This window comes from Eubalaena glacialis, chromosome 16 (assembly GCF_028564815.1).
Source record: "Eubalaena glacialis isolate mEubGla1 chromosome 16, mEubGla1.1.hap2.+ XY, whole genome shotgun sequence".
In the NCBI taxonomy this organism is placed as follows: domain Eukaryota; kingdom Metazoa; phylum Chordata; class Mammalia; order Artiodactyla; family Balaenidae; genus Eubalaena; species Eubalaena glacialis.
Window position 1 is genome coordinate 42,859,886 of NC_083731.1, and position 144,179 is coordinate 43,004,064.

Below are 144,179 nucleotides of genomic sequence, written 5' to 3' on the forward strand. Positions count from 1 at the left end.
GATTCTTCTAATTCATGAGCACAACATATCTTTCCACTTATTTGTGTCTTCTTCAATTTCTTTCATTAATGTAGATTTCAATATACAGGTCTTTTCGCTTCTTGGTTAGATTTATTCCTAGGTATTTCATTCCTTTTGACGTAATTATGATGGCATGGTTTTCTTAATTTCTTTCTCTAATAGTTTGTTATTAGTGTATAGAAACACAACAGATGTTTGTGTACTGATTTTGCATCTTTACTGAATTTGTTTATTAGTTCTAACACTTTTTTGATGGAGTCTTCAGGGCTTTCTATATATAATATCATGTCATCTGCAAATAATGACAGTTTTACTACTTACTTTCCAATCTAGATGCCTTTTATTTCTTTTCCTTGCTTTATTGCTGTGGCTAGGACTTCCAATATTATGTTTAATAAAAGTGGTTATACTGAACATCTTTCTTTGTTCTTGATCTTAGAAGAAATATTTCAGCTTTCACTGTTGAATATGATGTTAGCTGTAGGATTGTCATATATGACCTTTCTTATGTTGAGGTATATTCTCTGCATACATACTTAGTAGAGAGTTTTTGTCATGAATTCATATTGAAATTTGTCAAATCTTTCTCTGAATCTATTGAGACATCATGTGATTTTTATCTTTTAGCTTGTTAATGTGGTGTATGACGTTGACTGATTTGTAGATGTTAAACCATCCTGGCATCCCTGAAATAAATCCCACTTGGTCATGGTATATGATTTTTTAAATTCATTTTTATATTTCTTTGCTTTTTCCTGAAAAATGTTTGTTAATTAATTAGCATATTTCCATATTAAACAATGCAAATTAATTCACAAATATTAGTGTTATCTTTTCATATGGCAAGCCCTATGCTAGTTGCTTGAGAAAAATCAGTGAATTTATTAAAGAGAAAATCATTTGCTGTCACTGAGCTTAAATACAATGAAGTAACAAAAAAGAACAGAGAAATAAGAAGTTAAACAAGAAACTCAGTCTCATTTAATATTTAAAAAATTGTATTAACAATATCAGCTATTGTACCTCTTCTACATTGTCCCCCATCATACCCATTAAGATATTACTATTTGTAAGTAAACGTGTGGGAGAAAATGCTGATTATACACTTCCACTACTCATTAATCTATAAGACATCTGTAAAATGGGAATAACGAAAGAGAAATTATTGGTAAATTTTATCACACATATAGCCTTAGGTATAACTGTAAAATTTGCAAGGTAATATTTGTAACATATACCATTTCTTCTCCAGGGTAAAACATACACACAAGCTGGATTTCAAGGATATAGAGTGATAGTGTGATTTACTCCATGAGACAGTAGTCCTAAGACTCCCTCAACCTCTCTAAAGTCTAGTAAACTTTGACAGAACTTCAATAATTACTAGAAATTCTCTGTTCTTTTTCAAGTGCTTATGAGTAAAAAGCACTATTCTGAGAAGTTTTTGCAGAGTTTTACTTTGGTCTACAAAGGCTTTTAAAATATATTAAAAAATGATACATGGATGATTTAAAATCATATACAAAAAGAATCATATACTAAAATAAAAATAATATTTATATATTTAAATGATTTGAGCAGGAAATGTCATCTTCTGCTAATAATATTGTGATAGCTCTAAATGATATATTTCAGCATTACTATACTATAAGGCTCACCAATCAACAAACCCTGCCCATACAAATGGATTTCTAGTAACCTATCTTAACTATGGAAGAACATATTACAGACTTTAGAAGAAAGGTTCTAACATAAAACACATATAACAGTATAAAGAGAAAATCAGTGACTTATAGCAATGAAAGAAAAAGAGATAAGAGTGGAAAGAGACAACTTTAACAGTTATGTTTGGTTGACTGGGGCCTCGTCTCCTCAGGACCTGCCAGGAGGTGGTGTGGCTGCAGGAAAAGGTAATCCACAGGACCCAAGACATGGTAGTTACTAATATACTCTTTCCATGGTGCCTCTTAATACCATGTGTATTCCTACAAGGAAAATAGGTATCACAACTTTGGTTGAACTTGGTCTGGCTGTGTGGCTGACAGGGTCTTGGTGCTATGGCCCGGTGTCAGGCCTGTGCCTCTGAGGTGGAAGAGCCGAGTTCAGGACATTGGTCCACCAGAGACCTCCTGGCTCCATGTAATATCAAATGGCAAAAGCTCTCCCAGCGATCTCCATCTCAACGGTAAAACCCAGCTCCACTCAACTACCAGCAAGCTACAGTGCTGGACATCACATGACAAACAACTAGCAAGACAGGAACACAACTCCACCCATTGGCGGAAATGCTGCCTAAAATCATAATAAGGTCACAGGCACCCCAAAACACACCATTGGACACGGTCCTGCCCACCAGAAAGACAAGATACAGCCTCATCCACAGGAACACAGGCAGCAGTCCTCTCAACCAGGAAGCCTACACAACCCACTGAACCAACCTTAGCCACTGGGGGCAGACACCAAAACAATGGAACTATGAACCTGCAGCTTGTGAAAAGGAGACCCCAAAAACAGTAAGTTAAGCAAAATGAGAAGACAGAGAAATATGCAGATGATGAAGGAGCAAGATAAAAACCCACCAGACAAAACAAATGAAGGAGAAATAGGCAGTCTACTTGAAAAAAAATTCAGAGTAATTATAGGAAAGATGACCCAAATTCTTGGAAATAAAATGGAGAAAATACAAGAAATGTTTAACAAGGACCTAGAAGAAGTAAAGAGCAAACAAACAATGATGAAAAACACAATCAATGAAATTAAAAATTCTCTAGAAGGAATCAACACCAGAATAACTGAGGCAGAAGAACAGATAAGTGACCTGGAAGGTAAAATACTGGAAATAATTACCACAGAGCAGAATAAAGAAAAAAAAAAATGAAAAGAACTAAGGACAGTCTCAGAGACCTCTGGGAAAACATTAAAAAAACAACATGTGAATTATAGGGGTCCCAGAAGAAGAAGAGAAAAACAAAGGGGCTGAGAAAATATTTGAAGAGATTATAGTTGAAAACTTCCCCAATATGGGAAAGGAAATAGTCAATAAAGTCCAGGAAGTGCAGAGAGTCCCATACAGAGTAAATCCAAGGAGAAACAAGCCAAGACACATATTAATCAAACTATCAAAAAATAATACAAAGAAAAAATATTAAAATCAGCAAGGGAAAAACAACAAATAACATACAAGGGAATCCCCATAAGGTTAACAGCTGATCTTTCGGCAGAAATTTTGCAAGCCAGAAGGGAGTGGCAGGACATATTTAAAGTGATGAAAGGGAAAAACCTACAACCAAGATTCCGCTACCCAGCAAGGATCACATTCAGATTCGATGGAGAAATTAAAACCTTTACAGACAAGCAAAAGTTAAGAGAATTCAGCACCACTAAACCAGCTTTACAACAAATGCTAAAGGAACTTCTCTAGGCAGGAAACACAAGAGAAGGAAAAGACCTACAATAACAAACCGAAAACAATTAAGAAAATGGGAATAGGAACATACATATCAATAATTACCTTAAATGTAAATGGATAAAATGCTCTAATCAAAAGACATAGACTGGCTGAATGGATACAAAACAAGACCCATATATGTGCTGTCTACAAGAGACCCACTTCAGAAACACATACAGATTGAAAGTGAGGGGATGGAAAAAGATATTCCATGCAAATGGAAATCAAAAGAAAGCTGGAATAGCAATTCTCATGTCAGACAAAAAGACTTTAAAATAAAGACTATTACAAGAGACAAAGAAGGACACTACATAATGATCAAGGGACCAATCCAAGAAGAAGGTATAACAATTGTAAATATTTATGCATCCAACATAGGAGCACCTCAATACATAAGGCAAATGCTAACAACCATAAAAGGGAAAATTGACAGTAACACAATCATAGTATGGGACTTTGACACCACACTTTCACCAATGGACAGATTATCCAAAATGAAAATAAAGAAGGACACACAAGCTTTAAATGACACATTAAACAAGATGGACTTAATTGATATTTATATGATATTCCATCCAAAACAACAGAATACACTTTCTTCTCAAGTGCTCATGGAACATTCTCCAGGATAGATCATATCTTGGGTCACATATCAAGCCTTGGTTAATTTAAGAAAATTGAAATTGTATCAAGTGTCTTTTCCGACCACAACGTTATGAGACTAGATATAGATTACAGGAAAAAAACTGTAAAAAATACAAACACATGGAGGCTAAACAATATGCTACTAAATAACCAAGAGACACTGAAGAAATCAAACAGGAAATCAAAAAATACCTATAAACAAATGACAATGAAAACACGATGACCCAAAACATATGGGACGCTGCAAAAGCAGTTCTAAGAGGGGAGTTTATAACAATACAATCCTACCTTAAGAAACAAGAAACATCTCAAATAAACAACCCAACCTTACACCTGAAGCAATTAGAGAAAGAAGAACAAAAACCCCCAAATTCAGCACAAGGAAAGAAATCATAAATATCAGATCACAAATAAATGAAAAAGAAATGAAGGAAACAATAGCAAAGATCAATAAAACTAAAAGGTTGTTCTTTGAGAAGGTAAACAAAATTGATAAACCATTAGCCAGACTCATCAAGAAAGAAAGGGAGAAGACTCAAATCAATAGAATTAGAAATGAAAAAGAAGTAAAAACTGACACTGCAGAAACACAAAGGATCATGAGAGATTACTACAAGCAACTATATGCCAATAAAATGGACAACCTGGAAAAAATGGGTAAACTCTTAGAGAAGCACAAACTTCCGAGACTGAACCAGGAAGAAATAGAAAATATAAACTGACCAATCACAAGCACTGAAATTGAGACTGTGATTAAAAATCTTCCAACAAACAAAACCCAGGACCAGATGGCTTCACAGGCGAATTCTACGGAAAATTTAGAGAAGAGCTAACACCTATCCTTCTCGAGCTCATTCTATGAGGCCATCATCACCCTGATACCAAAACCAGACAAAGATGTCAGAAAGAAAGAAAACTACAGGCCAATATCACTGATGAATATAGATGCAAAAATCCTCAACAAAATACTAACAAATAGAACCCAACAGAACATTAAAAGAATCACACACCATGATTAAGCGGGGTTCAGTCCAGGAATGCAAGGATTCTTCAATATTTGCAAGTCAATCAATGTGATACACATATTAACAAATTGAAGGATAAAAACCGTATGATCATCTCCATAGATGCAGAAAAAGCTTTTGACAAAATTCAACACCCATCTATGATAAAAACCCTCCAGAAAGCAGGCATAGAGGAAACTTACCTCAACATAATAAAGGCCATATATGACAAACCCACAGCCAACATCATTCTCAATGGTGAAAAACTGAAACTATTTCCTCTAAGATCAGGAACAAGACAAGGTTGTCCACTCTCACCACTATTATTCAACATAGTTTTGGAAGTTTTAGCCACAGCAATCAGAGAAGAAAAATAAATAAAGGAAATCCAAATCAGAAAACAAGAAGTATAACTGTCACTGTTTGCAGATAACATGATACTCTACATAGAGAATACTGAAGATGCTATCAGAAAACTACTAGACCTAATCAATGAATTTGGTAAAGTAACAGGATACAAAATTAATGTAGAGAAATCACTGGCATTCCTATACACTAATGATGAAAAATCTGAAAGAGAAATTAAGGACACACTCCCATTTACCATTGCAACAAAAAGAATAAAATACCTAGGAATAAACCGACCTAAGAGACTGTATGCAGAAAACTATAAGACACTGATGAAAGAAATTAAAGAGAATACAAACAGATGGAGAGATATACGATGTTCTTGGATTGGAAGAATCAACATTGTGAAAATGACTATACTACCCAAAGCAATCTACAGATTCAATGCAATCCTTAGCAAACTATCACTGACATTTGTCACAGAACTAGAACAAAAAATTTCACAATTTGCATGGAAACACAAAAGACCCTGAAAATCCAAAGCAATCATGAGAAAGAAAAACAGAGCTGGAGGAATCAGGCTCCATGATGTCACAATATACTACAAAGCTACAGTAATCAAGACAGTATGGTACTGGCACAAAAACAGAAATATAGATCAATGGAACAGGACAGAAAGCTCAGAGATAAACCCATGCACCAATGGTCACCTTGTCTTTGATAAAGGAGGCAAGAATATACAATGGAGAAAAGACAGCCTCTTCAATAAGTTGTGCTGAGAAAACTGGACAGCTACATGTAAAAGAATGAAATTAGAACACTCCCTAACACCATACACAAAAACAAACTCAAAATGGATTAAAGACCTAAATGTTAGGTCAGACACTATAAAACTCTTAGAGGAAAACATAGGCAGAACACTCTATGACATAAATCACAGCAAGATACTTTTTGACCCACCTCTTAGAGAAATGGAAATAAAAACAAAAATAAACAAATGGGACCTAATGAAACTTGAAAGCTTTCGTACAGCAAAGGAAAACATAAACAAGATGAAAAGACAACCCTCAGAATGGGAAAAAAAATATATTTGCAAATTTTGCAACTGAAAAAGGATTAATCTCCATAATTTACAAGCAACTCATGCAGCACAGTATCAAAAACAACAAACAACCCAATCCAAAAATGGGCAGGAGACTTAAATAGACATTTCTCCAAAAAAGATATACAGATTGCCAACAAACACATGAAAGTGTGCTCGACATCATTAATCATTAGAGAACTGTAAATCAATACTACAATGAGGTATCACCTCACACCAGTCAAAATGGCCATCATCAAAAACTACAAACAATAAATGCTGGAGAGGGTGTGGAGAAAAGGGAACCCTCTTGCACTGTTGGTGGGAATGTAAATTGATACAGCCACTATGGAGAACAGTATAGACGTTCCTTTAAAAACTAAAAATAGAACTACCATATGACCCAGCAATGCCACTACTGGGCATATACCCTGAGAAAACCATAATTCAAAAAGAGTCATGTACCACAATGTTCATTGCAGCTCTATTTACAATAGCTGGGACATAGAAACAACCTAAGTGTCCATCAACAGATGAATGGATAAAGAAGATGTGGCACATATATACAATGGAATATTACTCAGGTATAAAAATAAACTAAATTGAGTTATTTGTAGTGAGGTGGATGGACCTAGAGTTTGTCATACCGAGTGAAGTAAGTCAGAAAGAGAAAAACAAATACCATCTGCTAACACATATATATGGAATCTAAAAAAAAAAAAAAACATGTTCTGAAGAACTTACGGGCAGGACAGGAATAAAGATGCAGACGTAGAAAACGGACTTGAGGACACGGGGAGTGGGAAGGGTAAGCTGGGACGAAGTGAGAGAGTGACATGGACATATATACACTACCAAATGTAAAATAGCTGGCTAGTGGGAAGCAGCCGCATAGCATAGGAAGATCAGCTCAGTGCTTTGTGACCACCTAGAGGGGTGGGATTGGTACAGTGGGAGGGAGATGCAAGAGGAAGTAGATATGGGATATATGTATATGTATAGCTGATTCACTTTGTTATAAAGCAGAAACTAACACACCACTGTAAAGCAATTATACCTTAATAAAGTTGTTAAATAAACAAAAAAAGAGTTATGGTTAATGTCAATAGAGAAGATACACCATTCATGAAATAAATCAAAATGCTGTGCAAACAACTTCAAAAAAATTAAAAACTTAATACACTAACTCTGGGTTAAGTTCCTGTATGAAAAGAGCTTAGAAGTAATCACTACCATTCTCACAAAAAGGAAAAGGCTGTCTGAACTGAAAATCAAAAATTTTTCTCAGGCCCATCACAGAAGTGAGGACACAGGGCAAACCACCATGCAGAAACTGGAGAGTCAGGAGAATATAGGAATTCACAGCTGAAAGCAGCATACCTGGATCAGAAGCTGCGTGAGACAGTAATTGGTAAGAACAATTACATGATGAGGGATAGCAGGAGGCTGAGTGTAGACTATACTGAGATCTAAAAACCACCGTGGGACTAGTCTTAAGGAGATCCTCACAGTTTCATGGCTAACTGTTGGAGTTCCATTAGGCTATTATGGTAGAGAACAGAGAAGAATCCCCTTGGGAATTAAGTATCTATCAATACCAGAAAGATATCTGGAAAATTCCCAAACATTTGGAGATTAATCAACATATTTCTAAATAACACATGGGTCATAGAAAAAGTCTCAAGAGGAATTTAAAAATGTATTTTGAGCTAAATGAAAATGAAAATGTAATTATGACAATATGTAAGGTGTAGCAAAAATGCTTAGAAGAAATTTATAGCATTGAGTCCATTTATTAAGAAGTAGGAAGATCTGATCCAAGAGGCAGGAGCAAGATGGCAGAGTAGGAAGACACTGAGCTCACTTCTTTCAATGGACACACAAAAATTACAACTACCTCAGAAAAATTCTCTCAGAACAACCTGAAGACTAGCATTACAGCTCTTCTACAACTAAGAATACAAAGAAAGAACACATCAAGATGGGTAGGAGGGGAGGAGAAGCAATCTTGTTAGGACCCACACCCCCAGCATGCAACCCAGAAGAAAGGAAAATCACAAGCTTGGAGATTCTCCCTAAAGATTGAGGGTTTGAGCCACATTTTGGGCCCCCTAGCCCTGGGGCTGGCACCAAGAAGATGAGGCCTGTTAACAGACTTTGAAAACCAGTGGGGCTTACAATTGGGAGAACTGGAGAACTATAGGAATCCAAGACTTCACTCTTAAAGGGTGAGCACACAAACTTATTCTCAGTCCTAGTATAGAGGCAGCAGATTAAAAAGTGCCTGATGCCTTAACTGACCTGACAAGACCATTCCAGTATGCCCCACAGCCCACAGTAGGCATTGGCTCTAAAAATGCTCTGTCCTCACTAAGGTGGCTGCCAGTGTGCCCTGAGAGAAACCAAGGTTCACACTGGGATTCAGCCCTAGCCCCTCTGCTCTAGCCCACGCCTGCCTAGGTGGCAGCCACCAGAATATTGTGGGAGAAGCTCTAACTCAGATTGGGTTCTAGCTCTAGCAAACCTACCAAGGCAATGATGTTGGTGCAACCCAGAAAAAGCCCTGGCCCGTGTTTGCTTCACATCCAGCTCTCCCACCAAAGCCACTAGGTACACACAGACTGCTTAGGGACACTTCCACACAAGGAAAAACATTTAAGACTGGGATGGGTAACTGTCCTAATTTCATAGAGACAAACAGAAAGTCAAATAAAATGAAAAGACAAAGAAATGTGTTCCAAGTGAAAGAACAACATAAAACAACAGAATAACACCCTATAAAATGGACATAAATAATTTACTGGATAAAAAGAAGAAAAAAGAGAGGGCTCAAATCAATAAAATTAGAAATTAAAAAAGGAAAAGTTACAACAGACTCCACAGAAATAAGAAGGATCATAAGAGACTACTACAAGCAACTATATGCCAATAAAACGGAAAACCTGGAAGAAATGGACAAATTCTTAGAAAGGTACAATCTCCCAAGACTGAAGCAGGAAGAAATAGAAAATATGAACAGACCAATCACAAGTAATGAAATTGAAACTGTGATAAAAAAACTCCCAACAAACAAAAGTCCAGGACTAGATGGTTTCACGGGTGAATTCTATCAAATATTTAGAGAAGAGTTAACGCCTAGCCTTCTGAAATTCTTCCAAAAAAATTGAGGAAGGAATACTCCCAAACTCAATCTATGAGGTCACCGTCACCCTGATACCAAAACCAGACAAAGATACAACAACAAAAATTATAGGCCAATATCACAGATGAACATAGACAAAAAAATATCCTCAAAAATTACTAGCAAACCAAATCCAACAATACATTAAAAGGATCATACACCATAATCAGGTGAGATTTATCCCAGGGATATAAGGATTACTCAATATCTGCAAATCAATCAGTGTGATACACCACATCAACAAGTTAAGGAATAAAAAACATATGATCATCTCAATAGATGCAGAAAAAACTTTTGACTAAATTCAACCCATATGTATGATAAAAACTCTCCAGAAAGTGAGCATAGAGGGAACCAACCTCAACATAATAAAGGCCATATATGACAAACATACTGCTAACGTCATACTCAATGGTGAAAAGCTGAAAGCATTTCCTCTAAGATCAGGAACAGGACAAGGATGTCCACTATTGCCAATTTTATTCAAGATAGTTTGGAATCAGAGAAGAAAAAGAAATAAAAAAGAATCTAAATTGGAAAAGAAGAAGTAAAACTGTCACTGTTTGAAGATGATGTGATACTATACATAGAAAATCCTAAAGATGCTACCAGAGAACTACTAGAGCTAATCAATGAATTTGGTAAAGTTGCAGGATACAAAATTAATACACAGAAATCTCTTGCCTTCTTATACACTAACAATGAAAGGTCAGAAAGAGAAATTAAAGAAACAACTCCATTAACCATCGCATCAAAAAGATTAAAATACCTAGGAATAAACCGACCTAAGGAAGCAAAAGATCTGTACTTCAAACACTATAAGGTGCTGATGAAAGAAATCAAAGATGACACAAACAGATGGAAAGATATACCATGATTTTGTATTAGAAGAATCAATATTGACAAAATGACTATACTATGCAAGGCTATCTACAGATTCAATGCAATCCCTATCAAATTACCAATGGCATTTTTAACATAACTAGAGCAGAAAACTTTAAAATTTATGGAGACACAAAAGACCCCAAATAGCAAAAACAATCTTGAGAAAGAATACAGAGCTGGTGCAAAGGCTGTTTTTAGTATGGATGTCTGCCACCTCTTTCTTAGTGTATGCTGGCCATTATCCAATTGATAGAAAGTGTGACTGATGTTGTGGTGACTGGAGCCTGCACTGGATATTGAGCAGGGGCCCCTGTTCTGTGGGTGTCACTGCCCTGTCAGGGGTGGGGTCTGTTCCCTGTTATTGGAGTAGAGACCCCCAGATTTGTTTCTTAGCTGTATTTCTGATCTGCAGTGCAAGGTAGGTTGGATTGGAACCCTCCTACTGGGACAGAAGCTGCTCAGTATTCCTCCTCTGGAGTTGTTCACCTGTGGGTGTGTTCTGTTGTGTCACATTTCACACATTGTGCAAGCTCTCAGATTGCACTCTTATTTCCACTGCTCTTGGCCCTACCTTAACCATGGGTATGCTACCTATTGGCCCTGCTGTCTCTCAGGCATTGTTTTCACCAGGTCAGCATCGTAGATCCATTGAAGCCAGGTCTGGGGATTGCAGTACTCGTGGATCTGGACCTGCTGTGGGTGCTATGGGGGCAGCTCAGACTCTGGCCTGGCCCTACCCCCATGTGTATGTGTGCACAAAGTCTACAACTGCTAAAGTAGAATGTCTTGGCTGCGGGATCACTCGTTGTCCATTCAGATGTTCTGCAGGTGCTGAGCTTACAAAGCCGGTCATGGGGGTGTCAATCCCCTGTTTGCACAGCTGCAAGGAGAGATTTCAGCTTTTTTCCTTAGTTTCGCGGCCCCTGGGGCTCAGCTGTAGTCTCAGTCCCACCTCTGCTTGTGGGCCACCCACAGGGGTCTGCTCCTGAGTCTGCCCCAGAGCACAGGAGTCCACCCCTGCAAGGGGCGGGTATGGAGGAGGCGGCAACCTGGGGCATGAGAAAGCCTGCCCCAGTGGGGACATGGTGTGGAGGAAGAGGGGTCGGCCGCCAGGGTTGCAAGAGTTGCAAGAGTGCCCAAGCAAGAGCCCTTTCTATTGCTCAGGGAGGCAGGGGCTGGTGCGTGGGGAGAGATGCTGTATATGTGGCCCTGCCCTTTGCGCATCACTCAACAATGGCACTTTGCTTCTATGGCGATCCACGTTTCCTCATGAGCATTCCCGGTTGCGGATTTCCTCACTCCTGTCCCTTCACACTGTCTCTTCACAGCCAACAGCACTCTTCTCCCCGGGGCTGCTCTCCAAACCCACATTCCAGTATCCAGCTCCCATCCACACCAGCAGACACACCTCTCATGCAGGGCTGTGGTAAAGACCATCTGTGTAGTTCTCACTCTGTCCTGCCTGCCACAGACTAGTTGCTGCACTCTCCTCTGATAGCCCTCGAAACTCCCCTTCCGTCCCAACTGATCTCCCTGCTGGTGAGGTGGCTTCCCCAGATGCGGGAACCTCTCCTCTCCTTTAGCTCCGCCCCAGGGGCACAGGTCTCATCCCACTTCCTTTTCCTTCCTTCTTTCTTTCCTCCTACCCAGATATGCGGGGATTATCTTGATCTTTTAGGTGTCCAAGGTCCTCTGCTAGTGTTCAGCAGGTGCTCTGTGAGAATTCTTCCATTCCTAGATGTATTCTTGAGGCATTTGTGGGGAGAGAGGAACTCCACATCCTACTCCTCCACCATCTTGACTCATCTCATCGTAGTTTTAAACTTCTTGGATGATACAGGTAGATTTATGCTACTTAATTTTTATTACACTTTAATTTCCATATCAGTTTTGTGGTTAGAACTTGTCTCTTCTAATTATTGCCATTGATTCAGGATCATGCATAACCCTTGAGTTCTGATATACAAAACAACAAATTTTCACAACCTGAACATTTTGCAGAAAATAAAAGTCCCCACAATTTGTATAAGAAAAAAAAAGTAATGTACTACGGTTGGATAAGCATGTATAAGTTAATTTATGTGATATTTGACATTTTAATCCTTCTATTTTTGTCCCCTTTTGATATATCTCAAGAATGAATAGAAGATAAAATATAGAATAGAGCTTTATAAATCCCAGTTATAGTTAAAGCACAGATGGAGACTGGAAATTTTTCAACATAATTTTTGAGACTAAATATTGAATTAAATTTCACATAATTTAGACTTTCTTGGTAAATTGTCACAATGCTGCAGAGTTATTAATCCCAAAGACCTTACAGTGATTCCTCAAAGCGCTTACTCTAAATATTTTGCTCCTTCTCAGAATTCTGCTGACTACAAGCATTTCATTGTGTTTGTCATATGTATATCATTGTTTCTTTCATGTACTATGACATTTTAAGATTTGGGAAATCTGATTTCAAATCCCAAAGACTCCTGTAATTCTTCAAAAACAAATTTAAAAGATTGGTTTAAGGCTTGAACTTTTGCTTTTAACTATTTTTTTTAAAAATTAGGATAATGATTACTCAAGTTCCCTTTAACAGTATTAACCCACTGATAATAAAGTTAAGGGAGAAGCGGTGATTCAAGTAAAATAGCTGTTAAAGAGTGTGAGCATAATAAAAAGAAACATTATTTTCTTTTAATTATTTGTATTAACCTAACTATCACTTGGAAGTAATTCTATTTCTTTTGTTTTATGTGCATGAAATTCAAATTAACTATCAAAATAGCTAATATATAAAGTGAGCTAAATTTTAAGATTATAGGCTTTACTTAGTATGGTTGAATACTGTTTTTATCTCTTAGAGCTATTTTTAATAGTATAATGAGTAGGAAATTTATAAAATTTCAATTAATAATCACAAAATATTTTTGTTTTAGTTACTATTCAAGTCCATTACTGTTTGTTTCATTCTTTAATTCAGTCTTTTAAGTAATTTAGAATATTTTGGAATATTAAATATTAAAGACATGTTGCTTTTCTTCTCAGGTGCTTGCAATATTTTTTTTAAGATTTTTTTTTTTTTTTTGATGTGGACCATTTTTCAAAGTCTTTATTGAAGTTGTTATAATATTGCTTCTGTTTTATGTTTTTTTTTTTTTTTTGTGCACGAAGCATGTGTGATCTTAGCTCCCTGACCAGGGATCAAACCTGCACCCCCTGCATTGGAAAGTGAAACCTTAACCACTGGACCACCAGGGAAATCCCATGGCACTTGATATATTTGTAAAGGGAAATTATAGCAGTAACTTTCTGGTGTTTCTCTAATTCACATATTCTAATGCTTTTTTTCAATGTAGAGGAAATTTGCATCATATAATTTTAATGTTTGAAAGTAATTGAAGACATTTTAATATGACTCATTTTTTCACAAATTAGGAAATTCAGACACATGGAAAGTGACGTGCAAGTTTACACAGTAAGTTAAAGAAAAATTAAAACTCAAACAGAAGTGTGAAAACTTAATTTGACTTGGGAATTAAAGGATTTAAATAATAAATATTTAAATAAATACATTCTATTTTTGGAATATGTCTCATGCATTTCATGTCATTATCATTTTCATTTATGAACTAGATGACTCAACTGCAGGGAGATTTAGATACATTTCCAAGTACACATTTCAGATCGAGGCTTTGAAATCAGTTTTGTTTGATTTCACAGCCTAAACTCTTAAACATGACTATAAAAAGTCAAGATTTCTGTATCTAGAATTTTTACAACTATAGTAAATAGTGTTATTCTACACTTTTGTTTTCTCTCTAATTCAACACTATGTTCTTCAACCTGTGCTCTTTATTTCCTTCTTATTTCCATTATTTCTAAAACTTCCCTTTCTATCCTAGTCATGGCTATTCCTAGATCTTTAAATCTTGGAAATGGATAGGATCTTGGGTGGGGTCTACTCTCTTTCACGTTACTTATGAGGAAATTGAACCCGAGATGCTTAAAATTACTTGCCTTATGCCCTTCAGCTAGTAGACGGTAGAACTAAAAATAAAAGCATATTTTCTAAAATTCTATTCTCCTAACGATACACTTCTTTCCCTTCATATAATATTTATTCTACAATGGTGGAGGCATGACAGTCTACAATTTTTAGGAAGGATGTCTTAAAACTTGAAGGAACATTTTTAAAAATTTCCTTTCAAGAAGTGACTCACTAACAAACTTGAAATTACTAGCAGTAAGAGTAAGCATTGACCTTTTAAAATATTGGAGAATTGTATCTATCTTGTCAGTATCTACCTCAGACTAAGTTCTATTGTAGTCTATCTCAAAATGAAATAATACTCTGGTAGTTGACTATTATTATTAATATTAATTAAGACTATGATTTTTATTTATCAAAAGGAGCAAAGCAAAATGGATGAAATCATTAATCTGAAAAAATGAATTTTATAAATCCTAAGAGTATAGCTTTTCCTGACATATATTAGCCTTTGGTACATGCAAGTACATACAGTTTTTTAGCTATAAAAATCCAAACGATTTCACCCAAGCAGATCAGAATTGGTCATTCATATTTCATACCCATATATAATATCTGTGTTGTACCCTTGATATATTTTACTAAATAGGGCTCTACCTAGAATTTGGGATGAGAAGGAACATATATCTCTTTTACCTATTCCTGAATGCTTACTCAATCCCTGTGTGTATTCCAACATTCGTTCATAAAACTTAAATGTGGCCTGGCCATGTGTTTGCCTCCAGAAGAATTCACCAAATAAAAGTAGACATCATTTCCTATCTCTAAACATTCTCCTAATTAAAACAAACATTTAACAAGTATCAGATTTTTATCAACAAACTTTTGCTATATAGAAATGATAAATATATTTTGTACTTCATTTATATATTTCATTTGATCAATTCTTGTGATATATAACTTATAGTTGTAAATTATCAAATTCATGGAAAATAATACAATATTACAAATCTACTATAATAGTTTACCTAGCATATATGCATATTCTTCCATAGAAAATTACTGTTACTTATAAGACTGAACCCTTAGAGCTCACATTTCATTATACAACCTTATCCTATGACTATAGTTGACTTGGTAATGGTAGAAAGTTGACACGATTTAGGCCAATTGGAATTTATCTCCTGGAAATGCAAGGCGATTCATGGACTTACATTCGGTTTTATGTTTTTATTTTGTTTTGTTTATTTGGAACTTTATAACTCTAACATATAAACTATGAAAATTTGAGCTATCCTTATTCTGCTTGTTACCTAGAAAATGTGTCAACATAAAGGAAAATGAAGCTGATGTACAGAGGGAACCACAAAATACATAAAGATCTCTGGTTGTTGCTTTGTCCAATGATTTAGTTTAGTTGCTGTCTAAAATTAAGACCTATAATATTCCCCTGTGGAATATATAGATAGATAGATATAGATATAGATATAGTCAAACATGTTTCTTTACTTAAAGTCAAAAAGAGATTCAGCTATAACAAATTACACTTCAAAACATCTCTCAGATACAGGCAAGTTTAGTACACTGATAACAAGCCCATTTCAAGGTAACATGCATTTTATATTTTGCTTTGATCAACAATTACAAGTAAAAATTAGACCGTATAGGTAGAACAGCATAAGCAGGAACAATCTTAGTCTAACTTGCTATGACAATGTCAATTGAAACTCTAAAAAGTGAAATACATTTAAAATTTTCAAGCAATGATAGTTCAAACATCAATAGCATTGAAGTGATCTGTTTAAAAAAAAAAAAAATCACAATCTATTTCCTGAATGATTTCCACATGTTTACTGGACTGGGTTTTTACTGAGAATTGTGCTTTTATATAAGAAGGAATGTAGTGCCCAGAAGCCTAGAAGAATTGACCTGTAGAATTCATTAGTGGAAAACCTATTTTAGCTCATCCTGAATAAACCATAGTACTAATAAAGAAGTCTGGTCTCAAGGTGCAGGAGTGTAATTTTCTCTTTGTTATGAGGTATAATGGTGAATGTATTAATATTTGTGACTCTCAAAAAAGGGTACTATCATTTGTTATTAGCTTTACACATGTATGTAACAGTGACAGACTCTTCACACATTAGCAGGTTATGACATTTGAGTGTCGTGGTTTGTAGGAAAGAAATAGAGATTTGTTCTTAGAAATGCAAATGTTCCCCTAGCTAACAGGATTATAGCCAAAAGTCCTTCTCAAGGACAAAATTACAGCCACCCATTCATTTATCAGTCAAATGATTTCCTGTAAAGTGTACCTCTACATTATAGGTAGCACACAGTACAATTAATTAATTCCCAAATTTAAAATAAACAACTTTATTCAGGAGATTAATAAATGCCAGGGAAGAAAAGCCACTATCATTTTTGAATCATATAATATATTTTTATAATTACAAAATGATTAACAAAAAAGTAATACATGTAAAGAAAATAAAATAATGATTTTTGCCAAATTAATTGTTCTTTAGACATGCACAAACTTTTCTCCTTCCCATTTTTTTAAAATAAAGAAAGCCATATTTCTGCTATTATCCATTTCATTTCATTTAAACATTTCACTTACTGTCACTTATAACTTGCTCTTATCAACAATAAAAAAAGATCTGTAGGTTGAATAATGGTTTAAATGGTCTAGATCAGTGGTCCCCAACTTTTTTGGCACCAGGGACCAGTTTCGTGGAAGACAATTTTTCCAAGACGGGGGTGGGGGTTGAGGGGGCTTGTTCAGGCGGTAATGCAAGCGATGGGGAGCAGCAGATGAAGCTTAGCTCACCTACCCGCCACTCACCTCCTGCTGTGCAGCCCAGTTCCTAACAGGAACCCAGTACCGGTCCATGGCCCTGGAATGGGGACACCTGGTCTAGATGATTTATGATGGATTCTTTTAATAAAGTCAATAAAGTCCTGGTATTTTTAGCTTTGTCCTTCTTGCTCCACCTCCCCCCATACCAGGTCTTTCCTATGTAAATCATAGATAATTTGTCCCATTTCAAAGCAAAGGATTTGGTTTTTTAAGAACTATCATGGAAATTATGGGAAGATGCAGTTTCCAATTTTTTTTTTTTTTCTAAATTGAAGCCTCTCATTGTTGATAATAAGACCAATTTAAACAAAACACTACACCCCAGGGACTAACCTGTAAAGTTGCCTTGAAAATGTTAAATTGTGATTGCATCTCTTCCATTCATTACTTTGAGGGTTATGCTCTTCAAGGTAATCATGTATAAGTGAAACAATAATTAATTCTGGTGTTTATCATCAGTGAATCCAGACATACCCACAGGCCTCTGATTTGCCAGTTCTAAATTGAGAAATCCCACCAAAGGTGGTATTAAAAGAATAAGATTAAGCAATATCCCTTGAAAGAAGGATTTACTTATCTAGGAAAGCAGAGATTATGTTTTACTACCTTGGAAACACCAAGCCTTAGATGAAACATGAGAATAAAATTCTAAATACAGAATGTAATAAAAGTTTTGTGTGCATGAACATATGTGCCTTTTTCCACAATCGACTTCTTGCTCATGTGGCATAACTAACCAGAAACGGGAAAGCTTATGGAATTCTGTGTTAAAGAGCCAACTTGAGCCATAGAATGTTCATCCTCATGAATTCTACAGGTGCAGTTCTCTGGATGAGATGAATTTATTCTTGTGGTATTTATCTTGTTATTTTTAAGCTGTAAGGAAAATATATTTGCAATATATCATGTAGTAAAATTGAGTGACTCATTTTATGTTGATAATGGAATGAAAATTTCTAGTAATTGCATATATATGTGGAAACATACTGCTGAGTGTTTGTACTAGGAAAAAAACAAAACAAAAAAACACTTTCCTTAGGAAAAAGCACCAACCTGTAGCCCAAAGCCTTCTATTATTATCTTAGCTAAGCCATTATATTGTTCTAAAACATGAGCTCTTTTGAGGGCATCAGCTGCCCCCTCTGATAAATGAAGAAAGTGATCTGTGATCTCCCATGATTCCTATTATACTTAAGAGAAGTTCCATGATTCCTAATATGCTTAAGTATTATTATCAATATTATTATAAAATTCCATTAAAGTTCTGTGTATTCACAGGTTAACAATAACAACAAAAAATCTCCAAACCTTGTTACCAGAAAATAGACATCCTCTTATGTCTATCATCAGAGGTCATCATTTCCATTTCCTTTAAATTATTTCTGCATTTGTTCTATATATCTAAATAACATACTTGTATTGCACCATTTGATTTATTAAGAAGCATAATTCACTTTTCAAAAGATAGTTGACTCTCCACTTTGAAAAAAGTGATATCAGTTATATTTCTCTTATCTTCTCACAATCAGTTGACATGTGGACATGTGCTATATTATGACTCTCTTTCTCTGAGAATCATTTTTTTCTGGATTTAATACTCATCTTTTTGTTCCATGTATTTGATTTTCTATGTATTTATCATTAACTTATTATCAAACACTCCCAAATATGTATGTTTGTGTATGTGAGTGAGTTTGTGTTTATCTGTCACTATTAAGAAAAAGTCTCTCCCAAGAGCCTTCTGACTTATCAAACTGCCTTGGTTTGTCACAAGGCCAGCTACAAATTTGTGTTCCAGAGATCCACCACTGCCTTAATTTCAATGATTCCATTCACATATCTTTTGTCTCCTTTTTCCTGAATCTCAAATCTCCTGCTTTCTTACTTGATTCTCCAATTTGGAGAATCTCCAAAAATTACTATTCCAGTAATTTTCTGGTAAAGGATGCATGGAGTTAAATTATTTAACTGGCAATATCCTTACTTTACACTTAAGTGATAATTTGATGGTATGTAAAAGTCATGGCGTGTAGTAATTTTTCTTAATTTTTGAGACATTACTACCCTGTCTGCTAACTTCTATGATCACCAGATATTTTGATATTTTATATGAAAACCTCTCTCTTTCTCCCCATATCCTCAAGTCCATTCACTAGTAGGTCTGCATCTTTATTCCTGTATTGTGCCTAGGTTCTTCTGACCTTTTTATTTTTTTTTTTTAGATTCCATATATATGTGTTAGCATACAGTATTTGTTTTTCTCTTTCTGACTTACTTCACTCTGTATGACAGTCTCTAAGTCCATACACCTCACTACAAATAACTCAGTTTCATTCCTTTTTATGGCTGAGTAATATTCCATTGTATATATGTGTCACATCTTCTTTATCCATTCATCTGTTGATGGACACTTAGGTTGCTTCCATGTCCTGGCTATTGTAAATAGAGCTGCAAAGAACATTTTGGTACATGACTCTTTTTGAATTATGGTTTTCTCAGGGTATATGCCCAGTAGTGGGATTGCTGGGTCGTATGGTAGTTTTATTTTTAGTTTTTTACGGAACCTCCATACTGTTCTCCATAGTGGCTGTATCAATTTACATTCCCACCAACAGTGCAAGAGGGTTCCCTTTTCTCCACACCCTCTCCAGCATTTATTGTTTCTAGATTTTTTGATGATGGCCATTCTGACCGGTGTGACATGATATCTCATTGTAGTTTTGATTTGCATTTCTCTAATGATTAATGATGTTGAGCACCCTTTCATGTGTTTGTTGGCAATCTGTATATCTTCTTTGGAGAAATGCCTATTTAGGTCTTCTGCCCATTTTTGGATTGGGTTGTTTGTTTTTTTGATATTGAGCTGCATGTGTTGCTTGTATGTTTTGGAGATTAATCCTTTGTCAGTTGCTTCATTAGCAAATATTTTCTCCCATTCTGAGGGTTGTCTTTTCATCTTGTTTATGGTTTCCTTTGCTGTGCAAAAGCTTTTAAGTTTCATTAGGTCCCATTTGTTTATTTTTGGTTTTATTTTAATTTCTCTAAGAGGTGGATCAAAAAGGATCTTGCTGTGATTTATGTCATAGAGTGGTCTGCCTATGTTTTCCTCTAAGAGTTTGATGGTGTCTGGCCTTACATTTAGGTCTTTAATCCATTTTGAGTTTGTTTTTGTGTATGGTGTTAGGGAGTGTTCTAATTTCATTCTTTTACATGTAGCTGTCCAGTTTTCCCAGCACAACTTATTGAAGAGGCTGTCTTTTCTCCACTGTATATTCTTGCCTCCTTTATCAAAGATAAGGTGACCGTATGTGCATGGGTTTATCTCTGGTCTTTCTATCCTGTTGTATTGACGTATATTTCTGTTTTAGTGACAGTACCATACTGTCTTGATTACTGTAGCTTTGTAGTATAATCTGAAGTCAGGGAACCTGATTCCTCCAGCTCCGTTTTTCTTTCTCAAGATTGCTTTGACTATTCGGGGTCTTTTGTGTTTCCATACAAATTGTGAAATTTTTTGTTCTAGTTCAGTGACAAATGCCAGTGGTAGTTTCATAGGGATTGCATTGAATCTGTAGATTGCTTTGGTTAGTAGAGTCATTTTCACATGTTGATTCTTCCAATCCAAGAACATGGTATATCTCTCCATCTATTTGTATCATCTTTAATTTCATTCATCAGTGTCTTATAATTTTTTGCATACAGGTCTTTTGTCTCCTTAGGTAGGTTTATTCCTAGATATTTTATTCTTTTTGTTGCAATGGTACATGGGAGTGTTTTCTTGATTTCACTTTCAGATTCCTCATCATTACTGTATAGGAATGCAAAAGATTTCTGTGCATTAATTTTGTATCCTGCTACTTTACCAAATTCATTGATTAGCTCTAGTAGTTTCCTGGTAGCATCTTTAAGATTCTCTATGTATAGTATCATGTCATCTGCAAACAGTGACAGCTTTACTTCTTCTTTTCCGATTTGGATTCCTTTTATTTCTTTTTCTTCTCTGATATCTGTGGCTAACACTTCCAAAACTATGTTGAATACTAGTGGTGAGAGTGGACAACTTTGTCTTGTTCCTGATCTTCGAGGAAATGGTTTCAGTTTTTCACCATTGAGGACTATGTTGGCTGTGGGTTTGTCATATATGGCCTTTATTATGTTGAGGAAGGTTCCCTCTATGCCTACTTTCTGAAGGGTATTTATCATAAATGGGTGTTGAATTTTGTCAAAAGCTTTCTCTGCATCTATTGAGATGATCATATGGTTTTTCTCCTTCAATTTGTTAATATGATGTATCACGTTGATTGATTTGCGTATATTGAAGAATCCTTGCATTTGTGGGATAAACCCCACTTGATCATAATGTATGATCCTTTTAATGTGCTGTTGGATTCTGTTTGCTAGTATTTTGTTGAGGATTTTTGCATGTATGTTCCTCAGTGATATTGGCCTGTAGTTTTCTTTCTTTGTGACATCTTTGTCTTGTTTTGGTATCAGGGTGATGGTGGCCTCATAAAATGAGTTTGGGAGTCTTCCTCCCTCTCCAAAATTTGGAAGAGTTTGAGAAGGATAGGTGTTAGTTCTTCTCTAAATGTTTGATAGAATTCACCTGTGAAGCCATCTGGTCCTGGGCTTTTGTTTGTTGGAAGATTTTTAATCACAGTTTCAATTTCAGTGCTTGTGATTGGTCTGTTCATACTTTCTATTTCTTCCTGGTTCAGTCTTGGAAAGTTGTGCATTTCGAAGAATTTGTCCATTTCTTCCAGGTTGTCCATTTTATTGGCATATAGTTGCTTGTAGTAATCTCTCATGATCGTTTGTAATTCTGCAGTGTCAGTGGTTACTTCTCCTTTTTCATTTCTAATTCTATTGATTTGAGTCTTCTCCCTTTTTTTCTTGATGAGTCAGGCTAATGGTTTATCAATTTCGTTTATCTTCTCAAAGAACAACCTTTTAGTTTTATTGATCTTTGCTATCGTTTCCTTCATTTCTTTTTCATTTATTTCTGATCTGATCTTTATGATTTCTTTCCTTCTGGTAACTTCGGGTTTTTTTTTTGTTGTTGTTCTTTTTTCTCTAATTCCTTTAGGTGTAAGGTTAGGTTGTTTATTTGAGATGTTTCTTGTTTCTTAAGATAGGCTTGTATAGCTGTAAACTTCCCTCTTAGAACTGCTTTTGCTGCATCCTATAGGTTTTGGGTCATTTTGTTTTCATTGTCATTTGTTTCTAGGTATTTTTTGATTTCCCCTTTGATTTCTTCAGTGATCACGTGGTCATTAAGTAGTGTGTTGTTTAACCTCCATGTTTGTATTTCTTACAGATCTTTTCCTGTAATTGATATCTAGTCTCATAGCATTGTGGTCGGAAAAGATATTTGATACAATTTCAATTTTCTTAATTTAACCAAGCCTTGATTTGTTACCCAAGATATGATCTATCCTAGAGAATGTTCCATGAGCACTTGAGAAGAATGTGTATTCTGTTGTTTTTGGATGGAATGTCCTATCAATTAAGTCCATCTTGTTTAATGTATCATTTAAAGCTTGTGTTTCCTTATTTATTTTCATTTTGGATGATCTGTCCATCGGTGAAAGTGGGGTGTTAAAGTCCCCTATTGTGATGGTTGTACTGTCAATTTCCCCTTTTATGGCTGTTAGTATTTGCCTCATATATTGAGGTGCTCCTATGTTGGTTGCATAAATATTTACAATTGTTATACTTTCTTCTTGGATTGATCCCTTGATCATTATGTAGTGTCCTTCTTTGTCTCTTGTAATAGTCTTTGTTTTAAAGTCTATTTTGTCTGATATTAGAATTGCTACTCCAGCTTCCTTTTGATTTCCGTTTGCATGGAATATCTTTTTTCATACCCTCACTTTCAGTCTCTATGTGTCCCTAGGTCTGAAGTGGGTCCCTTGTAGACAGCATATATATGGGTCTTGTTTTTGTATCCATTCAGCCAATCTATGTCTTTCGGTTGGAGTATTTAATCCATTTACATTTAAGGTAATTATCGATATGTATGTTTTTATTACCATTTTCTTAATTGTTTTGTGTTTATTATTGTAGGTCTTTCCTTCTCTTGTGTTTCCTGCCTAGAGAAGTTCCTTTAGCATTTGTTGTAAAGCTGGTTTGTTGGTACTGAATTCTCTCAGCTTTTGCTTGTCTGTAAAGCTTTTAATTTCTCCATTAAATCTGAATGAGTTCCTTGCTGGGTAGAGTAATCTTGATTGTAGGTTTTTCTCTTTCATCACTTTAAATATGTCCTGCCACTCCCTTGTGGCTTGCTGAGTTTCTGCTGAAAGATCAGCTGTTAACATTATGTGGATTCCCTTATGTGTTACTTGTTTTGTTTTTTTCCCTTGCTGCTTTTAATATGTTTTCTTTATATTTAATTTTTGATAGTTTGATTAATATGTGTCTTGGTGTGTTTCTCCTTGGATTTATCCTGTATGGGGCTCTCTGTGTTTCCTGGACTTGATTATCTATTTCCTTTCCCATATTGGGGAAGTTTTCAACTATAATCTCTTCAAATACTTTCTCAGTCCCTTTCTTTTTCTCTTCTTCTTCTGGGACCCGTATAATTCGAATGTTGATGTGTTTAATGTTGTCCCAGAGGTATCTGAGACTGTCCTCAGTTCTTTTCATTCTTTTCTCTTTATTCTGTTCTGCTGTAGTTATTTCCACTATTTTATCATCCAGGTCACTTATCCATTCTTCTGCCTCAGTTATTCTGCTATTGATCCCTTCTAGAGAATTTTTAATTTCATTTATTGTGTTGTTCATCTCTCTTTGTTTGCTCTTTAGTTCTTCTAGGTCCTTGTTAAACGTTTCTTGTATTTTCTCCATTCTATTTCCAAGATTTTGGATCATCTTTACTATCATTATTCTGAATTCTTTTTCAGGTAGACTGCCTATTTCCTCTTCATTTGTTAGGTCTGGTGGGTTTTTGCCTTGCTCCTTTATCTGCTGTGTGTGTCTCTGTCTTCTCATTTTGCTTAACGTACTGTGTTTGGGGTCTCCTTTTTGCAGGCTGCAGGTTCGTAGTTTCTGTTGTTTTTGGTGTCTGTCCCCAGTGGCTAAGTTTGATTCAGTGGGTTGTGTAGGCTTCCTGGTGCAGGGGACTAGTGCCTGTGTTCTGGTGGATGAGGTTGGATCTTGTCTTTCTGGTGGGCAGGTCCACGTCTGGTGGTGTGATTTGGAGTGTCTGTGGCCTTATTATGATTTTAGGCAGCCTCTGTGCTAATGGGTGTGCTTTTGTTCCTGTCTTGCTAGTTGTTTGGCATAGTGTGTCCTGCCCTGTAGCTTGCTGATCATTGAGTGGAGCTGGGTCTTGGCATTGAGATGGAGATCTCTGGGAGATTTTTGCTGTTTGATATTATGTGGAGCTGGGAGGTCTCTTGTGGACAAGTGTCCTGAACTTGGCTCTCCCACCTCAGTGGCACAGCCCTGATGCCAGGCTGGAGCAACAAGAGCCTGTCCTCCACATGGCTCAGAATAAAAGGGAGAAAAACAAAGAAAGAAAGAAAGAAAGAAGAAGACAAAATAAAATATAATAAAGTAAAATAAAATAATATTATTAAAGTAAAAAAATAAATAGTAATTATTAAGAAAAAAAATTTTAAGTAAAAAAAAAACAAAAAATAGGACAGACAGAACCCTAGGACAAATGGTAAAAGCAAAGCCATACAGACAAAATCACACACAGAAGCATACACATACATACTCACAAAAAGAGAAAAAGGGGGAAAAATTATATATCTTTGCTCCCAAAGTCCATCTGTTCAATTTGGGATGATTCGTGGTCTATTCACATATTCCACAGATGCAGGGTACATCAAGTTGATTGTGGAGATTTAATCCACTGTTCCTGAGGCTGCTGGGAGAAATTTCCCTTTCTCTTTTTTGTTCGCACAGCTCCAGGGATTCAGCTTTGGATTTGGACCCGCCTCTGTGTGTAAGTCACCTGAGGGCCTCTGTTCTTCACTCAGACAGGATGGGGTTAAAGGAGCAGCTGATTCGGGGGCTCTGGCTCACTCAGGCCGGGGGGAGAGAGGGGTACAGATGTGGGGCGAGCCTGCAGCAGCAGAGGCCGACATGACTTTGCACCAGCCTGAGGCGTGTCGTGCGTTCTCCTGGGGAAGTTGTCCCTGGATCACGGGACCTTGGCAGTGGCGGGCTGCACAGGCTCCAGGAGGGGAGGTGTGGACAGTGACCTGTGCTTGCACACAGGCTTCTTTATAAATTTATTTATTTATTTATTTATTTTTGGCTGTGTTGGGTCTTCGTTTCTGTGCAAGGGCTTTCTCCAGTTGCGGCGAGCTGGGGCCACTCTTCATCGCAGTGCGCAGGCCTCTCACTGTTGCGGCCTCTCTTGTTGCGGAGCACAGGCTCCAGATGCGCAGGCTCAGTAGTTGTGGCTCACGGGCGTAGCTGCTCCGCGGCATGTGGGATCTTCCCTGACCGGGGCACGAACCCGTGTCCCCTGCATTGGCAGGCGGATGCCTAACCACTGCACCACCAGGGAAGCCTGCACACAGGCTTCTTGGTGGCTGCAGCAGCAGCCTTAGTGTCCCACGCCCGTCTCTGGGGTCTGCGCTGATAGCCACGGCTCGTACTCGTCTCTGGAGCTCCTTTAAGCAGCGCTCTTAATCCCCTCTCCTCGCGCACCAGGAAACAAAGAGTCAAGAAAAAGTGTCTTGTCTCTTCGGCAGCTCCAGAATTTTTCCCGGACTCCCTCCCGGCTATCTGTGGCACACTATCCCCTTTCAGGCTGTGTTCACGCAGCCAACCGCAGTCCTCTCCCTGGGATCCACCCGAAGCCCGGGTGGATAAGTCTAGAGAATTTTCTAGAAAATTCTCTAGACTTATAAAACATAGTCTTTATTTAGGACTATAGTTATTCTCAACTTTAAACAGTATATAATGTTACATTATCAGAATTGTGTTCAATTTTATGTAATATTTAAAACTTATATTAGTTATTATTTAAAATAAACCTTAAAAATACAGATAATCTCTGTGAAAATGTAAGCCTGTTGAGCTTAAACTCAAAACTTGATGAAGTCAGAAAAGTGTGGCATACAACTAGTAATCATTGTGTATTTTATATAAGGTATATAAAATAGACCTAGACATTAGGTCTCTTTAAATTGAGTTCAGATTATCTAATAAATTACAACTCCTTCAAGATAATTTTCAAAATTGTATAAATATTTTCTTCCACATGGTAGAAGAGAAGGTTGGTGGTGTTAGCAGCAGTTATGATATTTGTACTTCAAAGAAAAACTAACCATTTATTTCTCCCATTTAGCAACCTATTCTGTATATACTCTCTCCTTAATATATCCTACCTCCTCTATTTAAAATTGCAACTAAAATTTCTGTGTTTCTCTTTACCCTTATTACTCCAGCCTAATGTTCTGATTTCTTCTTCTCAGTTGATAAAGCTTCAAATTCTACCAACAAATTTCATTCATAGTTCATTTTAAAACATTTGGTTAGTATATAGCACTGTAAAATTAATCTTAACTGACCACTCAACACACAGTATAAAGAGTGTTCCCAAAAATTTATTTTATTTTACTTTTTTAAGAAAACTCCAATCAATTAAAAACAAATAGTAACAAACCCCAACCATCCTTAAAGGCTTGTGCATTTATTGGGGAAGGTTAAAGAGTTCCTGAAAAATACATTAAGGGTTAAAGAGAACTGTGTGGAAAATGAAATAGCCTGGAGGAAACTAGGATGAGGAGGTCAGTTGATTTAACCTTGTGTGGAGTTTTGGGAGAAGGGAAAAAACCCTCCAGTAAAAACCTGTACACACGTTCATAAATATTGAACTTGCAATTTACATCATCTCATTCTATGATTTCTATTGCATTGTAATCTCCAAGAGATTAATCTCATTAAAGCAGTAATTTTTTTCTTTATATAATATTGTTTGCCTTATTTGCTGCTGTAGGATTTTATGTTTTCAAATATAAAGAACATTCTAATGGTAAAATAATGTTAAGGAGTTATGGTAATTTGAAAAGTGCTGAATATAAATATTAAGATGTTTAAAGCAGAAATGTACTCCCAAATCCCCATAAAAATCATAGTCACTCCTAAGTAACAAATTAGTTATTTTTCAATAGTTAATAATATAGTTATTTTCAATGTACAGGAAATTTCCCAATAAAACAATATTTAAAAAATGGTTATTTTAAGATGTTAAAAATATTAAATGTTAAAACTCTAGATTTTTAGGTCAATAATATTAGTATACTTGAATCCTAATTTAGCCATAATTCATTAAAAATTGATGATATTAGATATATTTGTGAAACTGTCAAACAAGAACAACAAAGTAAATATAATATTTTCTTATTAATGTATTTCCATTTCTTGATGAAAGCATTTTAGAAGGAGGAGGATTGAGACTGTTTAAAAAATTAGAAAAATATCTGGCATCCTTTCAGATACTTTAGACACTGATGCCATTGCAGGCTTACTTTTGTTCAAAACTTACTTTCTTTTCCTTCTCTTTGCTATGGGTATAGTTTTTAACCATTGTCAAAAACTGACTCACATTCAGAAATAAAAGAGAAGATTGTCCCATTGTCCCAGATTTAGAGACGTTAAAATTAGTCAGTGGATTCAGTTGTTGTCAACCTAATCTACCATTATCACTCCCATGAGTTACATACATTTTGCTTTAAACCTCATTTCCTCTGCATTTATTAACAGAATTTTAAAAAATAAAGTATAACTTCCCCATATCAATTACATTTGGTATTTCTAAAATATGGTTCATGTAAGAAAAGCAAAAAAAAAAAAAAAAAAGACATAGAAATTTTCCTTGTAAACCTAAGAAAGACTTAAAAGACAAGAAAGGAAGACATAAAATGTGATTTAGAAAAATTTAAGATAAATTATTAATAAAGACTTTACTAAGTTATATATGATCTGGTGATCCTGCATTATAAAGTAACTTTTTTCATAAATAGTTATATTCAAAGTCTCCTATTTGAAACCCAAAACCTATTTCATGGTTTCAACTTTATGTTTTCTTCTATATTTCACAATATGCTTTCTGTTTGTAATGGAAAACAGATTTGATAGCTAGATCTTCATTAACCACATATACAGTTACTTCAGTAGATTTTTAACCTCTTTGGCCCTAAAACAGCTTTTCATTATTTTCAATTTGTAGAAAACACCTTTTTATTCCTCTGGATTTCTCTTGTTCTATTTTTGTAGTTGTTAAATAAAAGGAGGAATTATTTATAGACACCTAATTCCTAAATTGTCATCTTTTCTACAACTCCTATCTTGGTTAATTTGATTATAATGCCTATAAAGTGACTTATTGCCTTTTCAGTTACTTTTACACATCCTTTAGAAACCTTCAAAATCAAAAATAATTTAAAAAAATAGCATATACACAAAGTGATTTTCCCCATAAATAAATTATTTGGAATTTGGTTAAAATTATTTGATATGAGTTAAGTAAATATTAATACTGTAATCTGCCTTAAATAATTCATTGTTTCTATATCTGTTCATACAGTTTTTAAACCGCATGCAAATCTTTTTGTGGGATGCTCTTTATAATAAGCAGAATAATGGTTCCCCAGGGCTATCCACATCTTAACCTCTGAAACCAGTGACTATGTTACTGTATATGGAAAAGGAGTGTTAAGGTGGCAGATGGATTTAAGGTTCCTAGTCAACTGACCTTAAAATAAGATTATCTTGAATCATCTGAATGGGCTGAATGTAATCACAAAAGTGGATTTGTGGAAAAATCTTAACTGTGGAAGAAGGAGCACAAGAGGAAGTTAAGGTGATAAGATGTGAGAATAACTTGACCTGCTGTAGTTGGTTTTGAAGATGAATGAAGAGGTTAATGAACTAAGGAATATGGGTGGCTTCTAGAAGTTGAAAAGAGCAGGAAATGGATTCACCTCTCTAGCCTCCAGAAAGGGATGCAGGCTTGATGATACTTTGATTTTAGTCCCATGAGACCTATTTTGGACTTCATCAGAAATGAAAGATAATAATATGTGCTGTTTAAAGCCACTAAGTTTGTGGCAATTTGTTATAGGCAGTGACTGAAAACAAATACACTGTTCCTTATTGAGGAGGGATTCTGCTGAAGATGTTTGAAATGTTACAAAGGGTTTAAATTAAAAATGTTTTCCATGAAATCATTATACTGAACTGTTATAGATTTCATATTTTTCATCTTCTTAATTACACTGTGAATACTAAATGATGTTAGTTACAATGCTTAGTTGCAAACAATAGAAATGGACTTGGAGATCTTTATCAGAAGAATTTTTGGAAGGATATCAGGTGACTCATGAATAGATAAGATATTTTGTCAGTCACAGAAAATATACAGGTATTAATTGTGGATAGTCATCCCAGGAAACATCCAGGTTTGGATACCACCTACAGCACTTCCACAGCTGAAGGATCAAGGGCACTCTTTAACTCCTCTCCTGGATAATTGTCACCAACCTTGACACTGTGAGAAGTTTCTCACTTGCTCCTTTGTCTTTGAGACATTGTTCAATATTCAAAGTCTTAGGTGTATAAAATTCTAGAGGGTCAAACTGATTGCACTTACAAACCCTATTGATTACAGGATTATGGAGAAGGTAACAGTGCACTTTGACTTCTTTGGGAGAAGTTTGGTCCATGCCTTCCTCCAAGATCCACAGAATGAAAGTTCCTCAAACTGAAGAGGAGTTCATATGCTGAATGCAGACTACCTGGTAAGCGTTCCATTAAATTTAAAATTTGTTGTTTTTACTAAAATAATTGTTATTATTACTATTATTATTATCCCATTCTAGTGATGAGGAAACAGCTTCAGATTAATGTTAGGTAATTTATCCAAAACCATTCAAGTAATAGTCAGAACAAAGAAGCAATATTCCGATGCCTGATTCTATTTTTCTGCAAACATGATGCCTAAAATTCAGCATATATGTCATGTAGTAGAGTAGAAAAATTGTGATTTTAAAACTCTAATAATAATTAAGGATAAATATTAGCTTCAGAATAATGAGCATGGGTTGCTTCAATCAAATACATTTTTATAATTCAAGATAATTTTTGTCTTACATGTTAGGTATATAATAGTTCTTTAAGTGGGTAAATTATCATGCATAGTTTATTAAGGGGATCAAAATACTAGAACTCCTTAATTTCAATAAATAATTGAAACTTCAGCCATCCCAAATCCTGATGATAGTGAAGAAAACTTAGCTTGCCAGTGGGAGATAATATTTTCTGTTTACTTAGTTTCATTCTCTGCAAAGGCCGTATCTTCTCTCTCTGCATTTATGTCCAACAGTTGTATACAAAGACAGAGAGCTGTTACTCACATAAGGCCTGAAGTCAAGGGAGTGGGTGGGTATTGTGCAAATTCATGGATATCTTCAGACTGATTTCATTCTAGTTCCCCGCTGACTACCAAGGATTTACCTATCCCATCTAGTCACTGGTGCCAACTGAAACCACTTTCTCAGTCCAGTGCTGGTGTACTCAAATATTCTCTGCTGATACCAGTTTCCAGTGATTGCTCTTTCTTCCCCTTGGTGGAGCATGTCTCATATATTTTCATTTTCTAAGCTCTTCATTTTGACAGCCTGATGTCCTTCAGTAAGCAGAGGAATACAACCTCATCTTTAGGGAAGATTTTATGGCTGAGGGTAGAGGCTCTTAATTCAAGCAGATACAGTTCAAGGGGAGAAACATTTATTTAAATTTGAATTTCTTATCTGCCAATATGACAGATAAAGCCAAGGATGTATAGCTCTGTGAGTCTTCTTCAAGGCTGACCACATTGGTGTCATGTGCATGTGTGTATGTGGCTCCCTTTTTACTCCCGCTAATACAGGTCTAGGACTTGTGGAAAAGTTGTTTTTCCTTGTGCATGTCTGTATTTTTATTCAAAGATTATTGATAGCTTCTTGAGGGACACAGCTTCATACTCCTCAAAATATCAAAGAATCAATGAATGTTTTGATCAGCTCCTGATTTATTTCATTTCTACTAATAAGTTAATTCTTACAAATAAATGCAACAAGGCATAGCTCCAAGACATGAATTATACCACTCTGTGGGAGTTTCAGGTACATTAATTACTCATAATGATTTCTGAATTTGATTGCTATATTTTTTTTCAGAAATTACATCTTCTAACATAGATTTGTAATTATTTTTATACATCTCTCTTTTAAACCCTGTAGATTTGCACATCAGAATCACAGCATTGCTTTGGGTTTCCCCATGATTGTGCCTTTACTAGGGATAACTGGAAATACTCCCTCCAGGGCAGGCCTCATGGTAACAAAATCCCTCCACCTCTGTTTATCTGGGAGTGTCTTGATTTTGCCCTCATTTTTGGAGGCTAGTTTTCTGGATGTAGACTACTCAGTCAACAGTTTTTTCTTCCATCCCACTGCTTTCTGACCTCCAGAGTGTAGCAGAGAAATGGGCTGATAATCTTACTAAATCTGATTAATTTCTAATCATACTAGAAATTAGATTACTAAAATATGAAATATTTATGGAATTTAGCACATATAGTGGAAGCATATATATAATAAGAACATGGACAATATGATTGTCCACTCTGAGTCTTGTGTTAGAAATGCTGTATTGTAACCCTGGCAATATTTGGCTTCAATTATTAGTCCACTGGCTTCTATAAGAAAGTATCTCCTCCTAAAATCATATATGAGGACAAATTCTGGCTGTGCAGACATAGTCTCCTTAAGGGTAAAAATTTGAAAGTATATAATCTTTATTTTTAACATTAAAAATTAACCAGCACTTGCATATGTATTTAATACCTATACTGTCAGCATTGCAGTTAAAAAGCCAATATTAATTTATTATTTTTTTAAAAAGAAAACTGACTTCGGTTAGTTTTACAATTTGTACAATTCAACCCAACTAGAAATCATAGGCATCAAGTTCTGAATCCATGTTTTATCATATTTATTATGTAAACATATATTTATCATAATAAATATTCAGATATGTTTTATCTCCTACAACTCTTTATTTCATCCTGTGTGTATCCTCCTTTTTATTTTTTATTTCATATATTTAACAAGAGCTAACACTTTGAGACAACAATTTTAGCCAAAAATACTTGTAATGGTTTGCGGAAGAGGAGAGAAATGTATTGTAAAAGCACTTTGCACACACAGGAATGTCAAGGTACTACAGACATGTGGGTCTAAATTGTGTTTTTGTCTGGAATGACAAAGTAAACAGAGAGAGAATAAAATGAATGAGAAAAAGAATTATTTCATAAAGGACCTATTGAGGTAATATTATAGAAGAAATTATCAATAAAAGAAGAATTAGCCTAGAAAAGGCTAAGAAGTAAGGGGACAAAAAGGTAAGAAGAGTTAAAGTAGAAGAAAATTATAAGGTGGATGTAAGGAATCTGAAAAATAATTAGGCAAAGGAAAGGGAAGCTGAGTATACTTAAATCAGATGACTTTGAGCTTATATGTAAACCAGGAACTAAAGTCTTGCACTAAAGTGAAAGGGTTAGAATGGGCTTTTAAGGACAGTGATAAAAGGTTTGAATTAGGAACTACTGTGCAAACTATACAGCCAAATAAGAATAACTAGAATGACTGACAACAGCACTGGGTCATTTAAAGCCACTTTATATTGAATATATCACTCTCTGAGGGATTCCTTTAATCAACCTGCCACATCTTCCTGAATGACATGCATACAGAATTGTCAAAATGCTGAGATTACTTTTAATTTTTTAATTATATATTAATGATTATGTGAATGAAAACCTACTTTTTTGTTTGAAATACAGTGCATTGTTAAATATTGCACACAATCTTATCATTTACCTAGACTTGCCAACTGTGTACTTCCAGAGATAAAAATGATTTTTTAAGCTGTAGAAAATTTTAAATTACCAGAGCCTTAATACTCTTCAAACAAAACCATATTTTGCAAGACATTACAAATTCTCTCGAGTGATATTTTAAATTAAAATAGAAAAATCTCTATACAGTACAATGTTTTAAAGGGAAAAAGAAACAAAGCACTAATTTCTGAAATATGTTAAGATTTTCTCCAATGCACTTGTGGTCAAAGCACTGACTTGCCATATGTGTGTTCATATAGATGAAGAGGATCTTTTTAAATTGAAGTATAGTTAATTTGCAATATTATATTAGTTTCAGGTGTACAGCATACTGATTCAGTATTTTTACATATTACACTCCACTAAAAGTTATTACAAGATAATGGCTATAATTCCCTATAGCTATAAATTATAATTTTATTATTTATTTACAATATATCCTTGTTGCTTATCTATTTTACACATAATAGTTTGTATCTCTTAAACCCATAAACCATGTCCCTCCTCACTTCCTTCTCCCCTTTAGTAACCACGAGTTTGTTCTCTATATCTGTGAGTCTGTTTCTGTTTTGCATGTACACTCATTTGGATTGCTTTTTAGATTTTACATATTAGTGATATCTTACAATATATGTCTTTCTCTTTCTAACTTATTTCACTAAGCATAATATTCTCTAGGTTCAGCCATGTTGCTGCAAATGGCAGAATTACTTTATGGCTAAGTGACATTCTGTTGTATATGTATATACAAATTCTTCTCTATCCATTTCTCTGCTGATGGGTACTTGGGTTTCTTCCATATCTTGGTTGTTGTAAATAGCTCTGCTCTGAACATTGGGGTGCATGTATCTTCCCAAATTAGTATTTTTTTTTCCAGATATATATACCTACGAGTGGAATTTCTGGATCATATGTTAGTTCTATTTTTAGTTTTTTGAGGAACCTACATACTGTTTTCCATAGTCACTGCACCAATTTACATTCCCACCAACAGTGTACAAGAGTTCCCTTTTCTCCACCTCTTCACCAACACTTGTTATTTGTAGACTTTTCGATGATAGCCATTCTGACACGTGTGAAATGATATCTCATTGGGTTTTGATTTACATTTCTCTAATATTAGTGATGTTGAGCATCTTTTCATGTGTCTGTTAGCCACCTATATTCATTCGTTGGAAAAATGTCTATTCAGGTCTTCTGCCAATTTTTTGATTTTTTTAAATTGAATTTTATGAGCTGTTTATGTATTTTGGTTATTAACCACTTGTCAGCATATCATTAGCAAATATTTTCTCCCATTCCATAGGTTTTCTTTTCATTTTGTTGATGGTGTCCTTTGCTGTGCAAAAGTTTTAAGTTTAATTAGTATCTAATTGTTTATTATTTATTTATAAAATTATATATTAAAATTATTTATTTATTTATTTATAAAAATATTGCTATGATTTATGTCAAAGATAGTTCAGCCTATGTTGTCTTCTAAGAGTTTTATGGTTTCAGGTCTTACATTTAGGTCTTTAATTCAGTCCAGTGACATTTAAAGTAATTATTGGTAGGTATGTATATATTGTAATTTTATTACTTATTTTCTGGTTGTTTTTGTCGGTTTTTTCTGTGTTTCCTCCCTTGTTTGATTATTTTCTTTAGTATTATAGTATGCTTGTGTTCCTTCCTTTTTCATTTTTGTGTAGGTATTATACATTTTTGATTTGTGATTACCATGGAGTTCATATATGTTGACCCATATTTATATCTACTTTTTAAAAACTGGTAGTCTTTTCAGTTCAAACACATTCTAAAAAAATCTATATTTTTTACTCCCTTCCCACACATTTTGGTTTCTTGATATCATATTTTACCTCTTCATGCTTATCCCTTAACTATTCATTGTAGTTATAGTTGTTTTTACAATTTTTTTGTCTTTTAACCTACATGCTGGCTTATTTAGTTGGATGATCCTCAATTTTTACTATATATTTGCCTTTCCTAGTGGGATTTTCCCTTTCCTATGGATTTTTTGTTTTGTTTGTTTGTTTTTTTCATTTAGAGAACACCGTTTAACATTTCTTTCAGGGTACACTTAGTTTTGATGAATTATTTTAGTTTTTTGCTTCTCTGAGAAGTTTTTATCTTTCCTTCTAGTCTAAATGATAATCTTGCTGGGTACAGTTTGCTAGGTTGCATATATATGTTGCATATATGCATTTTGAATATGTCATGCCCCTCCCTTCTGGCCTGCAAAGTTTCTGTAGAGAAATCAGCTGATAACCTTATGAGGATTCCCTTGTATATGACTCTTTGTTTTCCTCTTGATGCCTTTGGAATTCTCTCTTTAACTTTTGCCATTTTAATTATGATATATAGGTGTGGATTTGTTTGGGTTTATCTTGTGTGCAATACTCTTTGCTGCCTGTACCTGGATATCTATTTCTTTCTTCAGGTTTGCGAAGTTTTCAGCCATAGTTTCCTCAAATAAATTGTTAATCTCCTTCTCTCTCTTCTCCTTTCAGAGTCCGTATAGTGGAAATGTTGAAATACTTAATGTTATCCTAGAGAGCTCTTAAATTGCTTTCATTTATTTTTTTTTCTTTCTGCTAGTCTGATTGGATGATTTTCATTATTCTAACTTCCAGATCACTTATACATTCTTCTGTATCACTTAGCCTGCTATTCATTCCTTCTAATGTGTGTTATTTTTTATTTTAGCTGTTGAATTATTCATTTATGATTGGGGCTTTTTTTTTTTTTTAATATTTTCTAGGTCCCTGTTAAAATATTCAGTGTTTAGATCAGTTGTTTTTTGTTTTTTGTTTTTCCCCATTCAGTTAACATTTTTATTACCAATGTTTTGAATTCTTTATCTGGTAAATTATTTATTTCTGTTTTATTATTTAATTTTTTAGGGTTTTTCTCTTGCTCATTCAGTTGAGAGTAGTTCCTCTGCCTTTTCCTTTTGCTTAACTTTCTCTGCCTTTATGCACTTAGGTGAAATAGTTAGTATTGTGGTCTTGAAAGGGTGTTCTTATGTGAGAGCATCCCTATATAGGCTGTATGTGTCCAATGCCTTTGGTGAGAGGGCTGTTTTGACATGGATGACAGTCATGTCTTTTCTCAGGGAGTGCTGTCAGCTATCACCTTGGTAGTGGGTGTGGTTGGAGATGGAAGGGCTAGAGCCGGTGCTGCATGTGAGGTGGGACTTCCTCTCTGCTCAGTGTCTGTTACTCCCCTGTTAGGGACAGGGTCTTATCCCAAGTTGCTGGAGAAAAAACCCTGAGGGTCAGGTTTGAGCTGGCTCTGCTCCCTTTAAGTGTGCTTTTTTTTCCCCTTTCCTCGCACCAGGACTTTTGCCCCAGAGGAAGGGAGTGCTGAAGCAAGTGAGGCCAGTGTGCAGACAGAAGTCTGATGCACTGCTTGAGTATGTGTCTACAGCCTTGGGTGCAAGTCTCCTTGGTCTCTCACAGCCAATTATTGCTGCTGACCCCACCTCCCTCCCTGGTGTGGAGCCACTCCACTGCACTGGTGGGAGTCCCTATGGACTTGCAGCATGGGTCTGGAGGTTAGCTGTTGTGAGGGAGTGGTCACCATCAGAGATATGGGCAGCTTCTGAAGTGCTACCTGAGTAAGCACCAACAATGGCTGCCATCACCCCACCCAGGCTCCACCCTAGGAACCGGGTTTCCTCTGTGCCCCATGGTCAAATCTTTTCTCTGGCCGTGGCTGCCCTAGATTCAGTGCCATGCTGTGGCATGGAGTGAGTAGGGCTGGATCATTTGCTTAGCTTGAGCTGGGGCACGTGGTGAGACAGTCAAGGGAAACCTGGTGGCTGCTAAAGCAAACCTCTCTCTGCCCTGCCTCAGGGCCTAGCCACTGTATATGCTCTCCTCAAAAGTGGAGGCCAAGCTTCTCTGAGCCCTTCTGTTTGTCACAGCAGTCCTCCAACCAGCCAGGAGGTCTTGTCTCCTCTATGTGGGACCCCAGGACTGGAACACCTAAGTCTGAGACTCAACCTGCTCACTCTTGAGGCTGGATGTCCACCTGTATAATCTCCATTTCCCGCTGAGTCCTCTCCCAGGGGCATAAGACTGACCTGATTTTTTCTCTTCCCTTCCTACCTGATTCCATGTGGATCTTTCCTATAGCCTGAGTTGTACAGGAGTCTTTCTGCCAGTATACAGTTGATTTTCTGTGAGAATTGTTCTACTTGTAGATGTGTTTTTGATGTGTTCTTAGGAGGAGGTGAGCTTCATGTCCTCGTACTCCACCATCTTTGTTCTCTCATTGAAAGGACCTTTTTTAATAATACAACGTTTAAAATAAACCATGCTCTAAATAGTCCTCAAACACTTTATTGTGAACAATGTTTTAATAATAAAATTATCTGTGTAACATTTAAAAATTTAAAAAACCGTTTTCTGAAATTTGACAACAATGTTTCACAAAAAAACTGTTGTGCTCAAAGACATGAACTATTGAAATGTGTTGTTACTTGTAATTACTGTAGGTAGACAATTACCTGATAATGATATTGATAAAATGTTCATTTCATGAGTAGAGAAAGGGTGTTGGCCAAATATATAAATTTACAATTTCAGGTATTTTAAGAGGAAAATTTGTAGGATGATTAAAAGCTGCCATTTACAAAAATATTTCTGGAATTTTACCAAACTGTTATTCCTTATATAATTCCATAGATATACAAATACTTTAAATATTTATGAACATTTAAATATCTATACTTTAAATATTTAGCTTCCAAATATATTGCTTTGCATATGGAAGGATTTTCACAGGTACATTTTATTTTTCCCCAATTTGGAATTCAGTCTTTTGCAATTATTTATTCCATGTTAATGCTATATTTAATACATAGCAAAGAATATACTTAATACATATGTGCAATTTAAAAAATAATGCAACAATACAATAAGCATCTGTTGTACTCATCCATGGTAAATTCTAGAATATTATTAAAATTGTTGACAATCTTGACACAGATATTCTGAATATTTTATATTGTCTTTTTTTTTGTAGATTATCATGAGATTTTTATAAATGTTTTATATGTATAATGTAAAATTTGAAATAAATTTTAATTATACTGAAAATTTCACCATTTTCCAACTCAGATTGTATTTTTGTATCTTGTGAAGCTACAGTTGAGTCATAATCACTCGTGATTAGAATTTCAGTGTATACATGTCAAACTTTTTTATTTTTCAGATGAAAACAACTAGACAAATACGGTATATGTAGAATTTTATCAAGATCTAAATTTACCTGCTGTCTAATCTTTACTCTGTGTCATTATATTAAAATAAAATTACACCTTTAGTATTTTTAGAAAGTTAAAATTTATTATCTTATTAAAGAAGTTTAAAGTCCTATTGATTGTCTTATTAATCCCAATTATGCATATCACTAATGAAATAGGAAACGTATGTGTAAATATTAAAAAAAATTTATCTAAAATTAAGTTTAAAACAAACAAAATTTTAAATGACTTTAAAGTTGATGTTTACTTATTGAACTGTCAGAAAGTGGTATTAGAGAGTAAATTGCAACTTGGGTTTTTCTAGTTGTAACTTATCACAGACAGAAAAGATGGAAAAATAATAAATATAATAAATGTATTTCCAGAGTGCCTGCAATATGCCATTTGCTGTGCTATGTCCAATATGTGCTCTGAGCCAAAGAATAATTTTTTTTAATAGTTTCACACAACTGAATGTAGGACTCTTAGTCTCAAATTCATTACTGTTTCCCTTACACTATACTATAGATTCATTATTATTATTATTATTATTGTTATTATTATTATTATTTTAAATTATTAGGACTATATCATGGTTTCTTCAGTCATGGATTGAAATTATTTATCTGGATCTTTTCAAATGAGTTACTTGTAGATCTGTATTCTTATCCATGGTCCTTGGATACTGGAAGTTAGGGTTCATGAAGTATCTGGAATAAAAATTTGTATGCATGTATGTAGATGGTTCAAAGAAGAATACATTTAGATCCTTATTATATTAGTAACTTCTTAAAAAATCTATAATCTTTACTGTAGGAAATATGAGGCATCCTTTCAAAAATTTTCCACTTAAGAGAATAGAAACTTTGTAGTACTATATTAACACTTTTATGTATTTGAAGAGACATATGAGAAATACTACTTCCATTGTTTTATCTACAATAAAGGAGGATATGACAATCAGAATTTTAATCCAATTGTATGCCAATTCAATTGAGTTTAACTATAACAGCTATCGACTGTTCCTTTTTCCTGAGATTCCAACATATAAAAAAGAAATATACACTTTGTATATCATTTAATGAATAAATAAACTCTAATTTTCTATATTGGCTTAATTTACACATTTATTGTATTTTCAATAAGTGCTACTTTGTGAAAGACAATGCATGGTGCCTGTGGTGAATGTAAACAAACATGCAACTGCTTACTCTTTTTTCCAATGAGACTCATAACACGGTAAAAAGAAATCCAAATATGAATCAATATGAGAGCAGTTAGATAAATGAGAAAGGTGAAGGGAAGTAACATTTTTCTCCTGGTGTTGTTCATGAGCAGTGATCAAGATTTTTGAAAAGGCAACCCAGAATAATAAGGGGGGTTAGAAATTATAGCAGTTATAAGGAAAATTGTTAATAAATTTATGACTAAGGAGAAATTACTTTTAAGGCTAAGTTCCTCATGAGGTCCTAAATATCCAATCAGAAGGGACACTACATTTCTTTGCTAAACAAATACAAATTGTGAGACAGTGACTTGAAACTTTAATTAAAATTTCAATCTTTTGCAGATTTTATGGGAAGAAAAGGCACACCAATGGAAGTGCCTCTAAAATGACATTTCATTTTCATGAAATATAAATGTGTGGTTTTTGTTCATAAATACAGTATAACTAATATAACTGAGGAATTCAGAAACTCATGGGAGATCTTGTTATAAATAATCATAATTCAAAATTATTTATAACATTTATGATTGACCTTTATACACCCTGCCACACAAAATAATATCCAGAACAGGGTGAAGCTAAGTATGTAATGGAGTGGTCAAACATTATCATAGATAGACTTAGATCCTTCTGTAAAGTAAATTTTGTTTCCACGTAGGTTGGTATGGTGAATAGGAAGACTATGCATTGAGATTTATTTCACCATAAACTTGCGTGTCCTCTATGCAGAAGACAAATGAAAGAGAGAGAAATGATAGAGTCATAAGTCACGACATGCATGGTACAGTATCTTCCACAAGGTAACACTCGCTAACAATAGAATAAATGTGAAAATTCAGCCACAGTGTCTGTATATTCACTTGGCCTTGTAAAGATCAAAAGAAGTTTCTACATCTAAGTTGGGGCTAGAGAATCTTTGGGAAGTTTAACTTTAAATGTCTAATTCAATTAATGATAATTCAAGACTATCCAGTTGTATGGCTCCTCTAAGCAGTGAGAAACAAAGCCAATGGAAATACAGGTATCCTAGGATTGGCAAATATTTAATATTTTGTCTGATCTGGTCCTTGGTATTGTTCAGTAAAATTTACTTCCATAATGCCAAAACTAGGTACAATTTCTTAGGTCTCATCCTACTAAACCTATATTTGAATCAGTCTTCACTTGTCTTATCAGTCAGAATTCTTTCATGGTTCTCTTGCCTCACCAGGCAATGCTTCAGAACTGCTGAAGTCTTTGATTGCCTTACCTAAATCTAGATAGAAATAGATATGAGTCTTTGAAATTGTTTTAAAATTAGAAACTACTTATCTAGCTACATGGTTTTATATATCATATATATGCTGACCATCCCCTAATTCATATTGCTTGTCCTAACTTTTCCCTTGAACTCCAGACTACTGAACATTTCTACTTTGCTGACTAATGCTTCATTCCTGATATTCTACCTGTGTTATATATCTTCAAATAACTGCTTGGAATCCATTATTCATATTTTTCCACTATGCTTTCTACCATAGCAGGATTAATCCATTTGAAATAGATCAAGAAACCCTTGCTCTCTTATTTCCAGTTGGATTTGCATAATGAGAGATATCAGAATGAAGGCTAGAGAGCAAGAGGAGAGTAATATTGGGGTATTTATTTCACTAAGATCGCCATATGTTATCTGTAACACTTTACTGAAGAACACAATTTTCTTCAGGCAACTTTATGCATGGAAATCTACATGGTTTGTGGCAATTGCTCTTTCCATTTAGATGTGGGGATTATAATGGCAACCACTTTCTTATCACAGTTTTTAACCCCCAGAGTACTGTACAAACCCCCCTTGATTTTCCCATACCCAACTTTTGTAATTACTTTCTTCCCTTTATTAAACTCTCTTCAAACTGCCAGTTTCTGTATGCCATCTGTTTTCTGCTGAAGGCCAACTAAAACATCACTCAAAGTCTTCATCTCACAGACTTTTCAGGAATTAGCAAATGCATTTAATAATAGTTAAAGCCAAAACTTTTGAAAATATTCTTCTTTTCTCTCTTTCTCTTATCTCCATCTAAATCCATTCTTAAATTCTGTTGGCTTCATTTAAAAATATATTCAGATTTTGACTCCTTTGCATCCATTCCCCACTTCTAACACCCCAAATCTTTACTTATCTATGTTCTATTCTCGTTGCAGTGAGAATGATCCTTTTAAAATAAAATACATATTATGATACCTCACTATTCAAATTTTCTTTCCCCTCTTTTTGCCTTCAATGAAGAGAGTAAAACTGATATTTAATACCTGAGTAGTCACCAAGTAACATTAAATTGAAGGCTTTTTAAAACTAACTGCATTAATGTTTTGGCTATAGATAGTGGGCTTGCAGCAAAATTAGACAATTTTTGACAATTAGATTTTGACAGAGCTGATTGGCTTGTAAAACATCCAATGGAGGAAGGGAGGTCTACAATGTTTAGAAGTTGTAAGAATATTGAGGACAATTTTGAGTAATGTTTAACTCAAAAAATTACTCAAGTTATTTTCAAGAATATATACTTGTTTACTCATTACCCTTCTCATGGAAGTTTATTATCACTATGCTTTATGGCTTCCACTTGAAGGACTGCTTCAAAGATGTGGTGCAAGCTCTGAAACAGCACATAATATGTTTCTGGATACCACAGAGAACTGTGAAGGCATGTATGCGTATGAAGATAATTTCTTTTTTTATTGAAGAATAGTTGTACAATATTATATAAGTTATAGGTGAACAAAATAGAGATTCACAATTTTTAAAGGTTATACTCCATTTATAGTTATTATAAAATATTAGCTATATTCCTTGTGTTGTACAATATATCCTTGTAGCTTATTTATTTCATACATAGTACTTGGTACCTCTAAATTCCTTACCCCTATCTTGCCCCTCCCCGCTTCCCTCTCCTCACTGGTAACCACTAGTTTGTTATATATATAATGGATATTATATATATCACATCTCCTTTATTCTTTCATCTGTTGAAGGACATGCCCATATCTTGGCAATTATAAATAATGCTGCTATGAACACTGAGGTGTATGTACCTTTTCGAATTTGTGTTTTCAGTTTTTTTGGATATATACCCAGGAGTGAAGTTGTTGGGTCATATGGTAGTTCCATTTTTAGTTTTTTGAGAAACCTGCATACTGTTTTCCACAGTGACTGCACCAATTTACATTCCCACCAACAGTGTACGGGGGTTCCCTTTTCTTCACATCCTTGCCAGCATTTGTTATTTGTGTTCTTTTTGATGATTGCCATTCTGACAGGTATGTGTGTGTAGTGACATCTCATTGTGGTTTTACTTTGCATTTCTCTGATGATTAATGATTTTGAGCATCTTTTCATGTGGCTGTTGGCAATCATGGGCCTGAACATCCTTATGAGGGTAATTTCTAATGGTTAAGACCAATGACCTGTTAAAAAAAAAAGTTTCTCTCCTGCTCCTGGAGCTCTGGACTCTGCTGAGTTTGTGGATTAACGTTAATGACACAAAGAACTGCTTCACCAGCGTCAAAACAATGGTTCTACAGTAAGCTGCCAAAAAGTCATCTTGAAGGTAATTGCCAGTTTTGAAATTGTCGTGGATGAATTCCAGAATTAATAGTCAAAAACTAGGTTCAGATTATTGGGTTGGGTTGTTGATCTTGGTTATCATCAAGAAATACAGTTTTGTTATATACTGGAGACAGGATGGATGGAGACGGGAATCAGCAATCTCATGTGTTCTTCCTCATATTCCCATTCAATCCCATCAATCTGAGAATCTGCTCAAAGGCAAAAATGAGTAGTGCAGGAGGACTTAAATTCTGATATATACACTTGAATAATTGCTGAAGGAAAAATATAGGAGTTCATCTCAGTAATAGTTATTCTTTATATCCAACGTTATTTATATGGTATGTTTATCATATACAACTTCACCGTTGACTCTGTAAGTTGCATATCAGCACACTATGATGATAAATGGAATAAAAAAATTGAATCTTCAAATGAACATATAAAAAGATACTCGATATCATATATCATTGGCGAATTGCAAATTAAAGCAATATGGGATATCAATACTTCTATTCAAATTGGTAAAAACCAAAACACTGATAATATTAAATGCTGGTACAGATGAAAAGCTATAGGAATACTTATTCATTGCTGATGGGAATGAAAAATCATAAAGCCACTTTGAAAGACAGTTTGGAATTTCTTACAAAGCTAAACATGGTCTTATCATATGATCATGGTCCTTGATATTTACCCAAATTATTTCAAAAGTTATATACAGGGGGATTCGGAAGATGGCGGAAGAGTAAGATGCGGAGATCACCTTTCTCCCCACAGATACATCAGAAATACATCTACACGTGGAATTGCTCCTATAGAACACCCACTGAATGCTGGCAGAAGACCTCAGACCTCCCAAAAGGCAAGAAACCCCCCACGTACCTGGGTAGGGCAAAAGAAAAAAGAAAAAACAGAGACAAAAGAATAGGGACAGGACTTGTGCCAGTGGGAGGGAGCTGTGAAGGAGGAAAGGTTTCCACACACTAGGAAGCCCCTGCACGGGCAGAGACTGCGGGTGGCTGAGGGGGGAAGCTTCGGAGCCACGGAGGAGAGCGCAGCAACAGGGGTGCGGAGGGCAAAGCAGAGAGATTCCCTCACAGAGGATCAGTGCCAACCAGCACTCACCAGCCTGAGAGGCTTGTCTGCTCACACACCGGGGTGGGCAGGGGCTGGGAGCTGAGGCTCGGGATTTGGTCGGATCGAAGGGAGAGGACTGGGGTTGGCGGCGTGAACACAGCCTGAAGGAGTTAGTGCACCAGAGCTAGCTGGGAGGGAGTCCGGGGAAAAGTCTGGAACTGCCGAAGAGACAAGAGACTTTTTCTTCCCTCTTTGTTTCCTGGTGCACTAGGAGAAGGGATTAAGAGCGCTGCTTAAAGGAGCTCCAGAGATGGGCACGAGCTGCGGCTATCAGCGCGGACCCCAGAGACGGGCATGAAACGATAAGGCTGCTGCTGCCGCCACCAAGAAGCCCTTGTATAAGCACAGGTCACTATCCACACCGCCCCTCCCGGGAGCCTGTGCAGCCTGCCACTGCCAGGCTCCCATGATCCAGGGACAACTTCCCCGGGAGAATGCACGGCATGCCTCAGGCTGCTGCAATGTCACGTTGGCCTCTGCCACCGCAGGCTCGCGCCGCATTCGTACCCCTCCCCCAGCCTGAGTGAGCCAGAGCCCCCGAATCAGCTGCTCCTTTAACGCCGTCCAGTGTGAGCAAAGAACAGACGCCCTCAGGCGACCTACACGCAGAGGTGGGTCCAAATCCAACGCTGAACCCCGGGAGCTGTGCGAACAAAGAAGAGAAAGGGAAATTTCTCCCAGCAGCCTCAGAAGCAGCGGATTAAAGCTCCACAATCAACTTGATGTAACTTGCATCTGTGGAATAACTGAATAGACAACGAATCATCCCAAATTGAGGAGGTGGACTTTGGGAGCAAGATATATTATTTTTTCCCCTTTCCCTCTTAGTGTGAGTGTGTATGTGTATGCTTCTGTGTGAGATTTTGTCTGTATAGCTTTGCTTTCACCATTTGTCCTAGGATTCTGTCCTTCCTTTTTTTTTTTACTTAAAAGTTTTTTTTTCTTAATAATAATTTTTTATTTTAATAGCTTTATTTGAATTTATCTTACTTTATTTTATTTTATTTTATCCTCTTTCTTTCTTTCTTTCTTTCTATTTTTTCTCCCTTTTATTCTGAGCCATGTGGATGAAAGGCTTTTGGTGCTCCAGCCAGGCATCAGGGCTGTGCCTCTGAGGTGAGAGAGCCAACTTCATGACACTGGTCCACAAAAGACCTCCCAGCTCCACATAATACCAAATGGTGAAAATCTCCCAGAGATCTCCATCTCAACACCAAGACCCAACTTCACTCAACGACCAGCAAGCTACAATGTTGGACACCCTATGCCAAACAACTAGCAAGACAGGAACAAAGCCCCATCCATTGGCAGAGATGCTGCCTAAAATCATAATAAGGCCAAAGACACCCCAAAACACACCACTAGACATGGATGTGCCCACCAGAAAGACAAGATCCAGCCTCATCCACCATAACACAGGCACTAGTCCCCTCCACCAGGAAGCCTACACAACCCACTGAACCAACCTTAGCCACTGGGGACAGACACCAAAAACAATAGGAACTATGAACCTGCAGCCTGTGAAAAGGAGACCCCAAACACAGTAAGATAAGCAAAATGAGAAGACAGAAAAACACACAGCAGATGAAGGAGCAAGTTAAAAACACACCAGACCTAACAAATGAAGAAGAAAAAGGCAGTCTACCTGAAAAAGAATTCAGAATAATGATAGTAAAGATGATCCAAAATCTTGGAAATAGAATGGAGAAAATAGAAGAAACGTTTAACAAGGACGTAGAAGAACTAAAGAGGAAACAAGCAATGATGAACAACACAATAAATGAAATTAAAAATACTCTAGAAGGGATCAATAGTAGAATAACTGAGGCAGAATAAAGGATAAGTGACCTGGAAGATAAAAAAGTGGATATAACTACTGCAGAGCAGAATAAAGAAAAAAGAATGAAAAGAACTGAGGACACTCTCAGAGACCTCTGGGACAACATTAAATGCACCAACATTCGATTATAGGGGTCTCAGAAGAAGAAGAGAAAAAGAAAGGGACTGAGAAAATATTTGAAGAGATTATAGTTGAAAACTTCCCTAATATGGGTAAGGAAATAGTTAATCAAGTCCTGGAAGCACAGAGAGTCCCATACAGGATAAATCCAAAGAGAAATATGTCAAGACACATATTAATCAAACTATCAAAAATTAAATATAAAGAAAACATAATAAAAGCAGCAAGGGAAAAACAACAAATAACACACAAGGGAATCCCCATAAGGTTAACAGCTGATCTTTCAGCAGAAACTCTGCAAGCCAGAAGGGAGTAGCAGGACATATTTAAAGTGATGAAGGACAAAAACCTACAACCAAGATTACTCTACCCAGCAAGGATCACATTCAGATTTGATGGAGAAATTAAAACCTTTACAGACAAGCAAAAGCTGAGAGAGTTCAGCACCACCAAACCAGCTTTACAACAAATGCCAAAGGAACTTCTCTAGGCAGGAAACAAGAGAAGGAAAAGAGCTACAGTAACAAACCCAAAACAACTAAGAAAATGGGAATATGAACATACATATCAATAACTACCTTAAATGTAATTGGACAAAATGCTGTAATCAAAAGACATAGACTGGCTGAATGGATACAAAACAAGACCCATATATGTGCTGTCTACAAGAGACCCACTTCAGAAACACATACAGATTGACAGTGAGGGGATGGATAAAGATATTCCATGCAAATGGAAATCGAAAGAAAGCTGGAGTAGCAATTCTCATATCAGACAAAATAGACTTTAAAATAAAGACTATTACAAGAGACAAAGAAGGACATTACATAATGATCAAGAGATCGATCCAAGAAGAAGATATAACAATTGTAAATATTTATGCACCCAACATAGGAGCACCTCAATACATAAGGCAAATACTAACAGCCATAAAAGGGGAAATCGACAGTAACACAATCATAGTAGGGGACGTTAACACCCCACTTTCACCAATGGACACATCATCCAAAATGAAAATAAATAAGGAAACACAAGCTTTAAATGATACATTAAACAAGATGGACTTAATTGATATTTATAGGACATTCCACCCAAATACAACAGAATACACATTTTCTCAAGTGCTCATGGAACATTCTCCAGGATAGATCATATCTTGGGTCACAAATCAAGCCTTGGTAAATTTAAGAAAATTGAAATCGTATCAAGTATCTTTTCTGACCAGAATGCTATGAGACTAGATATCAATTACACGAAAAGATCTGTAAAAAATACAAACACATGGAGGTTAAACGATACACTACTTAATAACCAAGTGATCACTGAAGAAATCAAAGAGGAAAAGAAAAAATACCTAGAAACAAATGACAATGTAGACACGACGACCCAAAACCTATGGGATGCAGCAAAAGCAGTTCTAAGAGGGAAGTTTATAGCAATACAATCCTATCTTAAGAAACAGGAAATATCTCAAATAAACAACCTAACCTTGCACCTAAAGCAATTAGAAAAAGAAGAACAAAAAAACCCCAAAGTTAGCAGAAGGAAAGAAATCATAAAGATCAGATCAGAAATAAATGAAAAAGAAATGAAGGAATCGATAGCAAAAATCAATAAAACTAAAAGCTGGTTCTTTGAGAAGATAAACTAAATTGATAAACCATTAACAAGAGTCATCAAGAAAAAAAGGGAGAAGACTCGAATCTATAGAATTAGAAATGAAAAAGGAGAAGTAACCACTGACACAGCAGAAATACAAACGATCATGAGAGATTACTACAAGCAACTCTATGCTAATAAAATGGACAACCTGGAAGAAATGGACAAATTCTTAGAAATGCACAACCTGCTGAGACTGAACCAAGAAGAAATAGAAAATATGAACAGACCAATCACAAGAACTGAAATTGAGACTGTGATTAAAAATCTTCCAACAAACAAAAGTCCAGGAACAGACGGCTTCACAGGCGAATTCTATCAAACATTTAGAGAAGAGCTAACACCTATCCTTCTCAAACTCTTCCAAAATATTGCAGAGGGAGGAACACTCCCCATCTCATTCTACGAGGCCACCATCACCCTGATACCAAAACCAGACAAAGATGTCACAAAGAAAGAAAACTACAGGCCAATATCACTGAGGAACATAGATGCAAAAATCCTCAACAAAATACTAGCAAACAGAATCCAAAAGCACATTAAAAGGATCATGCATCACGTTCAAGTGGGGTTTATTCCAGGAATGCAAGGATTCTTCAATATACGCAATTCAATCAACGTGATACACCATATTAACAAATTGAAGGAGAAAAACCATATGATCATCTCAATAGATGCAGAGAAAGCTTTCAACAAAATTCAACACCCATTTATGATAAAAGCCCTGCAGAAAGTAGGCATAGAGGGAATTTTCCTCAACATGATAAAGGCCCTATATGACAAACCCACAGCCAACAACATCCTCAATCGTGAAAAACTGGAACCATTTCCACTAAGATCAGGAACAAGACAAGGTTGCCCACTCTCATCACTATTATTCAACATAGTTTTGGAAGTTTTAGCCACAGCAATCAGAGAAGAAAAAGAAATAAAAGGGATCCAAATCGGAAAAGAAGAAGTAAAGCTCTCACTGTTTGCAGATGACATGATACTATACATAGAGAATCCTAAAGATGCTGCCAGAAAACTACTAGAGCTAATCAATGAATTTGGTAAAGTAGCAGGATACAAAATTAATGCACAGAAATCTCTTGCATTCCTATACACTAATGATGAAAAATCTGAAAGTGAAATTAAGAAAACACTCCCATTTACCACTGCAACAAAAAGAATAAAGTATCTAGGAATAAATCTACCTAAGGAGACAAAAGACCTGTATGCAGAAAATTATAAGACACTGATGAAAGAAATTAAAGATGATACAAATAGATGGAGAGATATACCATGTTCTTGGATTGGAAGAATCAACATTGTGAAAATGGCTCTACTAACCAAAGCAATCTACAGATTCAATGCAATCCCTATCAAACTACCACTGGCATCTTTCACAGAACTAGAACAAAAAATTTCACAATTTGTATGGAAACACAAAAGACCCCAAATAGCCAAAGCAATCTTGAGAACGAAAAATGGAGCTGGAGGAATCAGGCTCCCTGACTTCAGACTATACTACAAAGCTACAGTAATCAAGACAGTATGGTACCGGCACAAAAACAGAAACATAGATCAATGGAATAGGATAGAAAGTCCAGAGATAAACCCATGCGCATATGGTCACCTTATATTTGATAAAGGAGACAAGCATATACGGTTGAGAAAAGACAGCCTCTTCGATAAGTGGTGCTGGGAAAACTGGACAGCTACATGTAAAAGTATGAAATTAGAACACTCTCTAACACCATACACAAAAACAAACTCAAAATGGATTAAAGACCTAAATGTAAGGCCAGACACTATCAAACTCTTAAAGGAAAACATAGGCAGAACACTCTATGACATAAATCACAGCAAGATCCATTTTGACCCAGCTCCTAGAGAAATGGAAATAAAGACAAAAATAAACAAATGGGACCTAATGAAACTTAAAAGCTTTTGTACAGCAAAGGAAAACATAAACAAGATGAAAAGACAACCCTCAGAATGGGAGAAAATATTTGCAAATGAAGCAAATGACAAAGGATTAATCTCCAAAATTTACAAGCAGCTCATGCAGCTCAATATTAAAAAAACAAACAACCCAATCGAAAAATGGGCAGAAGATCAAAATAGACATTTCTCCAAAGAAGACATATAGGTTGCCAACAAACACATGAAAGAATGCTTAACATCATTAATCATTAAAGAAATGCAAATCAAAACTACAATGAGATATCATCTCACACCAGTCAGAATGGCCATCATCAAAAAATCTAGAAACAATAAATGCTGAAGAGAGTGTGGAGAAAAGGGAACCCTCTTGCACTGTTGGTGGGAATGTAAATTGATACAGCCACTATGGAGAACAGTATGGAGGTTCCTTAAAAAAACTAAAAATAGAACTACCATATGACCCAGCAATCCCACTACTGGGCATGTACCCTGAGAAAACTATAATTCAAAAAGAGTCATGTACCAAAATGTTCATTGCCGCTCTATTTACAATAGCCAGGACATGAAAGCAACCTAAGTGTCCATCATCGGATGAATGGATAAAGAAGATGTGGCACATATATACAGTGGAATATTACTCAGCCATAAAAAGAAATGAAATTGAGTTATTTGTAGTGAGGTGGATGGACTTAGAGTCTGTCATACAGAGTGAAGTAAGTCAGAAAGAGAAAAACCAATACAGTATGATAACACATATATATGAGATCTAAGGGAAAAAAAAGAAAAGGTCATGAAGAGCTTAGTGGCAATACGGGAATAAAGACACAGACCTACTAGAGAATGGACTTGAGGTTATGGGAAGGGGGAAGTGTAAGCTGGGACAAGGTGAGAGAGTGGCATGGACATATATACCCTACCAAACATAAAATAGATAGCTAGTGGGAAGCAACCGCATAGCACAGGGAGATCAGCTCGGTGGTTTGTGACCACCTAGAGGGGTGGGATAGGGAGGGTGGGAGGGAGGGAGATGCAAGAGGGAAGAGATATGGGAACATATGTATATGTATAACTGATTCACTTTGTTATAAAGCAGAAACTGACACACCATAGTAAAGCAACTATACTCCAATAAAGATGTTAGAAAAAAAAATTTATGTCCATACACAAACGTGTACATAAATGTCTACAACAGGTAAATTCACTATTGCTAAAACTTGAAAGCAACTAATGACGTGGGTGAATGGTTAAGCTGTGATGCATTCAGTCATTTGAATATTATTCATCAATAAAAGGAAATGAGATATTAAGTCACAAAAATACATGGAGATATCTTAAATGCATATTTCTCAGTAAAAGAAACCCATCCAAAAATGCTCTGTACTGTATAATTCTAACTATATGACATTCTGGAAAGGGCAAAACTATAGGAAAAGTAAAATGATCAATGTTTTTCACAGAGTCTTGGGGAGGAAGTGTATGATTAAGTGGAGCACAGGGTATATTTAGGGCAGCCAAACTATTCTACAAGATATTACAGTGATAGATATATGTCACTATATATTTCTCAAAACCAGTAGAATCTATAATACAAAGAGTTGTAACAATAATATTTTATAATATATAGTATTAATATATTATTATACATAATATTATAATAAAATATAATATTATTAACTATTAATAAAAATCAATACTGTCTCATTAATTATCAAAAATATACCATGCTTATGCAAGATGTTAATAATAGGGGAAACTGGGCATAGGGAGTGTATATGGGATACCTCTGTACAGTTCACTTAATTTTCCATAAACCTAAAACTGATTGAAAAATAAAGCTTATTAAGTTTTTGTTTAAACAGTAAATCTTAAGAATGTTATCCAAAGATCTTTTACATAGAGCTAGATCAGGAACTGACAATATTTGGCATTCTCTCCCTTTATGTAAGAGTCGAATACCTCTTAAATGACAGGTGCTTTATGATTTCACTTATAAATACAAATATAAAAATAAGAAGAGAGTTTTGGCTTTGGAAAAAACAAAATGGTGAAATATAATGACCACCTGTCATTTTTGCAACAGCTTCCAATAACCCTTTTCTCTTCCTCAATGGGCCAGCCGCACATCGTGAGAAGCAATAACTTTGCTCCTGAATCAGAACCCTACTATGGTATGCTCATCCAATCAGAATCTTAGTGCGAATCTAGAGATTTTCATGCCAAATAAAGGAAAATTTTAAGTTGTCTATGCTGGCAGTGGAACACTATTCAGTACTGACAGAGGACCTAGCAATTTGCTAGCCAGATGTTCCTGCTGCCACGTACTCCTAGAGTCTCATTTTTTGCACATTTCTCTAGCCTACATTTTCCAACCTGCAATCAGTATACAGTCTGCCCTCCATATCTGTGGGTTCTGCATCTGGGGATTCAACCAACCATGAATCAAAAATATTTTTTAAAAAACTTTCAGAAATTTCTAAAAAATGAAACAAATCTGCCATGTGCTGGCAGCAAGTTATACATAATTTAGTTGTATTAACTGTTATAAGTAATCTAGAGATGATTTAAAGTATATGGAGTATGTGCTTAGGTTATATACAAATACTACACCATTTTATATACACATTTGAGCATCCATGGATTTTGGTATCTGTAGGGTTCCTGGAGACAATAACCTGTGGATATCAAGGGATGACTATGGTGATTTCCACTGCGCATATCTATTTCATTAACTTTCACTTAAAACAGCAAGAATCAATTTCTGTTGCTTTAAACCAAAAATAGAAAATGTGATTGCTATTATTTTCTTATTATGATTATTTATATTATTTTTCAGTCTTTATATAAGGGAAGGCAATAAGTACAATATAATAGGAAAAAAACAATTATGAACTACTTGTATATCTAACAAGCAGTAAGTTAGCCAATCAGAAATAAATATTTTTGAATTGTAGTCCATATTCCCACAGCTTAAAAATCATTTCAATTAACAAAAGAAATAAATGTGTACTTTCATTTGTGAGGCTAATATGTATCAACAGTCAACATATTCTTCAGAAAAGAAAATCAAAATTTTCTCATCAATAAAGTTTCAAGTCAGCTAAATAGTGCTCTGTGGGTAATACTACTCACTAACCTTTTCATAATATATACAGCCCTGAAAGTCCTGCCATTTTACTAATAACATATTTTCATCATAAATCTCTCAATGTCTCTGGAAATAGGACTTCTTTGGATCTTTGATGAAAAAGTGCTGTGATCACAGGGCAGAAAAGGTGAAAAACAGGGCATCTTTATCAGGCTAAGATGTGAATGCCTTCACATAAATATAATCTTCATTTAAACTAAATTAAGTTGTAAAAACAAACAGCTTATGCCAGGTTGACATAAAAGAACTCACTGAATGCACAGAACTGTGAGGCTACCACATATTTCTAAATAATAGTGAGTAGACAGAACATATTATTATAGTGGGAAATTTATGTTATAATGACAAGCATTAAAAGCTCTCAAAAATCTCTGCTTTTATTAAACAAATGCTTTATATGTTTATATGAAAATGTGTGCTATAAAATCCTAAAACACAAATTATTGATATTTAAGATTACACAGGGAAAGATTCTAAATTCCTGTGAAAGTAAATGAACTCAAATCTTTATTCTTATTTTATGTTTTCCAGATAATAATACTGTCATATGAGAGGTATACATGTGAGAACATTTTAACAAAAAGTAATATGTAAATACCAGTAGGAATCTTGCCAATTAAATTGTTATCTAATTGTAGAATTACTATAATATTTTGGGGGTCCCCTTTTTGCTGAAATAATTAGCATTAGGTTATTTTTTTTAATGTAAAGTGCTTCTTTGATGTTGTAATATTCATGGATGCTATTTTATTTTTTTGGTGGTTTTTTTTTCCCAGTGTTTTTGAGATATAATTAATATACTGCATTGTATAGGTTTAAGTTGTACAGCGTGAAGATTTGACTTGCATACCTCATGAAATGATTGCAAAATTAGCTTAATGAAAATCCATCTTCTAATATAGATACAAAATTAAAGAAATAGAAAAAAATACATTTTTTCCTTGTGATGAGAAACCTTACGATTTAATCTCTTATAGTGTTCCTACATAAGATACAACAGTGTTGATTATATTTATTATGTTGTACATTACATTCCTAATACTTACTTATCTTATAACTGGAAGTTTTTAAATTTTGCTATCTTCATCCAATTTCCCATCCCCCACCCCTCACCACTTGTAACCATAAATCTGATTTATTTTATTTTTTTAATTAATTTTTATTTGAGTAAGTTTGATTTACAATATTGTGTTAGTTTCTGTTATACAGCAAAGTGAATCAGTTACACATATACATATATCACTCTTGTTTAGATTCTATTCCCATATATGTCATTACAGAGTATTGAGTAGAATCCCCTGTGCTATACATTAGGTCTTATTAGTTATCTATTTTATATATAGTAGTTTATATATGTCAGTCCCAATCTCCCAATTTATCCCCACCCCCTGTTCCCTTTTGGTAACCATAAATTTGTTTCCTACATCTGTGACTCTATTTCTGTTTTGGAAATATGTTTATTTGTACCATTTTTTTTTTATATTCCAAATACAAACATTATCATATGATTTGTCTTTCTCTGTCTTACTTACTTCACTATGACAATCTCTAGGTCAATCCATGTCACTGCAAATGGCATTATTTTGTTCTTTTTATGGCTGAGTAATATTCCATTGTATATATGTACCACATCTTCTTTATCCATTTCTATGTTGATGGACAGTTAAGTTGATTCCATGTCCTGGCTATTGTAAATAATGTTGTAATGAGCATTGGGGTGCATGTACATTTTCAAATTATGGTTTTCTCTGTATATATGCCCAGGAATGGGATTGCTGGATCATATGATAGCTTTAATTTTAGTTTTTTAAGGAACCTCCATACAGTTCTCCATAGTGGTTGTAGCAATTTATATTCTCACTAACAGTAGAGGAGGTTTCCCTTTTTACCACACTCTCTCCAGCATTCAATGTTTGTAGATTTTTTGATGATGGCCATTCTGACTGTGTGAGGTGATACCTCATTGTAGTTTTGATTTGCGTTTTTCTAATAATTAGTGATGTTGAGCATCTTTACGTGTGCCTCTTGGCTATCCATATGTCTTCTTCAGAGAAATGTCTATTTAGATGTTCTGCCGATTTTTTCATGGGGTTGTTTTGTTTGTTTGTTTTTGATGTTGAGCTGCATGATCTGTTTGTATATTTTGGAGATTAATCCCTTGTTGGTTGCTTCCTTTGCAAATATTTTCTCCCATTCTGTGGGTTGTCTTTTAATTTTGTATATGGCTTCCTTTGCTTTGCAAAAGCTTTAAGGTTTAATTAAGTCCCATTTGTTTATTTTTGTTTTTATTTTCATTACTCTAGGAGGTAGATCAAAACAGATCTTGCCACTATGTATGTCACAGAGTGTTGCACCTAAGTTTTCTTCTAAGAGTTTTATAGTGACCAGCCTTACATTTAGGTCTTTGATCTATTTTGAGTTTTTTTTTTTTTCTTTTATGGTGTTAGAGAGTGTTCTAATTTCATTCTTTTGCATGTAGCTGTCCAGTATTCCCAACACCACTTATTGAACAGACTGTCTTGCATATTCTTCCCTCCTTTATCATAGATTAGGTGACCATAGGTGCGTGGGTTTATCTCTGGACTTTCTATCCAGTTCCACTGATTTATATTCTGTTTTTGGGCCAGAACCACAGTGTCTTGATTACTGTAGATTTGTGGTATAGTCTGAAGTCAGGGAGACGATTCCTCCAGCTTTATTTTTCTTTCTCAAGATTGCTTTGGCTATTTGGGGTCTTTTGTGTTTCCATACAAATTGTAAAATTTTTTGTTCTAATTCTGTGAAAAATTCTATTGGTAATTTGATAGGGATTGCATTAAATCTGTAGATTACTTTGGGTAGTACAGTCATTTTGAAAATATTGATTCTTCCAATCCAAGCACATGGTATATCTCTCCATCTGTTTGTTTCAACTTTGATTTCTTTCATCAGTATCTTATAGTTTTCTGAGTACCGGTCTTTTGCCTCCTTAGGTAGGTTTATTCCTAGGTATTTTATTCTTTTAGATGCGATGGTAAATGGGATTGTTTCCTTAATTTCTCTTTCTGAACTTTCACTGTGAGTGTTTAAGAATGCAAGAGATTTCTGTGCATTAATTTTCTATCCTGCAACTTTACCATATTCATTGATGAGCTCTAGTAATTTTCTGGTAGCATCTTTAGGATTTTCTATGTATAGTATCATGCCACTGAAAACACTGATAGTTTTACTTATTTTCCAGTTTGGATTCCTTTTATTACTTTTACTTCTCTGATTGCCATGGCAAGAACTTCCAAAACTATGTTGAATAATTGTGGAGAGAGTGGACATCCTTGCCTTGTTCCTGATCTTAGAGGAAGTGTTTTCTGTTTTTCACAGTTGAAAATGATGTTTGCTGTCTGTTTGTCATATACAGCATGTATTATGCTGAGATATGTTCCCTCTATACCCACTTTCTGGAGATTTTTTTTTTTAATCATAAATGGGTGTTGAATTTTGTCAAAAGCTTTTTCTGCATCTATTGAGAGGATCATATTTATTCTTCAATTTGTTGATGTGTATCACACTGACTGATTTGCCAATATTGAAAAATCCTTGTATCCCTGGGATAAATTTCACTTGATCAAGAGGTATGATTCTTTTAATGTGTTGTTGGATTCTGTTTGCCTGTATTTTGTTGAGGATTTCTGCATCTATGTTCATCACTGTTACCAGCCTGTAATTTTATTTTTTGTGGTAAGTTTGTCTTGATTTTGTATCAGGGTGATGGTGGTCTCATAGAATTAGCTTGGGAATGTTCCTTCTGCAATTTTTTGGAAGAGTTTGAGAAGGATATGTGTTAACTCTCTTCTAATGTTTGATAGAATTCACCTGTGAAGCCATCTGGTTCGAGACTTTTGTTTGTTGGAAGGTTTTTAATCACAATTTCAATTTCTGTACTTGTGATTGGTATGATCAGGTTTTCTATTTCTTCATTGTTCAGTCTTAGAATGTTGTAAATTTCTAAGAATTTGTCCATTTCTTCTAAGTTGTCCATTTTATTGGTGTATAGTTTCTTGTAGTAGTCTCTTATGCTCCTTTGTATTTCTGTGGTGTCCATTGTAACTTTTCCCTTTTCATTTCTAATTTTATTGGTTTGCATCCACTCCCTTTTTTTCTTGATGAGCCTGGCTAACGGTTCATCAATTTTGTTTATCTTCACATAAGACCAGCTTTTAGTTTCATTTATTTTTGCTATTGTTTGCTTTGTCTCTATTTCATTTATTTCTGGTCCAATGTTTATGATTTCTTTCCTTCTACTAACTTTGGGTTTTCTTTCTTCCTCTTTCTCTAGTCACTTCAGGTGTAAGGTTAGGTTGTTTATTTGAGACTTTTCTTGTTTCCTGAGGTAAGATTATATTGCTATGAACTTCCCTCTTAAAACTTCTTTTGCTGCATCACAAGGGTTTTGGACCATCGTGTTTTCACACTCATTTGTCTTTAGGTAATTTTTGATTTCCTCTTTGATTTCTTCAGTGATCTAATGGTTGTTTAGTAACATATTATTTAGCCTCCATCTGTTTGTGTTTTTTACAGTTTATGTGTGTGTGTGTGTGTGTGCATGTGTGTGTAATTGATTTCTAATCTCATAGTGTTATGGTTGGAGAAGAAATTTTGTATGATTTCAATTTTCTTAAATTTACAGAGGCTTGATTTGTGGCCCAATATGTGATCTATCCTGGAGAATGTTTCATGTGCACTTGAAAGTGTATTCTGACGAATTCACATGGAATGTCCTATAGGTATCAAATAAGTCTATCTGGTCTAATGAGTCTTTCAAGGCTTGTGTTTTCTTATTAACTTTCTGTCTAGATGATCTGTCCATTGGTGTAATTGTGGTGTTAATGTCTCCCACTATTATTGTTTTACTGTCAATTTTCCCTTTTATAGCTGTTAGCATTTGCCTTATATATTGAGGTGCTCCTATGTTGGGTACATAAATATATATAATTGTTATATCTTCTTCCTGTATTGGTCCTTTGATCATTATGTAGTGTTCTTCATCTCTTGTAACAGTCTTTATTTTAAAGTCTATTTTATCTGTTATGAGTATTTCTACTCCAGTATTCTTTTGATTTCCATTTGCATGGAATTTCTTTTTCCATACCCTCACTTTCAGTCTCTATGTGTCCCTAGGTCTGAGGTAGGTCTCTTGTGGACAGCATATATATTCTTCTTTTTTTTTAAATCCATTTATCCAGTCTTTGTCTTTTGGTTGGAGTATGTAATCCATTTATATTTAAGGTAATTATCAATATGTATGTTCCTATTGCCATTTTCTTAATTGTTTTTGATTTGTTTTTGTAGGTCTTTTTTCCTCCCTTCCTCTTTTGTTCTCTTCTCTTATGGCTTAATAACCATCTTTAGTGTTGTTTTGAGGTTGCTTTTTCTTTTTTGTGTGTGTATCTATTGTAGTTTCTGAGTTTGCTCTTCCCATGTGGTTTTGATATAGCAGTCTATATATGTACAAAATTGTTTTAAGTTTCTGGTCTCTTTTCTTCCTAGAAAAGGTCCTTTAGCTTTTGTAGTAAATCTGGTTTTGTGGTTCTGAATTCTCTTAGCTTTTGCTTGTCTGTAGAGCTTTTGATTTCTCCATTGGATATGAATGAGATCCTTGCTGGGTAGAGTACTCTTGGTTGTAGTTTTTTTCCTTTCATCACTTTAAATATATTATGACATTCCCTTCTGGCCTGCAGAGTTTCTGCTTAAAAATCAGCTGATAACCTTGTGGAGATTTTTGTATATTATTTGTTGCTTTTCCCCTGTTGCTTTAATATTTTTTGTCTTTAATTTTTGTCAGTTAGATTAATATGTGTCTCGGTGTGTTCCTCCTTGGGTTTATCCTCTATGGAATTCTCTGTGCTTCCTGGACTTGATTTAATGTGTCCTTTCTCATGTTAGGGAAGTTTTTGGCTATAATATCTTCAGTTATTTTCTCAGGGCTTTTCTCTTTCTCTTCTCCTTCTGGACCCCTATAATACTACAAACATTTGTGCATTTAATATTGTCCCAGAGGCCTCTGAGGCTGTCCTCATTTCTTTTCATTCTTTTTTCTTTCTTCCATTCTGTGGCAGTGATTACCACCACTCTGTCATCCAGCTCACTTATTTGTTCTTCTACCTCAGTTATTCTGCTATTGATTTCTTCTAGTGTGTTTTTTTATTTCAGTTATTTTATTGTTCATCTTCTTTCTTTGTTCTTTAGTTCTTCTACCTCCTTGTTAAACATTTCTTGTATCTTCTTTATCTGTGCCTCCATTCTTTTTCTGAGATTTTGGATCATCTTTATTATCATTACTCTGAATTCTTTTTCAGGTAGATTGCCTATCTCTTCTTCATTTAGTTGTTCTTGTCGGCTTTATTTGGTTCCTTCATGGGCAACATATTTGTCTGTCATCTCATTTTTCTAATTTTCTGTTTTTGTGGTCTCCTTTCCAAAGGCTGAAGGTCTCACTCTGTCTTGCCTGCCACAGACCAGTTTCTGTGCTCTCTTCCGAAAGCCCACAAAGCTCCCTTTCTGTCCCAACTGATCTCCCTGTCAGTGAGGGAACTTCCCCAGATATGGGAACATCTCCTTTCCTTGAGCTCCCCCTCCAGGGATGAAGGTCCCATCCTGTTTCCTCTCCTCTTTCTTTTCCCTTCTTTCTTTCCTCCTACCTAGTTATGCAGGGATCTTTCTTGTTCTTTTAGGTGTCCGAGGTCCTCTGCTAGTGTTCAGCCTGTGCTCTGTGAGAATTGTTCCATTTGTAGATGTATTCTTGATGCATTTGTGGGGAGAGAAGAACTTTACATCCTCCTACTCCTCTGTCATGTTGACTCCCAGCTGATTTATTTTTCTATGAGTTTGCTTGTTTTTGAAATATAATTGACCTAAACACTGTGTTTGTTAGTTCCTGGCACACAAGATACTGATTCAATATTTCTACTCATTAAAAATGATCACCATTATAAGTCTAGATACCATCTGTCACCAAAGAAAATAATTATTAAATAATCATTGACCATATAACCCACACTATACATTACATACTCGTGATTCATTTATTTTGTAACTGAAAATTTTTACCTCTTAATTCCCCTCACTGATTCTTTTCCTCTCCCAACCCCTCTCCCTCTGGCAACCACCTGTTCATTATCTGTATTTATGACCTTGTTTCTGTTTGTTACATTTGTTTGTTTAGCTTTTTAGATTCCATATATATGTGAAATCATACAGTATTTGTCTTTCTTTGTATGACTTATTTCACTCAGCATAATACCCTCCAAATGCTGTTGCAAATGGCAAGATTTCATTCATTTTATGGCTGAGTAATATTCCACTGTGTGTGTGTGTATATATGTATATAGATAGATAGATAGATCGATAGATAGATAGATAGATAGATAGATACCACATCTTCACTATCCATTCATCTATTGATGGGCACTTAGGTTGCTTCTATATCTTGGCCATAGTAAATAGGTGCATATGTTCTTTCAAATTAGTGTTTTGTTTTCTTTTACTCAGAAGTAGATTTGCTGGATATTTGACAATGCTGTTTTTAATTTCTGTGGACTATCCATACTCTTTCGTAGTGCCTGCATCAAATTATATTCCCACCAAAAATTCACAAGGTTTCTCTTTTCTCCACATCCTCCACAATACATGTTTTTTTGTTGTCTTTTTGACAAGTGTAATATGATATCTCATTGTGGTATGGATTTGCATTTTCCTGATGATTAGTGATGTTGAACATCTCTTCATGTGCCTGTTGGCCATCTGTATATCTTCCTTAAAAAAAATGTCTATTTAGATCCTCTGACCAGTTTTTAAATTAGTTTTTGTTTTGTTTTTTCAGGTGTTGAGATGTATGATTTTTTTTGTATATTTTGGATATTAATCCCTTGTCTGTTATATTTTTTACAAATATATTCTCCCACTAATTAGGTGGCCTTTACAGTTTGTTAATACTTTCCTTCACTGTGCAAAACCTTTTGAATTTGATTAGGTTCCATTTGTTTACTTATCATTTTTTCCCTTGCTTGAAGAGATATATCCAAAAAAAGCTAAAACCAATGTCTAAGAGAATACAGCCTCAGTTTCTTTGAGAATTTTTATGGCTTCAAGTCTTACTATTAAGTCTTTAATTTATTTTGAGTTTATTTTTGTATGTAGTGTGAGAAAGTAGTCCATTTTGATTCATTTGTATGTATGTGTTTTCCCAGCACCATTTATTAACCTGGTTGTTTTTCCCCATTGTACATTTATGCCACTTTTCTTATAGATTATTGCATAATAGTGTGGGTCTATTTCTGGATCTTTATTCAGAACCATTGATATATGTGTCTGTTATTGTGTCAGTACCATAGTGACTTGATTACTGCAACTTTGTAGTATAGTTTGAAGTCAGGGAGGGTGATATGTCAAGCTTTTTTCGACTTTCTTAAGACTGTTTTGGCAACTCAAAGTTTTTTGCCTTTCCACAAAAATTTATAGAATTATTTGTTTTAGTTCTGTAAAAGAAAATGTCATAATTATAATTGTAGGGGTTGCATTGAATCTATAGATTGTCTTAGGAATGAATGCCATTTAACCATATTAATTCTTCCAATCCATGAGCACAGTGTATCTCTCCATCTTGTTGTGCCACCATACATTTCTTTCATCAGAATCTTATATTTTCCTGAATACAGGTTTTTAACCTCCTTGGTTAGATTTATTCCCAGGAATTTGATTCTTTTTATGTGATTTCAGATGGGATTTTTCCTTAATTTCTGTTTCTTATAGTTCATTTATAGTGCATAGAAATGCAACAGATTTCTTTATAGTAATTTTGTATACCACTACATTACCAAATTCACTGAAGAATTCTACTGCATTTTGATGGTCTCTTTTGGATTTTCTATGTATAGAATCATGTCATCTACAGTTAGAGTTTTCCTTCTTCCTTTCCAGTTTTTTTTGGTATGATACTAGGGTTAATATTTCCAATACAATATTGAATAAAAGGGGTGAGTGTGGACAAACTTGTCTTTTTTCCAATCTTAGAGCAGAGCTTTAATCTTTTCACCATTGAATATGATGTTAGCTGTGGGCTTGTCATATAGGGTCTTTATTATGTAGAGGTATGTTCCCTCAATACTAACGTCAATGAGACTTTTTATTATAAATGGATGTTCAAGTTTATCAGAAGTATTTTCTGCATCTAATGATGATCATATGATTTTTATTCTTCAATACATTTAAATGGTGTGTCACACTGATTTATTTGCAGAAATTGAACAACTCTTGCATCCCTGGGGTCAAACTCACTTATACATGGTGTATTGTTAAATTTGGTTTGGTAATATTTTGTTGAGGATTTTTGCACCTATGTTCATCAGGTATATTGGCCTGTAATTTTTTTGGTAATGTCTTTGTCTGTTTTTGGTATCAGGGACTTATAGATAGAATTTGGAAGCATGTCTTCTACAGTTTTGTGGGATAGTTTGAGAAGGGTAGGTGATAACTCTTCTCTAAGAGTTTGGAAGAACTCATTTCTGAAGCTGTCTGGTCCTGTGCTTTACTTTGTTGGGAGTTTTTAAATTAATAATTAAATTTCATTACCCTTAATTGACTTTTCTTATTTTCTATTTCTTTCAGATTCAGTTTGGGGAGATATTACCTCCTAGGAATTTGTTCATTTCTTCTAGATTGTCCATTTTATTGGCACATAATTGTTTGTAGTAATCTCTTATGATCCTTTGTATTTCTGTGGTGTCTGTTGTAACTTCTTTTTCATTTCTCATTTTATTGATTTGCGCCTTCTCTCTTTTTGTCTTGATTAGTCTTGCTAAAGGTTTATCAATTTTATCTTTTCATAGAAACAGCTCTTAGTTTCATTTATCTTTTCTATTGTTTTTTCAGTCTTTATTTCATTAATTTCTGCTCTGATCTTTGTGCTTTCTACTAACTTTGGGTTTTCTTCCTTCCTCTTTCTCTAGTCACTTTAGGTGTAAGGTTAAGTTGTTTATTTGACTATTTTCTTGTTTTCTGAGGTAAGACTGTATTTCTATGGACTTCCTTCTTAGAACTGTTTTTACTGCATCCCCAGGGTTTGGGACCATCATGTTTTCATTGTCATTGGTCTCTATGTATTTTTTTTTTTTATTTCCTCTTTGATTTCATTAGAATACATTTGTTATTTAGTAACATATTGTTTAGCCTCCACGTGTTTGTGTTTTTTACAGTTTTTTTTTTCATGTAATTGATTTCTAATCCCATAGTGTTGTGGTTGGAAAAGATGCTTGGTATGATTTCCATTTTCATAAATTTACCAAATGCTTGATTTGTGGCCCAAGATGTGATCTATCCTGGAGAATATTCCAGGTGCACTACAGAATAAAGTGTATTCTGCTGCTTTTGGATGGATTTTTCTATAAATATCAATTAAGTCCGTCTGGTCTAATATGCTATTTAAGGCCTGTGTTTCCTTATTGATTTTCTGCCTGGATGATTTGTCCATTGATGAGAGTTGAGTATTAAATTCCCTCACTATTATTGTGTTACTGTCAATTTCCCCTTTTATGGCTGATAGCATTTGCCTTATATTGAGGTTCTCCTATTTGGGTGCATATATATTTACAGTTATTTCTTCTTCTTAGATTGGTCCCTTGATCATTATATATTGTCCTTCTTTGTCTCTTGTAACATTCTTTATTTTAAAGTCTATTTTGTCTGATATGAGTAATTCCACTCCAACTTTCTTTTGATTTCCATTTGCGTAGAATAACATTTTCCATCCCCTCAGTTTCAGTCTGTATGTGTCCCTAAGTCTGAAGTGGGTCTCTTGTAGACAGTATATATATGGGTCTTGTTTGTGTATCCATTCAGCCAGTCTATGTCTTTTGGTTGGAGCATTTAATCCATTTACATTTAAGGTAATTATCAATATGAATGTTCTTATTGCCATTTTGCTAATTGTTTTAGATGTTTTCTTGAAACTCCTTTTTCTTCCTTTCCTCTTTTGTTTTTTTTTTTTTTTCTTCTCTCTTGTGATATGTCTATCTTTAGTGAGGTGTTTGGATTGCTTTTTGGTTTTTGTGTATGTATCTGTTGTAGATCTTTGGTTTGTGGTTCCCATGAGGTTTTTTTTTTGGTTTTTTTTTTTGCATGGTTGTTAGAAATTTTATTTTTTTTAATACATCTTTACTGGAGTATAATTGCTTCACAAAGCTGTGTTAGTTTCTGTTGTACAAAACAAAGTGAATCAAACATATGCATACATATATCCTCATATGCCCTCCCTCTTGAGCCTCCCTTCTACAGTCCCTATCCCACCCCTCTAGGTCATCGCAAAGCACCAAGCTGATCTCCCTGTACTATGCTGCTGCTTCCCACTGGCTATCTGTTTTACATTTGGTAGTATATATATGTCAATGCTACTGTCATTTCACCCCAGCTTCCCCTCCCCCCCGCATGTCCTCAAGTCCATTCCCTATGTCTGCATCTTTATTCCTCATCTATAAAGTGACTATGGAGAACAGTATAGAGGTTTCTTAAAAAATTAAAAATAGAACTACCATATGACCCAGCAATCCCACTACTGGGTATATACCCTGAGAAAACCATAATTCAAAAAGAGACAAGGTTGTTTTAAGTTTCTAGTCTCTTAGTTTCACATGTTTTTCCAATATCCTGAATTTGTACTCTCTTCTCATGATTGCAGGTTTTGATATCGTATTTGTGTGTGGATGACTTCCTACCTTTACTTTATGTTTGCCTTTACTGTTAAGCTTCCCCATTTGTAATTTTCTTGATTCTATCTGTGGCTTTTTCTTTTTTGCCTAGAGAATTTCCTTTAGTATTTGTTGTAACATTGGTTTGGTGGTGCTGAATTCTCTTAGATTTTGCTTATCTGTAAAAGATTTGATTTTTCCTTTGAATCTTAATGAGAGACTTGTTGGGTAGAATTTTTTTTTGTAGGTTTTTCTCCTTCATCACTTTAAATATATCATGACACTCCCTTCTGGCCTGCAGAGTTTCTGCTAAAAAAATCAGGTGATAACCGTATGGGCCGGGGGGGGGGGGGGGTGGTTCCCTTGTATGTTATTTGTTGCTTTTCCCTTGTTGCTTTTAATATTTTTTCTTTGTCTTTAATTTTTGTTAGTTTGATTAATATGTGTCTCACCATGTTCCTCCTTGGATTTATCTTATATGGGATGCTCTGCACTTCCTGGACTTGAGTGAGTATTTCCTTTCTCATGTTAGGGAATTTTGGGGGTATAACATCTTCAAATATTTTCTCAGGCCCTTTCTCTCTATCTTCTCCTTCTGGGACCTGTATATTGTGAAGTTGGTATGTTTAATGTTGTCCCAGAGGTCTCTAAGATTGTCTTCATTTCTTTGCATTCTTTTATTTTCTTTCTTCTGTTCTGCAGCATTGTTCCCACCACTCTGTCTTCCAGCTCACTTCTTCATTCTTCTGCATCAGTTATGCTGCTATTGATTCCTTCTAGTTTATTTTTCATTCCAGTTATTGTATCATTATTCTCTGTTTGTTTGTTCTTTAAATATTCTATCTCTTTGTTAAATATCTCTTGTAACTTCTCAATCTGTTCCTCCATTCTTTTTCTGAGATCTTGTATCATCTTTACTATCATTACTCTAAATTCCTTTTCAGGTAGGTTGCCTATCTCCTCTTAATTTAGTTGTTCTTGTGGGTTTTTATCTTGTTCCTAAAAGTCTGAAACTTATTTCTCTGCCATCTCATTTTGTCTAACTTTCTGTGTTTGTGGTTTCCTTTCTGCTGGCTGAAGGGTCATTGTTCCTCCCACTTCTGATGTTTGCCCTCTGGTGGGTAGGTTTGCTTCTGAGGCTTTGGCAATCTTTCTGGTGAGAGGGACTAGTGCCTGCCCAGTGGTGTGTGGATAAGGGTCTTTTCCCTCTGGTGGGCAGGGCTGTGTCAAGGGGGCTTGTTTATAGATGATTGTGAGCTCAGTATGGCGTCAGGAGCCCTGTCTGCTGATGGGTGTGTCTGTGTTCCTATCTTTCTTGTTGTTTGGCCTAGGGTGTTCCAGCACTGTAGCCTGGAGGTTGTTTTATAGGGCTGGGTGTTGATGCCAAAATTGCCACCTCCTGGGTAGTTCATGATGTTCACTATTCTTTGAGGCCTCTGTAACCAGGGTTCTTGCCCCCTCAGTGAGCGACTGCTGGCCCCTGCCTCCCAAGGAGATCCTCTAAGACATTCAGGTAAGTCCAGCCCCAGTTTCTATGGAGTTATTGGTTTTTGCTGGGTCCCAGTGTACATGAAAACTTGTGTGCACCTTCCAAGAGTGGAGTCTCTGTTTTCTCCAGTCTTGTGGAGCTCTTGCACTCAAGCCTCACTGGCCTTCAAAGCCAAATGCTTTGGGGATTCCTTCTCCTGCTGCTAGACCTTGAGGCTGGGGAGTCTGACGTGTGGCTCAGGACCCTCACTCTTGTGGGAGAACCTTTGTGGTATGTTTGTTTTCTCCTTTGGGGGTCGCCCACCCAGTAGGCATAGGATTTGATTGTTGTAAAGCTCCCCTCCTGCCATCTTGTTGTGGGTTCTTCTTTGTCTTTGAATATCAAATGTCTTTTTGATAGGTTCCAGTCTTTTTTATTGGTGGTTATTCAGCAGTTAGTTGTGATTTTGGTGTTTTTGTGAGAGGAGATGAGCTCAGGTCTTTCTATTGCACACTCTTTTCTGGAATCAAGGGGCTGCTTTTATTTTGGATGCTTGCTGCCTCTTTCCTCAGTGTGTGCTGGCCATTATCCTCTTGATATGAGGTGTGAATGCATATTAACAACCCTGCATTTTTACTCCCCCCACCCCCACCATATTCACTGATTTTGACATCATTTTACATCTTTTTGTTTGTCCCTTAACCACTTATTGTGGCTGTAGATGATTTTACTAATTTTGTCTTTTAAACTTTTTCTAGCTCTCCAAGTGGTTTATCTTTTATCTTTACTGTATATTTGCCTTTACCAATGAGATTTTTTCCTTTCTTCACTTTCATATTTCTAGTTGTGGCCTTTTCTATTTCACCTAGAAAAATCCCTTTAACATTCCCTGTAAATCTTTTCTTCAGGGTGTTGAACTCTTAGCTTTTTCTTGTCTATAACACATTTGCCCTTTTCTTTAAATCTAAGTGATAGCCTTTCCAGGTAAAATATTCTTGTACTTTTTTTTTCTTTTCATCTCTTTAAATATATCATGCTACTTCCCTTTTGGACTGCAGAGTTTTGCTGAAAGTTCAGCTGATAGTCATATGGGAGATCCCTTGTATATACCTTGTTACTTTCCCCTAGCTGCCTTTAATATTCTCTCTTCATCTTTAATTTTTAACATTTTAATTACAGTGTGTCTTGGTGTGGTCCACTTTGGGTTGATTGTGTGTGGGCCTCAGTGTGCTTCCTGGACTTGGATATCTAGTTTCCTCTCCCAGATTAGGAAAGATTTTAACTATTATGTCTTCAAATATATTTTCTGCCCCTTTCTCTCTTCCTTCTCCTCTGGGAGCCCTATAGTTCAAATGCTAGTACATTTGATGTTTTCTCAGAGGTCACTTTAACTGTCCTCATTTCTTTACATTCTTTTTTCCCCTGTATCTTCTATTGTACTTTTGATTCCTTTTAGGGTATTTTTTATTTCAATTATTGTGTTCTTCATCTCTGTTTTGTTTTTCTTTATATTTTCCAATTTTTTGTTAGAAAATTCTATTTTCTTACTGCTTTCATCCATTCTTCTCCCATGTTCTTTGAGCATCTTTATGGCCATTACCCAGAACACTTTATTAGAAGATTGCTTATCTCCAGTAGTCTTAATTCTTCTTCTGTAGTTTTACCTTTTCCCTTCATTTAGAACATGTTCTTCTGTCATCTCATTTTGCCTAATTCACTGTTTTTATTTCTAGGTATTTGGTAGTTTGGTTATGTTTCCCAATCTTGGGAGAGTAGCCTTATACAGAAAGTGCCCTATGGAGCCCAGCAATCACTTCCCTCTAGTTACCAGAGCTATATGCTCTGAAGTTGTTCGTCTGTTGTGTTGGACTAACCACTGTGGGTGGGCTTGTAGTCATGGCTGTCCCCTGATCTGGTGAGTTGCCAGACCCTATCTATGTGAAGGCTGCTGGCTACTGGTCCTGGCACAGCTGCCTGCATGGCCAGAGGAGTCTCAGTCTTGGTGCCAGCCTGCTGGTTGGCTGAGCCAGGTCCCTGGGGGACTGGCTGTTGAGCTGGATGTTAACGTTGGTCTAATGTTGGGTTGGGATATGGCTTAGGGGGATCCCTCAGGCTTTTGTCACCTTGATAGTGGTTCAAACATGTTTCTGACATAACTGATTGTGATGTCTAGCATGTCCCAGGGCTGGTGTTGGCATGCTGGTAAGCAGGGCCTGGACCCAGCTTAACCCAGAGTGGTGCCAGCCTGCTGGTGGGTAAGTCCAGACTTGACACAACTAGTTGTGGGGCTTCATTGCACTAGGGGCTGACATTGGTTCACTGGTGGGCAGGTCTGGGGTCCAGAGCTCTTGAAGCTGCTATTTTCTCTTAAAGAGTAGAGAAAATCATAAAAAATATTATCTCATAAGCAAAAATGTGAAAATTGTAAACAGTACAAAACTCCCTATATTAAAAAAATGATATACAAGGCTTAAAGATAGTGGACAATTTGCTCTTGTTTTTCTTTTTGTTTATTAAATTACATATACTAAAGAAACATGATCTCATTGCATTCTGAATTATAACAAAATTCTTTGTGAACAATTACTTTGGTGAGGTGTAAATACATTTTACTTGGATTCTTTATATAATGGGAATCCTAAAAACAATTTATATTAACTTGTTAAAATTCCTTTAAGATTTTCTGTATTAACATTAAAAACTCAACTGTCGTGATTCTTTAGCATTTTTCAAAATGGCCAGTGAAAGTTAAAATGGATAAGCAAATGGACATATGCCATAATTTATTTAATGAATATTTTAAATTGTTAAGCTCTTTCCAATTATATGTATATATAATTTTGTTATGGCTGAAATATTTATTATAATATTCATTTTTAATTTTTGTAATCTGCTTTTTATTATTTTATCATTGTCTCACCTTGTAATACTTTAAGTTTTTAAATTTTTAATTTAAAATCCTAATGCCTTTTACTTATTTGCCTTGTTTTATTGCAATTTCTGGGACTTCCAGTAAAATATTGACAAAAAGGAATGAGATCAGACACCCTTTGTTCAGATCTTAGAGAGAAAGCTTCAAATGTCACTACTAAGTACAATATCAGCCATAGATTTTTCATCAGTAAACTTTTAATGTGATTTTTTCACATTGAGATGTTTTCCATCTCATGGGATGCAAGAAAGTTTATGGGTATTTAATTATGTAATTTTATTTACATAAATTATTCAGTAGCTATAATCCAGTAAATAATTTTCTGATTTTTATAAAATAGTCTAAAACTTTGGAAATTTTATTCATATTTCTGGCAAATGATTCTTCTTAACTAATAAATATGTTAAGCCAAAAAAATTAACATGTATTTGAGGTAATTAGTAAAATTACTATAATAATTATATGTCTGCATAAAGATTTTACAATTATGTGTATTGCTTGATCAGATATTTGGAACTAGTACCAGTACCAGTCATCATATATCACTTTGAGATATTTTGTCTTTAATGGCATAACAGTTTAATTTTCCAATAGAATAATCAGAATTTTAAATCTACTATTGTGATTCTATTTCTCACCCTATGTCCTTCTCCCTGCTATTAGCCTCATTAACTTTCAAGTTTGACAGCAAACTTTATAAAGCTTTAACAATTTTAAAGTGGTTTATAGAAATTTACATATGTAAATTTTGTTAACAATAATGAGTTAATAAAGATATATCTCTAAATGTAAAATTTTGATGAATACTATTTTGGTCTTCTTTGTATCTTCATAAAGTTGTCAGTGGTACACTTCACTGACAAAAAATTATTTCAAGTAAGAGAAGAAAATTTTCATTACACTTTTTGTATTTAAGGATAAGTAATTAAAATGTAAAGTTTTATCTTTTTTGTATCAACACTTATCATCTAAAGCAGTTTTTAAAACTTCATCCAGGACATTTTGTTCTACAAATTTAAATATTCGATTGCATATATTTGGAGGTTTTACCTCCCACTGCTTTTTATGAAAGTTAATAAGGTCACCATGAATATTAAAGAGTGACTGTGCTATACAAAATAAATTCTTATGTATTAGATAGGTTAATAGGAATGTTAACATAGTTTGAGATACGATACTGTTTTTTTAACAATGAAAAAAATGCACAATAAAGTTGCATGTACTCTATATAATACTGGCATATTTAATATTTACTGTTACTTTATAGTTTCTGGTTTTGCTTTTGAACATAAGGTCATGCATTATTTCTATTCTTTAAGATTTATTCTGCTTTAGGAATATTATGACCTTGACCAGGTAATCCAAATTCTAGTGATCATTAGATTAGCATGGAGAGCTCAGATGCACCTCCAGGAATACTGACTCAGAAGTTTGGGGGTGAATCTCATGAATTTGCACTCCAACAATTTCCCAGGTGATGCTAATGACTGCTGTTCCTCAGAGCTTTGAGTAGCATTGGGCTAATAGTGTGTGGTTCTTTATCAATATACATCACAATTGCTCATGTTCTTCTGAATGATTGTAAAAAGTATTGTATTAATATTACTAAAAATAAATACTAATATGTTCTCTATAAAAAATATGGTCTGAAGTGAAATTTTTAAAGGAATACACGCATAGATACTAGTTGGTAACTTGCTTGAAAACAAGAGGATTTGCTTCTTTAGTTGTCTTATTTCAAGCTACCATTAATTCACATCCACTTTACTGTAAAGAATTGCCTAACTGGCCTCCTTGCTTATAATTTATCTGCCTGTTGTATCTGCCTGTTGTTGCCTGATTTTTCTAAACACAAATCTGACCAAAGTTAAAAAAAAATTCCTTCAGGGTAAAGTTAAAATTTGGCTTAAAATAACCCTTCTAATCATCTTTCATCAAGCACTGAGACCCTTCTCTGGTGTCAACTTTAGAGACCAGTTACAATTCCATCTTTCCGTACCAGCCAGGATTTTGCATACACCTTTCCTCAGCCTGGAATTAATTCCTATTTTCTAACACTTGTCCCTCCTAAACTTGTCTGAGAATGCCTACTCATCTTCCAGATATCTCTCTCTGGAAAGCAAACAAATCTCTATTTGGAATGCAAACAAATTTCTTGGGAGACGGGGGATGATTATTATCCTGGAATGTATCTGGGGAGGGAGATGTTGTCTATCTATCATTCTTAAATTGTTTCTAAATGCCTTTGCTCAGAACATCCAAAGTCTGCAGGAACATGAGAGATTTAGGGGAAATTGTCACCTAACATTTTCCTCCTCCATATACTGATACATCCTTATAGAAGGCATAACTCTACCATATTATCTTGGCCCCCCTTATATGTAGTATCTGGGGCTGGTTTAAATGAAGATACGGGTAGTTTTGATCATCTAATTTTGATTTTGTTTTGAATATGTTATAGAATATAGCATGTAGCTAATATATCTATGATTTTTTTTCACCATAAGTGGTGATTAAGACTTTTAGTAAACAATCCATAATAACGTTGTAGAATACGTCTCTGCAGTTTTCTTCTCAGATACAGTGGGTTATGTTATACATTCTTCCTTCATCATCATGTATTGTCTGTGAAGTGCTTACCCTGACTCTAGAGTGGAAGAATCAAAGGTTTTCCAAACATTGATATCATATACTGAGATAAATGTGTATATGCCTCGAGAACTATGTCTTAGCACAATAAATATATAGTCAAGGGAAGCACTTTCAAAGTAGTTACAAAATTTAATCAGAATTAATCCTATGGATAAGAATATGAGGAGCAGATTGCAACTGGGATTAATTATAGTTAATAAAGAAACGCAAGTGGCACTAGAAAATATACGGGAGACTAAGATTAAAAGTCACAAGGTCAGTACTTAGCTATAGTGGAATCTCTTTTGAAAGTCTGTCCTGCTTCCATAAATGTACTCTATATTGGATTTGGAAACATAATGTTCAAAGCCTGGTATCTGACTTGCTATTTCTCAAATATCCAGATCTGATAAAACTCTTACACTATTTGATGATTAATGTACTACTGGTTTTGCTTTGTGTTAAAATAAGATTTAGTTAGTTCTCTGACTTTTTTTTTTTTTTTTTTTTTGCAGCTTTGTATGTTAGGTGTTGCTGCACTTGAAAATAAACTTATAAACTCCCTCATTTGATTTTCAGGAATATGGACATACTATACTTAAAGTTTTACAATAGTGACTTGTCCACCTTCAGCAAGTCGTATACATTAAAAGGAATGTGGAATCTATTAGGGACACTCTAGAGGAAGATTACAATAAATTTTAGATGATACAACTGACCAGGTTTCACTTTTCTCAAGATGCCATACCATTTTCAACTGATACCATCTTCCTCTCTATTAAGAAAATGATGCCTCATATATTCTCTTCCCAGATACAAATAAGACTTTGAATAAGTTGTTTTGTTGTTTGTTTGTTTCTGAAAGTGTCATTGCTTTCATATTTATTTTGCTCAGTTCTATGGCAGGAATTGAATTTCTCCATGGAACAAATTTTACACAAGTTTCAGCACACTAAAGGGAGACAGTGGCATCATGATGTTAATCAAATGCCAAAATTCTACTAAAAGAAAATTGATGGCAGCACAGCTATTTGAAGTATCTTCTCCAGAACAATGTTTGCTTTTTTTCCATTATAAACAAACTGTTAGAGGGAGATGTGTTTTCATTTCCTACTTGCCTTTTGAAGAACGAGCATTTCTTATTTCAAATTATATCTGTATAATAAAGGCATAGTAGTACAATTAGATACTTCTTTATTAAAGTAGGTCCAAATTAATTAAAAAAAAAAAAACAATACTGCCATATGAATTCAAATAGAGAACAGAGCTATAAAAATAAGATATGAGGTATTTATTTGATACTTCTGGGTTGTTTATTTTAATTTTTTTAATTCAATTTTTATTATTATAATTTTATAAACTTACACAACATTGTAAATCAACTATATTTAATCAGAATTAATACTATATATATATTCTTTTTTTGAAATTTTATTTTATTGAGGTATAGTTGATTTACAATGTTTCAGGTGTACAGCATAATACAGGTGTACAAAGTATGCTTTTTCAGATTCTTTTCCATTATAGGTTATTACAAGATGTTGTGTATAGTTCCCTGTGTTATACAGTAGGTGCTTGTTGTTTATTTTATATATAGTAGTGTGTATCTACTAATCACAAATTCCTCATTTATCTCTCCCCTCTTCTTCCCCCTTTTGTAACCATAAATTTGTGTTCTAGGTTTGTAAATCTGTTTCTGTTCTGTAAATAAGTTAACTTGTATCTTTTATTTAGATTCCACACATAAGTGATATCATATATTCTTTCTTACATTTTCTTCCATTATAGGTTATTACAAAATAGTAGTGTGTATATTTTAATGCCAAACTCCTAATTTACCCCTCTCTCTCCCTCCCCTTTGGTAACCATAAATTTGTTTCTATGTCTGTAAGTCTACTTCTGTTTTGTAAATAAGTTCTTTTGTATCCTTTTTTAAGATTCCACATATACGTGATATCATATGATATTTGTCTTTCTCTGTTTGGCTTACTTCACTTAGTAAGATAATCTCCAGGTCCAGCCATGTTGCTGCAAATGGCATTATCTCATATATATATATAGGAATCCCCATGTATATAAGAATATATAATCCCCATATATATATATATATAGGAATCCCCATAAGGTTATCAGTTGATCTTTCAGTACAAACTCTGTAGGTTAGAAGGGAGTGGCAGGATATATTTAAAGTGATGAAAGGGAAAAACCTACAACCAAGATTACTTTACCCAGCAAAGATCTTATTCAGATTTGATAGAGAAATCAAAAGATTTACAGACAAGCAAAAAATAAGAGAATTCAACATCACCAAAACAGCTCTACAACAAATGTTAAAGGAACTTCTCTAAGCAGGTAAGACAAGAGAAGAAAAGGACCAACAAAAACAAACACAAAACAATTAAGAAAATGGTAATAGGAACATATGTATCAATAATTACCCTAAAAGTGAATGGATTAAATGCTCCAACTAAAAGACACAGACTGGCTGAATGGATACAAAAACAAGGCCCATATATATGTTATTTACAAAAGAATACTTCAGACCTAGGGACATATGGACTGAAAGTGAGTGGATGGAAAAAGATGTTCCATGCAAATGGAAATCAAAAGAAAGCTGGAGTAGCTACTCCAGCAATACTCATATCAGATAAACTAGACTTTAAAAGAAAGACAGTTACAAGAGAAAAGTAAGGACACTACATAATGATCAAGGGATCAAACCAAGAAAAAAGCATAACAATTATAAATATTTATGCACCTGACATAGGAGCACCTCAATGCATAAGGTAAATGCTAACAGCCATAAAAGGCAAAATTGACAGTAACACAATAATAGTGGGGGACTTTAATACCCCACTTACACCAATGGACAGATCATCCAGACAGAAAATAAATAAGGAAACACAATGTTTAATTGACACAAAAGACAAGATAGACTTAATTGATATATTATAGGACATTTCACACAAAAGTAGAAGAATACACTTTTTTCTCAAGTGCACATGGAACATTCTCCAAGATAGATCACATCTTGCCTCACCAATCAAGCCTTGGTAAATTTAAGAAATTTGAAATCGTATCAAGCACCTTTTCTGACCACACGTCATGAGATGAGAAATCAATAACAGGAAAATAAAAAAACTGTAAAAAACACAAATACATGGAGGTTAACCAATGTGCTACTAAATAACCAAGAGATCACTGAAGAAATCAAAGAGGAAATCAAAAAATATCTAGAGACAAATGACAGTGAAAACACAATGACCCAAAATCTATGGGATGAATCAAAAGCAGTTCTAAGAGGGAATTTTATAGCAATACAATCCTACCTCAATAAACAAGACAAATCTCTAATAAACAGTCTAACCTTACACATAAAGGAACTAGAGAAAGAAGAACAAAAAACCACAAAGTTAGTAGAAGGAAAGAAATCATAGTGATCAGAACAAAAATAAATGAAATAGAAGAAAACAATAGGAAAGATCAATAAAACTAAAATCTGTTTCTTTGAGAAGGTAAAGAAAATTGATAAACCTTTAGCTAGACTCTTCAGGAAAAACAGGGAGAGGACTCACATCACTAAAATTAGAATTGAAAAAGGGTAAAGTACAATGGACACCACAGAAATACAAAGGATCATAAGAGACAACTACAAGCAACTATATGCCAATAAAAGGACAACCTGGAAGTAATGGACAAATTACTAGAAGGGTATTACCTTCCAAGACAGAACCAGGAAGAAATAGAAAATATAAAAAGACCAATCAAAAGTAATGAAATTGAAACTTTTATTAAAAATCTTCCAACAAACAAAAGTTCAGGACAAGATGGCTTCACAGGTGAATTCTATCAAACATTTAGAGAAAGGCTAACACCCATCTTTCTCAAACTCTTTGAAAGAATTGCAGAGGGAGGAACACTCCCAAACTCATTCTATGAGGCCACCATCACCATGATACCAAAACCACACAAAGATATCATCAAAAAAGAAAATTACAGACCAATATAATTGATGAACATATATGCAAAAATCCTCAACAAAATACTAGCAAAGAGAATCCAACACCACATTAAAAGGATCATAGACCATGATCAAGTGGGATTTATCCCAGGAATGCAAAGATTCTTCAATATATGCAAATCAATCAATGTGATACACGATATTAACAAATTAAGGAATAAAAACCATATGATCATCTCAGTAGATGCAGAAAAGGCTTTTGACAAAATTCAACACGAATTTATGATAAAAACTCTCCAGAAAATGCACATAGAGGGAGCCTACCTCAACATAATAAAGGCCATATATGACAAACACACAGCAAACATCATATTAAATGGTGAAAAACTGAAAGCATTTCCACTAAGTTCAAGAACAAGACAAGGATGTCCACTCTTGCCCCTCTTATTCAACATAGTTTTGGAAGGCCTAGCCACAGCAACCAGAGAAGAAAAACAAATAAAATGAATACATATTGGAAAAGAAGAAGTAAACTTATCACTGTTTGCAGATGACATGATAATATACATAGAAAATCCTAAAGTTGCCAACAGAAAACTACTAGAGCTAATCAATTAATTTGGTAAAGTTGCAGCATACAAAATTAATGCACAGAAATCCCTTGCACTCCTATACACTAACAATGAAAGATCAGAAAGAGATATTGAGGAAACAATCACATTCACCAATGCAACAAAAAAAAAAAAAAAGAAAATACCTACGAATAATCCTACCTAAGGAGGTAAAAGACCTGTACCCACAAAACTATAAAACACTGATGAAAGTAATCAAAGATGACATAAACAGATGGAGAGATATATGGTGTTCTAGGATTGGAAGAATCAGTATTGTGAAAATAACTGTACTCCCCAAAGCAATCTACAGATTCAATGAAATCCCTATCAAATTACCAATGGCATTTTTCACAGAATTAGAACAAAACATTTTACAATTTGTATGGAAACACAAAAGATCTGAATAGCCTAAGCAATCTTGAAACAGAAAAACGGAGCTGGAGGAATCATGTTCCCTGACTTGAGACTATACTACAAAGCTACGGTCATCAAGACAGTATGATACTGACACAAAAACAGAAATATACATCAATGGAACAGGATAGAAAGCCTAGAGATAAACCCACACACCTATGGTCAACTAATCTATGACAAAAGAGGCAAGGATATACAATGGAGAAAAGACAGTCTCTTCAATAAGTGGAGCTGGGAAAACTGGACAGCTACATGTAAAAGAATGAAATGAGAACACTCCCTAACACCATACACAAAAATAAACTCAAAATGGATTAAAGACCTAAATGTAAGACCAGACACTATCAAACTCTTAGAGGAAAATATAGGAAGATCATTCTTTGACATAAATCACAGCAAGATATTTTTTGACCCACTTTCTAGAGTAATGGAAATCAAAACAAAAATAAGCAAATAAGATCTAATGAAACTTCAAAGCTTCTGCACTGCAAAGGAAACCATAAACAAGATGAAGAGACAACCCTCAGAATGGGAGAAAATAATTGCAAATAAATCAGTGGACAAAGGGTTAACCTCCAAAATATACAAACACCTCATGCAGCTCAATGTCAAAAAAATTACAACCCAATCAAGAAATGGGCAGAAGACCTAAACAGACATTTCTCCAAAGAAGACATACAGATGGCAAAGAGGCACATGAAAAGATGCTCAAGATCACTAATTATTAGAGAAATGAAAATCAAAACTACAATTAGGTATCACCTCACACTGGTCAGAAAGGCAATCATCAAAAAGTCTACAAATAATAAATGTTGGAGAGGTTTGTGGAGAAAAGGGAACCCTCTTACACTGTTGGTGGGAATGAAAATTGATACAGCCACTGTGGAGAACAGTTTGTAGGTTCCTTAAAAAACAAAAAATAAAACTACCATATGACCCAGCAATCACACTACTGGGCATATACTCAGAGAAAACCATAACTGAAAAATACACAAGCACCCCAATGTTCATTACAGCACTATTTACAATAGCCAGGTCATTGAAGCAACCTAAATGCCCATTGACAGATGAATGGATAAAGAAGATGTGATACATGTATACAATGGCATATTCCTCAGCCATAAAAAGAATGAAATTGGGTCATTTGTAGAGACGTGGATGGACCTAGAGACTGTCATACAGAGTGAAGTAAGTTAGAAAGAGAAAAACAAATATCATATATTAACGCATATATGTGGAATCTAGAAAAATGGTACAGGTGTATCTGTTTCAAGGAAGAAATAGAGACACAGACATAGAGAACAAACCTATGGACATAATGAATTGGGAGATTGGACTGACATATATACACTAAATAATATGTATAAAATAGATAACGAATGACAACCTGTTGTATAGCACAGAGAACTCCACTTCACTGTACAGTAGAAACTAACACAGCATCGTAAAACAAGTATACTCCAATAAAATAATAAAAGATATTGAAGTAAAAAAAAAAATGACTGAAATCATTATACATACATTTGTCCAAGCTCATAGAATATTCAGCACCAAGATTGAGACCTAAGTTTAATTATGAACTTTGGGTGATTATGATGTGTCAACATTGGTCCATCTTTAGTTAAAAAAAAAAAAGCACATTTTCAGCGAACGATGTTATTAATGGTGGAGGCTATACATGGGTAGTGGCAGAAGGTATATGGGAAATTATTGTAACTTTCTCTTAATTTGCTTTAAAACCAAAACTGCTCTAAAAATAGTCTTCCATAAATGACTGGCAATCTTACAGGCTAAAATCTATTTCAGTGGTTCTATAAAACATTTCCTGATACATAAACTTTTCAGTACTACTGTTTCCATAAATGTTAAGAAAATTTTAGTTAAAATGTTTATCCACACGGATCTCTTTATATCTTTTGATCATGAAGCAAATCATGACAGAAAAAGAGACAAAGATGTCTAAGAATGACCTGTGCTGAGGAAATATAATTAAAAACAATATCTTCTTCCAACCAAGAAAACCTCTCTGTAAAGGTAGTAAGCAAAGAAAATTTTATTGAAAAAAGCATTAAACCACCATGTGATGCACATGACAGGCAAGTCGCTAAGAGATTGCAAAATTAGAAAGAAATCTCACCTTTTATAGAATCAAGAAGACATGTTCTCAAGATAAATAATAACTAGTCTTCAACTAAGAGGGCTTGACAGCATCATTCTTCACCCATAGATTCATCCTAGATTCACGTGGTAGAAGGGATTACCCTCTGTGTTAGCTAAGTGGCTTGCCCAGAGGAATAATACATTTTGTATAACTTTAGGGTGGGAGATAGAGAAACTGGGAGGTAGGCGTTCCATCTTCCTTGATGTTTACATTTCAGTGAGATGGTTCCTGAGTCCTTGAAAAAGCCATCACTGGGTCATAAAGATGACAAAGGTCTATCTGGTTTTCAAAAAGATTTACATATGTTTTAAAGAAAGAAGAAAGTACTTGCAATTGTAAATTTTCTAACCTCTTTCCTTATTTTCAACAGGGAAAATTAAGCCTCCTATTTTTAATTTTTATTTGTTCCTACATCACAAATATAACATTGAATGAGATTACCTAAATGTGAGGGTTTTCCTCTGCTCTGGTTGCAATTCTGTTCAAAAACAAGAATAAATCTCACTAAATTACTGAAAAAAATGTATTATGTATTTTTGATTTCTACATAAATGAATACTTATAATAAGTATGTTTTGAACATTCCTCAGATTGTATCTTATATGTTTACTTACCTTTCCCACACATTTCTTTTAGTAAATAGAAACTATATTCTAAGATAAAAAGAAAGTTTTCCTACTAAAATAAATTCACAGGGATTGTGACATACAAGCTTAAAAGACAGATGGAACAAAAACAAAGGAAACAAGTTACTGACATGACAATATCTCTACCAAAGATTATTTTCAGAGAAATTAACAATTGTCCTGGTTAAATGATGATGTTTTTAGATATTCTGAATTTATCCCCTACAATAGTATAAGTGGGGGGTTAGGTGAAAATGGTTTTCAATGTAAAAAATTTTTATTGAAAAAAATTATTTTATTGAAAAAAATTTTATAAAGCAAATCATAAGAAATGACTCTAAGAGCTTTAATCATTCTGCGGTATGTCTGTCAAATATATCTGTGTCCACAGAAGTGTTTTGTTCTGTCAAAGCAAACTACAATTTCTAGTCAGGGATTTTCATCATGGTCAAAATCTTTTCTCTTCATCCTTAAAGTATGAGATATGTTCAAATTAAAAAACATCTAACAAGTTCTTTCTCCTCTATTTCAGTTCCCAGAGCTGCTCAGTATTTGTAATTTGTTATTCATCTAAAGAAATATTAAATAATTAATAGAAAAAATTCTAATATGTATGACCCATCACATTAATACAGTTTTTACAGTCTGAGGTACTTGGAACATATGCAGTTCTCTCTACTTTTTTTTTTTTTTTTTAAACTTAGTGCTGTAGAATGCATGGGTAATTTGAGAATGAAGTGCTGCATGTTCACCTCATCAGAAGCAATAAAAGGAAGCCAAGGGAAAGATTAACAAAGAATATGTTGTACTTTTACAGTTACGGAATGATTCTCTCTGACAAAAGACATTCACAGAGATTTTGACTACTCGAATAATTTGTGTGAATGAACTCATAATCCCCTTTAGGCTTCTCTGTGGTTGGTATAAGTAAAGTAAAAAGTAGAGATGTAATGAGCCCTTCAAGGTAGCTGAGCAGTCCATTCTGACTACCAAGCAAGGAAGAAATTCTGTGTTTGAATGAACAGTAACTATGATAGTTACTAACATTTAAAAATATAATAGAGGAAAAATAAATTTTAAAAGTTATTAAATGATTTAATAGCACCAACTTTAAAAATCTACTCTAATAAAATTAAGTTCTTTTAAAATGAGTTCAGTTAATTATCACCATTAGAGTCCACAGTGACTCATTAAACTTTTATTATTCTCCCCTCTCCCTTCTTCCTTTTAGAGGGTGAATCACTTTTTAGGACAAAATCTATTTTTCTATAGGTGTATTAGAGGGATGCAAGGGGACATTTCTCTTCTCTATTTTACTTCCAAACTTGTGGTTTTAGTTGCCTGTGATTGGGTTTGTAGTGGTTTTCACATTACTAATGGTTATAATGGTACTGCAATCCAAGTCCCAGATTCTCCACATACTGAAGCCCGTATAAGTTTACCGCAAGGCATACTTCAGAAATAATCACTCATGTTTTTTCTGGGCTCTTAACCTGATTTTCTACTTTTCTATGTTTGTTACTTTCAATATCAATGGTTTTCCTAATCCACACCTTTATCAATATTCATTTGAATGATAACAATCCCCTTAGCTATTTATATATCATGTGAGTAGTGTTAAATGTATTTAACAAGGCCATTAGACTAAGGTGGCTCTAATGCAGTGGCAGTCTACATAAGCAAACCAAAATCTAAACCAGTAAATGCCTAAAGGTTACCAAATCAAAACCTAAGGACAACCAATCACAAACAGCCAATTAGATTTTAAGCTATAGCCACTCAGTAATTTCCTTGCTTTTCTTCTGCCTTTTCTCTATAGAAGTCTCTTCCTGAGCTACTGTTTGGGGGGTGTTTCTAACCACTTCTTGTTTCGTGCTGCCCTATTCAAATAAATTTTTGCTCAAATAAACTCTTAAATTTTTTAATGTGCCTCAGTTTATTTTTAACAGTACATATGAAGACTGACAAATAGATCTGATCAATATAACACGTGGTAGGTTCTAATGTTAATAAAAATCATTTGAAAAAATATAGAAAGAAATTAGAGAGAGAGAGGGAGATTGATTTTAATTTTAATAGATGTTATATAATTTATTTTAGGTAGTATTATCTTTTAAGCAGAAGTTTGGGTTTTTTTTCCCGAATTTATAATAGCTTATCTCATACCTCATTTACAATAACAGCTATGCAAAGTGAATCGCACTGGTGTAAACTCTGCTCATAACTTGCAATAAGCTTTTTCTCTTTCAAGTTCTTCTCCACTAACTCATGAATGTACTGTTGTTCTGGGTACAATATAAGTTTTTCATTTTTCCTTTATTTTGGTTATTTATGTAGAGTTTGCTTGATCCCAGAATGTGTGGTAGTCTTCAGCCATTCTCTATTAAATATGACTTCTGCCCATTCTCCATTTTGTCAGTAATCCTATGTGCACCTTCAGTTCCGCACTCTGAAAAGGTAAGAATTTTTTTCCATCTTTTGCTTAATGTTGTCTATCTCTTCTGCTAGAATGAAGAGTCTTTGCTGTCAACAGAAATTTCTGTGTTGTTACTGTATTATTATTATTATTATCCTACTGCCCATCAGAATGCCTGGAGTACCATAGAAACACAGTAAATATTTGTCAAGTCAATGAACTTGTACCTGCAGTTTCTACAGATATTTTGGTGTGTGGGGAAGGAGAGTTTTTATTTTATACATATTTATTATAACTTAATGCTCATATTATCGGAGGAATTTGGAGGTGTTTCAAGAAAATAATCTAAAGAACATTAGCAACAGTGTTGTGCCAGATAGCATGCCTACTTTTGAACAACTTGTCCATTGATGTGAGCCCATCTCAAGTGCCTTGCCATGTCACTTCTCAAAGAGAATTTCCACTTTATGAAGTTCTTTAAACATTATGCAAATTGAGAGCATGACTTGTTATCCCTTGTAATGTATATCTATCCTATTTTACTCTCCATCAGATGTGTATTCACTTCCTTGGTCTGGTAAGAACCCTATAGTATCTCCTTAGAGAGACATTTCTTCCCCCTTTCTGAATTCATGTAATTTATGCAGGTAGGAATCTACCAGCAGGACACAGGAGCAAGCAGAAATCTTAGTCAAGGTATCCTATTGCTCCTGCCACATTGAATCATTCAGAGATTGCTTTTGACTCAAGCCTGTCTAGGGAGACCCAAACCAATGACTCTTATTAGAATAACACATTAGGAAACCAATAGCTTATCTTAGGACACAGAGACACAAGGGAGCATTACATATTTGAGAGGATGTAAGCTTCAAAATGCATTTTTCCAATAAAAAGAAAGAGACTAACAATGAGATCCACACAAACTAAGACAAAACCAAGACAAACTATGCCCTGATGATAAAATTTGAGTACATGGACCAGCTCACCTCAAGTCAGAGTTGTCCTTCTATTACATGAGCCAGTTTGAGATGAGTTTTTGTCACTTCCAACTGAAAGTGCAAGTATGTAATATACTATTCTAACTCTGCTTAAATCCTTGGTATAAATACACTGAATTATGACTCAGGGATTAAATGCTTTATATTCCATCTCTATGATTATTTCTAATTTTTTATAAAAGGTATTCAAAACAATTCCAAATATTGCTTCATCAGTTTGATTTTTTTCTCTCTGTTTTTTTAATATTGGTTGAAGGGCAGCATGATATGAAATTATATTTTTGTATAGCTGTATTAAGTTTCACAGTGATATCAATTTAAAATTATATCAGGTATATTGAAATTTGTTTATTAAATATATCCATAAAATTGTGATAAGTTGAGATTCATGTCATATACAAATGGCCTATACAGGAGAAATTTAATCCATTCATTAATTCAACACATATTCAACACACAAAACAACACATTAACATCAATACAACAAAACCTCTTTTGTTTACTTTTATTTTTTACTTTTTCTTATAGAGCAGGTTCTTAATAGTTATCCATTTTATGCATATTAGTGTATATATATCAACCTCAATCTCCCAATTCATCCCACCACCCACTCCCCTGCTTTCCTCCCTTGGTGTCCATATGTTTGTTCTCTACATCTGTGTCTCTATTTCTGCCTTGCAAACTGGTTCATCTGTACCATTTTTCTAGATTCCACATATATGTGTTAATATATGATATTTGTTTATCTCTTTCTGGCTTACTTCACTCTGTATGACAGTCTCTAGATACATCCACATCTCTACAAATAACCCAATTTCATTCCTTTTTATGGCTGAGTAATATTCCATTGTATATATGTACCTCATCTTCTTCATCCATTCGTCTGTCAATAGGCATTTAGGTTGTTTCCATGACCTGGCTATTGTAAATAGTGCTGCAATGAACATTGGGGTGCATGTGTCTTTTTGAATTATGGTTTTCTCTGGATAGATGTCCCGTAGTGGGATTGCTGGGTCATATGGTAATTCTATTTTTAGTTTTTTAAGGAACCTCTATACTGTTCTCCATACTGGCTGTAACAATTTACATTCCCACCAACAGTGCAAGTGGGTTGCCTTTTTTCCACACCTTTTCCAGCATTTGTTGTTTGTAGATTTTCTGATGATGCCCATTCTAACCGGTGTAAGGCGACACCTCACTGTAGTTTTGATTTGCATTTCTCTAACAATTAGTGATGTTGAGCATCTTTTCATGTGTTTGTTGGTCATCTGTATGTCTTCTTTGGAGAAATGTCTATTTAGGTCTTCTGTCCATTTTTGGATTGGGTTGTTTGTTTTTTTTTAATATTGAGCTGCATGAGCTGTTTATGTATTTTAGAGATTAATTCTTTGTCTGTTGATTTGTTTGCCAATATTTTCTCCCATTCTGAGGGTGGTCTTTTCATCTTTTTATGTTTTTTCTTTTCTGTGCAAAAGCTTTTAAGTTTAATTAGGTCCCATTTGTTTATTTTTCTTTTTCTTTTCATTACTCTAGGAGTTGGGTCAAAAAAGATCTTGCTGTGGTTTATGTCAAAGATTGTTTTTCCTATGTTCTCCTCTAAGAGTTTTATAGTGTCTAGACTTACATTTAGGTCTTTAATCCATTTTTAGTTTATTTTTGTGTATGGTATTAGGGAGTGTTCTAATTTCCTTCTTTTACATGTAGCTGTCCAGTTTTCCCAGCACCACTTATTGAAGAGACTGTCTTTTCTCCATTGTATATCCTTGCCTCCTTTGTCATAGGTTAGTTGACCATAGGTGTGTGGGTTTATCTCTGGGTTTTCTATCCTGTTCCATTGATGTATATTTCTGTTTTTGTGCTAGTACCATATTTTCTTGGTTATTGAACCTTTCTAGTGCAGTCTGAAGTCAGGGAGTCTGATTCCTCCAGCTCTGTTTTTTCCCCTCAAGGTTGCTTTGGGTATTCGGGGTCTTTTGTGCCCCCATACAGATTTTAAGATTTTTTGTTCTAGTTTTGTAAGAAATGCCATTGGTGATTTGATAGGGATCACATTGAATCAGTAGATTGCTTTGGGTAGTTTAGTCATTTTCACAATATTTATTTTTCCAATCCAAGAACATGGTATATATCTCCATCTGTTTGTGTCATCCTTGATTGCTTTCATCAGTGTCTTATAGTTTTCTGAGTACAGGTCTTTTACCTCCTTAGATAGGTTTATTCGTAGGTATTTTATTCTCTTTGTTGCAATGGTGAATGGGATTGTTTCCTTAATTTCTCTTTCTGATTTTTTGTTGTTAGTGTATAGGAATGCAAAAGATTTCTGTGCATTAATTTTGTATCCTGCAACTTTGCCAAATTAATTGATTAGCTCTAGTAGTTTTCTGGTGGCATCTTTAGGATTATCTATGTATAGTATCATGTCATCTGCAAACAGTGACAGTTTTACTTCTTCTTTTCTAATTTGCATTCTTTTATTTCTTTTTCTTCTCTGGTTACTGTGGCTAGGACTTCCAAAACTATGTTGAATAAGAGTGGTGAGAGTGGATATCCTTGTCTTGTTTCTGATCTTACAGGAAATGTTTTCAGTTTTTCACCATTGAGAATGATGTTTGCTGTGGGTTTGTCATATATGGCCTTTATTACATTGAGGTAGTTTCCCTCTACGCTCACATTCTGGAGAGTAAAAACTCATAAATGGGTGTTGAGTTTTGTCAAAAGCTTTTTCTGTATCTATTGAGGTGATCATATGGTTTTTATTCTTCAGTTTGTTTATATGGTGTATCACATTGATTGATTTACATATATTGAAGAATCCTTGCATCCCTGTGATAAATTCCACTTGGTCATGGTGTACGATACTTTTAATGTGTTGTTGGATTCTGTTTGCTGGTATTTTTTTGAGGATTTTGCATCTATATTCATCATTGATATTGTTCTGTAATTTTCTTTTTTTTTAGTATCCTTGTCTGGTTTTGGTAACAGGGTGATGGTGGCCTCATAGCATGGGTTTGGGAGTGATCCTCCCTCTGCAATTTTTTGGAAGAGTTTGAGAAGTATAGGTGTTAGCTCTTTTCTAAATGTTTCATAGAATTCACCTGTGAAGCAATCTGGTCCTGGACTTTTGTTTGTTGGAAGATCTTTAATCACAGTTTCAATTTCATTACTTGTGATTGGTCTGTTCATATTTTCTATTTCTTCCTGGTTCAGTTTGGAAGGTTATACCTTTCTAAGAATTTGCCCATTTCTTCCAGGTTCTTGATTTAATTGGCATATACTTGCTTGTAGTAGTCTCTTATGATGCTTTGTATTTCTGTGGTGTCTGTTGTAACTTCTTTTTTTTCATTTCTAATTTTATTGATCTGTGTCCTCTCCTCTTTCTTGATGAGTCTGGCTAAAAGTTTATCAATTTTGTTTATCTGCTCAAAGAACCAGCTTTTAGTTTTATTGATCTTTACTATTGTTTTCCTTGTTTGTATTTCATTTATTTCTGCTCTGATCTTTATGATTTCTTTCCTCCTACTAACTTTGGGTTTTATTTGTTCTTCTTTCTCTAGTTCCTTTAAGTGTAAGGTTAGATTGTTTATTTGAGCTTTTTCCTGTTTCTTGTGGTAGGATTGTATAGCCATAAATTTCCCTCCTAGAACTGCTTTTGCTGCACCCCATAGGTTTTGTATCACTGTGTTTTCATTGTCTTTTATTTCTAGGTATTTTTTGATTCTGTCTTTGATTTCTTCAGTGATCTCTTGGTTATTTTGTAATGTGTTGTTTAGTCTCTATGTGTTTTTTTTACAGTTTTTTTCCCTGTAATTTATGTCTAATCTCAGAGCGTTGTGATCAGAAAAGATGCTTGATATGATTTCAATTTTCTTAAATTTACTGAGGCTTGATTTGTGACCCAAGATGTGATCTATCGTGGAAAATGTTCCATGTGCACTTGGAAAGAAAATGTAATCTGCTGTTTTCAGATGGAATGTCCTATAAATATCATTTAAATCTATCTAGTCTATTGTGTCTTTTAAAGCTTGTGTTTCCTTATTAATTTTTTGTGTGGCTCATCTGTCCATTGGTGTAAGTGAGGTGTTAAATTTCCCTACTATTATTGTGTTACTGTTGATTTCCTCTTTTATAGATGCTAGCATTTGCCTTATGTATTGAGGTGCTCCTATGTTGGGTGCATATATATTTATAATTATTATATATTCTTCCTGGATTGATCCCTTTATCATTATGTAGTGCCCTTCCTTGTCTCTCATAAGAGTCTTTCTTTTAAAGTCTAGTTTATCTGATATGAATATTGCTACTCCGGCTTTTGAATGGAATATACTTTTCCATCCCATCACTTTCAGTCTGTATGTGTCCTTAGGACTGAAGTAGGTCTCTTGTAGACAGCATATATATGGGTCTTGTTTTTGTATCCATTTCAGCAAGCCTGTGTCTTTTGGTTGGAATATTTAATCCATTCACATTTAAGGTAATTATTGATATGTATTTTCCTATTAACATTTTTTTTATTGTTTTTGGTTTGCTTTTGTAGGTACTTTTCTTCTCTGTGTTTCCCACTTAGAGAAGTTCCTTTAGTATTTGGTGTAGAGCTGGTTTGATGGTGCTTAATTCTCTTATCTTTTGCTTGTCTGTAAAGCTTTTGATCTCCCTGTCAAATCTGAATGAGATTCTTGCCAGGTAGAGTAATTTTGGGTGTAGATTCTTCTGTTTCATCACTTTAAATTTATCTTGCCACTCCCTTCTGGCTTGTAGAATTTCTGCTGAGAAATCATTGCTTATCCTTTTGGGGATTCCCTTGTATGTTATTTGTCATTTTTCCCTTGTTGCTTTTAATAAGTTTTCACTGTCTTTAATTTTTGTCAATTCAATTACTATGTGTCTCGGTGTGCTTCTCCTTGGGTTTATCCTGCCTGGGACTCTCTGCACTTCCTGGACTTGGGTGGCTATTTCTTTTTCCATGTTAGGGAAGTTTTTGACTATAATCCCTTCAAATATTTTCTCAGGTCCTTTCTCTCTCTCTTTTCCTTCTGTGACCCCTATAATGTGAATGTTGGTGTGTTTAATATTGTCCCAGAGGTCTCTTAGGCTGCCTTCATTTATTTTTATTCTTTTTTCTTTATTTTGTTCCATGGCAGTGATTTCCACCATTCTGTCTTCCAGGTCACTTATCCATTTTTCTGCCTCAGTTATTCTGCTATCGATTGCTTCTAGTATATTTTTCTTTTCTTTTATTGTATTGTTCATCTCCGTTTGTTTGTTCTTTAATTCTTCTAGGTCTTTGTTAAACATTCCTTGCATCTTCTTGATGTTTGCCTCCATTCTTTTTCTGCAGTCCTGGATCATCTTCACTATCATTATTCTGAATATTTTTCTGGAAGGTTGCTTATCCCCACTTCATTTAGTTGTTTTTCTGGAGTTTTATCTTGTTCCTTCATCTGGTACATAGCCCTCTGCCTTTTCAATTTGTCTATCTTTCTGTGAATGTGGTTTTCGTTCCACAGGCTGCAGGATTGTAGTTCTTTTTGCTTCTTTATTTTTTCTTTTTTCTTTAGCTTGACCAGTGAGTGAGCAGAAGTGTCAGTTCTGGATGGAGGCTTTAATGTCCAACACCTTCTTCATCATGTTCTCCTTTCCATCTGCCACAACTACTGACAATCTTCCAGATAGTGCCTGTTCTGACACCTTGTGTCCCAGAGATAAGATGATATGGAATAGAACCAGGGTCAACCTGCTAGTGTTGGAGGGTCTCCTGCAGAAGTGGGGTGATGGCTGTGGCTCACCATGGGGACAAGAACACTGGCAGCAGCAGTTCTGGGAACTACTCATTGTGTGAGCCTTCCTGGAGGCCGCCATTATCCCCACCATACCAATACAACACAACTTCTATGTGCCAAGTGATTTTCTGGGAGTTTGGAATACATTCTCAAATAAAACTGACAAATGTTCCCTGACTTGTTTAGATCATATTGAAATCAGAGTTTTAAAGACTTCCTTTGCTCTATAGATCATTCTTGACACCCAGAAGTATCATGTCAATATTTCTAAACTTAGGAATATTTCTTTGTGTGACTTTGTAGATATAGCCCATGTTTATAGTTAAGCAGTTACATTTAAATTGAGATTCTGGTATTAGGTTTAGGTTATTATTGTGTTAAAGAATATACAGTATGACCACAGAGCAACTAAGCCTGTGCACCACAACTACTGAGGCTGTGCTCTAGAGACCGTGTGCCACAATGACTGAAGCCAATGTGCTAGAGCCCATGCTGCTCAACAAGAGAAGCCACCTAATGAGAAGCCTGCACATCACAACGAAGAGTAGCCCCCACTCGCCACAACTAGAGAAAGCCTGCACACAGCAACAAAGACCCAATGCAACCAAAAATAAATAAATTAATAAATTAATTAAAAACAAAAGAATATATAGTATGTAATAAAGACAACATGATGTACTAAATCACATTTATGTCCAACTGATATGTTGAAAGCAAGAAGTGTCTTATTTATAACATATATTTTTAATCCATTTAATAGTTATTTGCTGAACATGTATTATGTGTTAGTTTTGTGTTGGTGGATATAAAAGTCATTTGTCTAAGATCACATACAGTCTAGTAAGGAAGACAGGTTATAAAAACTAATAATTTCCAGTTGTGTAAAGTTCTATAAAATTAAATTTCATGTAGCTAAAATAGAAAATAATAAGAAAAAATAAGGTTGGTGTGGATGGCTATATTGGTATAATTTTCAAATAATTACTCAATTTACTTTCCAGCTGTCATTTTTGATTCTCAAGAACTGTTGTATTCCATATGTTACACAGGATTTTATCTTTGGTCACCTGATAGGATAATCACTATGGTCAAATATAACCTTAAGCAATTACAAAGATAGAGAATCCTCAAATATTTTAATTATATTAACATCTATTTTTAACAACTTGAAGAAAAATGAAAAAGAATTAGATAAAGTTTAAAATAAAAGAGAGACCAGAACTATGTGTGTGTGTGTGTGTATATATACATATATATATTTTTTCTAAGTAGTTATATTCTGCTAAGCCCTATGGGCTAAATAAACTACACGTGCTATTGCAGTTAGCCTTAAGTTTTACACTTTGATTTGGACGCCAATGAATAAACTAACATTCAAAAAGTTTAGGCAAAGGATGCAAGTTCTTTTAGACAGAAAAAAGGAAGATTCCAAATCATGAATCCCAATCAATGTCCTGTATACTATAGCAAACTATATTAAAAGTGAATTTAAAAAAAAAAATCCAAGTACATATATCTTTACAAATAATTCATGTCCAATATTTTCCTTTAGTATACCTTTGTTTTTCTTATTTTTGTTTTAACCAATTGGTTATTTAGTGAATTTTGGATAAAAGAACTGTTACTCATTTTTATTCATTTGTTTCCCAAAGTGAAAGTGAAGTTACTGGTCAAATTTTAAATTCAGGACCTTACAGATTTTTTCAAGAAATATAAAGAAATCACAGTCATGACTGTTGAACTTTGCCAAAAGGAAAAGCATTGTGTGCTTAGAGAAGAAAATTATAAATTATAAAATTATATGAGGTAAAAATATATATAAATTATTTCCTACACAGGCCAGAGACTTACATTATATTTGGGGGATATTTGAGAAAGTGTAGATCTCTGTTAAGCATTTCATGAGCCCCAGCATTCCCAGTTATTAAGTCATTTATTTCCTTAATTATAGAAAATTCATAGTAAGAATTTCCACTCACATCTAAGCTGTTAACTATTAGAATCTGCTGCATTATTGTTTTCCAGGGTCTTTAAATCCTTGTAAGATCTGCTCACATCCTACCCCATTCTCCAACTTCTTCTTTTACCACTATTCCTCCATTTAAGCCTGCTGAAATATTTCCTCAAGGATCTTTAAAGGCCTGGCAGCTTCTAAGACTTGGAGTTCTATTCAAATAGCACCTACTTGGGCTACCTTACCTGACTACTTCACCTAGAATAAAAGTTCTAGGATTTATTCTGTCACCTCATTTATTTTTTTTTTTCATAACACCATTTACTTTTTTATGTTGTGCTTCCAAAAAAATTGTTGGTTTCAAGACAGCAAAGACCTTGTCTATCTTATGTGTTGCAAGATCAATTTCTGGCACATTGAAAGTGCTCAATATATAGTTGTTGACTGATGGCATGAGACTTCTATGCCAATCCTTTTTGGGTGCAAATAGACTTGTATAAGGGAAGCATCAAACACAATTTTCCAAATAATTATAATTAATTTGAGGAATGTATACTTATTTTTTCCCAACTTGACATCATGAGTCTATGATATAATCCCAATTTGATGTGGAAAGGAAACACTCTACTTTCTCCTTTTAAAAGACTTGCCTCAGGAAAGCATGTCAATTACACTACTGAAGTTAGGCACCTACCTTCACCCAGAAATTGGAATATAAGGTGGTCACATTCCTTGATGGTCACATTTCAAAGTGTTGTCTCCTACATCCTTAAGAAAGATATTCCTGGGTTGTAAAACTGGCTTTTAAAAAATTTATGGGACTTCCCTGGTGGTCCAGTGGTAAAGAATCCACCTTACAATGCAGGGGACATGGGTTCAATCCTTGGTCAGGTAACTAAGATCCCACATGCCACAGGGCAACTAAGCCAGCATACCACAACTACTGAGCTCATGCACCTCAACCAGAGAGCCTGTGTGCCACAAACTACAGATCCCACATGCTCTGGAACCCATGCACCACAACTACAGAGCCCACGTGCCCTGGAACCTTTGCACCACAACTAGAGAAGAGAAAACCCACACGCCACAACTAGAGAGAACTCCGCAAGCCACAACGAAGAGCCCAAGTGGTGCAATGAAAGAGCCTTCGTGCCTCAACGAAGATCTTTGTGCTACAACTAAGACCCAACACAGCCAAAAATAAATAATAAAATAAATAAATAAATAATAAAATAAAATCTTTAAAAAAATAAAATTAAAAATTAAAACTTTACACTTCAAAGTGGCAGAGAAAGAACTTAAGAATTTTCTAAAGTAAATGCTCTATGAAAAGGGAGGTTAGGGGCTTAGAGTACAGAAGGAGACTCTTTAAAGATTAGTCAAGCTGAGGAAAGTGTTAAGGTCATCTTGGTCAATAGACATCAACCACTTATGACAACTTAACTAGAGTCCATGAAATTCATACAAGTTTGTATACAAATTTAAAAAAAATTCCAAAAGGATATTTAAATTCTCAGTTCTACCTTGTTCTTATCAAATACATTTTATTTTCTTTCAAACTCAGAGAATTTGAAATGATACCTTTTAATACAATATAAATGTTTTATCACTAATATGGATTTGACTGTATTTCACATTGTGAAAAATTTAAATCAAAAAGGAGAAAGTATGATGTTTAATGTTGAAATTTATTCTATGGATGATTGAAATTAATAAACAAAATTTGTCTAATGAATTGTGAATAATGAGTTTTATTTAAATGTCTAATTTGTTTAGGCACATGCATTGCCTAGTTATCCTATTATTATGCAAAATTACAAATGAAAAAAGTTGAATTGGTCAAGTTAAGAAGGTCATTGAAGTAATTAAGACTGGTGAAGAATATTATACTAAACTGAGGATAGTAATAATGTAAAATGTACCTGTTCCCTTATATTCAGATTTATGTTTCCATTGAAAGTTAATTGTTTAAGACCTCAGAAAATAGTTTAAACACACACACACACACACACACGTTTATATATGTGCAAAGTGGGTCATTACTAAGATGACCTAAGACATTTTAATAAGTAATGAAATAATTTGGGGTTTAACCCTTTTTATGAAGATCAATGGCTTATTATTAAACAGAATTTAAAACAAAATGAAAATGTGAATGTGTGATAACTATTAGCATAAAACAGATACTTAGTGTAAAGCATCATCAAAAATAATTCATTCAAAAATATTGACATTAATCATCCTAATGTTTCTTTTTAGCTTAACTAATATAATCATACATTATATTAGTTTATAGGGAAAAACCTATAAAGAATGTGCTAAGATAGGGTGTAGAGAGGAAATGGCTGAAGAGTAGGAGATAAGAGAAATGGAGAGAATATATGATTACTGATCATTAAATTTACTTCATTTTGCATCTCAGGGATTTGAGTAAACATTTCCAGAGTATAAGTACAAATTACTTAATATCTCATAAAAATGTTGATATGAATTTCTCAGTTACTGCATGCTTTGAATTATATTTCTAGTTCAATTGAAATTGACCCTCAAATATTTACAAACTGATCATAGACAATTTTTCTTCCACTACAAATACAGGTACATGTGAACCCAGAGTAGATTATTGATATTGATGGAGTAGTGTCAGAGAAATCACTTTTTCTTGTTTCCCCAAGGTATACTCTCAAATAACCCAATGTTCTTTAGAAGTCTTTTCCATACTTTGAAAACAGTGAAAGTGATTTTGTCTGTTAAACACAACCACACATCTGAGAAACTAAACCCACCAACCAAATTTTCTTGTTACATAAACTTGAAGCTGAATTTTTAATAAAAAATTAAGTTGTCAGTTTGGCTGTCTACCTATATTGGGTAACATGAGCATTTTCTATCTTCTAGGTGTATCAGGTAGGTAAATGTATCAAGTTTTTCTTCTTTTTTCTTTCCTAAAGGAATTTTATCTGTCTTTCTCTCATATTTTTTCCAGTTTTACACTCAATTCCATCATGTCAATGATATGATTTGTTCAACATATCTTTATTGATTCTGTTATATACAACAGAGTATCACTAAAGAAATAAACATGCATAATACAAGATCCTTCTCATTGAAATCTTTCAGACTAGAATGGCAGATAACTATGAGACAGTGTGAGGAGTACATCCAGGTTGGAAGCTTATTTAATTTCGTGGGGGGGAGCTTTTTAAGAAAAATATTACAGTGTACAAGTAAAAAACCATGTACAGGCACTTCAAAGGGACCAATGCAAGTGAAGGAGCTCTGAGTCTTCCATTTAGGTTATGGTAAATCCACTGCTGATACAGAGCATTATAATGGTGATATACTCAAAGTGCTATCGGAATACTATTGGTCAGATTACTTTCTCATGTACAATTACCATGTCATTAAATATTAGAGAAAGGAGTCTATTACTTCTGCCACCTCTGAAAGTCAATTGAGGGTTCATGGAAGTAAAATCTAGTTAAGATTGGCAAATGAGAAGTAGATCATCAGATAGAATAGGTGGGAAGGAAAACCTTTCAGACACAGAGAGATGTGCAAAGGACAAAAAGAGATGAGTGTGCACCTTTTAAAGAAAATGCAACTATGTACAGCATAGCAGTGTCATAAATGAATAAGGAAAAATGTATGGGAATTTCCTGGCTGTCCTGTGGTTAGGACTCAGCGCTTTCACTGCGGAGGGCCCAGGTTCGATCCCTGGTTGGGGAGTTAAGATTGCGCAAGCCACACGGTAAAAAAAGAAATAAAGAAAAAATATATAGGCTGGATATTAGATTGTTGTCAGAGAAGGTCTTGGTTCTTGTTTGCCATGCTAAGTACAGCTGCTTTAAATTTTAAACCAGTGAAATGTTTGTTTAACAAGGAAGCCATAGCTCCTTTTGTTTTTTAAACAGGTCTAATTAAAACTATGTCACTCATCATAGTTTTTGAGTAAAAAATTATATTTCATGCTAGTACAGATACAAATCATTTATTGTTCATATATTGTTAATATTTATGATAGAATATAGGAAAAATAAAAACTACCATTTAACATTCACATTTATATATTCAATATAAAACATGTAGAGAATATTATTTGTTAAGTGACTAAATATCATTAAATCACTACGAAAATAATTACCAGGCCCTGGCAGACAAATATGCTTTCACATGCTATATAAAATTAGGCATCAAAACAAAATAAAAATAACTTTAAGGGTCTGATAAAATAGGCTAAAGCAAGGACATTGAAAGTTAATGCTTTCCTTTCTACCTAAACTTGCCTTATTCAATTTCACAGATTTTATAAAATGTAATAATTCTTAAAAACCTATAGAGGGCAAAGAGAGACAAGATCTTCTAAATGGCCTAAATATGATTGTGAATCACCTAGATGACTCCAAATATTATTTAGGATGTTTTTGTTGAAGGTAACCAAAACCCAACACAAAGTGGTTTAAATTATAAGTAGAGTTGTGACAAATCATGGCTTTTACTCTATTGGTGATTCTGATTGTCAATGATCATTTGTTAATATGTAAATGTAGTGGTTTCAACAGTTGTTGTTCTCACACATACCTCCAGAAAAAGCCCATCAGTTCCAGCATTTCCAACAAGAATGAGCAAATAATTTTTGTATGTTCAGTACTTAATCAATGCCTGTCCAGTGGGATACAAATCACTGGTTCATTTCAGTGAACTCTACCATCTCTCCCCCACTAGGGATGTGGTCAGTGTTCTCCAGTGTACACAGGATATGTGGGAAATGGGGATTCCTGAACAAAAAGTTGACTCTGTTAGGGCAGTGGCAAAGGGAAATGAATTATTGCAACTGCATAAAATGGAATGTCATTGCTTTATCTCAAGTACTAACAATTTATCTCCTGAAATTTTGTGATGACTCCTAATTGTACATCTTTTTAATGTATTTTGTCAACAATCTCCAAACCATATCTATAATGTGATCTTTATAGCACAAATCTGACTTATATTAAGGTTTTAAAAAATACCCTAGAACCACAGCAAAAATTATAGGTTCCATGAAATGGTCATCTCAAGTTTTTCATATTTCTCATGACTTACTTACACATGTGCCCCCTGTTCTCTTACACTACACCTCAAAATTAACATTCCAGAATTACTAACTGTATGCATTTTTATATTTCTGTTCAGTGTATTTACATGCCTTTGCTATAATGCCTGTGATCATTATTTCACCTAGACCTGAACTTTTAATTCTCACCTAATAATCACAACTAGCTCAGATGAGTCCTTGTTCTAGAACACTTCCCAAATGCCAAAGGTCAGAGTGCCATTAGACTTCTTACACCTATAGTACTCATGCAACTCAGAACATTATTCTAAAAGTGTTATTTTTGTGTTTTCACATGAGGAGCTTTATGGAAGAACCAGTTCATTGCTGTGAGTGCAGCTCCTGCATAGCTGCATCTAATAAATACTTGCAAAATGAAACCATGGAGCTTCTGTGCAGGCTATAAGGACCCACTGGGCAGCAGGCAGCACTGAAGCTCGGCGGACTCCCCGCCACCACCCCCTGAACTTCCTGAGGTCTAACCCGCAGGGCTACTGGTTGCTCTATGCCGGCTTCAACCAGGACCATGGACTCTTTGCATGTGGGATCGAAAATGGTTTCCAAGTCTATAACGCCAATTCACCAAAAGAAAAAGAACAAGAATTTCTAGAAGGAGGAGTTGGCTATGTTGAAGTATTATTTTGCTGCCACTATTTAGCTTTAGTTGATGGTGGGGGAAAAAACCCTCCCAACAAAGTGATGATCTGAGATGACCTGGAAAAGAAAACTGTTATTGTCATAGGATTTTCTACAGAAGTCAAGGCTGAGCTAGAATTGTGGTTGTTTTGTACTCTGATTAAGGTGTTTACATTTACATGCAATTCCCATCAATTGCAGGTCTTTGAAACCTTCTATAACCCTAAAGATCTCCTATGTCTGTCTAATAGTAAGAACTTCCCCCTTTGCCTTCCCAGGCAGGCACACAGGCCACAGGCTTACTCACAGACCTGGCCAGCACCAAGAAGTCGTCAGTGGGCATTCCGGCCCACAAGGGCGTCCTGAGCTGCATTGCTCTCAACCACCAGGGAACAAGAATTTGAACCGCATATGCAAAGAGGACCCTTCTAAGAATACTTGATATTTCAGGGCATTTAATCCAGGAACTATGAAGAGGATTTCAAGCAGCTAATATTTGTTGCATTAACTTCAATCAAGATGCTTTCCTCATCTGTGAGTCCGAAAACCATGGCACATTGCATACTTTGCTGCCAAAGTTTTAAAAAAGGAATAAACAGTCTAGTTTGGCGTCAGTGAATTTCCTTCCAAAATACTTCAGTTCCAAGTGGAGTTTTTAAAAGTATCAGGTTCCCTCAGACTCTTCATACATTTGTGCCTTTGGAACAGAGCCAAATGCTGTCATTGCGATTTGTGCAGAGACAGCTACTACAAATTCCTGTTTAACCCAAGAGGGAGTGCAAGCGGGACGTCTACGCACAGTTTTTAGAAATGACCTACGACAGGCTGTGACTATTCACTGGGCATAAAATCAATACCCACGGCAGATTGCCACTAAGAGCGCTGAATGGGCCTCTCAAACTCCTGGGGCTGGTGCCTGCGCTCTGGGGCCTCTTAAGTAAGGGGTTGGAGGGATTGCCCGGGAACTCTGGTCTCAAAGCCGTAAGTGGCTGTCTGTTTTTCCTAAGCCAGGCTTTCCATCTCCAGTATTAAGGAAAGAATCTTCATCAGGGCACTGTGGACACTCCAGGGGCTCCAAGCATCTCGTGCCTGACTGCTGGCTTGTTACCTTTAGATCAGCTGTGACGTTCGTTTCAGTGGTACCACCAGATCCTAGCACTTGCATTTGGGGCTCCGTACAACCTTAGGGGTCTCTTGAGATAAGGAGAGACAAATGGAATTTTGTCTTTGGTGACAGATTCTATCATTTTTACTGAGTTTTTGATGGGGAAATAAGCAAAGGGTAAATGTTAGATCTGGTAACGTCTGGTAAACATTATCACCAGATTTAAGTGGGAAATCCTCTCATCTGAACATGAAGGAAAAAGACACTGCCAAGTTTGAGATGCCAGGCATTTTCCCGGAGAGTCTCGCGCCTCTCCTCCGTGCCTGTTGTAATCCATAGTGTAGTTGTGTCTCGATTTTGGGAGTTCCCGTCTTTGTGTTGGAGCTGTTAGAATTAAGGCAAACGCCAGGCCAACCCTGTGAGCAACGCTTGTGTATCTCCTGTGATCTCCTGACGAAACTGCGGGGGGCGGAAGGGGGTGTTAAAAGAGAGTTTCTGTTACCCGTAGAGAACAGAGAAATGCATAGAATGAGTCATAGAAGAAAGTGTCACTCAATTTAGAGGTTATGAAGAGAAACTTTGGACATCTTAACAAAGCAGTGCCCAATTTCTGTTGTCATGGAACAGGATGCTTTAACCTGCCATTTACACTGCCCTTTCTGACCATTTTCTTATCTCCCCAACGTTTATAAGAATAGCTGCACACTAACATTCTGGGAATGAGAGGAACATAACTTTTTTTTTAACATTTGGTAACTAAAATAGGTTACGGGCTCTATATCGTTAGTATTACTTGAGGTATATACTTAATTTTCTTAAATTCCTTTTAAACTTAATTTTATGGTTTTGGTTTCAGGTTGCAAATATTTAAACTCTACAGCAACAAGTTCTCAGTTTTGCCAGTTCCTTTACTCTCGTGTAATCAACTAACTTTGTATGTGGCTTTCCATGTAAAGTATGCATGTTACTTTTATGTGTATTTAATTATTAACATTAATTCTGCACTTATTTGTTATGTTTCTTTTTTTAAAAAAATTAAAAATTGGAGTATAGTTGATTTACAATGTTGTGTTAGTTTCAGGTGTACAGCAAATTGAATCAGTTATACATATACATATATCCACTATTTTGTTTTTTAGATTCATTTCCCATAGAGGCCATTACAGAGTATAGAGTTCCCTATGCTATACAGCAGGTTCTTATTAGTTATCTATTTTACATATAGTAGTGTGTATATGTCCATCTCAATCTCCCAATTTATCCCTCCCAAACCTCTTATCCCCTGGTAACCATAAGTTTGTTTTCAACATCCATGACTCTACTTCTGTTTTGTTAATAAGTTCTTTTTACCCCTTTTTAAAGATTTCACATATAAGCAATATTGTATGATATTTGTCTTTCTGTGTCTGACTTACTTCACTCAGGATGACAATCTCTAGGTCCATCCATGTTGCTGCAAATGGCATTATTCTGTTCCTTTTTATGGCTGAGTAATATTCCATTGTATATATGTACCACATCTTCTTTATCCATTCCTCTGTTGATGGACATTCAGGTTGCTTCCATGCCCTGGCTATTGTATTTAAATAGTGCTTCAATGAACAATGGGGTGCATGTATCTTTTTGAATTATGGTTTTCTACAGGTATATGCCCAGGAGTGGGGTTGCTGGGCCATATGGGAATTTTATTTTTTGTTTTTCAAGGAAACTCCATACTGTTCTCCATAGTGGCTGAATCAATTTACATTCCCACCAACAGTGTAGGAGGGTTCTCTTTTCTTCGTACCCTCTCCAACACTGATTGTTTGCAAATTTTTTGATGATGGCCATTCTGACCAGTGTGGGGTGATACCACGTTGTAGTTTTGATTTGCATTTCTCTAATAATTAGTGATGTTGAGCTTCTTTTCATATGCTTGTTGACCATCTGTATATCTTCTTTTGAAAAATCCCTATTTAGATCTTCTGCCCATTTTTTGATGAGGTTGTTTGTTTTTTTGATATTGAGCTGCATAGGCTGTTTGTATATGTTGGAGGTTAATCCCTTGTGGGTTGCTTCATTGGCAAATATTTTCTTCTGTTCTGAGGTTGTCTTTTTGTTTTGTTTATGCTTTCCTTTGATGTGCAAAAGGTTTTTAGTTTAATTAGATCCCATTTGTTTATTTCTGTTTTTATTTTCATTACTCTAAGAGGTGGATCAAAAAAGATCTTGCTGCAATTTATGTCAAAGGGTGTCCTTCCTATGGTTTCCTTTAAGAGTTTTATGTTGTCCAGACTTACATTTAGGTCTTTAATCCATTTTGAGGTTATTTTTGTTTATGGAGTTAGGGAGTGATCTAATTTCATTCTTTTACATGTAGCTGTCCAGTTTTCCCAGCACCACTTATTGAAGAGACAGTCTTTTCTCCATTGTTTATTCTTGCCTCCTTTGTCATAGATTAGGTGACCATAGACGCATAGATTTATCTCTAGGTTTTCTATCCTGTTCCATTGATGTATATTTCTGTTTTCATGACAGTACCATACTGTCTGGATGACTGTAGCTTTGTAGTATAGTCTAAAGTCAGGGAGCCTGCTTCATCCAGTTCTGTTTCTCTGTCTCAAGATTGATTTGGGTATTCATGGTCTTTTGTGTTTCCATACAAATTGTAATTTTCTTTTTCCTAATTCTGTGAAAAATGCCATTGGTAATTTGATGGGGATTGCATTGAATCTTTAGATTGCTTGGGTAGTATAGTCATTTTCAGAATATTGATTCTTCTAATCCAAGAACATGGTATATATCTCTGTTTGTGTCATTTTTGATTCTTTCATCAGTATCTTATAGTTTTCTGAGTACAGGTCTTTTGCCTCCTTAGGTAGGTTTATTCCTAGGTATTTTATTCTTTTTGTCATAATGGTAAATGGGATTGTTTCCTTAATTTCTCTTTCAGATTTTTCATTGTTATTGTATTTCATTGTTGTATTGTATTGTATGCAAGAGATTTCTGTGCATTAATTTTGTATCCTGCAACCTTACCAAATTAATTGATGAGCTGTAGTATTTTTCTGGTAGCATCTTTAGGATTTTCTCTGTATAATATCATGTCATCTGCAAACAGTGACAGTTTTAGTTCTTCTTTCCCAATTTGGATTTCTTTTATTTCTTTTTCTTCTCAGATTGCTGTGTCTAGGACTTTCAAAAATATGTTGAATAAGAGTGGCAAGAGTGGACATCCTTGTCTTGTTCCTGATCTTAGAGGAAATACTTTCAGTTTTTCATCATTGGGAATGACGTATGCTGTGGGTTTGTCATATATAGCCTTTATTTTGTTGAGGTAGGTTCCCTCTACACCCACTTTCTGGAGAGTTTTTATCATAAATGGGTGTTGAGTTTTGTCAAAAGATTTTTCTGCATCTATTGAGATGATCATATGGTTTTTATTCTTTAATTTGTTAATATGTTGTATCACATTGATTGATTTGCATATTTTGAAGAATCTTTGCATCCCTGAGATAAATCTCACTTGACCATGGGGTATGATCTGTTTAATGTGTTGTTGGATTCCGTTTGCTACTATTTTCTTGAGGATTTTTGTGTCTATGTTAATCAGTGATTTTCATATGTAATTTTCTTTTTTTGTGATATCTTTGTCTGGTTTTGGTATCAGGGTGATGGTGCCTTGTCATATTAGCTTTGGAGAGATCCTCCCTCTGAAATTTTTTAGAAGAGTTTGAGAAGGATAGGTGTTAGCTGTTCGCTAAATATTTGATAGAACTCACCTGTGAAACCATCTGGTCCTGGACTTCTGTTTGTTGGAAGATTTTTAACCACAGTTTCAATTTCAGTACTTGTGATTGGTCTGTTCATATTTTCTATTTCTTCCTGGTTAAGTCTTGGAAGGTTGTACCTTTCAAAGTATTTGTCCATTTCTTCCAGGTTGTCCATTTTATTGGCATATAGTTGCTTGTAGTAATCTCTTATGATATTTTGTATTTCTGCAGTGTCAGTTTTGATTTTTCCTATTTCATTTCTAATTTTATTGATTTGTGTCATCTCCCTTTTTTGTGTGTGTGTGTGTCTGGCTAAAGGTTTATCAATTTTGTTTACTTTCACAAAGAACCAGCTTTTAGTTTGATAGATCTTTGCTATTGTTTTAATTGTCTCTATTTCATTTATTCCTGCTCTTATCTTTATGATTTCTTTCCTTCTACTAATTTTGAGTTTTACTTGTTCTTCTTTCTCTAATTGCTTTAAGTGTGAGGTTCATTGTTTATTTGAGATTTCTCTTGTTTCTTGAGGTAAGAGTATATTGTTATAAACTTCCCTCTTAGAACTGTTTTGCTGCCTCCCATAAGTTTTGGGTCATAATGTTTTCATTGTCATTTGTTCCTTGGTATTTTTAATTTCCTCTTTGATTTCTTCCTTTCATTGTTTAGTAGCATACTGTGTAGCCTCCATGTGTTTGTGGTTTTTATAGTTTTTTTTTCCTGTAATTGTATTCTAATCTCATGCCATTGTAGTTGAAAAAGATGCTTGATATGATTTCAATTTTCTTAAATTTACCAAGGCTTGATTTGTGACCCAAGATGTGATCTATCCTGGAGAATATTCCATGTGCACTTGAGAATAAAGTGTATTCTGCTGCTTTCAGATGGAATGTCCTATAAATATCAATTAATTCTATCTGGTTCAATGTGTCATTTAAGGCTTGTGTTTCCTTATTTATTTTCTTTCTGGATGATCTATCTGTCCATTGGTGTATTTAAAATCCTCCACTACTATTGTGTTACTGTCAATTTCTCTTTTTACAGCTATTAGCATTTGCCTTTTAAATTGAGGTGCTCCTATGTTGAGTGCATGTTTATTTTGAATTTTTATATCTTCTTCTTGGATTGATTCCTTGATCATTATGTAGTGTCCTTCCTTGTCTCTTTTAACAGTCTTTCTCTTAAAGTCTATTTTGTCTGATATGAGTAGTGCTACTCCAGCTTTATTTGACTTCCATTTACATGGAATATCTTTTTCCATCCCCTCACTTTTACTCTGTGTGTGTCCCTAGGTCTGAGGTGGGTCTCTTGTAGACAGCATATGTACAGGTCTTCTTTTTGTATCCATTCAGCCAGCCTGTGTCTTTTGGTTGGAGCATTTAATTCATTTACATTTAAGGTAATTGTCCATATGTCTGTTTGTATTGCCATTTTCTTAATTGTTTTGGGTTTGCTTTTGTAGGTCTTTTTTCTTTCCTTCCTCTTTTTTTTCCTTCTCTTGTTTTTCTTGCCTACAGAAGTCCTTTTAGCATTTGTTGTAAAGCTGGTTTGGTGGTGCTCAATTCTCCTTTTGCTTTTCTTTATAGCTTTTGATTCTCCATCTAATCTAAATGAGATCTTTGCTGGGTGGAATATTCTTGGTTGTAGGTTTTTCCCTTTCATCACTTTAAATTTCCCTTGCATCCCTTCTGGCCTGCAGAGTTTCTGCTGAAAAATCACCTGATAACCTTATGGGGATTCCCTTGTATGTTATTTGTTGCTTTTCCTTTGTTGGTTTTAATATGCTTTCTTTGTATTATTTTTTGTTAGTTTGATGAGTATGTTTCTTGATGGGTTCTTCCTTGGATTTATCCTGTATGGGACTCTCTGCTTTTACTGGACTTGGGTACCTATTTCCTTTTGCATTTTAGGGAAGTTTTTGACTATGATCACTTCAAATATTTTCTCATGCCCTTTCTTTTTTTCTTCTTCTGTGACCCTTATAATTCGAATGTTAGTTCATTTAATGTTGTCCCAGAAGTCTCTGAGACTGTCTTCATTTCATTTCATTCTTTTATCTTTATTCTGTTCCATGGCAGAGATTTCCACCATTCTGTTTTCCAGTTCACTCATCCATTCATCTGTTCTGCTTTAGATTCCTTTTAGTGTATTTTTCATTTCAGTTATTGTCTTGTTCAGCTCTGTTTGTTTGTTCTTTAGTTCTCCTAGGTCTTTGTTAAACTTTTCTTGTATCTTCTTGATCCATAACTCCATTCTTTTTCCAAGAACTTGGATCATCTTTACTATAACTACTCTGGATTCTTTTTCAGATAGATTGCTTATCTCCTCTTCATTTAGTTGTTCTTGTAGGTCTTTATCTTGTTCCTTCATCTGCAACATATTTCTTTGTCATCTAATTTTGTCAAACTTACTGTGTTTGTGATATCCCTTCTGCAGGCTGCAGTATCATAGTTCCTCTTGCTTCTGGTGTCTGCCTCCTTGTGGGTGAAGTTGGTCCAGAGGTTTGTGCCATTTTCCCCTTGATAGTCAGTTTCATTGGTGTTGTGATGATCAGTGCCTGTCCTAGATATTGAGCTGGGACCTCCCCTTGCTCTTGGTTGTCAATGTCCTATCACAGGTGGCACCTGCTCCCTAGTTGTTTTAGTGCAGGCCCCCAGATCTGTTCCTTAGCTGTGATTCTGATCTGCAGTGTTAGGTAGGTGGAGTTGGAGTACACCCACTGGGAGAGGGCACTGAGTTTTCCTCCTTTGGAGTTGTTCACCAGTGAATGTGCTCTATTGTGTCCTGTTTCACTCATTGTGCAGGCTCACAAAGTGTACTGTTGTTGGCACTGCTCTCAGTCCTGCCTTAACTGGGGGTATGCAAGAAATTTGCCCTGGTGACTCTCAGGCATTATTTTCACCTGGCCACTGGTACAGGTCCACTGAGGTCAGTTCCCAGGACTGCAGTAGTCATGCACCTGGACCTGCTGTGGGAGCTATGGAGGCAGCTTGAACTCTAGTCTGGCCCTACCCCCATGTGTATGTGCCCACAAAGCCAACAGCTGCTAAAGCCAGACCCATCTTAGCTGCAAGAGTACTTGTCCTTTTGGATGTTTTGCAGGTGCTGAATTTAGGAGGCTGTCAGCAGTGGTGTAACTCTGCAGTTCACACAGCCATGAGGAGAGTTTTCAGCTCTTCTTCCTTAGTCACATAGCCCCTGGGGCTCAGCAGTGTTTCACCTCCTCCTCTGGGGGAATTTCCTAGAGAAGGGAGCTATCTGCACCCTCCTAGGATAGGGGGATGGGTCTCAGAACCCACTGGCAGATTTCCTAGTAGTGAGAGTTATCCACACTCCCGGGACAGCAGGAGAAGTTCTGGCACCTACTGATGGATTTTCTAGTTGGGGAAGATATCCACACCCTCCTCAGACAGTGAGGTAGGTCCCAGCACCCCTTGTTGGATTTCCTAGTAGTGAGAGGTTTCCACGCAGACTTGGGACAGTGGGGGCAGGTCCTGGCACTTGCTCTCGGACTTCCTAGTGGGGTGAGTTATCTGTGCCCTCCTGGAACAATGAGGCAGGTCCCGGCATCCGCCAATGGACCTCCTAGTTGCAGAAGCTATCTGTGCCCTCCTTGGACAGCATGGGCATGTCCTGTGACCCGCTGGTGGAATTTCTAGTTATGGGAGCTGTCCACGCCCTTCTGGGTCAGCAGGGGCGGGACATTGCATCTGTCCGTGGGCCTGGAAGAGGTGACCAGTGCCTGCCTCTGAAGCCCAAGATGATGATGGTGACTCACACCCACCCCCAGAGCTCCTGTAGGCAGTGTCCTGTTGCCTGGGAGCACTCACACAGATAGAAGTTCTTATGGTTGTCCCACCCCTAACCTTGTGCACCTCCCAGTATTGGTGTCTTGCCTCACTGGTGGACCCAGGCTTCTTCCTAGTGTACCCTCAGTTGCCATGGCCTGACCTCTTCAGGCTGTTTCTTCACCTAACCCTGGTCTGCTCACTGGGATTGAGCTTCTGAGTCTGAGCTTTAGCACCTGACCCTCACCCTAAATAAAATTGATATTCCTTGCCCCAACACTTCATCTCATCTCTAGATTTATTGGCGAGCAATAGGAGCTTGGACTTGGTAAAACTTCCCTAATCTTGAACTGATTATCCTCTTGGAATTCTACTCTAAATGGAATCATTATCTGCCCCATTTGATCTTTCTTGTAATTATTCTTATCCCCAAACTTGTTCAAGTGTTTTCAACCTTAAAATAAACACAGAAACACCACAATCATTACTCAAAAATCAGCACTATATAAAACTTTATTTTTCCTCTCTTACAACCAAAGTCCTTGAAAAATTTTTCTCCCTTACTGTCTCAGTTTATTAATTCTTCAACTTCTGTTCTTCAACTAAATTCTCACTTCTGCTTTAACCTCTTAAAGAAAATTGCATTTTTAAATAAATCAAATGTATACTTTTCAAACTTAATTTTTGATCTCTTTATAGCATTTTACACTAATAAAGACTTTATTTTCAGTGATTTTTTTTGTGTGTTTGTTAATCAAATTTTTTAAAATTTGAAAATATTTTTTTCAATGTTTAATTTTTTTCTGTATATTGCTTTAAGACTCTTCACAGGGTACTGTAATTAAGTGGGAGTGAAGGGGCTAATCATATGACTTTCATGTATTTCAGAGCAAAGGCCATGTTGAAGGCTTTATCCTGTTAGTGATTGGGATTTACTAAAAGGTTTTTAATTGGATAGTATCTTTATCAACTCTGTGCTTTAGAAGCACTACTATGATATAACTGAAACTGATTCATTCCAACTTTCAGAAGATAAAATGATGATGATTAGTTGAAAAACAATTGAAATATTTCAAAAGGAGTTGACACAGTTCTTAAACAATTTAATAATTATTAAATAATGAGCTGTTAGGCACTTAAAATGATGGGTAAAAAGTTTTAAAAGGACTTTTAAAAGGCTTTCATTTTTTGAGCTGAACATTTCAATGAAGTTGTTCTTAACTGGCTGTGATTTTGCCCCCACAGCCTGGTGACATTGGCAATGTCACAATGATTGCCACAATTGATTGTCATAACTGGGGGAGATGTTACTAACATCTAATTCATAGAAGTCAGATATTCTGACTTTTTGTTATGGCTAAATTTGAGATTACTAATGGATATCTAAGTAAATAAGTTTGATATTGGTTGCATAAATAGTTCTTAGAACTCAAAAGAGAGTTCATGTCTGGAGATATAGATATGGAAACTGATAACATATAGATGATATTTGAAGATTTCAATGAGATTAATCAGTAATAAAATGTGACCAAACACCAACCAGTTTATCACTGAATACAAGGGTGTTAAAATGTGTTAGAAGGCTGCCGAGATATTGATCATTTGAGCCCTCATGATGCATAAGTTGGGTTTAAAGCAGTTATTAGTCCCTGAACCTGTCATCTTCAGGGTTAAGCAATTTTCTTTTAACTAAATGGCCCAAAACAAATATTTTTATTTTCTATATTTTCCACAACGTGGAAAATATTACTAAACACTAATAGCATAGAAGAATGAAAGGTGAGAGGATTAAGGAAGACTGGAATTCAAGGGACCTATCAGAATAGAGGAAAGTGAGAGGAAATTATGAGAAGAGATCAGTTGTGGAAGCAAATAATTAATAGTTAAAAAAAAAAAAGAACATATAAAGATGCTTAAGAGATGTCAATTAAGATAAGAATTTATATATAGTAACTGATTTTAACATGAATAGAGATGTGACTGACACTGAAGTGTGAAGTTCTAATACTGCTTATTGTTGAATGGAATGCCTTATAAATCTATGTAGGGGGAAATGCTTTCTCCCCACTGTACTGGAAAGAGATAAGTTAGAATGAAATTATCCTTTCTTTCTATTTCCCCTTTGTGGTTATTTACTGGGAGAATAAGTTATTTACTGCACTGGTAAGATTTATGTGACTTCTGGGGTTCATTGAACCACATCCAAAATTCCCAACATTTGACATTGGCCTTAAGAGTGGGAAATAGACCACATTTTCCTCTCTCTTCATCTGCTAGTTCACAGATGAGGCAACTATAATTTATTACTGGGTATTGTTTTTATTTATTTATTTATTTATTTATTTATTTATTTATTTTACAGGTGATTTCTAGACTTTAATCATTTTCATAAGTGAAACTTTACTCCCATTGAATAGCAACTCTTCATTCCCCTGCCTTCAGCATTCTATTCTCTGCTTCTATGTGTATAACTATATTCTAAACCACATGAGTGAGTGGAATCATGCAGTATTTGTCCTTCTGTGACTGGCTTATTTCACTAAACATAATTTCCTCATGTTTATCCATTTTACCACTTATGGCAAGAGTTCATTTTTTTTAAGCTAAATAATATTCCATTGCTTGTATAAACCACATTTTCTTTATTCATTCATCTGTCTATAGACATTTAAATTATTTCCATATCTTGGCTATTGTAAATAATGTTGTAATAAACATGAGAGTATAGATAATTCTTATCTATAAGAATCAGTACAGATGCTGATTTTATTTCCTTTGGATAAATATATCCCAAAGTGGAAATAATAGATCATAAGGTAGTTATATTTTTAATTTTTGAGGAACTCCCATGCTGTTTTCCATAGTGGCTAAACCAGTTTACATTCCCACCAAAAGTGTACAAGCTTCCCTTTCCTCTAGAACCTTGCCAATACTTGTTATCTCTTATTTTTTTGATACTAGCCATCCTAGCAGGTGTAAGGTGATAACTTTTTTTTTCATTTCCTTGATTACTAGTAATGTTGAGAATATTTTCATGTACTTATTGGCCAACGTATGTCTTCCGTGGAGAAAGCATATTCAAATTATTTGCCCATTTTTAATAGTTTTTTTTTCCCTATAAGTTGTAAGAATTCCTTTTATATTTTGGATATTAACCTCTTCTCAGATATATGGCTTGCAAATTTTTTCTTCCCATTCAATGGCACTTTTTTTTTTTTGGCTGCATTGGGTCTTCATTGCTGTGCATGGGCTTTCTCTAGTTGTGGCAAGTGAGGGTTACTCTTCATTGTGGTGCATGGGTTTCTCATTGTGATGGCTTCTTTTGTTGCAGAGCACTGGCTCTAAGCTCATGGGCTTCAGTAGTTGCAACACTCAGGCTCAGTAGTTGTGGCACGTGGGCCTTAGAGCACATGGGCTTCAGTAGTTGTGGTGTGTGGGCTCATTAATTGCATCACGTGGGCTCTAGGGCATGCGGGCTTCAGTGATTGTGGAGTGCAGGCTTGGTAGTTGTGGCTCGTGGGCTCTAGAGTGCAGGCTCAGTAGTTGTGACACACAGGCTTAGTTGCTCCACAGCATGTGGGATCTTCCCAGACCAGGGATCAAACCCATGTCCCCTGCATTGGCAGGCCGATTCTTAACCACCGCACCACCAGGGAAGTCCTGGCATTTTTTACAGAATTAGAAAATACAGTTTTAATAATATAAAACTAAAATGGACTCTGAATAGCCAAAACAATTTTTAAGAAAAAGAATAAAACTGAAGACATCACACTTACTAATTTCAAAATATATTACAAAGCTACAGTAAGTAAAACAGTATGGTACTGTCATAAAGACAGACAGAAATCAATAGAACAGAATAGAAAGCTCAGAAATAAATTCACACATGTATGGTCAATTTTGATAAAGGTGCCAAGAATACACAATGAGAAAAAGATAGTCTCTTCAATAAATGTTGCTGAGAAAACTGAATACTCAAATGCAAAAGAATAAATTTGCATACATACTTTATACCATACACAAAAATACACAAATATACAAAATGGATTAAAGACTTAAATGTAAGACCTGAAACTGTAAAACTCCAGAATAAAACATAGGGAAAACCTTCCTAACTTGGGTCTTCACAATGATTTCTTGTATATGACACCAAAAGCATATGGAACCAAAGCAAAAATAGACCAGTGGACTACATCAAAATTTTTGTTCTGATGTATTTATATCATTGTTTAGAACTTCCCTCTTTAATTCAGGCTTAAAAACTCATCCTTTATGACAAAATTCCATAGCTCCATGAATGTGTATAGGTAAATATATTTAGGAACACTTTCATAGCATTGTCTAACCCATAAGTAGATCCTAAGAGATAGGGAAAGGCAAGTGACAGGATGGTCACTTATTTTGGATTAAGGCAGTCCAGGAAAGGCCTTGATGAAGAAGGAAGTGAATGAAATTCTCAGGTGGAGGGGAGATTTATTTAATATCCACTGGAATGATGTTCCATTGCAAATATCTACAGTGAGATTGTCCTCAGTGTATTCTTATCTTGGGTTAACATGGATAGAAGTAAGAGAGAATGATCCAATAGAGTGGGAGGGAGAATTGGATCAAAAAATAAGAACTCTTAATGAGATTCTAAAACATGAATATTAAGAATTAGGAAGACAGAGAAAAAAGAAAAAGTGTACATTCTTAGTATATTGAAAGTTATGATTTCAGAAATACAAATAGAGAACTGCCATCACAAGTAGCCACAATATAACAAATATATATTATTCATATGTCAAAAACACTAATAATATAAAATTCATATCAAATATCTCTATTTGCTAACAAAACATTTCTGTATTAATAAACGTGTCATTTATTTCCTATGTATATGAACACTTCAGCTTCATATGTTTTATTCCATAAAAAAGGAATTAAAACTTAATTCAGTATTCCTCAAAGTGTATTTCACAGAAAAGTAGGTTTTATTAGATGCTTGAAGCAAAGAAATAAAAAAATGTGCATACAGTTAGTCAGAATGAACTACCCAACCAGAGGGATGGATGTTGTCTAACCAAGTTCTTGTGAGAAGGCCCTGGTTTCCCTGATTGCGGTTTAGATTAAATTTGCTCTCATCTGCTGAGTTGGACAGCAAGTTTCACCACTCAACATCAGTGTTTCTGTTTTACTGCTGGGCTGTCATGTGTCACTTGATTCATCCTAATCTATGAAACGTCAATGTTAACCACTGACTGCAAAAGGTCTGGAGTGAAGGGATGAAACAAAGGCTTGCAATTTCAATTTGCAGGATGTTGCTGCAATTATAATACTGAGCCTCTTATTAAAAACTAAGTGGGTTTTGCCCTGTACAAAAGGGCAGAATTCATTCATTTGTGATTATCTAAATTCTGAAGGGAATTTTATCCTTTCAAATGAGTTGATTAATTTTCAGGAACAGTGAGAAACAGTGGCAAGGAATATGACCTTGATCATCTCCATCACATGGCCTGGCAGAAAAATCCTCAGATGACCTGTGCTGTGTAATTACTTCCTTCCTTCTTTCTTTCTTTCTTTCTTTCTTTCTTTCTTTCTTTCTTTCTTTCTTTCTTTCTTTCTTTCTTTCTTTCTTTCTTTCTTTCTTTCTTTCTTTCTTTCTTTCTTTCTTTCTTTCTTTCTTTCTTTCTTTCTTTCTTTCTTTCTTTCTTTCTTTCTTTCCTTCCTTCCTTCCTTCCTTCCTTCCTTCCTTCCTTCCTTCCTTCCTTCCTTCCTTCCTTCTTTCCTTCCTTCCTTCCTTCCTTCCTTCCTTCCTTCCTTCCTTCCTTCCTTCCTTCCTTCCTTCCTTCTTTCTTTCTTTCTTTCTTTCTTTCTTTCTTTCTTTCTTTCTTTCTTTCTTTCTTTCCTTCTTTCCTTCTTTCTTTCTTTCTTTCTTTCTTTCCTTCTTTCTTTCATTTATTTGGTGTGTCTCCTGCATATGAAGGACTATCATTTTCTTTTGCAGAGAAAAATTCCCTACTTTCACCACATTTCTCTGCTATGGCATGACTTACACAGGTATTACCTTCTTTCCTTTGGAATTTCCTTTCTGCCTCTAGTTTATCCCAAACTTGCCTCCTCTTACAAAGATGATGATACTGTTTGGCATTCACATAAAGAGGCTCTTCTTCAACCATCTCTGTCCCAGTAAAGGGATTCCTTAGATAGCAGGCACAGAGCCAGCTCCAAGCACCATCATGACCATCCCTCATGAATTGATCACATAGCCTGCCACTGGTAGAATTATGATAGACCCTTGTTGGTTGTGTTGGTTTTGGCTCCTGTCTGAACAGTCTGTGCCCCTATCAAACTTGCTGCTGGGTCATGCCTTTCCAGTGAGTGATGCCATCTTCAGTAAATGGCTGATAGAAGATGGTCTGTCCTTCAACAGTCTGTGCTACTTGCTGCCCCTAGAGAGTGATCTGCTGCTGTGTTTGTGTCTGACTGGTAGTGACAGCTGTCTGTGGCTGCTGGATGATGATCTGATGAATCTGGTCCTTGCAAAGTCTGTCCTTTCTTTTACTCCCAGATCTGGATTTATCTCAATGGAACCAACTGTATCTGCTACAAATATTCTGTGTCCCAGATACAGGTACTAGCATGATGGGTTCATCATGTCCACCAGGGACAGTTTGGATAATGATAGGTTGGGCAGAGATTAACACTAACTTGTACCACTAATGTATGCCTCTGGACCTGCTGTTGAAACCATCTTGCAATCTGTTCTTTTGAAATATTGCTCTTTGCTGCATTCTGCTCCATGGTTCAATGAAGTTAAAATCCTATTCAAAGACAGCTTTGCTCTGGAGATCCTAGAAGACTATGAAGTATATATCAGAGTGCAGGGGAGTTGGTAACAGGCAAGATTGCTCTGGGTCTGGTGCCTGAAAATCTGGACCTAAGTGTGAGAGAGAAAGAGATGCATCTCCATCTGGCACTAGCACTCTGCAAGAGTCAAGAACCCCAATGTACCTGCTCCAGTGGTCACATCCATGCATGGGACTGGCCTCTGCAGGCCTTGGAGTAGAGTGCCTGGAGGCACTCACAGGCTCTGGGCCAAGGCCACCAGCTCTTTTGCTCATATAGGTAGGCTAAGCTCAATTCTAACAATCTATTTTTTATTTAATATATATTCATAAACATATACATATGCACACTGGACTACATTACTTTCTGATAACAATTCTGGGATATTTAGGCAAGTATTATTCATAAAACCATCTATAAGGCATTAGAAAAAGTGAAAACAGCACAGAAAGCTCCTATGACAAGACAAACTAAGAAACAAAAGAGATATAGAAAGACAGTTCTAGGGATATTAGCAGAATAACAACCCTGTCTAAAAATCAGAGACTAGAGCACATAAAGAGTGATATTTGAACATGATCTTTAATATAGAAATATTTTGACAAGAAAAGTGGGAAATTTATGGAAAACAGGATAAACTTCTTTCAAAAAGTAGAGAACAATCCAATTTGACATTAATATAAGATACACAAAGGAGCTGTTGTCTTACATTAATAAGACAATATTAATAATAAATATTATAAATAATAAATATAATATAAAAATAAATATTATAAATATAATAATAATAAATAATAAGTATTATAAGACAATAAAGGAGTTGCAATCTCCTATATTTTGTTACTGTGTTCTCTCAAGTTTTTTTTTTTCTTTCTACAGATATGCTATATTTGTCTAGTATGGGCTTCTTATTGCAACCCTGTAAGTCAGCATTTCCAGGGTTCTGGTTTTAAACTTCTTTGTACACTCATCCTTAGAGCTGACATCACAGCCATGGCTTCATGAAAAACATTAATGCTGATGACTCCCATCTTAAACCAGTCTCCTAAACTGCAGACTCTTTCACCAAATGCCTCCTAGTTATCTCCCAATGAATGCCCTATAATTATTCTAAAATCATTATGTCCATCATTTCCTCACAAATCTACGTTGCCTTGAGTTCCCTAACTTAATCTATAGCAATAATATGCTTGAGAAAAACAATAAGGAGGAATCCCTAGGCAACAGTAATAATCACATGATGTCACATCTGTAAACAATTTAGAATATCTCTCAGAAATTTTCCACACAGAGGAAATAAAAGAGAGTGATAGCAATCCACCTTAAAGATAGTTTTACTGGCAATGGAATTTCTCCGAAATGTGCCTCTGTGGAGAAGTAGGAAGAAAGAGCAAAAGAGATTTTCAACTGAAAGGGAGACATGCAGGACTAGCTACATAATTTACAGCGCCCAGTGAAAAATCAGAAGTGGGACTCCTGTTCAAAAATTATTAAGAATTTCAAGTCAGCAGCAGTAGAACATTAAACCAAGTGTGAGACCCTACCATGTGCAAGCCCTGAGCAACTGCATAGCCCACACACCTTGAAGCCATCCTTACGTTCAAGGATCCTTACGTGCTAAGCCATCCTTACGTGCTAAGCCATCCTTAGCCTGCCGAAATTGGCAAGTTAGAAAGTACTTGGGGTTCACATTAAAGGGCAATAGGTATTCATAAAGAAATTTTAAAGAAAATTGAAAGAGAGACAAGAGCTCTAAATGAGGACAAATTGTGACATAGAAATTTTCAGTATCCTGTTCATCTTCCATTCAGCTCCACCTGTAATTACATCAGTGATGATATGAAATATTAAGGGACTGTGCTTTTACTTTATTAACTCATAACCATTCTACATTCATAACTTTTCTTAGAAGTATGATTGACATTTATTAACATATTTTGTAATAAAGAAGTTCTCACTGTGTCCATCATTACTTACCTTAACCTGCATGTGTTTATTTTAAAGAAAATATTCATGTGGCTTCTATGAAGCCTTGTTTTCACTTCTGACATTTTATCTGCAACTTCCTACATGATAACCTCAGAAATAAAGCTTATATTACTTATAAGCTTATATCTATATTGATATTGTAGGCTATTATTTAACTCTTTCCGTTATGTCTTAGTGGTACAAACTCTGCTATTATTGATCATGCTATATTTCAAGACCTATTGAAAAAAATCTTTTGTGGTTTAATTCACTTTCAATGTAGCACATCTTCATATCATCAACTCTGCCTTTTCTTTCAATGGATTTTACCCTCTTTAGATTTATTACATTGTATACTCTTTTCAGCTTATGAACTATTTTCCCAGATTTAAGAAAATTAGGCATCTGTGAAAAATATAGGAGGATACATAAAATAATTCTATATTCTATTCTGGAATATATTTGTGCATCATTGTTGACATATGCCCTCTGTTGGTCCAGTTTTGATCCCTCCTCATTGGAACCTGTCAATCATTCTAAATTGTATGTGGGTTTTATAATGTGAGAATATTTCCCAGAGGCTAAAATAACTGAAATTTTTGGGTAAATTGAAAAACAAACAAATACGTGAATTAATAGATTCGACAACGGACATGACAGAATATGCAATTCTGTGTATTTTTATTATTTGGATTTTCAATGCCCTGCCATAGAGAAAAGATGGAAAAAAATCTATTGCTAAAATTGTTATGGTAAAAAGGTTTTTAAGCTCATCTTGCTTTTAGAAAATAAATGAGGTAAATTAAACATCCTGAGTCGTATCAGGGAGAAAAAGCTATCTAATACCCTGTGTTTTGTATAACTGATAAGTTTTTTTATGTTTTTAATAAATGGAGCATATAAATCTTTTGATATATAATTTTAGTGGTGTATATAGCAAATGAATGTTTCTGTAATTCTAACCTCTTTTGCATTGTCATGTGCTACTTTCGCTTCCAATGTTGTTATATTGTTATATCTAGTATTTCTTTTCTTTTTCATTTCATGCTTATGAATTGGGAAAAGCTTATTGGAGAACATTTTTATAAAGTTCAAAAAACACACAAATTATAAAATATCCATATGTAATTTTCATTTTTTGCAAATTAATGTTTTTTAAACATCTGTTGTTCATTATCATATTGTAAATTCCATAATGGTGGTAAAGTATTTAGTTCTAGATTAGGTGCACAGTTCCATGGTCATAGTTTCCAATATTTTATCAGTTCACCACATGAGTTCCAAATTCATATTTATTCTGTGAGAATTTTGTAGTAACTATACAAGCACAATCCAAATTATAAAATATAGGAGTATTTGGATGGGTTTATTTTTATTGTTTTTGTTTTTGCTTGTGTTTATTTACTTTGTGAGAGTGCAATAACCTCCAAAGTTTCATTTATTTAATATTCTGTGAATCAAAACTCATTGAAAAATGACCAATGTCAGGCATGTGATGTGTCAGTCATATTTCCTGAATAATAAAATTTTTACCATAGGAACTACTGTCCTGGCTTCTAGTTTCTCCCTCTCACATACATTTGAGCATGTGTGTGTTTATGCTGCTGTTTGAGAACATTTATGTTAGGTATGATGCAGGCATCTCAGTGAAAAACAGTCTTAACTGGCAATCAGTTCAAGAATACAATCTCAGAGGATAATTCATTGAAAATTGGGGAGATTCTCTCGTTTCTGTTGCTTTTCTATAATCTTTCACATGAGAATCACATCTTAACTGCCAAAATAAAACCAAAAGAAACAGATAAGGAGAGTCAAGAACAGAATGGTGATCTTACCCAGGGATGAAGGTACATGCTTAGTATACGGGGAAAATAAACAGTAAGAAAAAGTCCCAACTGTAAGGTTTACAATGCATTTATAGCTACATCATAAGCATTATCAACTTTAAATAAATTCAGTATGTAAGTAGGGAATGGTAGCTTGGAGGAATACATTTCACAGGTGTAATATAAAACTATAGTTACTTGAGATTACATTAATTAAAAACAAGAGCAATGAGCTCATGAAAAATCTTCCAAGCTGAAGCAGGATATGTTACAAATAAATTTACCATTTAATTGTATCTTGAGGTCCAAGTTACTGCATACTTATGGAGATGGCTATTGAGCTCAAGAGAATAAGGCTACAAGATATGCATCAAATGGGACTGGTTTGTGGGTCAGGCCTATTGCAGCAGATTATCAATTCTGGAATGAACACTAATACCAGATTCAGTACTTCCCATAAATTTGAAGAGGTAAAGAAGAATTTTAGAAAAAAAATCAAAGCCATAAGTGTCTATATAGTCCCCTTCACTGCTAACATCCACTAATTCTCTTGAGGTTCACCCTCTGATAATTGGTATTCTTTGTTGTGAATGGAATTGTCTAGGCTTGCACAAATAATTTTGACTAATAGATGTATTTATAGAATCTTATGCATTGCAAATAGAGAGCACACTGCATATATTAAAAATAAACCATGGACTAGAGAAAAGAAAACCTCATATTCAAAAGAAACATCATAAGACTGTGGCTTCTAACCATAATACAATAAAGTTAAAAATCAATGAGATGATGTAAAATCCTCATATCTCTATGTTAACAAACTACAAAGCGAATGTTGGGTTTAAAAGAAAATAAGGAAACTTGCAAAATACTACTTAATTCTTATGGAATTTTCTTATGCCAAAATATATAAGCCAAAACTAAACTAGCCCTTGTAAGAAAATTTGTAGTTTAAAATACAGTTCAAAAGTAAAATATGTCTACTATACAGCCACTAGCATGGCAAAAGTTAAAAAGGCAGACAATAAGACAATAACAAACATCTGTGAGGATGCAAATGAATAAATATTCATATACTGCTGATGGCAAAGTAAATGGATACAACCACTTTGGAAATTTTTATACCTTGGTGGTATCTTTTAAAGTTGAACAGTTGAATATCTTTTGACCTAACATTTACATGCTTAACAGAAATATTTATGATATATATTAACCATATAATATGCACTAGAATGTTCATGACAGTATTATTTTAATTGACCCAGAACTTTACCAGATGCCCAAAAATAAATTAAATTGTAAATATAAATAAATTAAATTATGCAAATTAAATTGTAGCATATCCATATAATATAATTCTTTTCAAAAATAAGAATAATCTGGACTACTTGCAATATGAATAGATCTCATAAAGCATTATGGCAAGTAAAAGAAGCAAGACAAAAGAACATACACTATTTGGAAGAAATGCTATAGAATACCATACAGAATGCTGCTTTGAAAGAGGATAGGAACAGAAAGGGAATACAGGACAGCTTTTAAGAGGTTATGAATTTTGATCTAGGTTGCTAGTTTTACTAAGTAGTCAGTTTGTTAAAATTATGTGAGCTACACTCTTATGTACACTCCTCAGTATTTATATTACCCTTCAATAAACAGTTTTAAAGGACAGATGAATAAATGTTGAAAATATGTAAACTCTCAAGTCAAAATTTTAAAAAGAATAAGAAAGCAAATCCAAAATATGAAGAATGAAGGACGTTGGTTTTGAAAAAGAGCCAGGGCAATGAGTGAGAGCAAATTACAAAGCCTGATTCATGTTTGAGGATGATGAGAGCAATGATTTGGATTCAATTAAGGTTAGTACCACCTTAATTTCTTATGTAATCATCAACAAGTAGTCCAAATTCAAACTCAATTTTTGGTCACAGATACATTTTCCTTCCTTCAAATAGAAAGAACAAAACAGAGAGAAAATTTGTAGATAAAGGAATCCATGTAGATCATTCTTTTTCTGTTTTAACTGGTAATAGGAGACAGAAGTTAGGAGGGAATATAAATACAAAAGCAGCAATTTTACCTTTTCACATTCTGTTTCTTATTGTATTACTGGGTCTATTTTTGTTTGTATTATGGTAGGTGTGGAGTTTTGATAACCTGTAGAGACACTTTCTCATAAATCTGGTGAGACATCTTTTACTCCCACAGTAAAAAAACACAGGGCCAATTTAATTGACAGGTGATAGTACTTTCAGCAAAACTCACTGTACCAAAAACCCTAACACAAAAGTTAGAAAGAATAAAAACTCTATGCAGTTGAGCTCTTTAGCCTGCTGGTACTTGAACATGTTTCACCACCCATATGGTTTATGAAATTACAATTATATGTCTAGCCCTATTCAAGAGTTCAATAAGCCTTTTCTCATTAATAATTGATTAACTGATCATAACATTTCTTAAGGATCTTTAGCCAAGGAAAGAAGGTGTCACTACATCAGAATAATGATGTATGTGGTCTGTTAGCAACTGTATCAGTCTCTGGGTATGTATGACTGACAAACTCCATTTAACTAGACATAACTGGCCATTTGGGGACATAACTTTTGGATTTTGCAAAAGCATTACTCTATCCCTTCAACAAGTTTACCATGAGTATTAAAAAAAAAAAAAGTATTTGTGTAATAATTTCTTCCTCTCCACCACTAGGCCATATTTCCTAACCCTAACCGTATCTGCATGATCTACACTGTCTTGGCATATCAAGATAAAAGGCCATCTCAATTTCATAGTGCCAGGGTATTTAGGACTCTTATCCCTTAACTTTTTATTGAGTCTTTAACCAAAAAAAGTGACCAAATTAATATTTCTTACTTTAACTACACGTTCCAAATGCTTAGGAATATAACCATTACTCCATCGAATAGTCACCTTGATATTACCACCATGACAACTAAGTACCACACACACATACATACAAACAGACTGCACGTACTTCCTCCTACCACATCTTATTGGCAAAGTTTGAGTACGAGAGAATATGCCTGAACCATTATAGAGTAAGGGAAATTTTGGAATTTTGTGGAATGTGTATATTGTACTGCATGTACACTATCCCCTCAGATGCATCAGTGAAACAAACTATGTGGATTCCATGAAAATTTTTCCTGGGAACAAAATACAGTATATCTATTCATGTCTCTTAAAATTTCTTGCTGAACACTTTACTCCAGTGGATGCCATTATTGAATTGGACAGCTTTCTATTTTTATTTGTTGAAGTCTAAGTGCTCTTACGATTGCTGTCGATCAGAGATCGATGTCCTTGGGCACTCTTTGAAATGGAAAAGATGCCATTTTATTTGAGAGATTGTTGCGTACAGGTACCACAATGAATTGATCATATAGACCCTCCACCTTCCATAAGGACTTTATAACTTCTACCCACTTTTCCAAATCCTCTATTACACAGCCTCATTGTAACTGTGAGGATCTATATAACAAAGATATTCTCATGTGGATATTTTAGAGCTAGTTAACCAGTGCAATAAAGGAAATAAACTTAACAAATCAATCACTTCATTCCATTCCCCTGTTGACAGGGCAACAACTATCATTGTCAGTTTGTACTAATGATTACAAGAGTGACACAATGTTACTTAATCCGTTCTAGTTCCACTGTGAGGTACCATGACCAATCTACGTAGAGGGAGTTGTTTAACAATAGTAATATAAAGTAAAATAAAATAAAATAAACAAGTTTTCTTTTACATCTTTGAATATCCACTTAACCTAGAAAGAAGCATTTATATTTCTTAACCACTAAGACAGGCTGTTCAAATTAAGGGACTTCTGTTGTACCTTTCCCATTATTCTGGACCTTGACTTTCTTCCAAATTCATAAAATAACACTACCTTCTGAAATCTCATTTATTTAGTCCCATAATACTTTCTGCCTGATCTAACATTATGGTTTTCCTAATTTAGGAGGCATCAGAATAGCTGTTTTCTCTGCTTGCAATAACTCCACTAATATTTATATTATCCTAAATAATTCTCCATGTCAATAGGCAGTATCTACATCCCATATTGACACTAACTTCAGCACAACTGCATGTTCCATAGAATGTAGAATGACTTAATGGGGGTGTGACCTTCATGTTTAGCTATTACCAACCAGGTAAGCTCTGACACTGGGTTTGCTAAATATCTGGGTCCAAGGGATAAAGTGTGCCATCCTGAGAAGCAATCCAGATACACTACCTTTTTCCTTTCCTGTGACTACCATATGGTCCTATTGCATTTGAGCAGGTTGAAACCTTCTTTGCCAAATCCAGAGTTCTGCTAGTGACTAATTAAGTAGATAATAAGATGATAAAGCATTTGATAAATGACAGGCACAGAAGATCCAGGTGGAGGCATCTAAGCAACAGGGATCCCCCTCAGGTGTCCCCAATTATACTACAGATTAAGAGTCAGTCTCTGAACTCATACCACTTGTAAGACATCTGTTAAAAAGAATCTGAGACTAGACACTACAGGGGGCCTTGACTCAACAGTGGATGCAAGAGTAACAAAAGATCTCACCTGGGGAATTTACCAGTAGAGCCTAGGCCACCTCCAGAGTCCAATCCTCAAACCCTCACTTGGGTTAGAGATTGAAAGGTGCCCTCCAAAACATTTTTTGAATTGCATGTTGTACTCAAGAGAAGATTGTAGAGGCCTGACTGGCTTTCTGACACAGGCCCTCTCCTAGAGGCCTCTTAGAATATTCTTTTTTGTTCCTTTTTGCTTAAACCAAAACAAAGGGAGTATGCATCTTATATTTATATCGGCCTTTCCCCTTTCTCACTTAAACCACTAGGCTATTCTGTCAGTCCTGCCGCAGCTACTCTAATGCCAGTAGAGTACATTTATAAAATATTTTTTCAGGGCTTTGTATGTGCGTGTGTATGTGTGTGCATATGCGCTTATGTACACACTCATAAGCTAGTAAAATAGGGGAAAAAGTCTGTCATTGGAAAAATTGATCAATAAAATGTGGAGGATGAAGACTGTATAATATATATAACATTTAGAAAGAGTCTTCACAAGCAATCTAGGAGAATATTAACTAACACTCTTCACCCAGGTACATTCACCTTTCCTCAAAGAGGATGGCAAAAGGAGTCTTTACTTTTATCTGGCAGCATTAAAATAGAGCAGTGACTTTTTTGAACCTTAAGCCCCTTCTTAGACAAGGAGAACTGTCATGTCTCCTGCTCTATGTATGTATTTACATGGATATATATATGTGTAATAGGTTGTTTGCTTTAGTATAATAACTGGTATTGTTGGTCTATATCTCCACCCTGGCTGTTTGACCCACTTTGATCATCCCACAATGACTAAAATAACCTTCTACTTTGTTTTCTATCTAATCTAAAGTTTGAGTGCTTCACCAAACTTAAAATTACAAAAGCAGCTTCCATGAAAAAAACTATGTCTATTCTCAGTAGCCTGGCATATGAGATATGTATCACTCCCTGGATTATGAGCTAGATAAGTATAAGAACATACTTTGTCATATTTACCAATTTAACCCTGGTGCAGAGTACACTACTGGTTTTAATTTTTTAAAAAATAATAAATGCCTTTTAAGTTCCAGCTCCAGTTAAATATTGTAGCTCTTTCTGTCTATTCTTATTCACACCAAACAATTTCATAATCATGTGTGGAATCTCGTACTGTAACTTCCTCTTATTTGTTAAAATATATTCTCAAAATATAGATTAAGTAGTTTTTCAAATTTAGAATTGTGGCAGAAATTACTTCTGGTTCTTCTCTATGCTGGACTCAAAAGAATATTATACTGCCCTGTTCCCTGAGGTTAACATGTTTATATAATACTTTGGCCAAGAAAATGTGAGTGGAAATGACATATATCACCCCTGGGTGGAAATATTTAATTGCTAGTGCTTGACTTTTCCATTCATTCTTTCTCTGTCATACAGAACTAGAAAGTTGTGTATTCCTGATATATGTGTACAGATGGTTGAGCCTCATTCAGCCTGGCTCACTGAACTGCCTCATAAAGGATAGTTGCACGAATGACCACTTAGATTTGCAGGGGTATTTACCTCAGTTATTGAGATCAAAGAGTTGTGAGTTGTCACAGCATAACATACTCTGTCCTGATGGACACAGAAACTTTCTCACTTCATTATGTTTTCTTAGCCTGTCTTTTCCCCTAAGGCAATGAGTAATACCATTTTTTTTCTTCTTTCTGCATTTTATTTATTTATTTATTTTTAAACTTCTTTATTGAAGTATAATTGCTTTACAATGGTGTGTTAGTTTCTGCTTTATAACAAAGTGAATCAGTTATACATATACATATGTTCCCATATCTCTTCCCTCTTGTATCTCCCTCCCTCCCACCCTCCCAATCCCACCCCTCTAGGTGGTCACAAAGCACCGAGCTGATCTCCCTGTGCTATGCGGCTGCTTCCCACTAGCTATCTATTGTACATCTGGTAGTGTATACATGTCCATGACACTCTCTCACCCTGTCACATCTCACCCTTCCCCCTCCCCATATCCTCAAGTCCATTCTCTAGTAGGTCTGTGTCTTTATTCCCGTCTTGCCACTAGGTTCTCCATGGCCTTTTTTTTTTTTTTTCCTTAGATTCCATATATATGTGTTAGCATACTGTATTTGTTTTTCTCTTTCTGACTTACTTCACTCTGTATGACAGACTCTAACTCCATCCACCTCCTTACAAATACCTCCATTTCTTTTCTTTTTATGGCTGAGTACTATTCCATTGTATATATGTGCCACATCTTCTTTATCCATTCATCTGATGATGGACACTTAGGTTGCTTCCATGTCCTGGCTATTGTAAATAGAGCTGCAATGAACATTTTGGTACATGACTCTTTTTGAATTATCGTTTTCTCAGGGTATATGCCCAGTAGTGGGATTGCTGGGTCGTATGGTAGTTCTATTTTTAGTTTTTTAAGGAAACTCCATACTGTTCTCCATAGTGGCTGTATCAATTTACATTCCCACCAACAGTGCAAGAGGGTTCCCTTTTCTCCACACCCTCTCCAGCATTTATTGTTTCTAGATTTTTTGATGATGGCCATTCTGACTGGTGTGAGATGATATCTCATTGTAGTTTTGATTTGCATTTCTCTAATGATTAATGATGTTGAGCATTCTTTCATGTGTTTGTTGGCAATCAGTATATCTTCTTTGGAGAAATGTCTATTTAGGTCTTCTGCCCATTTTTGGATTGGGTTGTTTGTTTTTTTGTTACTGAGCTTCATGAGCTGCTTGTAAATCTTGGAGATTAATCCTTTGTCAGTACCTTCATTTGTAAGTATTTTCTCCCATTCTGAGGGTTGTCTTTTGGTCTTGTTTATGGTTTCCTTTGCTGTGCAAAAGCTTTTAAGTTTCATTAGGTCCCATTTGTTTCTTTTTGTTTTTATTTCCATTTCTCTAGGAGCTGGGTCAAAAAGTATCTTGCTGTGATTTATGTCATAGAGTGTTGTGCCTATGTTTCCTCTAAGATTTTGATAGTGTCTGGCCTTACAGTTAGGTCTTTAATCCATTTTAAGTTTATTTTTGTGTATGGTGTTAAGGAGTGTACTAATTTCATACTTTTACATGTACCTGTCCAGTTTTCCCAGCACCACTTATTGAAGAGGCTGTCTTTCTCCAGTGTTTATGCTTGCCTCCTTTATCAAAGATAAGGTGACCATATGTGCATGGGTTTATCTCTGGGCTTTCTATCCTGTTGCATTGATCTATGTTTCTGTTTTTGTGCCAGTACCATACTGTTTGATTACTGTAGCTTTGTAGTATAGTCTGAAGTCAGGGAGCCTGATTCCTCCAGGACCATTTTTCGTTCTCAAGATTGTTTTGGTTATTCGGGGTCTTTTGTGTTTCCATACAAATTGTGAAATTTTTTGTTCTAGTTCTGTGAAAAGTGCCAGTGGTAGTTTGATAGGGATTGCATTGAATCTGTAGATTGCTGTGGGTAGTAGAGTCATTTTCACAATGTTGATTCTTCCAATCCAAGCACACGGTACATCTCTCTGTCTGTTTGTATCATCTTTAATTTCTTTCATCAGTGTCTTATAATTTTCTGCATGCAGGTCTTTTGTTTCCTTAGGTAGGTTTATTCCTAGATATTTTATTCTTTTTGTTGCAATGTTAAATGTGAGTGTTTTCTTAATTTCACTTTCAGATTTTTCATCATTAGTGTATAGAAATACAAGAGATTTCTGTGCATTAATTTTGTATCCTGCTACTTTACCAAATTCATTGATTAGCTCTAGTAGTTTCCTGGTAGTATCTTTAGGATTCTCTATGTAGAGTATCATGTCATCTGCAAACAGTGACAGCTTTACTTCTTCTTTTCCGATTTGGATTCCTTTTATTTCTGTTTCTTCTCTGATTGCTGTGGCTAACACTTCCAAAACTATGTTGAATAATAGTGGTGAGAGTGGGCAACCTTGTCTTGTTCCGGATCTTAGTGGAAATGGTTTCAGTTTTTCACCATTGAGGACAATGTTGGCTGTGGGTTTGTCACATATGGCCTTTATTATGTTGAGGAAAGTTCCCTCTATGCCTACTTTCTGCAGGGCTTTTATCATAAATGGGTGTTGAATTTTGTCGAAAGCTTTCTCTGCATCTATTGAGATGATCATATGGTTTTTCTCCTTCAATTTGTTAATATGATGTATCACGTTGATTGATTTGCGTATATTGAAGAATCCTTGCATTCCTGGAATAAACCCCACTTGATCATGGTGTATGATCCTTTTAATGTGCTTTTGGATTCTGTTTGCTAGTATTTTGTTGAGGATTTTTGTATCTATGTTCATCAGTGATATTGGCCTGTAGTTTTCTTTCTTTGTGACATCTTTGTCTGGTTTTGGTATCAGGGTGATGGTGGCCTCGTAGAATGAGTTGGGGAGTGTTCCTCCCTCTGCAATATTTTGGAAGAGTTTGAGAAGGATAGGTATTAGCTCTTCTCTAAATGTTTGATAGAATTCGCCTGTGAAGCCATCTGGTCCTGGGCTTTTGTTTGTTGGAAGATTTTTAATCACAGTTCCAATTTCAGTGCTTGTGATTGGTCTGTTCATACTTTCTATTTCTTCCTGGTTCAGTCTTGGCAGGTTGTACATTTCTAAGAATTTGTCCATTTCTTCAAGGTTGTCCATTTTATTGGCATAGAGTTGCTTGTAGTAATCTCTCATGATCCTTTGTATTTCTGTGGTGTCAGTGGTTACTTCTCCTTTTTCATTTCTAATTCTATTGATTTGAGTCTTCTCCCTTTTTCTCTTGAGGAGTCTGGCTAATGGTTTATCAATTTTGTTTATCTTCTCAAAGAACCAGCTTTTAGTTTTATTGATCTTTGTTATTGTTTCCTTCATTTCTTTTTCATTTATTTCTAATCTGATCTTTATGATTTCTTTCCTTCTGCAAACTTTGGGGTTTTTTTTGTTTCTCTTTCTCTAATTATTTTAGGTGCAAGGTTAGGTTGTTTATTTGAGATGTTTCCTGTTTCTTGAGGTAGGCTTGTATTGCTCTATACTTCCCTCTTAGAACTGCTTTTGATGCATCCCATAGGTTTTGGGTCATCATGTCTCCATTGTCATTTATTTCTAGGTAGTTTTTGATTTCCCCTTTGATTTCTTCAGTGATCACTTCTTTATTAAGTAGTGTATTGTTTAGCCTCCATGTGTTCGTATTTTTTACAGATCTTATCCTGTAATTGATATCTAGTCTCATAGCATTCTGGTCGGAAAAGATACTTGATACGATTTCAATTTTCTTAAGTTTACCAAGGCTTGATTTGTGACCCAAGATATGATCTATCCTGGAGAATTTTCCATGTGCACTTGGGAAAAATGTGTATTCTGTTGTTTTGGGGTGGAATGTCCTATAAATATCAATTAAGTCCATCTTGTTTAGTGTATCATTTAAAGCTTGTGTTTCCTTATTTATTTTCATTTGGGATGATCTGTCCATTGGTGAAAGTGTGGTGTTAACGTCCCCTACTATGATTGTGTTACTGTTGATTTCCCCTTTTATGGCTGTTAGTATTTGCCTTATGTATTGAGGTGATCCTATGATTGGGTGCATAAATATTTACAATTGTTGTATCTTTTTCTTGGATTGATCCTTTGATCATTATATAGTGTCCTTCTTTGTCTCTTGTAATAGTCTTTATTTTAAAGTCTATTTTGTCTGATATGAGAATAGCTACTCCAGCTTTCTTTTGATTTCCATTTGCATGGAATATCTTTTTCCATACACTCACTTTCAGTCTGTATGTGTCCCTAGGTCTGAAGTGGGTCTCTTGTAGGCAGCATATATATGGGTCTTATTTTTGTATCCATTCAGCCAGTCTGTGTCTTTCGGTTGGAACATTTAATCCATTTACATTTAAGGTAATTATCAATATGTATGTTTCTATTACCATTTTCTTAATTGTTTTGGGTTTATTATTGTAGGTCATTCCTTCTCTTGTGTTTCTTGCCTAGAGAAGTTCCTTTAGCATTTGTTTTAAAGCTGGTTTGGTGGTGCTTAACTCTCTCAGCTTTTGCTTGTCTGTAAAGGTTTTAATTTCTCCATCATATCTGAATGAGATCCTTGCTGGGTAGAGTAATCTTGGTTGTAGGTTTTTCTCCTTCATCACTTTAAGTATATCCTGCCACTCCCTTCTGGATTGCAGAGTTTCTGCTGAAAGATCAGCTGTTAACCTTATGGGGATTCCCTTGTGTGTTATTTGTTGTTTTTCCCTTGCTGCTTTTAATATGTTTTCTTTATATTTAATTTTTGATAGTTTGATTAATATGTGTCTTGGCATATTTCTCCTTGGATTTATCCTGTATGGGACTCTCTGTGCTTCCAGGACTTGATTAACTATTTCCTTTTCCCTACTATGGAAGTTTTCAACTATAATCTCTTCAAATATTTTCTCAGTCCCTTTCTTTTTCTCTTCTTCTTCTGGGACCCCTATAATTCGAATGTTGGTGTGTTTAATGTTGTCCCAGAGGTCTCTGAGACTGTCCTCAGTTCTTTTCATTCTTTTTTCTTTATTCTGCTCTGCAGTAGTTATTTCCACCATTTTATCTTCCTGGACACTTATCCTTTCTTCTGCCTCTTTTTTTCTGCTATTGATCCCTTCTAGAGTATTTTTAATTTCATTTATTGTGTTTTTCATCGTTGCTTGGTTCCTCTTTAGTTCTAGGTCCTTGTTAAATGTTTCTTGCATTTTGTCTATTCTATTTCCAAGATTTTGGATCATCTTTACTGTTATTATTATGAATTCTTTTTCAGGTAGACTGCCTATTTCCTCTTCATTTGTTAGGTCTGGTGTGTTGTTACCTTGCTTCTTCATCTGCTGTGTGTTTTTCTGTCTTTTCATTTTGCTTATCTTACTGTGTTTGGGGTCTCCTTTTCGCAGGCTGCAGGTTCGTAGTTCCTGTTGTTTTTGGTGTCTGTCCCCAGTGGCTAAGGTTGGTTCAGTGGGTTGTTTAGGCTTCCTGGTGGAGGGGACTAGTGCCTGTGCTCTGGTGGATGAGGCTGGATCTCTTCTTTCTGGTGGGCAGGTCCATATCTGGCGGTGTGTTTTGGGGTGTCTGTGGCCTTATTATGATTTTAGGCAGCGTCTCTGCCAATGGACCGGTCTGTGTTCCTGTTTTGCTAGCTGTTTGGCATAGGTTGTCCAGCACTGTAGCTTGCTGGTCATTGAGTGAAGCTGGGTCTTGGTGTTGAGATGGAGAACTCTGGGAGATTTTCGCCATTTGGTATTATGTGGAGCTGGGAGGTCTTCTGTGGACCAGTGTCGTGAAGTTGGCTCTCCCACCTCACAGGCACAGCCCTGATGCCTGGCTGGAGCACCAAAAGCCTTTCATCCACACGGCTCAGAATAAAAGGGAGAAAATATAGAAAGAAAGAAAGAAAGAAAGAGGATAAAATAAAATAAAGTAAGATAAAATCAAACAAAGCTATTAAAATAAAAAGTAATTATTAAGAAAAAAAACTTTTAAGTAAAAAAAAAAAAAAAAAAAAAGGAAGGACAGAACCGTAGGACAAATGGTGAAAGCAAAGCTATACAGAGAAAATCTCACACAGAAGCATAAACGTACATACTCACAAAAAGAGGAAAAGGGAAAAAAATAATATATCTTGCTCCCAAAGTCCACCTCCTCAATTTGGGATGATTTATTGTCTATTCAGGTATTCAACAGATGCAGGAACATCATGTTGTTTGTGGAGCTTTAATCCCCTGCTTCTGAGGCTGCTGGGAGAAATTTCCCTTTCTCTTCTTTGTCCTTACAGCTCCCGGGGTTCAGCTTTGGATTTGGACACGCCTCTGCGTGTAGGTCGTCTGAGGGCATCTGTTCTTCGCTCACACTGGACGGCGTTAAAGGAGCAGCTGATTCGGGGGCTCTGGCTCACTCAGGCCGGGGGGAGGGAGGTGTACGGATGTGGAGCAAGCCTGCGGCGGCAGAGGCTGGCGTGACATTGCACCAGCCTGAGGTGTGCCGTGCGTTCTCCCAGGGAAGCTGTCCCTGGATCACGACACCCTGGCAGTGGCGGGCTGCACAGGCTCCCGCGAGGGGCTGTGTGGAGAGTGACCTGTGCTCGCACACAGGCTTCTTGGTGGCGGCAGCAGCAGCCTTAGCGTCTCATGCCCGTCTCTGGGGTCTGCATTGATAGCCGCAGCTCACGACTGTCTGTGGAGCTCGTTTAGGCTGTGCCCTGAATCCCCTCTCCTTGCGCACCAGGAAACAAAGAGGCAAGAGAAAGTCTCTTGCCTGTTCCCAGACCTTTTCCCGGACTCCCTCCCGGCCAGCGGTGGTGCACCAACCCCTTCAGGCTGTGTTCACGCCGCCAACCCCTGTCCTCTCCCTGCAATCCGACCGAATCCTGAGCCTCAGCTCCCAGCCCCCGCCCGCCCCGGCAGGTGAGCAGACAAGCCTCTCGGGCTGGTGAGTCCTCGTCGGCACCAATCCTCTGTGCGGGAATCTCTCTGCTTTGCCCTCTGCACCTCTGTGGCTGCGCTCTCCTCCCTGGCTCTGAAGCTTCCCCCCTGTGCCACCCGCAGTCTCCACCTGCAAAGGGGCTTCCTAGTGTGTGGAAACCTTTCCTCCTTCACAGCTCCCTCCCACTGGTGCAGGTCCCGTCCCTATTCTTTTGTCTGTTATTTCTTTTTCCTTTTGCCCTTCCCAGGTACGTGGGGAGTTTCTTGCCTTTTGGGAGGTCTGATATCTTCTGCCTGCGTTCAGTGGGTGTTCTATAGGAGCAGTTCCACGTGTAGATGTATTTCTGATGTATCTGTGGGGAGGAAGGTGATCTCCACGTCTTACTCTTCCGCCATCTTCTCCTCTCCCTATAGATGTATTCTTAATGTACTTGTGGGGAGAGGTGATGCCCAGGTTCTCCTATTCTGCCAGCTTGTCCTCTTCTGGGGATTTACTACATTAACTGAATATTGCCTTGCTAGGATCAACAAATTTCTTTTCTTTCTTTTTTTATTGTTTTCTTTTTAATTTTTATTGGAGTATAGTTGATTTACAATGAAGTGTTAGTTTCAGGTTTACAACAAAGTGAATAAGTTATACATATACATATATCCACTCTTTTTTAGATTATTTTCCAATATAGGACATTACAGAGTATTGAGTAGAGTTCCCTTTGCTCTACAGTAATTCCTTATTAATTATCTATTTTATATATAATAGTGTGTATATATCAATCCCAATCTCCCAATTTATCCCTCCCTCCCTTACCCCCTGGTAACCATTATTTTGTTTTCTACAACTGACTATTTCTGTTTTGTAGAGAAATTCATTTGTACCCATTTTTAGATTCCCCATATAATCGATATCACATGATATTTGTCTTATTCTGTCTGACTTACCTCATTCAGTATGATCTCTAGGTCCATCCATGTTGCTGCAAATGGCATTATTTCATTCTTTTTTATGGCTGAGTAATATTTCATTGTATCTATGTACCACACCTTCTTTATCCATTCCTCTGTTGATGGACATTTACGTTGCTTCCATGTCCATGCTATTGTAAATAGTGCTGCAATGAACATTGAGGTGCTTGTACCTTTTCTCATTATGATTTTCTGTGGATATACGCCCAGGAGTGGGATTGCTGGGTCATATGGTAGTGTTATTTTTAGTTTTTTAATGATCTTCCATACTGTTCTCCATAGTGGCTGTACCAGTTTACATTCCCACCAACAGTGTAGAAGGGTTCTCTTATCTCCACACCCACTCCAGCAGTTACTGTTTGTATATTTTTTTGATGTTGATCATTCTGGCTGGTGTGAGGTGATACCTCATTGTTGTTTTGATTTACATTCCTTTAATAATTAGTGATGATGAGCATCTTTTCATGTGCTTTTTAGCCATCTGTATGTCTTCTTTGGAGAAATGTCTATTTAGATTTTCCACCCATTTTTTTTTATTGGGTTGTTGTTTTTTTTTTTTGATATTGAGCTGCATGAGCTGTTTATATATTTTGGAGATCAATCCCTTGTTGGTTGCTTCCTTTGCAAATATTTTCTCCTATTCTGTGGGTTACCTTTTTGTTTTGTTTATGGTTTCATTTGCTGTGCAAAAGCCTTTAAGTTCAATTAGATCCCATTTGTTTTCATTTTCACTGCTCTAAAAGGTGGATTGAAAAAGAGCTTGCTGTGATTTATGTCAGAGAGTGTTCTGCCTATGTTTTCCTCTAAGAGGTTTATAGTATCTGGACTTACATTTAAGTCTTTAATCCATGTTTTATTTTATTTTTGTGTATGGTGTTATGGAGTGTTCTAACTTTATTCATTTACCTGTAGCTGTCCAGTTTTCCCAGCACCACTTATTGAAAAGAATGTCTTTTCTCCATTGTTTATTCTTGCCTCCTTTTTCATAGATTAGATGACAATAGGTGCATTGGTTTATCTCTGGACTTTCTATCCTCTTCCATTGATCAATATTTCTCTTTTTGTGCCAGTTCCATACTGTCTTGATTACTGTACCTTTGTAGTATAGTCTGAAGTCAGGGAGGCTGATTCCTCCAGTTCCTTTTTTTTTCTCATGATTGCTTTAGCTATTCCTGGTCTTTTGTGTTTCCATACAAATTGTAATTTTTTTTTCTAGTTCTGTGAAAAATGCCATTGGTAATTTGATAGAGATTGCATTGAATTTGTAGATTGCTTTGGTACTATAGTCATCTTTACAATATTGATTTTTCCAATCCAAGAATGTGGTATATGTCTCCATCTGTATCATCTTTTATTTTTTTCATCACTATCTTTTTCATCATTTTCTGAGAACAGGTCTTTTGCCTCCTTAGGTAGATTTATTCCTAGGTATTGTATTCCTTTTTTTGTGATGGTAAATGTGATTGTTTCCTTGATTTCTCTTTCTGATTTTTCATTGTTAGTGTATAGGAATGCAAGAGATTTCTGTGTATTAATTTTCTATCCTGCAATTTTACCAAGTTCATTGATGAGCTCTAGTGTTTTCCTGGTAGAATCTTTAGGATTTTCTCTGTATAGTGCCATGTCATCTGCAAACAGTGACTGTTTTACTTCTTCTTTTCTTTTCTTTTTTTTTTTTTTTTTTATTTCTGAGATATACATTTTAAAGTAATAACTAGGATTATGACTTATAACATTATACCAGAACATATACGATTTTTAGAAATTTCATGTAATGTCTGAAACATTTATATTAACATATTTCCATACAAATAACCCAATGAAAGTTTAGTATTAGTTGTTTTGTTTGTTTGTTTATATTGCAGGTTCTCATTAGTCATCAATTTTATACACATCAATGTATACATGTCAATCCCAATCGCCCAATTCAGCACACCACTATCCCCACCCCACCGCAGTTTTCCCCCCATGGTGTCCATATGTCTGTTCTCTACATCTGTGTCTCAACTTCTGCCCTGCAAACCGGCTCATCTGTACCACTTTTCTAGGTTCCACATACATGCGTTAATATACGATATTTGTTTTTCTCTTTCTGACTTACTTCACTCTGTATGACAGTCTCTAGATCCATCCACGTCTCAACAAATGACTCAATTTCGTTCCTTTTTATGGCTGAGTAATATTCCATTGTATATATGTACCACAACTTCTTTATCCATTCGTCTGTTGATGGGCATTTAGGTTGCTTCCATGACCTGGCTATTGTAAATAGTGCTGCAATGAACATTCGGGTGCATGTGTCTTTTTGAATTACGGTTTTCTCTGGGTATATGCCCAGTAGTGGGATTGCTGGGTCATATGGTAATTCTATTTTTAGTTTTTTAAGGAACCTCCATATTGTTCTCCATAGTGGCTGTATCAATTTACATTCCCACCAACAGTGCAAGAGGGTTCCCTTTTCTCCACACCCTCTCCAGCATTTGTTGTTTGTAGATTTTCTGATGATGCCCATTCTAATTGGTGTGAGGTGATACCTCATTGTAGTTTTGATTTGCATTTCTCTAATAATTAGTGATGTTGAGCATCTTTTCATGTGCTTCTTGGCCGTCTGTATGTCTTCTTTGGAGAAATGTCTATTTAGGTCTTCTGCCCATTTTTGGATTGGGGTGTTTGTTTCTTTAATATTGAGCTGAATGAGCTGTTTATATATTTTGGAGATTAATCCTTTGTCCGTTGATTCGTTTGCAAATATTTTCTCCCATTCTGAGGGTTGTCTTTTCGTCTTGTTTATGGTTTCCTTTGCTGTGCAAAAGCTTTGAAGTTTCATTAGGTCCCATTTGTTTATTTTTGTTTTTATTTCCATTACTCTAGGAGGTGGATCAAAAAAGATCTTGCTGTGATTTATGTCAAAGAGTGTTCTTCCTATGTTTTCCTCTAAGAGTTTTATAGTGTCCAGTCTGACATTTAGGTCTCTAATCCATTTTGAGTTTATTTTTGTGTATGGTGTTAGGGAGTATTCTAATTTCATTCTTTTACATGTAGCTGTCCAGTTTTCCCAGCACCACTTATTGAAGAGACTGTCTTTTCTCCATCGTATATCTTTGCCTCCTTTGTCATAGATTAGTTGACCATAGGTGCGTGGGTTTATCTCTGGGCTTTCTATCTTGTTCCATTGATCTATGTTTCTGTTTTTGTGCCAGTACCATATTGTCTTGATTACTGTAGCTTTGTAGTATAGTCTGAAATCAGGGAGTCTGATTCCTCCAGCTCCGTTTTTTTCCCTCAAGACTGCTTTGGCTATTCGGGGTCTTTTGTGTCTCCATACAAATTTTAAGATGATTTTTTCTAGCTCCGTAAAAAATGCCATTGGTAATTTGATAGGGATTGCATTGAATCTGTAGATTGCTTTGGGTAGTATAGTCATTTTCACAATGTTGATTCTTCCAATCCAAGAACATGGTATATCTCTCCATCTGTTGGTATCATCTTTAATTTCTTTCATCAGTGTCTTATACTTTTCTGCATACAGGTCTTTTGTCTCCCTAGGTAGGTTTATTCCTAGGTATTTTATTCTTTTTGTTGCAATGGTAAATGGGAGTGTTTCCATAATTTCTCTTTCAGATTTTTCATCATTAGTGTATAGGAATGCAAGAGATTTCTGTGCATTAATTTTGTATCCTGCAACTTTACCATATTCATTAATTAGCTCTAGCAGTTTTCTGGTGGCAGTTTTAGGATTCTCTAAGTATAGTATCATGTCATCTGCAAACAGTGACAGTTTTACTTCTTCTTTTCCAATTTGTATTCCTTTTATTTCTTTTTCTTCTCTGATTGCCGTGGCTAGGACTTCCAGAACTATGTTGAATAATAGTGGTGAGAGTGGACATCCTTGTCTCGTTCCTGATCTTAGAGGAAATGCTTTCAGTTTTTCACCATTGAGAATGATGTTTGCTGTGGGTTTGTCATATATGGCCTTTATTATGTTGAGGTAGGTTCCCTCTATGCCTACTTTCTGGAGAGTTTTTATCATAAATGGGTGTTGAATTTTGTCAAAAGCTTTTTCTGCATCTATTGAGATGATCATATGGTTTTTATTCTTCAATTTGTTAATATGGTGTATCACATTGATTGATTTGCGTATATTGAAGAATCCTTGCATCCCTGGGATAAATCCCACTTGATCGTGGTGTATGATCCTTTTAATGTGTTGTTGGATTCTGTTTGCTAGTATTTTGTTGAGGATTTTTGCATCTATATTCATCAGTGATATTGGTCTGTAATTTTCTTTTTTTGTAGTGTCTTTGTCTGGTTTTGGTATCAGGGTGATGGTGGCCTCACAGAATGAGTTTGGGAGTGTTCCTTCCTCTGCAATTTTTTGGAAGAGTTTGAGAAGGATAGGTGTTAGCTCTTCTCTAAATGTTTGATAGAATTCACCTGTGAAGCCATCTGGTCCTGGACTTTTGTTTGTTGGAAGATTTTTAATCACAGTTTCAATTTCATTACTTGTGATTGGTCTGTTCATATTTTCTGCTTCTTCCTGGTTCAGTCTTGGATGGTTATACCTTTCTAAGAATTTGTCCATTTCTTCCAGGTTGTCCATTTTATTGGCATAAAGTTGCTTGTAGTAGTCTCTTAGGATGCTTTGTATTTCTGCGGTGTCTGTTGTAACTTCTCCTTTTTCATTTCTGATTTTATTGATTTGAGTCCTCTCCCTCTTTTTCTTGATGAGTCTGGCTAATGGCTTATCAATTTTGTTTATCTTCTCAAAGAACCAGCTTTTAGTTTTATTGATCTTTGCTATTGTTTTCTTTGTTTCTATTTCATTTATTTCTGCTCTGATCTTTATGATTTCTTTCCTTCTGCTAACTTTGGGTTTTGTTTGTTCTTCTTTCTCTAGTTTCTTTAGGTGTAAGGTTAGATTGTTTACTTGAGATTTTTCTTGTTTCTTTAGGTAGGCTTGTATAGCTATAAACTTCCCTCTTAGAACCGCTTTTGCAGCATCCCATAGGTTTTGGGTTGTCGTGTTTTCATTGTCATTTGTCTCTAGGTATTTTTTGATTTCCTCTTTGATTTCTTCAGTAATCTCTTGGTTATTTAGTAACGTATTGTTTAGCCTCCATGTGTTTGTGTTTTTTATGCTTTTTCCCCTGTAATTCATTTCTAATCTCATAGCGTTGTGGTCAGAAAAGATGCTTGATATGATTTCAATTTTCTTAAATTTACTGAGGCTTGATTTGTGACCCAAGATGTGATCTATCCTGGAGAATGTTCCGTGCGCACTTGAGAAGAAAGTGTAATCTGCTGTTTTTGGATGGAATGTCCTATAAATATCAATTAAATCTATCTGGTCTATTGTGTCATTTAAAGCTTCTGTTTCCTTATTTATTTTCATTTTGGATGATCTGTCCATTGGTGTAAGTGAGGTGTTAAAGTCCCCCACTATTATTGTGTTACTATCAATTTCCTCTTTTATAGCTGTTAGCAATTGCCTTATGTAATGAGGTGCTCCTATGTTGGGTGCATATATATTTATAATTGTTATATCTTCTTCTTGGATTGATCCCTTGATCATTATGTAGTGTCCTTCCTTGTCTCTTGTAACATTCTTTATTTTAAAGTCTATTTTATCTGATATGAGTATAGTTACTCCAGCTTTCTTTTGATTTCCATTTGCATGGAATATCTTTTTCCATCCCCTCACTTTCAGTCTGTATGTGTCCCTAGGTCTAAAGTGGGTCTCTTGTAGACAGCATATATATGGGTCTTGTTTTTGTATCCATTCAGCAAGCCTGTGTCTTTTGGCTGGAGCATTTAATCCATTCACGTTTAAGGTAATTATCGATATGTATGTTCCTATGACCATTTTCTTAATTGTTTTGGGTTTGTTTTTGTAGGTCCTTTTCTTCTCTTGTGTTTCCCACTTAGAGAAGTTCCTTTAGCATTTGTTGTAGAGCTGGTTTGGTGGTGCTGAATTCTCTCAGCTTTTGCTTGTCTGTAAAGCTTTTGATTTCTCCATCAAATCTAAATGAGATCCTTGCCGGGTAGAGTAATCTTGGTTGTAGGTTCTTCCCTTTCATCACTTGAAGTATATCATGCCACTCCCTTCTGGCTTGTAGAGTTTCTGCTGACAAATCAGCTGTTAACCTTATGGGAGTTCCCTTGTATGTTATTTGTCGTTTTTCCCTTGCTGCTTTCAATAATTTTTCTTTGTCTTTAATTTTTGCCACTTTGATTACTATGTGTCTCGGCGTGCTTCTCCTTGGGTTTATCCTGTATGGGACTCTCTGTGCTTCCTGGACTTGGGTGGCTATTTCCTTTCCCATGTTAGGGAAGTTTTCGACTATAATCTCTTCAAGTATTTTCTCTGGTCCTTTCTCTCTCTCTTCTCCTTCTGGGACCCCTATAATGCGAATGTTGTTGCGTTTAATGTTGTCCCAGAGGTCTCTTAGGCTGTCTTCATTTCTTTTCATTCTTTTTTCTTTAGTCTGTTCCGCAGCAGTGAATTCCACCATTCTGTCTTCCAGGTCACTTATCCGTTCTTCTGCCTCAGTTATTCTACTATTGATTCCTTCTAGTGTAGTTTTCATTTCAGTTATTGTATTGGTCATCTCTGTTTGTTTGTTCTTTAATTCTTCTAGGTCTTTGTTAATCATTTCTTGCATCTTCTCAATCTTTGCCTCCATTCTTATTCCAAGGTCCTGGATCATCTTCACTATCATTATTCTGAATTCTTTTTCTGGAAGGTTGCCTATCTCCACTTCATTTAGTTGTTTTTCTGGGGTTTTTTCTTGTTCCTTCATCTGGTATATAGCCCTCTGCCTTTTCATCTTGTCTATCTTTCTGTAAATGTGGTTTCTGTTCCACAGGCTGCAGGACTGTAGTTTTTCTTGCTTCTGCTGTCTGCCCTCTGGTGGTTGAGGCTATCTGAGAGGCTTGATGGGAGGCTCTGGAGGTGGGTAGAGCTGACTGTTGCTGTGGCGGTCAGAGCTCTGTAAAACTTTAATCCACTTGACTGTTGCTGAGTGGGGCTGGGTTCCCTCCCTGTTGGTTGTTTTGCCTGAGGCAACCCAACACTGGAGCCTACCCGGGCTCTTTGGTGGGGCTAATGGCAGACTCTGGGAGGGCTCACGCCAAGGAGTACTTCCCAGAACCTCCGCTGCCAGTGTCTTTGTCCCCACGGTGAAACAGAGCCAGCCCCTGCCTCTGCAGGAGACCCCCAACACCAGCAGTTATGTCTGGTTCAGTCTCCCCCAGGGTCACTGCTCCTTCCCCTGGGTCCCGATGCACACACTATTTTGTGTACGCCCTCCAAGAGTGGGTTCTCTGTTTCCCCCAGTCCTGTCGAAGTCATGCAATCAATTCCCACTAGGCTTCAAAGTCTGATTCTCTATGAATTCCTCCTCCCGTTGCCGGACCCCGAGGTTGGGAAGCCTGACGTGGGGCTCAGAACGTTCACTCCAGTGGGTGGACTTCTGTGGTATAAGTGCTCGCCAGTCTGTGAGTCACCCACCCAGCAGTTATGGGATTTGATTTTACTCTGCTTGAGCCCCTCCTACCGTCTCACTGTGGCTTCTCCTCTGTCCTTGGACGTGGGATATCCTCCTTGGTGAAGTCCAGTGTCTTCCTGTCGATGATTGTCCAGCAGCCAGTTGTGATTCTGGTGCTCTCGCAAGAGGGAGTGAGAGCACGTCCTTCTACTCCGCCATCTTGGTTAATCCTCCTCCTACTTCTTCTTTTCTAATTTGGATTCCTTTAATTCTTTTTCTTCTGATTGCCATGGCTAGGACTTCCAAAACTATGTTGAATAATAGAGGAGAGAGTGGACATCTGTTTCTTCTTCCTGATATTAGGGGAAATTCTTCAGTTTTTCACCATTGAAAATGATGTTTGCTGTGGGTTTGGTTTTTTTGGCCTTTATTATGTTGAGTTATGTTCCCTCTATGTCCACTTTCTGGAGAGTTGTTATCGTAAATGGAGAGTTGTTATCATAAATGGGTGTTGAGAGTTGTTATCATAAATGGGTGTTGTTATTATAAACAACATCCATTTCTGTGTGCTGTTATCTTAAATGTGTGTTGAATTTTGTCAAAAGCTTTTTTTACATCTATTGAAATTATCATATTGTTTTTGTTCTTCAATTTTTTAACATGATGTATCACCCTGATTGATTTGTGGATATTGAAAATTCCTTGCATCCCTGGGGTAAATCTCACTCAGTCATGGTGTATGAGCCTTTTAATGTGTTGCTGGATTTGGTTTGCTAGTATTTTGTTGAGAATTTTTGTGTCTGTGTTTATCAGTGATATTGACCTGTAATTTTCTTTCTTTTTTTTTGTGTGTGATATCTTTGTCTAGTTTGGTATCAGGGTGATGGTGGCCTCATAGAATGAGTTTGGGAGTGTTCCTTCCTCTGCAACTTTTTGGAAGAGTAGGTGTTAGCTCTCTCTAAATGTTTGATAGAGGTCACTTGTGAAGCCATCTTGTCCTGAACTTTTCTTTGTTGGAAGAGTTTTAATCCCTGTTTAAATTTCATTACTTGTGATTGTTTTTTTTTTTTTTTTTTTTTCTATTTCTTCCTGGTTCGGTCTTCAAAGTTTGTACATTTCTAAAATTTTGTCACTTTCTTCTAGGTTGTCCATTTTATTGGCATACAGTTGCTGGTAGTAATCTCTTATGATCCTTTGTATTTCTGTGGTGTCAGTTGTAACTTCTCCTTTTTCCTTTCTAATTTTATTTGTCAAGCAATGGATCACTGAAGAAATCAAAGAGGAAATAAAAAAAAATATCGAGACAAATGACAATGAAAACACAATGATCCAACCCATTTCTTTTAAATGTTGTGTAATCAATTATATGAATATAGCAAGCATAAAATAACACATCTATTCACCAGATTATTTTCTCTTAAATATTTTGCCCTTTTCTGTGTGTATAATTCTCCAAGTTTTAAAAGCTCTCATTGTGTAGCCATCACCACAATCAGCATATAAAACAGTGATTCCAAACCTTCTCCCAAGCCAAGAGGTGATCAACTTTTTCCTCAACCTCCACCCTCTGGCAGCACTGATATTTCCTCTCCTGATAGTTTTTTTTTTTGTTTTTTACAATATCATATCAATGAAGTTATATTAAATACACACTTTAGAGTGTGGATATTTTCAAATTGCATGATACATTTGTGATTTGTCCATGTTTTGTTTGTTTAATAATTTCATTCTCTTTAACTTATAGTCATTCTACTGTTTGGTTATGCACTCGCCAGTTGACTGACATTTGGTTTTTTACTGCTTTTAGATGATTATATAAATCCACTCTAAACATTTACTTACTGTGCGTTATATGAACATGTTTTTATTTCATTGGGTAAATACCTTGAAGTGGGATTCCTGGAATAATAAGTAAGTGTATGTGTGAGCTCATAAGAAACTGCCAAACTGTATTCTAAAATGACTGTACCATTTTTAATTTCCACCACCTATACATGAGCTCCAGAAACTGCATCTTATTCAATGCTTGATATTGTCAGGGTTTTCTTTTCATATTATTGTTGCTATTGTTTGTTTTTTCCCATTTCAGTAGGTATAATCAATTTATTGTATTTTTAATCTTCATTCCTCTTTTGACTAATGAAATTGAGAATCTTTTTTATGCTTGTCTATTTTCTAATTCATACTGAATTCAGGATAGGTACTCAAAAACACTTTGAAAAAATACAATTATTACACATTTTTAGAAATTTATTCTTAGCTTCCATTATCAGAAAAAAGTAGTTCAGTTCTCATCTCTTTATAAAACTAAAATTCTCTTTCACAGTTTTGTACTAAAATGAATATCAAAAAAATGCCAGTAGTCAAATGCAGTGAATGTTATAATAGTAAAACTCACCCTAGAGATTATTCTAATGTTACTCTACTAGATATATTATTAAACAATTTCTAGCACAAAAATTAGCATTTAAGGAAGAAATCATTTATAAATGAGAGAAAATACCACAAATAATCAAGAAATGGGAATGTCTCTGAAAATAAACCTGAAACTTATCATACTTCCTCAAAATCAACAGATTATGCTTGTTGAACTAGGTTAACATTGGGCACTTCTGAAAACATGAACTCTGAATCATGTTGCTATAGGAATTTTAGTATCTAGCATTAATCATTATTTTGTACCCATAGCCACATACAATAATTTCAAGTTACTTATGCTTTGGAACATAAAATAATGCCCTATAGACAGACTCATTGTATTGGAATGATAGTTAAATACTACAAGTTTTGCTAGTTCAAGTTTGACTTACATTTAGCCCAGCAAAGCTAGTCAGTTCTAGTCAGCAAAGAACCAGGCCAATCCTTCCAGAAATTAGACTCTTTTAATAGTTTGGAAATGTAGTAGTACTTTTAAGTGGCTTCAGTTAAACAATTCATTTTATTAATTTTGAATCTAGTATCAGTCCCATCCTCTAGAGACCTCAACATTTTTTGTATTGGATTCAGTTGTATTCATACATTTAAGAAGCAAATACTTAAAGCTACTTTGTCTTTGCATTAGACATGCCACATATATATTCTCAACATGATAGGTTTGGAGAAAAAAAAGTATAATTGTAGAAATAAAGTATTATTTGAAAATTTTGTCTTGAAATACATACTTATTTAGCCACAATACATTGCATGCATTAATTTAATATATTTGAATCACAGAACAGTTTTGCTTCATTTCCCCTCAATTTAGTTCAATTCTAGTAAAAAAAAAAAAGCTCTCGATGATAAATGGTGACTGTTTTGAGAGCATATCAATATATTAGTATTTAACAATGTACAAAACTGATAGTTTTTAAATAAAAGAACACCAAATTTTCACTCTCTATGTTGGTAGGAAAATACTGTATGTGTAGACACACTTAAATGCAAAGACTGGCCACATTTTTATAAGTACAAGATAATTAACTTTTCTTCCACATTTATCATGGATATAAAGATTTATATGCAGCTAAATTTCTTGTTAACTTATAAAACAACACATTCTAGATAGAGAATGGGCCCAGTGCAGAAAAGAAAAAGAGATATATGGCAATCCCACAACCAGAACAACTTTTCTTAGAATTATATCACTTTATTTTGTCTACTGTTTAGTTCATCTTGCCTCTATATCTTCTTTAGATAGGTCCTATATTACAAAATTGAGATTTAAAGTGAGGTTTTATTATACACTGCAGAGTTTGAAAATAATTTTTAGATTATTTATTGAAGTCAGCAGTAACATCTAGTGGCCCAAAAATTATTTAAATGGAGGAAAGCTGTTTAAAGCCTTTAGGCAACAGAAATAAAGTGACTACATTGTTTACCTAGTTTCTATAAACTGACATTTAATAAAGTAATCTTGTGGATGTCAATATATGACAAAATTCTTCCTGTCAGCTACATCCTTAAATCATAAATCTTCTGACACAGCTTGCCAAAAGGCTCTATTTAGTATTTGGTATGGAAATATGTCAACAAACAGTACATCTTGGGGATCATATCACCACATTATATATGATATACAACTTCATGTCTCAGTAGACTCACATCAGTGATCATTTCTCTCACTTTGCAATTACATAAATTGTGGTTATTTACCTGCTTATATATAATACTTTGTATTATATATAATTTTCTTTGTAATACTTTGTACATCTGATTACAAAAATCTGAGACTTTCATACTATGCTACATTGTCTCTCTATAGCCTACTACTATCTTCTAACATAGTGATGGAAGAGGGAAATTTTTGTGAAACTTAAAGCATGATGTTGCACAGTAACATAGTGCCTGCATGTATTAGGTTTTTTCAGAGAAACAGCACCAATAAACAAAATGTGGTATGTAAACACAATGTAATATTATTCATTCAAAAAAAAAAAAAAGGAATTTAGGACTGAACTGAAACATATTACAACATGAATGATCCTTGAAAACATTATGCTGAGTGATAGAAACTAGTCACAAAAAAACCCGTATATTATATGATTTAATTTATATGAAATATCCAGACTATGTAAATCTATAGAGAAAAAGAGTAGATTAGCTGCTCTTTAGGATGGTGGCCAGAAATAGGGTGTTAAAGGATGATAGCCAAAGGTCATGTGTCTTAATGTGATGGTAAAAATGTTTTAAAATTCACTTAATTGAGGTTGCACATATCACTAAATATGCTAAAATTGTTGCATAGTACACTTTAAATGGGTGAATTTTACAGTTCTCAATAAAGTTTTTTTAAAAATAAAACTGCTTGACTGACAGCAAGGCAAATACACATATTAGCTCTTATTATTATCTATTTTGAGATGTAGCACTTGACACAAACTATTAAATCTTATATTCAGTTTCCTTTGAATTAAACCATATTCTGAGGGTTTTTTATCAGGGAAGTTATTTACCTGCTTGTCTCTACAAATTCTTCCACTTATATAGTATTCTTTCTAGACAGGAAACTGTGTTTAGTGAATATACAACAGTATTTGGATTTATTCATATTCTAAAAACTGTATGTGCCAGTTCACAGTCAATCTGATCACAGACAGGTTGAAACAACTTTTTTCTACTTCGAGCAAAAGACACATCTTGAAACTATGCAACATTTTAAAAATCATTTGTTAAATTACCCCGGAGTTTTAGCCAATTTATTTGGAAACAAATTGCAGTAATTTTAGTATTTACAGGGAGATTGCTGGGTCACTGCATATCAGTGTTTCTAAACATGACTCTATTTATGTATAGATATAAGAAAAAGAATGAAAAAGATAGTGAATAGAGAGCAAAGTAACAATTATAACACTCAATTGTCCAACAATCACCATTCAAATGATTGCTAGAATGATTATCATTGGGCTGGCTACAATTTGTCTTTCTTTTCATTTTACTCTTTCATTTTCTGGCCTATATACCCACAATGTAGATTCTTTAAAAGATACTATTTTATTCCCTACCAATTGTTTTTGCTACATTTATTTACATTTTGAACATTTGCTCTAAATGAATGTTTCTTTGCCACTAATTCCATGTCAAGGTTTCTGTTTGCCTTTCCTGTTCCCATTGCCTTTCCTTCCCATGTTTATGTTGTGGACAGCTAGACAGTGACTTCACAGTCATTACAACCCATCTGTAATTGAAATTTATGTAAATCACCTCTGATTTTCCACTATCACCAAAATTACAAACATTTTTTCAAATGTTCAAGATTACACTCTCCTGCTTCATATGTACAATTTTCCTGACCTTTTCTGGTGATTTTGAATTTTGATGAAAGAATTCATGAAGTTGAATTGATTGAAAGGTAAATTTGACACAGTTATTGTGAATGAAAAATATTGCTTGCCATATCAGTAAACAAATGATGTTGCAGCCATCAAGGCATCACATTACAGCTGCCCCTATGGTGAGCCCTGGGGGAACTCAGGATAGAAATATAATTCCTACTATCAAATCATCAGACACTGTAGCCACCCCCCTCCCTTGGTGATGGTGCACCCTGAGGAAACTCAGAATGAGAAAACACAGGATATTGTATCCAGATAGCTGAGGTACATATCAAAGGAATGATTTCAGTGAGCCCAGACTCTTGCATCTTCCCATACATAGAAAAGCACTAAATTCCTTAACTTGAGATATCTGGTTTTCTTTAATTAACAGTAATCTTATGATGTTCTGACTACCTGGCCTTTGTTGCAAAAACTCCTACATATCCTGCCTCCCTCCTTGCCTCTTCAGAGCAGTCTCTCAGAGTTACCTGAGATGCTGTATCCCAGTCTTAAGTCTTCAGTTTTGTCCCCTGAATAAAACATAACTCGCAACTTTTAGGTTGTGCATTTTTTTCAGTCAACAATATCATCTATTTGAATAAAAATAAAAACTTTTTTTTTTTTTACCATATTTTGTGCATGATAGAACATCATGGCTGTTATTCTGTTCTTAACCACTACACTGATTTAAATGAATGCTATACATTTATACAGAATCTGAATAAATTACAAGTTTGGACTACCTCTGTATTTTGGAAAGCCTATATTTTCTAAAACCATACAAACAGTCTTAGTATTAAAATATATATCTTTTAAAGCTGCATACCTCAACAAAGGCATTTATTTATATTAATATCACAGTTAGGCTTAGTTATGAGAAAATTGCTAAAAGTATTTTAGAATTTTCTGTTTGGTATGAAGCATAGAACAAGACATTATAATGTAGCCCACTTTTTTCCTCTCAGTTAATGTCAAATATAATCAAATGTGTATAATCAGGTACTCTAGAAAAATTAGTGGTAGTC

General features: G+C 35.3%; 2 pseudogenes; one reads left to right on the forward strand and one right to left on the reverse strand.

Moving 5' to 3' along the window:
• Positions 1-11,645: 11,645 nt before the first annotated feature.
• Positions 11,646-97,491, forward strand: LOC133076355 (WD repeat domain phosphoinositide-interacting protein 3-like; annotated as a pseudogene).
• Positions 97,492-111,235: 13,744 nt separating this feature from the next.
• LOC133076356 (nuclear transcription factor Y subunit alpha-like) lies at positions 111,236-112,085 on the reverse strand (annotated as a pseudogene).
• Positions 112,086-144,179: the final 32,094 nt, after the last annotated feature.